The sequence below is a fragment of the Hyla sarda genome, chromosome 3, assembly GCF_029499605.1.
Source record: "Hyla sarda isolate aHylSar1 chromosome 3, aHylSar1.hap1, whole genome shotgun sequence".
Lineage (NCBI taxonomy): Eukaryota > Metazoa > Chordata > Amphibia > Anura > Hylidae > Hyla > Hyla sarda.
Genome location: NC_079191.1, coordinates 107,904,829 through 108,049,007, shown reverse-complemented (window position 1 = coordinate 108,049,007; position 144,179 = coordinate 107,904,829). Strand labels below are relative to the sequence as shown.

General features: G+C 43.7%; 1 long non-coding RNA gene across 1 annotated transcript; it reads left to right on the top strand.

Moving 5' to 3' along the window:
• The first annotated feature begins 78,604 nt into the window (after positions 1–78,604).
• On the top strand, positions 78,605–140,881 carry LOC130360609 (uncharacterized). Its single transcript, XR_008890729.1, has 3 exons — positions 78,605–78,676; positions 111,902–111,963; positions 140,829–140,881. It is a non-coding gene; the product is annotated as an uncharacterized LOC130360609 (long non-coding RNA).
• Positions 140,882–144,179: the final 3,298 nt, after the last annotated feature.

Sequence of the window (144,179 nt, the reverse complement as noted above, 5' to 3'; positions counted from 1 at the left end):
GGCTACCTTGGCTCGCTCGGAAGGAAACTGGTCAGACAGTAGCTCGAGGTGGAGAGAGCACTGTAAGAGCACTGCTTAGGATCTCCGTCATACTTGTCCGGCAAGGATAAACGGACTCGGGAACCGGTGGCAACTGCAGGCGGTGGAGATGCAGCAGATGCAGGCGGAGGAGCTGGCTGTTGCTGAGACGGCAGGAGCTGCTGCATCATGGCGGTTAGCTGGGCCAGCTGCTGACCTTGCTGGGCCACAATGGAGGTGAGGTCCGCTAGGCTTGGCAGAGGAACATCAGCGGGATCCATGGCCGGATCTTACTGTCACGTACCAGCAGGACTGGTAGTGGATCCTCTGGACCAGAGAGGCGATGGCGCGGGTTGTACCAGAGGACCGGTTCTAAGTGGTTACTGGTTTTCACCAGGTCATATCCTCCAGTAGCAACTCAACCTCTCTGGCAGCTGATATGGCGTGGTACACAGGGAGCAGGCAGGAGCGTAGTCAAATGTAGCAGAGGTCAGGGCAGGCGGCAAGGGTTCACAGACGAGTAGGCGGTAGCAATGGGTTCGGCAACAGGCAAGGCAATACACACAATAGGAACGCTTTCTCAGAGGCACTAGGGCACAAAGATCCAGCAAGGGCAGGAAGGGGCAGGTGCCTTTTATTGGGAAGGCAGGGGAAGTGAGCAACCAGCGCACCAATTACCGGTGCTCTGGTCCTTTAAATTTACTGAAGGCGGCGCGCGCGCGTCCTGGAGAGCGGGGCCGCGCTCGTCGGGAGGCAGAGATAGACGGTGCAAGGAGCAGGGAGCCAGGTAAGTGGAACTGGGACGCGGCGCGTGAACGGGGGACAGCCGTCATGGCAGCCGTGTCCCCGACACAAGGGAACCTGGGCTCCCGGTCAGTGTGAAGGCCGAGGGGGCGGATGCTCCAGTCCGGGGACGGGGACCGGAGCGCACGCTGTAACAGTGACTCTATGAGGCAAGGGGAAGTAGACCCCGCCCAGCTGGGTTAAGGGCCCACCACCACTCGTCCCAGATCCCCAGCAGACAGCGCTGCCTTCTCCTGTGTGCACGATACACGCACATACAGGAGACAGCGTCCCCTCTGTGTGAGCCGCATCTGCAGCTTACACAGAGGAGACGTGACCTCCGCCCCCACGCAGCACGCAGTACAGGCGCCAATGACGTCACTCATCGGGGCCTGTTCTGTGGAGGGGAGAAGACGCGGGCCCCTGCTGAGGAGATCGCTGTGTGGGACATCAGGTGAGCATCATTTTTTTTTATTTAATTGCATTTTTTAAACTCTGGGGAAGAGGGGGGGGGGGTAAATCTGCCTATACCTGAGGGAGGGGGCTACTCTGCCTATACACATGGAAAAGGGGGGGGCTACTCCGCCTATATGTATGGGGAAGAGGGGGGCTACTCTGCCTATACGTATGGGGAAGAGGGGGGGCTACTCTGCCTACACGTATGGGGAAGAGGGGGGCTACTCTGCCTATACGTATAGGGAAGAGGAGGGGCTACTCTGCCTATACCTATGGGGTAGAGGAGGGGAGGGTAACTCTGCCTATACCTATGGGGAAGAGGAGGGGAGGGTAACTCTGCCTACACCTATGGAGAAGAGGGGGGTAACTCTGCCTACACCTCTGGGGAAGAGGGGGATGGGGGTTACTCTGCCTATACCTATGGCGAAGAGGGGGGTGGGGGTTACTCTGCATATATGTATGGGGAAGGGGGGGTAACTCTGCCTATACCTATGGGGAAAAGGGGGGAGGGTAACTCTGCCTGTACCTATTGGGAAGAGGTTGGGTTAACTCTGCCTACACTTATGGGGAAGAGGGGAGGTTAACTCTGCCTACACCTATGGGGAAGAGGGGGGGTTATTCTGCTTATACCTATGGGGAAGGGGGGGGGTGGGGGTTACTCTGCCTATACCTATGGGGGGGGTACCTTACTTTATACCTGGTTGCCTAACTACCTACTTACATACCCAGCTATCTAACTATGTACCTGGCCTACATACATGGCTGCCTAACTACCTAACTAGTCCCTTACCTACCAGGCTTGTCACCTACCGACATATCTGGCTTCCTGATCTACCTACCTAGTTACCTATTCACCTGGCTACCTACCTACCTGCCCTTTTACTTTGCAGGACACCAAGGAGGGCATTACTACAGTTTGTGGGCCTATAGATGGAAAGATTGTGTAGAGGAGGGCACTGAAAAAAGGCAGAGTCTGACATGTTTGTCCCGCAGATGTTAAGAGATCCACATGGAGTTCTTATCCGAAGAAAAGGAAAGAGAACGCTGCTGATCAGAAAATACATAATTGTGAGTCCCAAAATGTAACTGTAATCACTTATATAGTATACACATCCTGCGTACAGCTGATATCTACCACCATATGGTCCTGTATTTGATCACTTATATTGTATACAGATCCTTTATAGTATACTGGTTTGTGTATAGTGGTTTTATTCAGCACAGTATGGCGGCATTATCCAGTTATTGTGTGGTGGTATATATTTACTCCTTGTATACCAGTATTATTGGTCATGGAAATTTACCTACGTTAAAGTGTTTCTTACATATATAAATTTTAGTTTATTATGTGTGGGATTTGGGTGGAATAGGGTGTGTCAGAAGATTGACAAGCTGTAGAGCCTAGCATGTTCCCTTGCCTTTTTTTGGTATGGGGCCCCGAGTGTTGTCAGTCTGCCCCTGGCTATAACCCATAGGCCATAGCAGTCAATCCTGACCCCAGACTAGAGAAGGAGTGATTGGACCACGGAAACTGTCCGGTACACAGACATACTGCCTACAGCCGTATCCTATATATGGCTGGAGGCAGTATGTCTGTGGAGGGCCTACAGCAGTATATGGGGGCACAGAGGGGAGTCATTAAATATATATGGGGGCACCAAAACGGGGTCATTAAATATATTATGGGGGCACCAAGAGGGGGTCATTAAATATATATATATATATATATATATATATATATGGGGGCACCAAGAGGGGGGTCAATAGATATATATGGGGGCACAAAGAGGGGGTCAATAAATATATATGGGGGCACACAGAGGGGGGGTCAATAAATATATATGGGGGCATCAAGACAGGGTCTATAAATATATAGGGGGGCACAGAGAGGTGTACAAATAAATGCAGGGGCACAGAGAGGCACAAAGTGGGCACTATTAATGTGTGGAGCTATACACATGTGGAGTTTGTAAAGAAGTGGGCATTGTGCTGAAGAAAGGCACCTAAAATGTTTGTCTGGCAGGTTCTTTGGAGAAGAGTCTTCATGATGACCTCTAATCAAGGAAGACATAGCTTGTGATTCAGTGAATGTAACTGTAATCCCTTATAATGGCTGCAGAGCCCTTTGCTAGTATTTACCTCTGTATGATCAGTATGTGGCACTATTGTTGAATTTTTAGGAAGTTTCACAGTAAACAGATTAGGGATTAGAATATAGCAGGTTACTGTGCAGCAAATTTTTTGCCACTGCAGCTCAAACTCCTAGCGAAAAAATCGCTGTGAACCCCCGCCTGTGTGAATGTACCCTAAAAACACTACACTACACTAACACATTATAAAAAAGTGAAAAAAACTACATACACATACCCCTACACAGTTACCTCCCACCCAAAAAAATGAAAACGTCTGGTATGGCAGTGTTTCCAAAAGGGAGCCTCCAGCTGTTGCAAAACAACAACTCCCAGTATTGCCGGACAGCCATTGACTGTCCAGGCATGGTGGGGGTTTGCAACAGCTGGAGGCACCCTGTTTGGGAAACAAAGGCATAGAATACCACTATGTCCAACCCTATGAAAATCCCTAATTCAGGCCTCAAATGAGCATGGCGCTCTCTCAATTCACAGCCCTGTCGTATTTCAAGGCAACAGTTTAGGGCCACATATGGGGTATTTCCGTACTCGGGAGAAATTGCCTAACAATTTTTTTTTCTCCTTTCACGCATTATGAAAAGGAAAAGTTGGGGTCTACTCCAGCATGTTATTGTAAAATGTTTTTATTTTTTACACTAACATGCTGATGTTGCCCCAAAATTTGTAACACAATTTCTCCAGAGTACGGAAATACCCCATATGTGGATGTAAAATGCTCTGCAGGCACACAACAAAGCTCAGGAGTGAGAGCGCCATGTACATTTGAGGTAATTTACACAGGGGTGGCTGATCGTTACAGCGCTTCTGACATAAACACACACAAAAAAACACCCACATGTGACCCCATTTTGGAAATTACACAGAACGTGACAAGGGGTATAGTGAGCCCTAACACCCAACAGGTGTTTGACAAATTTTCATTTAAATTGGACGAGAAAATGAAAAATGTGTATTTTTTCACTAAAATGCTGGTGTTATCCCAAATTTTTCATTTTCACAAGGGGTAATAGGAAAAAAGCCACCCCCATAATTTGTAACCATTTGTTCTGAGTATATAAATACCCCATATGTGGACGTTAAGTGCTCTGTGTGCTCACTACAATGCTCAGAAGAGGAGGAGTGCCATGGGGCTTTTGGAGAGAGAATTTGGCTGTAATTGAAGCCTATGTGCCTTTACAAAGCCCCCATAGTGCCAGAACAGTGGAACCCCCCACATGTGACCCCATTTTGGAAACTACGCCCCTTAAGGAATGTAACAAGGGGTGCAGTGAGCATTTACACCCCACAGGTGTCTGACAGATTTTTGGAACAGTGGTCCGTGAAAATGAAAAAAAAAATTTATTTTATTTGCACAGCTCACTGTTCCAAAAGTCTGTCAAATGCCAGTGGGGTATAAATGCTCACTGCACCCATTGTTACAATTTGTGAGGGGTGTAGTTTCCGAAATAGGGTCACATGTTCTGGCACCATGGGGGCTTTGTAAACGCACATGGCCCCCGAATTGAATTCCAACAAAATTCTCTCTCCAACAGCCCAATGGTGCTCCTCCTCTTCTGAGCATCATAGTTCACCCGCAGAGCACTTTACATGGGATATTTTCATACGGGGTTACACATTTTGGGGGGCATTTTCTCCTAATACCTCTTGTAAAAATAAAAAATTTGGTAAAAAACAAACAAAAAAAACCCCATTTTAGTGAAAAAGAAAACATTTTTCATTTACACATATGACTTTAATGAAAAGTCGTCAAACACCTGTGGGGTGTTAAGGCTCACTGTACCACTTTTTACATTCCTTGAGGGGTGTAGCTTCCAAAAGAGTATGCCATGTGTTTTTTTTTTTTGTTTAGTTTTTTGCTGTTCTGGCACCATAGGGGCCTCCTAAATGTGACATGCCCCCCAAAAACCATTTCAGCTAAATTTGTCATTCAGTGCATGGAGCGAACACAGCTCTGTGCCCAATGACTGGGGATGCCAGCCGCCATGCCCCCTCCATTCACTTCTATGGGAGGAGGCGTGACTGCTATGTACTAGCGGTCATGCCCCCTCTCGTTGACATGAATAGAGGGGGCTTGGCATGACGTCATGAACGTGGAAGCTGCAAGCTTCCGTGTTCCGGGCGCCGCCACTGTCGGTCCGGATATCACAGGGATCCCCTATAATTTGGATAGGGGATAAGATGTTTAGAGTACACCTTTAACCCCTTAAGGACACATGACGTACTGGAACGTCATGTGTCCACTCCCGATCTATAACGCGGGGCCACGGCTCGGCCCGGCCTCTAACAACGGCCGGGACCCGTGGCTAATAGCGCGCGGCATTGATCGCTGTGCCGCGCGCTATTAACCCTTTAGACGCGGCGTTCAAAGTTGAACGCCGCGTCTAAAGTGAAACCGAAAGCATGCCGGCTAGCTCAGTGGGCTGTTCGGGATAGCCGCGGTGAAATCGCGGCATCCCGAACAGCTGACAGGACAGCGGGAGGGCCCCTACCTGCCTCCTCGCTGTCCGATCGCCGAATGACTGCTCAGTGCCTGAGATCCAGGCATGAGCAGTCATGCGGCAGAATCATCGATCACTGGTTTCTTATGAGAAACCAGTGATCAATGTAAAAGATCAGTGTGTGCAGTGTTATAAGCCCCTATGGGACCTATAACACTGCAAAAAAAAAGTGCAAAAAAAAAGTGAATAAACATCATTTAACCCCTTCCCTATTAAAAGTTTGAATCACCCCCCTTTTCCCATAAAAGAAAAAACACAGTGTAAATAAAAATAAAAATAAACATAAATGGTATCGCCGCGTGCGGAAATGTCCGAATTATAAAAATATATTGTTAATTAAACCGCACGGTCAATGGCGTGCGCGCAAAAGAATTCCAAAGTCCAAAATAGTGCATTTTTGGTCACTTTTTATATCATGAAAAAATGAATCAATAAGTCCTATCAATGCAAAAATGGTACCGTTAAAAACTTCAGATCACGGCGCAAAAAATGAGCCCTCATACCGCCCCATACACGGAAAAATAAAAAAGTTATAGGGGTCAGAAGATGGCAATTTTAAACGTATAAATTTTTCTGCATGAAGTTATGATTTTTTCCAGAAGTGCGACAAATTCAAACCTGTATAAGTAGGGTATCATTTTAATCGTATGGACCTACAGAATAAAGGTAAGGTGTCATTTTTACCGAAAAATGTACTACGTAGAAACGGAAGCCCCCAAAAGTTACAAAATGGCGTTTTTTTTTTCAATTTTGTCTCACAATGATTTTTTTTCCCGTTTCACCGTAGATTTTTGGGCACAATGACTGACGTCATTACAAAGTAGAATTGGTGGTGCAAAAAATAAGCCATCATATGGATTTTTAGGTGCAAAATTGAAAGAGTTATGATTTTTTAAAGGCAAGGAGCAAAAAACGAAAATGCAAAAACGGAAAAAACCCCGGTCCTTAAGGGGTTAAGCAATCATCTACAGGGCAGGGAAAAAGGAGGTGAACCCTTGAAATTAATGACTGAAAGTTCCACCTACATTCACACATACAGGACATGCTGCAGATTTGATGCTTTGTTCACTCATTTAGTTTGCATTACAATCTGCAGCAGATCCTGTATGTTTGAATGCACCCTTAGCAACAATCACCTCTACCAAAGGTTTTCTGTAGCAGTGTCATGATCACACACTATTGGTCTTGATGAAACACTGGAGAGACTGTGATAAGGCAATGATAAATGCCACCAAACCTCTGGGTAACTGCTGTTAGCCACAGCAAGCCACTAACTTAACTCATTTGTAAACACTTTCAACGTGAACTTCCCTTAGAAAGGTGAACTTATATTAAGAGAACAAAGACCAAAGCTGAACCAATTAAACATTTAATCTGAAAAAAGGTTTAACAGTGCAATTGTAATGTCTGGCTCTGGCTAAACATGAAGAGATAAATTACTCTAGTCGGGCTGGAGCTGCTTGGAGCTCACCTGTGTCATCTGGGTGTGGTTCTCAGCTTTGCTACCTATCTGGAAGCTGTATCCCTGATCACCTTCCTATATAAGCTAGGAGCCTTGATCAGTTCATTGTCTGGGAAAGGTTATACCTTAGCTGACACCGCCTGCTTACTGTATACTTGCTTGTTTACTGATTTCTGGCTTTTATCTTGACACTTCTCTTTATCTGAATTCCTTTACTCTACTATTTACTGGTACCGGCCTCGGCTAGACTGACATTGATTTGACCGTTTGTGTGTCTTATTGTATCTTTAATGGAAGATTGGCTTCAAGGAGACCCCGCTGATCGACCAAACAAGTATGCTGACTTAAAAGAGGATTTATTGACCAGAATGCAACGCGTTTTTCTGCGCATGCGCAGCTTCCTCCAGCAAAAAATGTTGCATTCTGGTCAATAAATCCTCTTTTAAGTCAACATACCTGTTTGGTCGATCAGCACTGTGAGCTGGATCTCCTTGAAGCCAATCTTCCATTTCCATACCTACTCCGGAGGGCAGCAGACGACCTACTTTATATTTCCATTCCATTGTTGTTTATGTGTTTACACAACCACCCAGGGTGAGCAGTTCATTTATATACTAATCTCACTATCTGGGTCCAAACAATATTATTCTATGGAGCGCTTATTTCCCTATCTTTATTGTATCTCTGTTAGTTTGTGTCCCTCCAGCTGTTCACCAACTCCTACTGTTTTTGTATTGTATTATTTTGACAATGCTGCCCTAGCACTTAGCAGGGAAAGTTTGCCATTGTGGTTGTCGATCCATCACTTAATAAGGCAATAGGTAAGAACATTGGCTGTATGTGAGTTAGGGCTTCACTGTTCCCTGCCAATACGTGACATTTTCATAGATCCAAACCGTTTTCTCCTGCATTTGTTTACTGCTTATATGGATGCCCTGACAGCATTGGTGGAACAAATGCTGGGTCTCACTCATCTTCTTCAAACACTTGCTGAACGTGTTCAGGCTTAGGAGACAGCTCATGGTCAGCTTTTTGAGATTTCTACCTCTATAACAACTGAGCCTAAACTCAAGTTGCCTGACAGATTTTCTGGTGACCACAAATCATTTGTTGTATTTTGAGAGATTTGTAAATGATATTTCCGCTTGAAATCCCTATCTGCTAGTATGGAGTATCAGCGGGTTGGTGTAGTTATGTCTTTGTTGCAGGGAGATCCCCAGGAGTGGGTATTCTCTCTTCCCCGTCCACTCCTAAACTCAGTTCAGTGGAAGCATTATTTGTCACAATCAGTCTGCTCTATGATGAACCTGACCATGCGGCTTTTGCAGAGAGTCAGCTGACCATGTTAAAACAAGGACATAATACTGCCGAAGTTTATTGTGCTGAGTTTCGCAAATGGTGTTCGGCTTCTGGATGGAATGATCCATAACGTAAGTACCAGTTCAGACTTGACGGACAGACTCAAGGACTCAAGAACAGGCAATGACGCTGGCTGTTCACCTGGACAGAAGACTAAGAGAAAGGAGGCGTTTTTTTGTTTCTGACTTTGCTTCCTCCTCTGTCATCTCGAAGGAACCCAAGCAATTGGGTAAAATTTCTTCACAAAAAAAGAAAAAACTGCAAGGTAAGTGGATATTTTCCTAGTCTTGATGATGGAAAATATAGATTTAATTAAAGACAGGAGGCAAATATTATGCTATTTCTTCTTTACTAGCTCATATAGCAACAAACAAGGGGTTAAAGAAAAAACATAGTGTAATGCACAAAAACTTAGTGTAATCATGCGTACAATATATGGGAAAAGCCAATCATATTAAGGCAAAATCCAATATATGGTAAAGTCCCAACTGAAATAAGTATCAAACATCAAATAAAGCTCAATAATGAAAACGGGAACTGGAGGAATAAAACTTGACAACGAAGAATCCAACCAGAAAACGGAATAACAACAGAAAATGATGAATCTTCCATGAAGAATAGTTATGCTGAAAATAGAGAAAAAATTGGGATAAAATGGGAAGGGTAACTGGGCTGGATAATATTAGCCTCCTGTCTTTAATAAAATTTATATTTTCCATCATCAAGACTAGGAAAATCTCCAATATCATTACAAGAATGGAGGTTCATATTATGCATATTTAAAGCTAAACATTAAAATACTATAAAATGGAATGATATAAATATAAAGTAACATTATAATATATATGTAGAGAGGTGAGGAGAAGGTTTAAAATAGAAAGTTCGAAAGGTAGACTCAGAAGACCAATTAGCTGCCTTGAGAATGTCAGATAAAGAACCTCCAGCTTGGAATACTTTAGTGGACATAGCACTTCTAGTAGAATGAGCCAGAAAAATTGAAATGTTAATGCCAGACAAAGACATGAGTTGTCTAATCCATCTCGCCAGAGTAGGTGAAGAAACTGGAGCATGAGGTTTACAATAAGATGAAAGCAATTGAGAAGAAGGGAGTCTAACAGAGTTCGTTTTTTTTTTGTTCATAAACCTGTAAACAGCGAACAACACATAAATTAGAATTATGAGGGAAGGCTGGATAGAAAACTGATTGTAGAATGGTTTTTGTACATCTGTGAATAAAAGAAATTGAACTCCATAAGGCGAGAGTTGTCTATATGAAATATCTAATGCGCAAACATCAGATACTCTTTTGAAAGAAATGAGACATAATAACATGGTCAATTTGAAAGATAAATGTTTAAGAGAGAGAGAGAGAGAGAGAGAGAGAGAGAATCATTCTCACCAAGAGAGTCTATAAAAGCAAGAACTATATTACAAACTAAAGGATGTTTACCCACAAGTAAAGAATCAATAGGAGTGTGATAGTAAGATAAGGCAGATCTAAAAACATTAATGGTGCAAAAGGCTTTCCCAGAATCAAAAGAGGTGGAAAGAAAATTCAAGATGTCAAAGATAGAGGAATGAAAGGGATCCAAATCCCGTTGTGAGCACCAATGTACCCAAAATTTCCAGGCAGATCGGTAAGCTGACATGGTACCTGGGGCCCAAGCTCTTGACAAGAGTTCTCTAGATGATTGAGAAAGTTCAAAGAGAGATGAGGAAAGCCCGATATCCCCCATGCAATCAAACGTAGAGAATCCGAAAGATCAATAGGGTGAGGATTCCCAGATGGATCTAAGAGGATTGATTGGAAGCAAGGAAGAAGACGAGGGTAGTCTATGCACATTCATAGGATCTGAGGGAACCAAGCTTGAGTTGGCCACCAAAAAGTTATGATGATCAGAGTCGATTTCAACATCCAGGTTTGGAGAAGAACTCATGGAATCATTGCAAAGGGAGGGAACGCATAAAGAGTTCCCTGAGGCCAAATTTGACGGAATGCATCCACTCCTAAGGCCTCTGGATCTGGACACTAACTGAAACATTTTGGGAGTTGGTGATTGAGGTGAGATGCGAAAAGTTCCATTTGAAGTGGACCCCAAAGGTTCTTGATTTGAGAGAAAATGGAAGGAGCTAAACGCCAATCGTTGTAATGGGATAGGAAATGTGAATTCCAGTCTGCAACAGAGTTGGAGAGGCCTGGAAGGTATTCTGCTTTGAGGACAATATCCTTGTCCAAGCAAAAATGCCAATCTTCCAGACGATTGACATATTGGACAGCAGAGATGTTGTCTATTTTTAAGAGGACACAACAATGAGATCTGTCTTTGATAAAACTCTTGAGGCAAAAAATCTTGCCAGGAGTTCTAAACAATTGATATGTAATAAAGATTTGTCCGTGGACCATTTGCCTCCTGTGGACAATGGACTGCAGCGAGCTCCCCAACCGAGAAGACTCACATGCGATTCTATAATGAGATCTGGAAGAGAATGAAAGATGGCTTTGCCATTCCAAGACTCTCTGTGGTTTAACCACCAAAGTAATTTGTCCCTCTTTTCGGGAGTAAGATATATCAAATCCGTGTAACCCAGACCTTCTCTCAAATGTTGAATTTTGAGACGTGGAATAAAGTGGAGCCAGAAAAATTACTTTAATTGAGGCAGAAAGAAGTCCTACGAATCGAGCAATGGTTCTTAAAAATATCATCTGTTTGTTTAGAACAGAATGGATTTCTCTTCATATAGTCTTGAATCTCCTGGAAGGAAGACTTAAAATTGCTAAATTGGTGTCGACCATGAATCCCAAAAACTCTACTTCCCTTGAAGGGGTTAGTACAGATTTTTTAAAATTGATTACAAATCCTAAATCTGTCAATAAGGATGCATATGAAGATAACATAGAGAACGAGACTGAACGATGATAAGGATATCGTCTTGGTAAATTATAAATCAGACACCTCGACTTCTGAGCATAGCTATTACAGGTTTCATTATCTTCGTGAAGCACCAAGGTGCAGAAGCTAGACCGAATGGGAGGCAATTGAATAGCCAAATCTGATTTTTCCATAAAAAACATAGGTAATCTCTTGATTGTGGATGAATTGGAACTGTTAAATATGTATCCTTCAGATCTATTTTTATCAACCAATCTCGGTGGCCTAGTAAGTCTCTCAATAAATGAATCACTTCCATTTTGAAATGTTGATACTTCACAAAGTTGTTTAGGATCCTGAGATTGATCACTTGTCTGAAGCCACCATCTTTCTTTTTTAAGATATTGCTTAGAAAAAGATTTGCATGTGGAGAGACCGGAACAATAGCATTTTTTAGAGATAATTCTTCTATTTCTCTGTTTCTGAGTCTACGAGAAGTTGATCTTCCTTTGAAAATTGAATGGGATGAGGAAGATTTGTTTTAATGGGAAAACTTAAAAACCATTATAGGATTCCAGATAGAATTTGTAACACCCAAGCATCTGAAGTAATCATGGACCAAACTCGGGAAAAATACTGTAATCTGCCTCCGAGAGGAATGTGGGAAAAAGGTGAAAATATTAAACTTACCTGATGAAGGTCTGGACTTGGAAAATCCAACTTGGCCCTGGTTTTCCATGGTCGTCCTCTATACGGGAAGAATGAAGTTTGATGAAACTGTCCTGTAGAGGTTTGAGGTCTATTAGAGTAAGAGGAGCCTCTGAACTGACTACGGTCTGAGTTAGTACAGCCAAGAAAGCAGCCCCTGCCTCTCCCAACCCTGGTGAAAACCTTTCTCTGGAAAACCTTTTTCATGGAAGACTGGGCCTTGTCTAATGATGAGAACAAGCCCACAAATTTATTTAGTTCTTTTATAAAAGATTCTCCAAAAAGTAGGGGATCTATAGATTTGCCTATGTCAGAGTTGGCTAAATTAGTCAATTGAGGGTCAAGCCTCATTAAAAGTGAATGTCTCCGTTCTGTATAGAGGGCAGCATTTATATTGCTAAAAAAGCATATAGCTCTTTGGATCCAGCCTCTCAAAATAGACACATCTATGGGTTTTGCCTCTTCAGTAAGATCCATTATTTTAGAGAGTGGTCCTAACATGTCCAATAGTTTATCCTGACAGGACTTAAAGGATCTATCTATACACTTTTTTGGGTTCTTCCCCACTTTCATAATGTATTTTACCAAAGAAGGGTCAATGTCTGGGGGTCAGAGTAGTTGGATCAGGCAATGTTGGCCTGGGGCATTCAGCACGCAGTCGCGAGCCATTTTACATAAGGATTTTTTTTAAGCCCAACTTTTTAATGTTGTGCAACATTAGGGTGAGGAACCCATTCCCCTGATCTGAGATGTCTGATTTGGCTAGGGTCAAAATAGGTAATGCCCTTGCAATCCAAGATTTGATAATCAGAAGTGTCAGGTAAAGACAAGAGGTTTTCCTCAATTTCTGAAATGACCCCGTAGTCCGAATTTTGGTCAGAATCATTATGAAGGGACAAATCAGGTGAAGAACCACCAGAGGCAATAACATAAGAATCTGGTTTGTTTCTAGCAAATTTATGATCCTGTTTATATGGCTCCTCTTTATGGGTTGAGGGTCTAGAGCAGTGGTCTCCAAACTGTGGCCCTCCAGATGTTGTAAAACTACAACTCCCAGCATGCCCGGACAGCCGTTGGCTGTCTGGGAATGCTGGGAGTTGCAGTTTTGCAACATCTGGAGGGCCACAGTTTGGAGACCACTGGTCTAGAGTTTGTAGGTAAAACACTGGATATTTTTCTATGCTTAGCTTGTATTTTTGTATGAGATACTTGATCCCCCTAAGTCCTTAGAGTGTTTCTTGGACACATAATTCAAGGGATCGATTCAAGGGATCATCCTGACAATGATGCCTCTTATGTGACACTTTACCAACTTTGTGGAAACCCTTAGCCATATGAGAGGTAGACTCATCAGCCGACCAATAAGGGTCAGAAGGAGGATTTTTGATGGGCAGAGTGGGACACAGCGGACATGGCATGTTTAACAGCAGAATGAATAGATTTATTCACTGTTTCAGTGACTAGAGAGTGGATGTGATCTTCATTAACATATTTGACCTCATTAATCTCAGTCACAGGAATGTCCATGTCATCTGAGGCCATATTAAGATAAATGTATATAGATAAATATATTAATACCTATTTATAGAAATCAAGTATCATTTAGGATATATAAAATATATGTATAAATATTGATAATAAGAAATAAGATTAAAATAAACAGGTAAAACTATATGTAAATATATATATATATATATATATATATATATATATATATATATATATATTGGTGCCCACTGCTGAGGCAAATACAAAATGTGCTAAAAAGAAAGTTGCAACAGCACTCTAGGTCAAAAAATGGAGGCTCTTAGCGCACTTTTTGATCAAAATGTGTCCCCCTCATTCACCACGCGGAAGTGGCCTCATATCGGTTGGGACCCAAACATGATAACTCACCTCTGCTGTGCATATAGCCTCTGACTGTGTGACATGTTGGATCAGCCATTGACTAAACAACCTCCAGTCTGAGAGGGGTGGGGTGTACGGCTAAAGAGGGTGCCACACCCCCAACTTACAAAGTAAAAACAAAAGGAAAAATAGCCAGCACAACAACCCAATACACAGGTGCCCGCTGCTGTGGCAAATACAAAATGTACAAAAAAGAAAGTTGCAACAGCACTCTAGGTCAAAAAATGGAGGCTCTTAGCGCACTATTTGATCAAAATGTGTCCCTCCATCCACCACGCGAAGGTGGCCTCATATCGGATGGGACGCTAACATGATAACTCACCTCTGCTGTGCATATAGCCTCTGAATGTGTGACATGTTGGATCAGCCATTGACTAAACAACCTCCAGTCTGAGAGGGGTGGGGTGCACGGCTAAAGAGGGTGCTGGAGGTGGTTTAGTCAATGGCTGATCCAACACGTCACACAGTCAGAGGCTATATGCACAGCAGAGGTGAGTTATCATGTTAGGGGCCCATCCGATATGAGGCCACCTCCGCGTGGTGGATGGGGGGACACATTTTGATCAAAAAGTGTGCTAAGAGTCTCCATTTTTTGACCTAGAGTGCTGTTGCAACTTTCTTTTTTGTACATTTTGTATTTGCCACAGCAGCGGGCACCTGTGTATTAGGTTGTTGTGCTGGCTATTTTTCCTTTTGTTTTTACTTTGTAAGTTGGGGCGTGTGGCACCCTCTTTAGCCGTTCACCCCACCCCCTCTCAGACTGGAGGTATTTTAGTCAATGGCTGATCCAACATGTCACACAGTCAGAGGCTATATGCACAGCAGAGATGAGTTATCATGTTAGGGTCCCATCCGATATGAGGCCACCTCCGCGTGGTGGATGGGGGGACACATTTTGATCAAAAAGTGCGCTAAGAGCCTCCATTTTTTTACCTAGAGTGCTGTTGCAACTTTCTTTTTACATTTTATATATATATATATATATATATATATATATATATATATATATTTATTTGTGTTCAGGGCTTCACACTCGTGCACGTGATTACAATGGTACATACCTGCCTGTTATGTAGGACATTTAAACTTAACATACCATTCAGATTTGTGCCCAATGACCTCGACGGAGGGCACGCCTTTAGTGGGCATACCATGTAATGGATGAATGAAGAAAAAGAGGGAGGGTTGGGAGAGGTCCGCAAACTTCACAAACACCCCTTCAGTAGGTGGCAGGGGTGCCACCTATGTGTTGTGATGTTGTTGCTCTGAAGACGTGTCAGTAACAAAACAATTACGCAATGCATCCCCCTGCAGACATGGCAAGTATGAAGGGTATACAACTCCCTATGTGTAATGATGTTGTTGCTCTGAAGACGTGTCAGTAACAAACAACTGTGGAGTGCATCCCCCTGCAAACATGGGAGGTATAAAGGGTATACAACCACCTATGAGTCGTGATGTTGTTGCTCTGAAGACGTGTCAGTAACAAACAACTAAGTAGTGCATCCCCTTGCAGACGTTGCCGGTATGAAGGGTATACAACCGCCTATGTGTCGTGATGGTGTTGCTCTGAAAAATGTGTCAGAAAAAAACACTGTGCACTGCAACCCCCTGCAAACGTGGCAGGCATGTTGGCAAACAACTGCTTATGTGTCATGATGTTATTTGCTGGAGACGTGTCTGTGACAATAACATGGTGCGTGCCCTTGGACACAAGGATTAAAAGGTAGAGGCTGAATGTCAGATGTCAACATACAGTGCTAATTTGTGACTGTGATACTGACTTGTGACTAACATGTGGTACGACTACTACAATAACTTGTATGACCTATCATTTGCTGGAATGAAAGCCAATATAACAGCGTGTAGCGTGTACACATGATGTGAACTGTAACATGCGAGGTAAACTAGCATTTGCGTGGTGTGCTGCTCCAATCCTAGCAATGAGTGACACTGACTTGGTGGCGTACATGATACAATTAGTATTGCTAGTAAAAGTAAATTCCACTGTGATAGAAATAAATGCCGGAACTTCCGCTGGAACTAACAGACATAGTAGCAGAACTGGATACACATGCGTGATTGCACAAAATGTCTAACATGATGTGCGAGGGGGGACGGCTATAGTGGGGCAAGTGTGCTATACAATGTATTGATTTAATGGAACTATCAGGAGTATGTATGTAAATTCAAGCATTGACATTGATGTACTCAAAGGCAAGGAGGAAGATAGTTATAGATGGTAGGAGCTCAAATGGATTTATGTTATCTAGGGGTACGAGGCAGGGCTGTGCCCTCTCTCCCCTGCTCTTTGCAAAGGTCATAGAACCATTAGCAGAGAAAATAAGGAGAGATGCCTCTGTAGTAGGGTTTGGAGCGGGAGAGAGAGAGGGTTGGGATTACAATGTATGCAGATGATATTTTATTATTCTTGGAAGACCCAAACAAGTCTCTGGCTAAGGTGATGGAAATAATAAATGACTACGGTAGATTTTCTGGACTGACAATTAATTGGGCAAAATCTATAATTATGCCGTTGGGTGAAGAATGTATAGGGCAGACATATGGATTAAGGGTTATAAAGAAAGGGGAAAAAATGTAAATATTTAGGGATATCTCTAACATGTGAGATAGGGAAGTACAGTCAAATAAATTCAGTACAATTAATTAAGGAGAAGGAAAAGAAAGCGAATATATGGAATGATTTAAAATTATCCAATGCAGAAAAAATTATACTTATTAAGGCAGTGTTGTTGCCAAAAATCTTGTATGTGTTCAGCACCGATTTGGTGTAAGACTAAACTTAAAAAAATTATTATTTCAATATTTAACTCACTAATATGGGGTAGGAAAAGAACAAGAATCAAATTGGAATATTTATGTCAAATAAAGGAGAATGGAAGGTGGGATTTTACGGACATCTACTGGTATTTTATGTCTGGACTAATATATATTTTTTCGATGGAATGGGAAAAACTTACGTTATTTAAATGTTCATTATCTTGTCATGGTGAGATATTTGGAAACATCTTTTAACTATTGGAATCAAGGACACTAGAGGAGGGTAAGTGGAGGAAAATTATGATGGTAAGAAACTTGGTCAAAACATGGAATATCTTTAGGAAAGAAATGGATATAGAAGGGATAATGGAATGAGGCATTATTATTTTACAATGGAATGCAAACATGTACGAGGTGAGTGAGCTAGGAGAATCGAGAACCTAAAGATTAAAGATGTATGGGAGAAAGGTAAATTTAACAACTGGCCAGAATTAAAAGAAAAACTAAATCTAAAGGAGGGTGGATGGCTGGAATACAGAAGTCTTAAAGGAGCTTTTCTTGAATACACAAGGAGAGGAGGAAAAATATACTCAATGGGGGACATTTATCATTAGGTGTCTATTGTAGACACAGATCTACCCCTTTACACTGCTGTCTAATTTACACTCTTGGTCAAGATTTACTAAAGTTGTGCACGTCCTTTGATAAATTTTGTGCAAATATAGAAATGCCCCCCTCGCTCTACCGTGCACTCCTTCTCTACCTCACACAGTACACTGCTCACTGCTCATAGCTAGAAGTGTTGGAGCAGCAGTGTGTGCCGAACAAAACTCTGCATAATAGTAAAATCATAAATCTGTATAAAGTACAAAGAGGGGGAGATTCTCAAAGAATTTTGCTCCAAAAAAAAAAAAAAAATACAAAATCAATTTTTTGCGCGAAAAGTATCGACCACAAGAGCTTTGTGCCGCGGTTTACACTTTTTACATCAGTTTTGTAAAAGTGGGCGTGTCCACGTATATTGTCTGCTTTACATGATATTTATATGTGGGTCCAGTTTACATAAAAAATTTCACACCAGCTTTTTGAAAAATTACAAAAAGGGTTATAGTATTATTGTTTTGGGTTTTTTTTTCGTGTTTTTTTTTTGGGGGGGGGGGGAAAGGGGTTATGTAAGTAATTATATAAACAAAGAATTGTCATTGAAAAATGTTATAAAAAAATAATATATCTATATATATATATATATATATATATATATATATATATATATATATAGATAGAAAACAATGGCACAGCACTCCGAAATTGCAAAAAAAGTGTAAAAATGTATTCCTTCATGTCAAAATTTTAAGCGACGTTTCAGCTCCCCAATGGAGCTTTTTTCAAGCATTCAAGCATGCTTGAAAAAAACTCCATTGGGGAGCTGAAACGTCGCTTTAAATTTTGACATGAATGAATACATTTTTACACTTTTTTTGCAATTTTGGAGTGCTGCGCCATTGTTTTCTATTACATTGACTTTGATCGAGTCGGGGCGTTGGCACCGGGCAATGGTGAAGTAGTGCTGCATTGTTTTTGAATATATATATATATATATATATATATAAATATATATATATATATATATATATATATATATATATATATATATATATACATATATTTATTTATTTATTTATGTATTTATTTTTTCTTGGTCACTTCACCTGCACTCACATTTAAGCTCAGAAATGTTTTATTTATACAGTTATCTCTTGTCTGGGCACTAGTAACCATGGAATATTTCGTGAGATGTTTCCACCAGAATTTTCTTTGAAGGAAAAGTTGGCACAAAAATCGACAATTTTGGCACAAAAAAAAAAAAGTGGTGCAAAAATGAATTCTCACATATTTTCAAAGCAGCAAAAGAGACCTTTGAAAATGTGAGGAGAAAAAAAAGGTGTGAATAATATCGCTTTACAGAAATTACAGTCGTTTTAGTGATTCTCCCCCAGAATGTCTGGATTTAAAAAATTTAATTTTGCTGAACAATCTGTCCCCTTACCTCTATATCTGTGTTTACCAACCAGAATGCCTCCAAGTATTGCAAAACTTGGCATGCTGGGAGTTGTAGTTTTGCAAAAGCTGGAGACACCATGGTAGCAGAAATTAGTGTGCGACATGGGTATGCAGCAGAGCTGAATGTGTGATTATATGTAAGCAAGACCACACACACACTCAACTCTGCTACATACACCTGATCACACTCAGCTCTGCTACATACACACATTCACACACTCAACTCTTCTACATACACATTCACACACTCAGCTCTGCTACATACACAAACTTACACACTCAGCTCTGCTACATACACACATAACACACTCAACTCTGCTACATACACACACACTCAACTCTGCTACATACACACATAACACACTCAGCTCTGCTACATTCCCACATAACACACTCAACTCTGATACATACACACATAACACACTCAACTCTGCTACATACACACATAACACACTCAACTCTGCCACATGCACACATAACACACTCAACCCTGCTAAATACACACACTCACACACTCAGCTCTGCTACATACACACATAACACACTCAACTCTGTTACATACACACATAACACACTCAGCTTTGCTACATTCCCACATAACACACTCAACTCTGCTACATACACAAATAACACACTCAACTCTGCTACATACACACACTCACACACTCAGCTCTGCTACATACACACATAACACACTCAACTCTGCTACATGCACACATTACACATTCAGCTCTGCTACATACACACAATCACACATATACATAGACCTAACAGCTGTACTTCCTTCTCCCTCCCTGCACAATACAGTGGTATATTCCTAGCTGTACGGTCACCATGGTTACATTACACAGGTGTAATCTCCTGCTCTCATCAAGAACTGTGGAAAGTTTGAATTTTACACAGTGTGAAGTGTGATCTGTGCCAGGAAGTATTTCACCCGCACTATAACCCGGTGCATTATCGGGTGTATCACGTTAGACTGCGGGTGAAAGGGTGATCACAAGTGTCCATAATCATTTCATTGTTTTTAAAAGGTACATGAAAAGATTTTAAGTATCACAGAGATAATCTGACTAGCGGCAGAAGCATAGTAATCTCCGCAATTCCCTCTGAAAAATGGAATCGATCATTTAGAGCATCTCGCTAAGTGCAGTCTAAAATAGCTTATATTTGCGTTCCAAAAAAGGTACTTGCGGAAAATTTTTGGGTGTAGAGGAAAAGTACGGGGTTTTGGTATTGATAAATGTGATGGAACTATGATGTAAGTGGGCTCGGAGGACAGGTTATAAAGAACTGTAAAATAGAAGGAGTATATGTTTATTTTAGTTGTTAAAAAATTAGAAAAAGGAAAATAACAAGTGTAAGGTGAAGGGAGGTAATTATGAGGGTCAATGAAATATAAACAGGATAGAGTGGAGTTCCCTGTCCTCCGGGCCCCTTGCTCCTCAATGTATTAATGTACTCAGGACAAAGGGGAGGGGGTGGGATAGGGTGGATATTGATATAAGTAGAATTTTGGAAAAGGGAATGAGTTATGTAATGTGTATAATAATTTCATGAAATAAAGGGAAAAAATGCTGAGTATGACTGCACAGTGAAAATGACATAAAATGCTATCAGTACATGCAGATATAGTAGTATAGGTATTGCTAATGTATGCTCAGGGAATGCTATGCAGTTATGTACCATATGAATACTATGCGCCTATAAAACAGTATATATGCTATGAACGTAGTACCGTATAAAGCTATGAGCGTATGTAGCAATAAAAAGTACCGTATAAGCTATGCCCGTATGTACCATATCAATACTATAAGCGTGTGCTTAGTGTAAAACTACGAGCGTTTCTGCAGTAGAAATGCGATAAGCATATGTATATTATAATTATGTGAATGCATATAGAGCATAGATGCAGATCACTATGCATAGAAATACTATGAGCTTATGCACAGCACAAATGCCACTAGCGTCCAAACAGCACAAACACCATAGGTGCACGGACGCAGAACGCCACCAGTGCACATGCAGTAACAACGCCATGAACACAAATGCCAAGAGCGCATGCGCAGCCCAAAACACCAAGAGTGCATGTGCAGCATAAATACTATGGACGTGTGACCAATGAGAGCATATGAACAATATAGTTACCGAGAACGTGTGAACAGTATAAAGCTATGAGTGTGAGAACAGTATGTCAAGAACAAAAGGACAGTATAACTGCCATGAACGAATGACAGTATAAATGCCACGAGCATATGGACAGTATAAATGCCATGAGTGTATGACAGTATGAATGTCACGACAAATGACAGTATAAAATGCCATGAGCACATGGACAGTATAAATGCCATAAGCGTAAGGATAGTAAAGCCCCAACTTATGAAACAGTATAATTCTATAAGTGTATAAACTGTATAAATGCCATGAGCATTTGATCAGTATAAATGCCATGGGTGTGTGAACAGTATTTTGTATAAATGCCATGAGCATATGATCAGTATAAATTCCATGGGCGTGTGATCAGTATTCAGTATAAATGCCATGAGCATATGATCAGTATAAATACCATGGGCGTGTGATCAATATTCAGTATAAATGCCATGAGTGTATGAACGGTATAAATGCCATGGGCGTGTTAACAGGATTCAGTATAAATGCCATGAGCATATGAACGATATAACTGCCATGAGCTTATGAACCATATAAAACACCATGAGCAGTATGAATGCCATGAACAGTACAAAATACCATGAGGATGAACAGTATGAACTCATTGAGCGTCTGAAACTGTATGAATACCAAAAACATTTGAACCGTGTGGGTGCCATGAACGTAACACTTTACACAATGCCAAGAATATATGAAAGCCATTGATAAGTGGACAGTATAAAACACTATGAGTGTATGGGAGTATGAGCAGGTGAGGTGAACAGAACAAATGAGCTTGCCTAATATAAAATGCCATGAGCGTATGGCCAGATAAATACTGTGAATGTATGTACGACATAAAGCTATAAGTGTGTAAACCGTGAAAAACTATGAGAGTATGAGCAGTATGTCATGAGTGTATGAAAATGAAAAACCATGAGCGTACGGACAGTATGCAGGTCATGACGGTACAAAAGTTGTGTGTATGACTGGTATAAATGCCAAGAGCGTATTGATAGTATGGATGCCGTGACAGTACAAATAAATATTATAAGCATATAAACCGCGTAAATGCCATGAACGTATGAACAGTATGACGTGCCATAAACATATGAACAGTGCCTATGAGCGTATGTGCAGTATAAAACTATGAGTGTACATTCAATGTAAAAGCTTGTACTTGCAGTGTGAAAGTTAGGAGTGAAACGTGTGGAATAATGCTTTGATGCTTTTGATGCTTTTAATGCTTTGTGGCGTGCGTTGGAAATGCACATGCCCTAATGTGACTCTCTTGAACAGTTTGAGTGTAATGGATTGATTGTGCATGAGCTGTTACCTACCACACTATGCCATTCCAACATCAACAAACTGTAAAGCAGTACACCACAGATAGTCATGAGGCACTACTTTGGGCCATTGACTTAATGTAGGCTCCCTACAGTACAGTATACCTCAGAAAGCAGTTTTAGCTGGATATAAAACCAGCACCTTGCTTGGATATGAAAATGAGGCCTTGATGGGACATTGCTCTCAGCATATATGCCCCTATGAGTGAATGAAATGGTATGAATGCACAGTGCAACTGCCGTGGTATGAACACAATGGAAATGCATGGTATAAACTGCCAGGAAATGGCAGCGGCCTTAATGCTCACGTGAACGGAGGAGCTCACTGATGGCGGGAGATATGAACGTTGGATACCACAGCAGCATACTGTGAACTGCCCCTTCCACAAACGTCACAAATGCCCCTTCAGTAGGAGGCAGGGGCGTTATATACCCCTGCTATACAATGTATCGTTGCAGAGGTTCCGCCGGAGAAAATAAAGTGTGTCACTAGTGAAGCAGTAGTAGTAGACGAAAGAAGATAGGAGCGAGCGCGCGAATTGAACAACGGACAAATAGCAAAACCAAGTGAGTAATGAAAAAGGGGGAGGAGATATAAATAGGTGCATGTTAATTAAATAAGAAGAAATAAAATAGAAATAAATGAAAATAAAATTTATGAAGGGAGATAGGAAAAATTAAAAAGTGATAAGAATACAAATTCTCTGCTCTTCCTCCACATCAAGATTACGATTGCGCTATAGAGTTGGTTGCCAGAGTAAAATACCCCAAATGGCGTATTTTCAATAGTGTTGCTCGCGAATATTCGCAATGCGAATTTTATTCCCGAATATCGCATATTCGCGAATATTCGCGAATATAGCGCTATATATTCGTAATTACGAATATTCGTTTTTTTTTTTTTCACAGTACACATCACAGTGATCATCCCTCTCTGCTTCCAGCTTGTGTGGTTTAAAGAAGGCTCTAATACTACTGTGTGAGACTGGTGTGTGCATATGCTAATGTTCGTGTATGCGAATTTTTGCATATGCTATTTTTTTTATATGCTACTTTTCGCATATGCTAATTTTCGCATACGCGGATTTTCGCATATGCGAAAATAAAACGTGAATATTACGAATATGCGAATATTCTCAAATATATGACGAATATTCGTCCATATATTCGCGAATATTCGCGAATTCGAATATGGCCTATGCCGCTCAACACTAATTTTCTATTTGTGGGGTCCCGAAAGAGGGGCCATGAAAGAGTATATATAAACCAGATTACAGAAAGGTCAGATTTAACCCTTGGTGTCCCCATGGGGGCTGTGTTTTTCATTGTCTCTAAAAAAGATGGTGGTCTCAGACCATGTATTGATTACAGAGGATTGAATTAAAGGGGTACTTCTGTGGAAAATATATTTTTTTTAAATCAACTGATGCCAGAAAGTTATACAGATTTGTAATTTACTTCTATTTAAAAATCTTTATCCCTCCACTAGTTATCAGCTGCTGTATACTACAGATGAAGTTCTTTTATTTTGAAATTATTTTCTGTCTGATCACATTGCTCTCTGATGACACCTCTGTCCATGTCAGGAACTGCCCAGAGCAGGATAGGTTTGCTATGGGGATTTGCTCCTGCTTTCGACAGCTCCTAACATGGACAGAGGTGTCAGCAGAGTGGTCAGACAGAAAATGTAGTCAGACAGAAAAGGATTTCCTATGGAGCATACAGCAGCTGATAAATTGAAGAATTAAGATTTTTAAATAGAAGTAATTTACAAATCTGTATAACTTTCTGGCACCAGTTGATTTAAAAAAAAAAAAATCACTTCAGTACCCCTTTAAATAACTGTGAAATATTAATATCCTTTGCCTTTAATTCCTGACTTGTTTAATCAGATGGAAGTGGAAAACTGCCTTTAATACGCCTGAAGGGAATTTTGAATACTTAGTAATGCCTTTTGATTTGAGTAATGCCCCTGCAGTATTTTAAAATCTGGTTAACAACATATTCTGGGAGTTTCTGCAGGTCCTCTGTCAGAATAAATTATTTGTCAAACTTGAGAAATGTGAGTTTGCCATTAAAAAGGTGCAGTTTCTGGGTTACATTTGATGCCTGGTAGATACCAGATGGATACTGCCATGGTCAAGGCTGTGACTGAGTGAGTGAGACCCCCCCCCCCCCCTCACTAAAAGTCTTGCAGAGATTTCTAGGGTTTGCAAACTAGTACAGAAAATTCATGAATAATTTCTCTGTGATCCTGTGCTAGACCATTGACGGATCTTACCCGTAAAGGGGCAGACCGTAATGATTGGTCTCCCTAGGCGCTGGCAGCTTTTGATACCCTCAGGAGTAGTTTTGCCTCTGCGCCAGTATTGATCCAACCTGATCTAAGCAAACCATTCACAGTGGAGGTTGATGCTTTAGAGGACGGGGTAGGAGCAGTGTTGTCACAGGGAACACTGACCCATACTCCCTTACGTCCTTGCATCTTTTTTCACGCAAGTTCTCTGCTGCAGAAATTATCTATGATGTGGGTAATCATGAGTTGTTAGCCATCAAATGGGCGTTTGAAGAATGGAGACATTATCTAGAAGGAGCCGTGCATCAGGTTACAGTCCTCACTGATCACAAAAATTAAACTTTTCTAGAGTCTGCCAAATGACTTAACCCACGTCAAGCTTGTTAGGCTTTGTTCTTTACCAAGTTCACTTTCTCTATTACTTATAGACCAAAGTCTAAGAATATAAGAGCCGATGCTCTATCTAGGAGTTTTAGTGCATGTGAGACCTTGGATTCTGGCCCTGACACTATTCTGCCAAAAGGTATTGTGGTATCAGCCTTCTTCTCAGATTTGACATATAAGATCCAAGCCGATCAAGGTTTGGTACCTACTGATGCTTCTTGGGGCAAAATATTTCTGCCTAGTCAATTTCGCTTTCATATAATTGAAGAGGGCCATAACTCTCCCTTGGCAGGTCACCCAGGTATAGAGTGGCCTACGCTCACTAGAGATGTTAAGGCCTTTGTGTCGGCTTGTGAGACTTGTGCCCAGACAAAGTCTCCCTGATCACGCCCTGCAGGTTAATTATGTGAACTTCCTATCCCAGAGAGACCTTGAACCCATATTTCCATGCATTTCATGATGGATTTCCCAATTCCGAGGGTAAAACTGTTCTGTGGGTAATAGTGGACAGATTCAGCAAACAATGCCATTTGGTACCATTCCACAAACTTCCCTCTGCTCAAGTGTTAGCGGACTTGTTTGTCAGACACATTGTCTGTTACCATGGGCTACCTGTTGTTTTGGATATAGGTGTACAAATAGTTTCCAATTCTGGCAGGCGTTTTTTAAAAGAATGGGGGTTGAATTGTAATTTTCGTCCGCGTTTCCCCCTCAGTCGTGCGGCTAAGCAGAAAGAATTAACCAGAGTATTGAGCAATATCTTCGGTGTTATGTTACTGACAAGCAGAATGAGTGAGTTTCATACTTGGCACTGGCCAAATTTTCCATCAATAATCAATAATCTTCTACCAGTATGTCACCATTCTTTTGTGTGTATGGGTTCAATCCTCGGTTCACCTCTTGTCCAGAAAGTTCTAATAACAATCCAGAGGTGAGGGGGGGGGGGCGTGGCTGGCGCCGGACATGAGCGGTCGCATAGAGCTGTAGCTCCCGCTCCTATGCCCGTACCTGGATAAATCCTGAGGGTATCCTGACCTGCTTTCCGATCCGGACCTAACCCGAATGTCCAGGGATGTCTCCTAAACAGGACCCGTCCCGTACCAAGGGTGGTGCGGCTGCTGACAAGCTCCGAGCATTTGCAAGAGACCCGGCCCAAGATGGCGCCCGCGCCTCTCACATACCCAAGAGGCTGCATCCTGCTTCTTCTCCCTGCAGCCCTGAGGCAGCGGTGGGTGGCGACTCTGCTCCGGAGCTGACCCTGGGGGAGGTATCGGCACAGCTGCTTGCGGCAATCACCTCCTGCCAAACCACCCTCACGGGCAAGATCGAGGAGGTTAAGATTGATGTGGGTCTGCTCAGGCAAGATATGCAGGCCCTGAGGGAGAGGGTTACCCATGCGGAGGGGAGGATCTCTGTCATTGAGGACACTTTAGCTCCAGTCACTACCTCTATATCTGAGATGACTTCGCAGCTAGAACTGTGCAGACAAAAAAACGATGATTTAGAGAACCGATTAACCCCTTCATGACCCAGCCCATTTTCACCTTCAGGACCTGGGCATTTTTTGAAAATCTGACCACTGTCACTTTAAACATTAACAACTCTGGAATGCTTTTACTTATCATTCTGATTCCGAGATAGTTTTTTGTGACATATTCTACTTTATGTTATTGGTAAAATTTCACTGATATTTGCATCCTTTCTTGGTAAAAAATCTAAAAATTTCATGAAAATTTTGAAAATTTAGCATTTTTCTAACTTTGAAAGTCTCTGCTTGAAAGGAAAATGGATATTCCAAATAAATTACATATTGATTCACATATACAATATGTCTACTTTGTGTTTGCATAAAAAAATTGACAAGTTTTTACTTTTGGAAGACACCAAAGGGCTTCAAAGTTCCGCAGCAATTTTCCAATTTTTCTCAAGATTTTCAAAATCGTAATTTTTCAGGGCCCAGTTCAGGTTGGAAGAGAATTTTAAGGGTCTTCATATTAGAAATACCCCATAAATGACCCCATTATAAAAACTGCACCCCCCAAAGTATTCAAAATGACATTCAGTAAGTGTTTTAACCCTTTAGGTGTTTCACAGGAATAGCAGCAAAGTGAAGGAGAAAATTCTAAATCTTCATTTTTTACACTCGCATTTTCTTGTAGACCCAATTTTAGAATTTTTACAAGGGGTAAAAGGAGAGAAATCACCCTAAAATTTGTAACCCAATTTCTCTCGAGTAAGGAAATACCTCATATGCGTATGTAAAGTGTTCGGCGGGCGCAGTAGAGGGCTCAGAAGGGAAGGAGCGACAATGGGATTTTGGAGAGTGAGTTTTTCTGAAAGGGTTTTTGGGGGGCATGTCCCATTTAGGAAGCCCCTATGGTGCCAGAATAGTGGACCCCCCCACATGTGACCCCATTTTGGAAACTATACCCCTCATGGAATTTAATAAGGAGTGCAGTGAGCATTTACACCCCACTGGCGTTTGACAGATATTTGAAACAGTGGACTGTGCAAATCAAAAATTTTATTTTTCATTTTCACGGACCACTGTTCCAAAAATCTGTCATACACCAGTGGGGTGTAAATGCTCCCTGCACCCCTTATTACATTTCGTGAGGGGTGTAGTTTCCAAAATGGGGTCACATATGGATATTTATTGTTTTGCGTTTGTCAGAACTGCTGTAACAATCAGCCACCCCTGTGCAAATCACCTCAAATGTACATGGTGCACTCTCCCTTCTGGGCCTTGTTGTGCGCCCCCAGAGCACTTTGCGCACACATATGGGGTATCTCTGTACTCAGGAGAAATTGTATTACAAATTTAGAGGGTCTTTTTTCCCTTTTACCTCTTGTGAAAATGAAAAGTATAGGGCAACACCAGCATGTCAGTGTAAAAATTTTATTTTTTTACACTAAAATGCTGGTGTAGACCCCAACTTCACCTTTTCATAAGGGGTTAAAGAAGAAAAAGCCCCCCAAAATTTGTAAGGCAATTTCTCCCGAGTACGGCGATACCCCATATGTGTCCCAAAACTGTTGCCCTGAAATACGACAGGGCTCCAAAGTAAGAGAGAGCCATGCGCATATGAGGCCTGAATTAGGGATTTGCATAGGGGTGGACATAGGGGTATTCTATGCCAATGATTCCCAAACAGGGTGCCTCCAGCTGTTGCAAAACTCCCAGCATGCCTGGACAGTCAATGGCTGTCCGGCAATACTGGGAGTTATTATTTTGCAACAGCTGGAGGCTCCGTTTTGGAAACAGTAGCGTACCAGACGTTTTTCATTTTTTTGGGGAGGGGGGGCTGTGTAGGGATATGTGTATATGTAGTGTTTTTTACTTTTTATTTTAGGTTAGTGTCAGTGTAGTGTAGTGTTTTTAGGGTACAGTCACATGGGCAGAGGTTCACAGCAAGTTTGCCGCTGGAAGTTTGAGCTGCAGCGCAAAATTTGCGCCATCTCAAACTTGCAGCACTCACTGTAAACCTCCGCCCATGTGAGTGTACCCTGTACATTCACATTGGGGGGAGGGGGCAAACATCCAGCTATTGCAAACTCCGAGCATGCCCTTTGGCTGTCCGTGCATGCTGGGAGTTGTAGTTTTGCAACAGCTGGAGGAACACTGGTTTGGAAACACTAAGTTAAGTAATAAATTTTCAAGTGTTTTGCAACCAAACTTAGTGTTTCCAAACCAGTGTGCCTCCAGGTGTTGCAAAACTACAACTCCCAGCATGCATGGTCTGTCAGTGCATGCTGAGAGTTATAGTTTTGCAACAATTGCAACAGCTGGAGGCACTGAGGTAGGAAACGGACAATGTTTCCCAACTAGTGTGCCTCCAGTTGTTGCAAAACTACAACTCCCAGCATGCCCAGACTGCCCAGGTATGCTGGAAGTTGTAGTTCAGCAATATCTGAAGGATCAGATGTTGCTGAACTACAACTTCCAGCAAGCTTGGGCAGTCTGGGCATGCTGGGAGTTGTAGTTTTGCAACATCTGGAGGTCCACAGTTTGGAGACCACTGTATAATGGTCTTCAATCTGTGCTCTTCCAGATGTTAGAGAACTACAACTCCCAGCATGCCTGGACAGACTGAGCATGCTGAGATTTGTAGTTTTGCAACATCTGGAAGAGCACAGATTGGAGACCATTATACAGTGGTCTCCAAACTGAGGACCTCCAGATGTTGCAAAACTACAACTCCCAGCATGCCCAGAAAGCCAAAGGCTGTCTGGGCATGCTGGGAGTTGCAGTTTTGAAACTCCCAGAGGCAGCAGTGAGATCGCTTTACGGCGATCTCACTGCTGCCAATGAAGATGCCGCACTGCTGCCAGAAACTCACCACCGGGACGCCGCTCGCGCCGGGACCGCCTGGAGGACGCCGCTCGTGCCGGGACCGCTCGGTACACCGCTCGGACGGGTAGCAGCTGGAGGGGGGGGGGGTTGAAACCCCTCGTGGTCGCATGGTAAGATGGCTGGCTATCAGTGATAACCACCATCATTCCGGGCGCTGCGGGGTGCCGCGAGTAGCGGCAAAAATGTTCATGACGTACCTGTATGTCATGGGTCGGGAACACCTTGCCACCCATGACGTACAGGTATGTCATAGGTCTGGAAGGGGTTAAGGAGAAATAATATACGTATAATTGGCATGCCTGAGAGATCTGAAGGCTCAGCGCCTGGTGCTTTTGTGGAGCAGTGGCTTAAGGATATTTTCCCGAATCCCTCCTATTCTGTTGCTTTTACTGTGGAGCGGGCACACCGTGTCCCTGCAAAGCCCCCTCCCCCAGGGGCCCCCCCTCGGCCCTTGCTCGCCAGAATATTGAATTGTAATGACCGGGACCTTATTCTCCGCTTAGCTAGACAAGCTCCTGATCTGACCTATGACAATGCCAAGATTTCCATTTTCCCTGATTTTTCGGCGGACTTACAACGCCGCAGAGCAACGTTTGTGGAGGTTAAACGCAGGCTGAGAGATTTGGGCATCGTTTACACCATGGCATATCCTGCACATCTTAGAGTTGTGGATGGTGACCGTGCTGTGTTTTTTTACTGACCCTGGAGAAGCTGCTGAATGGGCCAGACGTCACAGAGGATCTCCTAGACGTTGAACTTTCTGTTTGCCTTGCCCTATTTGTACCTGGACTTGGATGATATGCTGGTATTGCTGATGAGTATAGCATCTGTGTCGTACCTGGACTACGATTTTCCTTTTCTCTTTTCTCTGCTGATCACTGGACTTTTTTGTCTTTCTCCTACGCTTTTTTTTCTTAGTCTCTCTCCCCCCCCCCCCCCGTGATTCTCCCTCTTCTTTATTCTTCCTCATTCTTCTCCTTTTCTCTCTCTGCTCCCCCTCTGCCCCCCCCCCTCTTCTCCCTCCCTCCCCTCTCCCCCCCCTTTTTTCCTCTCTCACTCTCCTCTTTCCCCCTCCCTCCTCATCTCATCCCTCCTCTCCTCCTTCTCCTCTTTTCTCTTTTTCCACCCCCCTATCCCCTTTCTCCTATTTCCCCTCTCTCATCTTTCCCCCCTCCTTTTCTTGTTTCTTCCTCTAGGCTCTTCCTTAGTTTCTCTTTTTCTCTCCTTTATATCTCTCCCTTTTTCTTCTCTCCCTCACCCTTCTCTTTTAACCCTCCTCTCCCCCTCTTTTTGCTTCCCCCCTGTGATGCCGGGTGTTGCTCCTTCTCTGGGGCGGACATCCCATGGTCCTCATTTTTTTTTTTTTCAACTTTGATGTGGTTGGGATCTGGAGGGTTGGCAGGCCCTCATTTCATGTGAACTTACACGGGCTTCCCCGCATGGCCTAGAGCCACTATGCTACTGTTGGCTCAACCGTGGGAACCATGGACTTGGACTTTTGTTTGGTTTTTTATTGTTTTATTGTTTTTCGCTCCTTCTACTGTGTGGGTACTCTAACATATGTATCATTTGTGGGATTCCTCATATTCTATGCCTCTAAGGGCAGATACTCCCTGATTTGTTACCTCACCTCATGTTTTAGTCTCTGCATACACATGTTTTTCCACCAGTTGTATGGCTAATCTGAAATTTCTTACCTGGAATGTCAGGGGACTGGGAACACCTAAGAAGAGGGCCCTGGTCTCACATTTGAGAGTCCATAACCCCCATATTATCTGCCTTCAGGAAACCCATATGGTTCCCAATAATCTTCGTACTTTTCGTAAGCAGTGGGTTCAGTGAGCTAGCCACTCTTGTTACTCTACTTACTCGAGAGGAGTTTCCCTGTTGGTGCATAGGTCGTTGAGGAGGGAGGTGGATCAAGTCCATGTGGAACTGGTGGGACGGTATATCTTTGTGCATGCCTTTATCAATAATACCCCGTTTGTCCTCCTTGGAGTGTATAACCCCCCCCCCCCCCGCTACGCTGGAGGTTTTACATCTGGCGGCCTTGTTCACTGCTGGTTTTCCCCATGCCCGAGTGTTATGCTTGGGTGACTTTAATTTAACACCTGATCCCCTTTTGGACCGCTTTCATGCAACACCTCCAATGTCTGGACCATCTTTCCCTACTCCCTTGGTTTCTTTCATGCTTGAGGTGGGCTGGTTGGATGTATTCAGAAGCAGGTACCCCCGTCTAGTCCAATATTCCTGTTATTCTATAGGTAGTCATGCATTGTCCCGGATTGACTTAGCATGTTGCAATTCCCTTTTTTACCCCTTGGTGCAGAATGTGTTTTTTGGGCCGCGTGCCATCTCTGACCACTCCCCTATGGTGGTGGAGATCGCCTTGTCCCAGGTGACTCATGCTCGGAGGTGGAAGGTACCTCCTTTTTGGCTGAAACTATTGGGCCCCCAGGATAGGATACCCGACCAACTTCAAACATTCCTTGCTATGCACCATCCGGTACCTGATACGTTGTTGCTGTGGGAGACCCTTAAGGCCTTCTTGAGAGGCTGTTTGAGATCTTCTATTTCTTTTATTAAAAGGGAGTCGTCCATCACGGAGGCGGAGCTGGCTCGTTCCTGTACGGAACTGGAGGCGGCCTATGTAGCAGACCCCACTGAGGTACACAAGCATGCATGGCTCTCCACTGGTAGGCAATACATGCTTCACCTTAATGAAAAGAATAACCGCAAATTGTTCTTTACTAACCAATTCTATTTTGAGCACGGCAATCAATCTAGCAAATTGTTGGCCCACCTGGTCAATCAAAACCAGGCGGCGCCCCCTATTCTTAGAATTGCTTCTGAGTCGGGCCAATTGTTGATGTCCAATGAGCTTATAGCTCAGCGGTTCGAGCAATATCATGCTTCTTTGTATACTTCCCAAGTTGCTTACTCGAGAGACGATCTTAGTTCCTATTTAGCCTCTATACGGTTCCCCACATTGTCCTTGGACTCCGTTTCTCTGTTGGACGCTCCCATCACTGTGGAAGAGGTCTCTGATGCCCTTTCGGGCATGCAGAGGGGTAAGGTTCCGGGGCCTGATGGCCTCCCGGTGGAGGTGTCTATTAAATACGCTGAGTGGTTACAGGCTCCCTTGAAAGCCATGTACGATTCGGCGTTTGCTGAGGGGTGCCTCCCGCCTTCATTGTATGATGCTAACATTGTGATGTTACTCAAACCTGATAAGGATCCCTCCCTGTGTAGTTCGTATAGACCCATTTCCTTGGTCAATGTTGATTATAAGATTTTGACTAAAATTCTTGCCAATCGATTGAACAAGGTGATATTGTCTATTATCCATAACGACCAAATGGGTTTTATGCCCAGCAAATCCACCTCTGAGAATATTAGATGTGTGCAGGTTACGATTCAATTGGGGACGGTGCTGAAGGAAGATTGGGCCTTGGCCTCGTTATATGCGGCCAAGGTGTTCGGCTCAGTGGAATGGGGGTACTTGAGAGAGGTGCTCGCCCGCTTTGGTTTCGGCCCCGGGTTTATTCGCTGGGTGTCTATTTTATATTCCTCCCCTAGTGCCCGAGTTGTGGTGAACGGCTTCATGTCTGGCTCCTTTGCCTTGGGCAGGGGCACACGTCAGGGGTGCCCCCTGTCGCCACTTTTATTTGCGGTGGCGGTGGAACCCCTGGCTGTTCTCCTAAGGCAGGACCCAACGTACCGTGGTATAGTGGTGGGTGACAGAGAGGACCATTTAGGTCTCTATGCAGATGACCTTTTCCTGTTCATGTCATGCCCTCTGGAGACCCTTCCTATTGCTATATCTGTCATTAATAGATTTGGGGATTTTTCAGGTCTTAGGATCAACTGGTCCAAGTTGGCTTATATGCCTTTGCTCCCTTATACTGGGTCCTCTGTTTTATGCGGCCTACCTGTGGTATCTTCCTTCAAGTATCTAGGTATAGTCATTAGAGATGAGCGAATCGAATCTGACGAACCCAAATTCGTTACGAATTTCAGGAAAAATTTGATTCTGATCGAATACGAACTTCGCCGCGATTCGATCGCACAAATCGCTTTATTAAACTCCATTTTCCTGCGTTCTAGGCTGTTTTAGACCTGAGATGGTGGCTCCACATGACAGTACATGGGGCAAGGCACCATGGGAGGGCGGGAAGCTGGCACGGGAATCAAGGTAGGCGGGCTGACCCTGAATCACATGTCAGATGCAGCCTATCAGTGTTCACTGACCCCTGTGATGTCACAGCCCTATATAATCGGCGGCCATCATTTCTTCTATGCACGAGATAGGGAAAGGAAGTGACTGCCCGTCTGTGTGCTGATCGCATACAACAGCGTTCTACAGCATCCGACCGCTATGAGTAGTGGTAACATCAGCATTAGGGAAAGACACAGGGCACAGTGTTTCTGCTGTTCTGAACGAGAACGATTCTAGCAAATCCAGAAAAAAAAAGTTTTTCCTGCGTAGAAATACGCTTAACAGTGCCCTTATCATTGCAAAGGGCCTACATACAACCAAATCATGTACCATATACTACCTTTTTTTCTGTCTCTATGCTATACACCTGCTGGTGTATGAAAGAAAAAAAAAAGTTTTTCCTGCATATAAATACGCTTAACAGTGCGCTCATCATTGCAAAGGGCATACATACAACAAAGTAGTGTACTATTTACTACCTGTTTTTCTGTCTCTGTGCTAAATTCAGTGGTATTCCACATAGTATACACTTGCTGGTGTATGAAACAAAAAAAAAAAGTTTTTTTCTGCATATAAATACGCTTAACGGTGCGCTCATCATTGCAAAGGGCCTACATACAACCAAGTAGTGTACTATTTAGTACCTGTATTTCTGTCTCTGTGCTAAATTCAGTGCTATTCCACACATTGGTATACACCGGTTGGTGTATACAACAACAAAAATGAGTTTTTTCTGCGTATAAATAAGCTTAACAGTATGCTCATCATTGCAAATGGCATACATAGAACCAAGCAGTGTACTATTTACTACCTGTTATTCTGTCTCTGTGCTAAATTCAGTGCTATTCCACACATTAGTATACACCTGCTGGTGTATTAAACAAAAAAAAGCGTTTTTTCTGCCTAGAAATACGCATACTCATCATTGTAAAGGGCATACATACAACAAAGGAGTGTACTATTTAGTAACTGTTATTCTGTCTAGGGCCTACATACTGTGAAAGGACAGCCGTAAGTAATCGCCTGCTGCTGTTCTAGACAAATACCGTTTAAAGAGTAGTGTGGCGTATTGTAATACCCTTATAAACGCACTAAGTATGTCAGGCAGGGAAGTGCCAGGATGTGCACAGAGAAGGGGCAGAGGCCTACATACATCAGGCAGAGTTGGCAGCAGACTTGGGGTGAGTGGCAGCAGGAATCGCAGCAATAGGCCTGAGCTCCCGTTAACACCCTGCGGTCGTGTCGTCGACCCATCTCTCTTCGTCAATTGGTTTGCACACTCATCTCCATCATCACAAGCGACATGTGACAACCCCAGTCAAGAGTCAGTGGGTTCCTCAGACACAACCCTCAGTTGGCATGGCCCGGGAGCAGTCCCCATAATCCCATTGCCTTTGTCCTATGCTGTTCCCTCTCCCAAAGAAATATCTCATGCTTTGAGTTCAGCTCCACTATTTAGTGAGGATGATGTAATAGAGGACAGTCAGCAGCTAATGGGCAGCCAAGAATGTGAGGAGACATGCATCGCTTGCTCCGCAAGGCGGCCAAGTAGTGATGCGGAGAGTGATGTGGGAGGCGGTGTTGCAATTGTTCAGGGTCCTGAAGCAGACACTGTTGTGGAACCTGAGGAGGACATCAGTGACGTGCACACATCTTTTGATGATGATGAAGCCGATCGCAATTGGGAGCCGGGTGCAGAAGCCGGGGCTTCATCATCATCAGGAGATGAGATTTGCTCTTTGTCTATGAGGCAGCAAGGCAGTAGCACGGTTGGCAATCAGCGTGGTGGTGGCTGTAGTGGAAATTCAGGAGCCAAATGTGCCAGGGGGAGATCACCTGCTTCGCGGCAAGCTACCATTCAGGGAGGTAGTGGAACAGGGGTTCCTGGAGACGGCGCCAATAGCAGTCAAATAGTGCGGACTGCGGGTGGGAAAATCAGCTACTCTGCGGTGTGGTTGTTCTTCATAAAGAATCTGGAGCCACATACAAAATCTATCGGCAGAAAGTGAAGCATGGCCAGGGTCCCAATCTCGGCACCACGGCCCTGCGTCAACACATGATTCGCCACCATAAAGCGGCCTGGGATAACCGTGGCTCCGATGTAATGGTCCAGCCTGCCGCATCACCCAGTGGCCATCCGCTCCCTCCATCATCCAGCCAAGGCTCCACCACCTCAGCCGAAGGGAGCATTGTGTCAAACCCTCCTTCTGGCGCTCCTGCTTCTTCCGCTTTTAGTCAGCCATTCCGCCAACAATCGATAGGCGAAGCCATGTCCAAGAGACAACAGTATGCGCCCACTCATCCAACGGCGCAGAAGTTGAATGTGCTGCTGTCCAAGTTGCTGGCGTTGCAGTCCCTCCCTTTCCAACTGGTGGACTCTGCAGCTTTCAGGGAATTGATGGCTTGTGCCGAGCCCAGGTGGAGAGTCCCAAGCCGTCATTTCTTTGCGAAGAAGGCAGTACCAGCCCTAAATAAGTTTGTACAAGAGAAGGTGTGCCAGTCCTTGAGCCTGTCGGTGTGTTCAAAAGTGCACGGCAGCACCGACGTTTGGAGCTGTAACTACGGGCAGGGACAATACATGTCTTTTACGGCCCACTGGGTAAATGTTGTTCCTGCACAGCCACAACAGCAACTTGGACAGGTCACACCGCTTCCTCCTCCACACTCTCCCTCCCAGGCAGTTGGTCTTTTTACAGTGTGCGCCTCCTCCTCCTCCCCCGTGTCCTCGGCCTCCACTGCACATCCAAATCTTGGTGGCCCTTCATCGTACCATGTATGTAGGGCACAGTGGTGTCAAGCCGTCCTTCACATGGTTTACCTTGGCGAACGGAGTCACACAGGTGAGGAACTGCTAAAGTTCATTCGTGAAGAAATCCAAGTATGGCTTACTCCACGAAATCTGGAAATGGGAACCATGGTGACCGACAATGGAAAGAACATCGTGGCCGCACTGTGACAAGCAAGTGTGAACCATTCGCCCTGCATGGCACACGTGTTGAATCTGGTTGTCAAGAAGTTCATCAAGTCTTCACCCCATTTGCAAGACATCTTGAAAATGGCAAGGAAACTGTGCATGCACTTCAGCCACTCGTACACCGCCAAGCACACTTTGCTTGAGCTGCAGCGTCAGAACGGTATCCCCCAACATAGTCTCATTTGTGACGTTGCCACACGTTGGAATTCCACCCTCCATATGTTGGACAGACTATACGAACAAAGAAAAGCCATCACAGATTTTTTGATGATACAAGCAGATAGGAGTACTCCCCTGTGTAACTTCAATGTGAACGAGTGGCAGCTCATACGTGACACCTGCCGTTTTCTGAGGCCCTTTGAGGAAGCCACATTTTTTGTTAGTCGCTCGAATTACGCCATGAACGACGTAATTCCACTCCTACATTTACTCCAAAAAATTATTGAAAACATGGCTGGTCACGGCAATGGAGATGTTGCTCCTACATCAGAAGGCTACATGAGTCCTGTGGGGGATGAACTGGAGGAGGAGGAGGATGATGAGGGGCAGAGCGGAGCACAGTTTACGGTGGATGAGATGGCCGGTGTTTCTAGTCATTGGAAAGGAGGAGCAGGAGCAGCCAGAGGAGCTGGATGGTTTTTATGAGGGAGGCGAGACAGAGGACCCAGACACACCGTGGCAGTATGCAGTGGAGATGGAGGCAGGTAGTCTCTGCGAGTCACTGTCACAAATTGCACGATGCATGCTGAGTTGCTTGCGTAGTGACCCCCAAATTGTCAAAATCCGTCAGCGCGATGACTTCTGGATCTCCACCTTATTAGACCCTCGCTACCGGCCCAGAATGGGGGCCTTTTTTACACCCACTGAGAGGGAGGACAAACTAACCTACTACAGAGAGCTTCTACGTAGTCGGTTGGCCGATGCCCATCTGCCACATGGTCCATCCACTCGCAGGTCTGACTCGGGGGGCCCTCTGCCCTCACCTTCCACTGCCACGGCTGCTGGGGAGGGGCGGGGTGGCAAGAGCAGTACCGGCTGAATCAGCAGCAGCCTGAGTCTACAGTCGCTGATGAGTAGCTTCCTTTAGCCGCATAGTGAAGCTACTCATCAGCAGCAGGTGGACATGGAGCAGGACCTTAACCAGCAGGTGGTGGCATACCTCGACATGACCGTGCCAACAACCGTTGAAGATCCGCTGGACTTCTGGGCAGCCAAACTCGATTTATGGCCGCAACTAGTGGAGTTTGCCCGGAAAAGCTGTCCTGTCCGGCCAGTAGTGTGCCATCAGAGCGTGTGTTTAGTGCGGCCGGGGCCATAGTCACCCCAAGGCGAACTCGTCTTTCCACTAAAAATGTGGAGAGACTGACGTTTGTCAAGATGAATCAGGGATGGATCAGCCAGGATTTCCAGCCACCAATGACAGATGGGTCTGAGTAGATTGGCCATGCTCCTACAACAAAATTTTCTCTATTATGGTTGGTTATGAAACCCTCTGGGGCAGACCTGGGCATTGTACGGCCTGCTTGCCACATACGGCCCTTTGATTGGCTCTGACCGGCCCGCGCTGACTTGGGGACAACTATGCTGCCTAATTTGGGGGACAAGTATGCTCCTAATCTGGGGGATAACTATGCTCCTAATCTGGGGGACATCTATGCTGCCTAATCTGGGGGACAAGTATGCTCCTAATCTGGGGGACATCTATGCTGCCTAATCTGGGGGACAACTATGTTCCTAATCTGGGGGACAACTATGCTCCTAATCTGGGGGACATCTATGCTGCATAATCTGGGGGACAAGTATGCTCCTAATCTGGGGGACATCTATGCTGCCTAATCTGGGGGACATCTCTGCTGCCTAATCTTGGGGACATCTATGCTGCCTAATCTGGGGGACAACTATGCTCCTAATCTAGGGGACATCTATGCTGCCTAATCTGGGGGACAACTATGCTCCTAATCTGGGGGACATCTATGCTGCCTAATCTGGGGGACAATTATGCTCCTAATCTGGGGGACATCTATGCTGCCTAATCTGGGGGACATCTATGCTCCTAATCTGGGGGACAACTATGCTCCTAATCTGCGGGACATCTATGCTGCCTAATCTGGGGGACAATTATGCTCCTAATCTGGGGGACATCTATGCTGCCTAATCAGGGGGACATCTATGCTCCTAATCTGGGGGACAAGTATGCTCCTAATATGGGGGAAACTGATGCTTCTGGCCTTGGGCCTATAATTTTTTGAAGTTTAGCAGTAGCTAAACTAGTTTTTGGGGGGGGATTGTGAAGCCCTGGTGTGTACTCGTGCATCAGCCAACTACAGGCTGTGTCATTCAGGCAATATATGGGTTACTGTTGCCGCTGTGGGGCCTGGGTCAGGTAATATTAAATTTTCTCATAGGTAGCACCCGCTATCCAAAATCTTTTTAAAAAATGTCTAAAATGTTGGTGTTTTTTGGCGGGGATTGTGAAGCCCTGGTGTATACTTGTGCATCAGCCAACTCCAGGCTGTGTCATTCAGGCAATATATGGGTTACTGACACCGCTGTGGGGCCTGGGTCTGGTAATTTCAAATTTTCTCATAGGTAGCACCTGCTATCCAAAATCTTTGGTTTAAATTTCTTAATTCATCTTTTAATCTTAGGGTTTGTGAAGGCCTAGTGCCTACTCATGCTGCTGGCAACTCCGGGCTGTGCCATTCATCCACTATATGGTGTCCTTATGCTGCCAACACCTCCACGCTGTGCCATTCAGCTACTATATAGTCTCCTCATGCTGCCAACACCTCCTCGCTGTGTCATTCAGCCACTATATGGTGTCCTCATGCTTCAGCCTCATCCAAGCTGTGTCATTCAGCAACTATATGGTCTCCTCATGCTGCCAACACCTCCATGCTGTGTCATTCAGACACTATATGGTGTCCTCATGCTGCAAACACCTCCACGCTGTGTCATTCTGCCACTATATGGTATCCTCATGCTGCCAACACCTCCACGCTGTGCCATTCAGCCACTATATGGTCTCCTGACACTGATGCCCCCACCAGGCTCTGTCATTGTGCTGCTTTGAGGCAGTGATTCTAAGAGCGATGCCGGTAATCTGCATGTTATTCTGAATAACAGTATTATTTCACTACCCCGGCACACTCCACATGCGTTTTAGGACAAAGCAAAGTGTTCTATACCCCTATAAAGGCTGTATGTAGCCTTTTTAAATATTGATTCGCCGCGAACAAATTCGGATCGAAACAAACTTTTTCGGAAAATTCGGCGAATCAGCCGAATCGAATTTTTGAAAAGTTCGCTCATCTCTAATTGTGATGCATAGGGATTGCGGTTTGGACCACTCTGTTAATGTGTTAATGTCTTATCTAGCCTTTCCTATGTCAGAGATAAGTTTAAGGTTTGGGGTGCGCTCCCTTTAATTGTCCCTGGCTGGATTAATTTAGTGAAGATGATTGTTTTGCCCAAACTGCTTTATTTGCTAGAACACTCATCTAAACCGGTCCCTGTAACATTTTTTAAGTCCCTCAATTCCTTACTGATTCCCTTTATATGGGGATCGGGTAGATCCAAATAAAAAATCGCTACTTTGCAGCACCCTAGGGATCTTTGAGGTGCTGCACTCCCTGACTTCAGGTGTTATTATTTAGCGGGGCAGCTTCACTATATTAGGCATTGAGTAGTGTATGATCCCCTCCCCAATTCTGAATACCACTTAGCTTATTATTTAGGTCCCGCTTCTTTGAGGACGTTTTTGGAGGGTGCCCCTCCCCGTACCCGTAGGTTACTCCCTCTTCATAGGCTAGCACTCCAGGTGTGGCGACAGGCGCAAGTGACTACGTCTTACACTGGCATCAAGGCAGACCTCCCCTTATGGTGCAACCCCCACTTTCTGCATCTGTCTGACACTTTAGATCCCTCTTTTTGGACAGCACACGGGGTTACTACACTGGGTGACTTGTACAGCAATGATATCCTTAAATCCTTTTCTCAGGTACAACAGGACTTTCCCGTTGCCTGCACTGCATTTTATAAGTATCTCCAACTACGACATGTGCTGACTGCACAGTTCCCTCCTCCTAGGCCTCCTATTTCTGATTATTCACTTATAGGTGTCCTACGATCACAGGGCCCGAGGGGTTTAGTTTCTATTCTCTACACTCACCTTACTAGGACCAAAATTGCTAAACTGGATAACATGGCTGAGGGGTACTGGAGTGCGCACTTTCCTCCTTGACAGTGGAAGAGTGGTCGGAGGTACTGTCTTCTCACCTTACCGTGTCACCTGCTGCAAATAATAAGCTTATTCAGTTGTATATAATTCATCATTGTTATCTTACCCGGTTAGATTGTGTAGAATGGGTCGTGCGCCCTCTTGCGAATGCCACAGGTGTCACGCTCCTGATGCTGACTTTTGGCATCTAATATGGCAGTGCCCCTTCCTTCAATCATTTTGGCAAGAAGTTGTTAGTTTTTTATCTACCCCTATTTCTATCCCTGTGCCCTTGGATCCCCTGGTGTGTCTCTTCGGAGCCTTACCGGAGGAGTCTTGGCAACATCACATGAGGATCTTTCTCCGTGAGGTGCCCTTCCTGGCTAGGAAGGCCACTGCGCTACGATGGATGGATCCTTGACCCCCCTCCCTCTCTCAGTGGAAAAAGTTGGTCAATAATATTGTCCCATATGAACAGTTGGTTTACAAGCACAGAAACTGTCCTGATAAGTTTAATAAAGTGTGGGGCTTGTGGTGTGGGTCCCCTCTTACCCGGTACTCCCCCTCAGCTTATACTTCTATGATGACCTCTGGCTCATTTGGCTCTCCCTTTTAAATTGCACTTGGTAGCTGGATATATTATGGTACCTTCCTGTTGTAATTCTTACCTAGCCATTCGGTCTGGCTGTTGTTTTGGAGTATCTGTCCACTGCTATTGGTTACCCCTCTATTCGATATCCCACTTGACGCTGATTGTATTGTTCTGATGTAGTACTTCAGAAGGAGCTTGACTGTATTGTTATTTGTAAGTTAAGTTTTACCTGTTGATTGCAATAGCTTGTCGCCTGTAGACTGATTTTGTGGATATGTTGACTTTGTAACTTTTTATTCACTTTTCAATAAACCGAGTTTAAAAAAAAAACAATCCAGAGGTGAATAACTCAATAAACAAACTGTGCACAGTTTTAAAAGGGTTCTCTGGTGCTTAAACATCTTATCCCCTATCCAAAGGATAGGGGATAAGATGCCTGATCGCGGGAGTCCCGCCGCTGGGGACCCCCGGGATCATGCACACGGCACCCCGTTTGTAATCAGTCCCCGGAGCGTGTTCGCTCCGGGACTGATTACCAGCGACTACAGGGCGGGTGGTGTGTGACGTCACGCCTGCGCCGGCGTGTGACGTCACGCTCCGCCCCGCAATGCAAGCCTACGGGAAGGGGCGTGATAGCTATCAGGCCCCCTCCCGTAGGCTTACATTGAGGGGCGGAGCGTGACGTCACACGCCGCCCGCCCTGTAGTCGCCGGTAATCAGTCCCGGAGCGAACACGCTCCGGGGACTAATTACAAACGGGGTGCCGCATGCATGATCCCGGGGGTCCCCAGTGGCGGGATTCCCGCAATCAGGCATCTTATCCCCTATCCTTCGGATAGGGAATAAGATGTTTAAGCACCGGAGAACCCCTTTAACACAGGTTCAGAAGAACCTGGAAAAATCCCAAGCAAAATAGAAGAGGTTTGCCAACAAGAGACACACTTGTGGCACAGGGTTGAATGTTGAGGACAAAATTTGGCTGTCTATAAAAAACCTTTGTTTAACCCCTTAAGGACCAGGCCCATTTTGGCCTTAAGGACCAGACCAATTTTATTTTTGCATTTTTGTCTTTTCCTCCTCGTCTTCTAAAAATCATAACTCTCTTATATTTCCATCTACAAACCCATATGAGGGCTTTTTTTTGTGTCACCAATTGTACTTTGTAATGACATCACTTATTTTAACATAAAATGTATGGTGAAAGCAAACAAATATTATTTTTGTGGGAAAATCAAAAAGAAAACCGCAATTTAGCAAATTTTGGAAGGTTTTGTTTTCACGCTGTACATTTTCCGGTAAAAATTCATGTTTTCTTTATTCTGTGGGTCAATACGATTAAAATGATACCCATGTTATATGCTTTTCTATAATTGTCCTGCTTAAAAAAAATCTCAAACCATTTTAACAAAATTAGTATGTTTGAAATTGCCCTATTTTGACCGCCTACAACTTTCAAATTTTTTTGTATTTGGGGTGATATGAGGGCTCATTTTCTGTGCCATGATCTGTATTTTTTATCACTACCACTTTTGCTTAGGTTTTTCTTTTTTATACATTTTTTATAATTTTTTTTTAATAAAATGTGACAAAAAAGCTACAATTTTGGACTTAATTTTATTACGTTTAAGCCGTTCACTGTATGGGATAATTAATAATATATTTTAATAGTTCAGACTTTTACGCATGCGGCAATACCAAATATGTGTATTAATAATTTTTTTTACGCTTTTTGGGGGTAAAATGGGAAAAACGGACGTTTAACTTTTTTATTGGGGGAGGAGATTTAAAAAAAATTTACTTTTTTATTTAAATTTTTTTTACTTTTTTTTTTTACACTTTTTATGTCCCCATAGGGGACTATTCATAGCAATCATTTGATTGCTAATACTGTTCAGTGCAATGTATAGGACATAGCACTGATCAGTATTATCGATGATCTTCTGCTCTGGTCTGCTCGATCTCAGACCAGAGCAGAAGACCCCGGGAGACAGCTGGAGCCAGGTGTGGGGACCTCTGGCTGCAATGCTGGATGATCGGATCCCCGCGGCAGCGCTGCGGCCGATCCGATCATCCATCCAAAGTACCGCACTGCCGCAGATGCTGTGATCTGTATTGATCACGGCATCTGAGGGGTCAATGGCGGACATCCGCACGATCGCGGATGTCAGCCATTACTGGCGGGTCTCTGGCTGCTGATAGCAGCCGGGACCTGCTGCGCGACGCGAGCACTGCTCCAGTGCTCGAAATCTTGGCGGCGCCTAAATGTACGTCATGGTGCCACGTCACCATGACATACATTTACGTCCATTGTCGTTAAGGGGTTAAAATTACAATCTGGAAAAGTGGCCCCCCATGTCTTAGAGGTTATAAACCCGGTTTCTTATAAATTTAAATTACCAGCTTCTTTCAAGGTGCATAATGTGTTTCATTGTTCCCTTTTGAAGGTCTACATTCCATCTCTGACTAAGGCGGTTGGACCTTCACCTCTAGTGGAGATTGATGGTGAGATGGAATTTGAGGTTGGGAAGATTTTGGACAGTCGCAAGGTACAAAATTCCTTATAATATTTGGTAGATTGGAAGGGTTATGGTCCGGAGGAAAGGTCGCGGGTTCCATCTTCTGCTATACATGCTCCTATACTTATCAGATGCTTTTACTTCTCTCCTCTGGACAAACCTGCACCAGATCTTAAAGGTCCAGTGGCCCCTCGTAAAAGGGGAGATACTGTAACGTCTGGCTCTGGCCAAACTCGAAGAGTTAAATGACTCTAGTTGGGCTGGAGCTGCTTGGAGCTCACCTGTATCGTCTGGGTGTGTTTCTCAGCTCTGCTGCCTATCAGGGAGGTGTATCCCTGATCACCTGCCTATATAAGCTATGAGCCATGATCAGTTCATTCTCTGTGAAAGGTTATACCTTAGCTGACTCCTGCTTACTAGATACCCATGTGTTTATTGATCTTGGTTATTCCCTTGACTCTTCTCTTGCTCTGTATTCCTGTACTCTGCTATTTCTTGGTAAGGACCACAACTAGACTTACATTGACTTGACCGTGTGTGCATTTTAGTGTAACTCTGGTGGTATAGGAAAGTAATGGTAAATATAGGGATCTGTGTAACTAATTTTATAGTATAATAGGAAGTCCACAGATTAAATAAAACATAGCTTTTATTATGAATGCAATGAAATGAACATAAACAATTGTGATGAATAAATTAGTACAGTAAAGGCCTAGGTAGGGCCCACTTCTATTTGCCTAGGCTGACCCTGCTGGTCAACAGACCCCCTACCTATTAATGCAAGGAGGCCTTCCTATAGAGAGCCAGCCCGCATCCGGATCCTGCTATCTCACCCTAGGGCTTAAGGATGGGATAGAGGTAGGTATGAGTAATGATGCGTATATGGCAGATATCTGTTAGACAGTACCTCCAGATATCACCGCGTGAGTCAGGTGTATACAATACAGTTAGTATACAAATCACAACCAATTGATATATATATATATATATATATATATATATATATATATATAATTAAATAGTTAGCATCCAATTGATACACACAAATATATAGTTAATATCCAACACGTTTCGTTGTGCCTGTTACTCTGTGGCACAATTCATCAGGGAAATTCAAGTTAGAGATACACAGTAAATAAGTGCCTTTCTTTCTACTCCCACGTTAGTGTAAAGCTGGATATATAGCATGGAGGTATAAGATGTGTATCAGAGTTCTCCCCTCATTGGGAGGATTCCCATATAGATGTTCATCACTTTTTAGGCAGGCAGTCCATCAAGATATAGATATTTCATGTATAAGATGGACTTATCGCTCAGGTGAACAATTGCTTGACATTACATATAGTGGGTACCTGTAATGATGGTTACAGTTCCCATGTGTCTATGTGCCCTGGTGGACGGGGTGCCGGTCCTGTTGTCTATGGAGGGTTGTGGTAGGTATGGCATCCGGGCTTGCGAAGGTATGGCAGCCTCAGGAAGAGGTCACTTGGTCTCCTGCAGACCTTGGTGATCAGGACGCGCCTGTTCGTTTGTGTGCCTCCAGATGTTTCCTGACTCCTACAGTTTTTGGAATTTATTATTTTGACAACGCTGCCCTAGCAATTAGCAGGGAGGTTTTGTCATCGTGGTCGTCGATCTGTCACTTAGGGCGGATTGGCAATAGGTAGGGACAGTGGCTGTGGTAGCTGACCTCGGTAATTGATCTCTGAATTACCTTAAGTCTCTCCAGTGGTCAAGGTCTGGGATTAAGGACTCCAATGCAAAATCTGCAACAGTGCCCCATGGGCCATTTATAGTACTGGTCTCTTATAGGATAGATGTGCCTTGGTGCCACCATAGGCACCAGGGCCCTGGTGCGACTGCTACCTCTGAACACCATATAGTTAAGCTCCTGGGGCCAGAGATATATTGTGCCCAGCCTTGCCTGAAAAGGATGCAATACAGGCCCAAAAAAAACTTACATACACCAATAAAATACATAATGAGTGAATTCTCACTCAGGTCTTGAACTAGATATGATAGACATACACAATCAAAATACATTAGGATAGATCTCACACTCAGACCTTGGTCCTAACAAGCTACAAATAAAATTGGAACGAGTGGTCCAGAATTCCTCCTAAACATTGTAAAAATTTTATTTGCAGCTACAGTAAATCTTTAGTGCCAAATCAAAATATACTAGTTTTTAAATCTAAAGGTTCATTTAATTTTTATCCCTGCACTTCAGTGTGTTTAATTAAATACACGCAGAGTAACTATGTATTAATAAAGGAGTTATCCACCATAAGGTTATTTTAGTACTTACCTGCCAGACAGTTATGGACATGCTTGGGAACGGGCTAAATAGTAATGGACATGCTTAGTCTTGGGGGCTAAATAGCTGTGTTGTGAGTCCACCATAACGCTGATGCTTTCTTTTTGTAAAATGGATATTTCCTGTTGGAGTTCCCTCCTTCCAACTACAAGTTCCAGGATACCTTGTTTGTAAGTGTGAGTTCACTTTTCTTCCTCCCACACATCAGTCACCCCACCCATGCTGTGCTGTAAACTACAATTCCCTGCAGCCCTTTAGAAAATCATCTCACTCTCACCCAGCGGTCGCTCCACCTATTGAAACTCAGACAGGCTCCCTTTCAACACCTGACTAGTGATGTGATGTCTCAAGCCACACTGCAACCTGGGAAAAGCTGAGACCACACTCAATTTGTATGCTGGTAAAAATGACCATTTTGGCAAAGATCATATAACAATAGTGAGTCCAGCCATTATACACAGGTACATACATTATGTCATGAACTACACTAAATTTACAGTCCCTTTAGGACAGTCAAATAAAATAAAAAAAACCTGGAAAAAAACTTTAATTTTATTAGACTGTAAGAGTCTATAATTGTAATTTAAATATCAGGCCACATTTTATTAATAATAAATACAGAAATTCAATGTTTAAAGAGTTCAATTACTTTTTCTTGTAACTGCTTAATAATAGAATTATTATTCTAAGTATATCTAGCAATATGGCTGTAAAGGTACACTGCAAATACTATTGGCTGAACAATGACATGAAATTTAAGGTATCACACAACTGGGCAGAACATTACTAGTTATACTTCACAAAAATTTGTACCTGTAAATTACTGTGGACAAAGGATAAGTAGATTATTTTTTTGTCTAAAATGTTACTAGATGTGATATAGCTGATATGTGCATTCATATTTCATGTATCTCCCAGTACACACACTGCTTATTTGTTGACATACAAGGGCAGCTTTAGCAGTCTTATTTATTTAATTTTCACTGCAGTAGGTGATTGATGCAGAATGTTACTGCCATCCAATGGCAAGGCTGTAACATAGCTTGAGCTACATGTTTAATATGATTTGATCGAATTGCAGCCTGGGGAATTTAACTCCTGTGCTACATTTTATAACTTACATCAATATGTTCTCGTTTCTCGTACAGGGAAAGCAAGAAATATGACCACATTTTCAATTTGTTTGCACGTCCTGCAATTCAATTTAACTGTGAATTACTAATACTACAGAACATAATTATCTAAACATATAAATCAACTGCAGCTACTCACGAGAGAGAAAACATAATATTTTAGTATTAATGTGTGTGTGTGTGCCCCTTATTACATTAGTTTAAACTGTTCAATTATATTAATATCCTACTAATATGAAACAGCCTTTTGTTAAAAGCACATAGCCATTCCAAGTTAATTTCACACTTGCTTCTTATGGATGCAATAACGTTTTGATAAAATTATAATTATTATGAATATATTAACATTTTACTAGGACCCAATGGATATGATCATTGATGGGTAAAATAAACAAATAGAGCTGAAAATAAAATGACTGAAACCAGCCTTATTAATTCACAGATATATAATGTTAATATTTTTTTTTTTTTTTACAAGGGAAAAATAGCAAGGGATTATTATTCTTTTAAATATAAAGTACTGACATTTCACCATGTGCTGTATAATTGGATTGTCTGTAAGTTTTCTGTTGACATTCTTTACTGGCTACGTTAAATACTGTACTTTATACATTTACAGTCGTGAGAAAAGTTATTTTACAAAATGTAAGTTCTTTTTAATTTAATTAAAATATAAGATCATATAATATAACATGTAGGGTTACCAAAAGTGGGGATAATATGCCCAAACCGCAATTGGTCTCCAAACACAATTAAAACATCAGTTTGTATTTTTTTTATTTTATCAATTTTTGTTTAAATAATAAATACTACAACACAAGCATTTTCCGGTAAATATTTTCATAAGGCTAGATGATGAGAAGCATTGACAGAAAATATATATTTTTTCCACTGAAAGAGTAGTAGATGTTTAGAATACATTTCCAACAGATGTGGTTGGAAAATCAGTAATCCGTAAGAGAATATAAACCTGCCTGGGATAAACACATCTCCATCCTTACATAAACACAATCTTGTATAGAAAGGTCTGTGAATTTAGTTTGATGGTTTTGTAACTTACACTGAAGACCCACTTGCATAACTCTATTTCCATGTAATTTAAATATTATTTTCCTAATCTAAATTCCCTATCAAACACACTGACGAGAGATAATATTATAAAAAGCCAATAACAAATCTATTGTACAGTAGTTACATAATCTCTTTCCTTATGGCCTGTTTGGCTATATAGACATCAAAGCGCAAAAATCTAGACAAACTTTTTTTTATCCATTGCTATTTTAAAACTGCAAGTTCTGGCAAATTCTATTACATGTTTGTTTGGCAATTTATTTAATTGAGCAAAATAAAGTACTACTATTTCTCCAGCAGCTGCTAAATATATTAGTGATTTATCACTGTTTTCCATCAGTTTTAGAATCTAGATCTATTGTGATCAGCTGATGACCAGATCGGCTTTAAAGTAAAATTAGCAGTGTAAATGAATCAGAGCATATAAGTGTTTGTCAACATGCATGCCTCCAGCTGATGCGAAACTACAATTTTTAAAAAATTGCATTTCTTCATATATTTCAGTATTTCCCACCAGGGTGCCTCCAGTTGATGCAAAACTACAACTCCCAGTATTTCAGTGCATGCTGGGAAAAATCTGAGTGTATAGAGTAAAATATCCATAGACAACAATTATCCAATGGAGGTTAAAAGAGTAAGATTTTGGCCTTGATTTGGGTTGTATATTTTGAAGCACACATAATTCTAATGTAAGGAGTAGCAGAGAAGATGGTGCCATTCCACAAAGAGGCATACAGGAAAACAAAATAAAAATATACAATGAGGTGTAACATTTTTTTTTTACATTAAAGCCTATTTATTACAGATGCTGTTAAGTGCAAATAGTTATTTGTTGAACATATACTTTAAAGGGAGTATCCACCATAAAGTGATTTTAGTATGTACCTGGCAGGGAGTAATGGACATGCTTAGGAAGGATCTGCGCTTGTCTTGGGGCTAAATGGCTATGTTGTGAGATTACAATAACACTGTGGCTAGCTTTTTGTGATCTGGTATTTCCTGTTTAACTTTTCTTTTTTTGACTACAAATCCCACAAATTCCATTTTCCTCCTTCCCACACATCAGCCACCCCACCCATTGAAACATAAATGAGCTGCATCCATTCAAAAGACCTATGGTTTTCAATCAGGGTGCCTACAGCTGTTGCATTAGTTGAAGATTGATCTCTCTCCCACCAAGCGATCACGATCACTCAACTCATTGAAGCAGACAGGCTCCCTGTCATCAGCTGAATAGCGAATCAGGTCTTGGCCGTATTGCAACCTGGGAAAAATCTGAGACAACAGTCCTTTTTTATGCTGGAAAAAATAAATATTGGAGTGCAAATCACAGAAGAATTGTGAGAAAACCGTCACACACAGGTACAGACATTATATTATGAACAGCCCTAACTTTACAGTCAAATAAAAAAAAATTCCTGGAATTCCCCTTTAAAGAACACCTCCCAACACTCAGCCCCCTAAAGAATACCTCCAGACAGAAATTGTGAGTATGAAAAGAGCCATAATGTCTAGGAATTTTGGTTAACCATGGATCCAGTAACGGAAACTTTTTTTTTTGGTTGACCATGGATCCAATGTTGGAAACTTTAAGGGGGGAATTAACTAAGGGCATTTTTTCATATACCAGTCTTAAGTAAACCCCTGCCAGTGTATGATCACACTGGGTATTTCAAGGGGCATGCATCTCTTAAATTCAGGTTCATCTGAGGCTTTTCTTGTGGCAGCATTAGCCAGCTACACCAGCTCGGAGCTAGAGTAGATTTCAACTGCAATTTACACCTGAAGACTCATACACCCCATAAATGTCTAAATGTTCCTGAAATAGGTCTGTGAACCTTGAAGGGGTATTCTGGTACTGAACAACTTATCCCCTACCCACAGGATAGGGAATAAGTATCTGATCGCGAGTGGTCCGAACAGTAGGACACCCTGCAATCTCCTGCATGGCACCACGGAGCGCTGGCCTACATGCCCCCTCCATGTATCTCTATGGGAGAGCAGGAGATACAGGGGGCATGTCGACCACTGCTTTGTGTGGTGGTCGACATAGCTCCATGCTTAGAGTCAGTCAGGGCAAAGGATAGGAGATTGCGGGGGTCCCAGCTGTTGGACCCCAGCGATCAGACGCTTAGCCCTTTGGATAGGGGATAAGTTGTTCAGTACCAGTTGGTTGGATTGGAAACTCAACAACAGAGGGGCCAGCCAAAATAAATGGGGGTTGTACGGCAAAGTGCTGGTTGTCCCAGTTTCTTGATCTGCACTGTTATTTTTGGACAAGTCTAGATATCAGACAAATAACAAAAGATTGTGAATTACTCAAAGAGTGAAGCCATATGCCCTTTAATTCCATCGTCAAAGGCCTATTCGATGGATACTATTTTTTTTAATCAAAAACAGAATAAATTATTTTCCTGCAAGTATTAATTTAAAATAATTTTCCAATATTTTCAGCATAAATATGAGTTTCACTACCAATAGAAAAACATTTAGTCACTCTCTCCATAAGCTTCCATTTAATGATTGTGCCCTAAATGTAGGGTGGAAGTGAAGGATCACCTGACAAAAAAATCTGCATAATAATACTTTGCTTACTTGCTTCAAATGAGCAATGGTTTAGTAACCTCCTATCACGTTCAGCTAAACAAGGTCACTGGCAAAAAAAACTCACAAAGTCTGCTAACACAGCAAAGAGGCCCAGCAAAGTATCATCAAAATGTGACATCATCAATCAGTTTTGGACACTGCCATCTGGCACATTCTTTCACACACTGTAACCTTCCACTTCGGCTTGCATTTAAATGCCTTGTTTTTCATTATAATGATCTTGCATATGTTTATAATGGGGTTTACCTGTTCAGTGACATATTCTAGAACAAAACAAAGAAACAGTAAACATTAACTTTCTTATAAATTCTTTGAATCCCTCAACTTTTCTACATTGATATTGGGTATTAAAGTTTAAAACCAGATTGAGTGCCAAACCTTGACATCAAACTAAGAGTGCATCCACGTCATGTTTCTGCCCTTCTGTTGGGCTTTACTTTGGCTTCACATCGGGAAACTGTCACAACGGGGAGCCAACATAGGGTCTTACATGCCCTTTGACTTTAACAGGCCTAACAGAGTTTAATTGTGACTATATTTGCCTCCTTTTCTGAACATACATGCTTTTTGTACGGGACTTAGAAACATGGTCTACAGGTCGCACATAGGGATGAGCGAATCGAATCTGATGAATCCGAATTTGTTATGAATGTCAGGGAAAATTTGATTCGCCACGAATGTGAATATCACCGCGATTCTATCTTGTAAATCGCTTTATTAAACTACATTTACTGTAGTCCAGGCTCCATGGCATCTAAAATGGCAGATCCACATGTCAGGACATGGGGCAATGAATCATGGGAAGGCGGGAACAAGGGTCGGCGCGATGACCCTGAATCACATGCAGCATGCAGCCAGCCACTTCCTGTGATGTCACAGCCCTATATAATCGGCAGCCATCTTCCAGCCAGTGACTCCAGTGTTCTATTGCAGAGAGACACAGAAAAGCATTTTTACACCAGTGATTCACCTCAAGCCAAATTCCAGCCTACAAGCACTGACAGGGAAGGGAAAGGGATTGAGAGAGAATGTTCCCCTGTGGATGTATTACAGCAGGCTGTCAGCAGCGATTAACCTCAAGCCCAAGTCCAGCCTACAAGCAAGGAGAGGAAAGGGAGACAGTGCACCTGTGGGTGTTTTACAGCAGGCTGTCAGCAGCGATTAACCTCAAGCCCAATCCAGCCTACAAGCACAGATAGGAAAGGGAGAGAGACAGTGCACCTGTGGGTGTATTACAGCAGGCTGCCAGCAGAGATTCACCCAAGTCCCGCCTACAAGCACTGATATAGAAAATAAAGAGAGAGTGAGAGAGAGAGAGAGAGAGAGAGAGAGAGAGAGAGAATTATTGGTATATTACAGCAGTGATTCACCTCAAGCCCAAATCCAGCCTACAAGCACTGAAGGGAGTGAGAAACTGTGAAAGGCTAACCAAAAGTACACACCTGCTGGTGTTGTAGACAAATACAGTTTTAAGCGGCATACTTGAGTGCCTTGAACTCCCCTCATAAGTGCATACCACATTCGTACATCTAAGTGGTGTACCATTTAGTTCCTGTTAAAGTTAAAGGGCCTAGTTCATTGCAAGGCCAGCCAAATGTACACACCTACTGGTGTTAAAGACAAATACTGTTTTAAGCATACTGGAGCATATTGTCCTCCACTCATATACCCACTAAGTATGTCAGGCAGAGAAGTGCAAGGACATGCACAGAGGAGTGGCAGAGGTCTAAATTCATCAGGCAGAGGTACCAGCAGACTAGGGGCGAGTGGCAGCAGGAGTCGCCGTGTCTCGACTTGCAAACAATCTGCCATCATCGATTGGTTAACACGGTCATCCACTTCATCACAAGTGACATATGATACCCCAGTCAACATTCGGTGGGTTCCTCAGACACAACCCTCAGTTGGCATGGCCCGGGAGCAGTCCCTGTCCTCCCATTGCCTCTGTCCTATGCTGTTCCCTCCGCCACAGAAGTATCTTATGCTGTGGGTTCAGCTCCACTATTCAGTGAGCACGATCTAATAGGGGAAAGTCAGCAGCTACTGCCCAGCCAAGACGTGGAGGAGACATCCGCCGCTTTCTCCGTAGACAGGCAAGTAGTGATGAGGAGAGTGGCGTGGGAGGGGATGTTGCCAGCATTCAAGCTCCTGAAGCAGACACTGTTGAGGAACCTGAGGAGGACATCAGTGACATGCAGACACAACTTGATGATGATGAAGCCGATCGCACTTGGGAGCGAGGTGCAGAAGGGGCTTCATCATCAGTGCTGAGACAGCAAGGTGGTAGCAAGATTGGCAGTCAGCATGGTGGCAGAAGTGGAAATGCTGGAGCCAAATGTGCCCGGGGTAGACCAACTGCTTGGCGGGAGGTAGTGAAAGAGGGGTTCTTGGAGTCGGCGGCAGTAGCAGTCAATCAGTGTGGACTGTTGGTGGGAAAATCAGCTACTCGGCGGTGTGGCAGTTTTTCATCAAGCATCAGGAGGAGGTTAACATGATCACATGCAAGATGTGTCAGCAGAGGTGAAGCATGGCCAGGGTTCCAGTGTTGGCACCATGGCCCTGCGTCGACATATGCAGCATCACTATAAAGCGGCCTGGGAGAACCGTGGCTCCGATGTGGTGGTCCAGCCTGCTGCATCACCCAGTGGCACGCCGGTCCCTGTTTCAGCCAGCCAAGGCTCCACCACCTCAGCCGAAGGGAGCTGTGTGTCATATCCATCTTCTGTCGCTCCAGATGCTCCTGCTCCTCCCACTTCGAGTCAGTCATTCTGCCAGCAATCCATCGGTGAAGCCATGTCCAAAAGAAAACAGCCCACTCATTCAACGGCAGGAAGCTGTAGGTGCTCCTGTCCAAGTCACTGAACTTACGTCATGACGCCCAATGGATCCATTTGTAAAATTGCTGTCACTATGTTTACATATACACACGGATACTACTTCAAAACGCATGGCCGTATTCTTTAAACTTTTGAGCTTTCCGATAAATCCTTAAGTTCCAGCTATTATGTTGATGTACTAATTCCTTTTTTTTTTTTGCACTTTTGCTTTACTTTCGTATACGGGTCTCAGCAAGTTTAATGTTTACATACTGTCCGGAAGAATTCCATTTGATCACATCCAGGTTGTATCACGTAACTAGCTATGTTTTTTAACAATGTTCTGTTAAATCTTTTCTTACAATAATTTTTTGGTGTATTTTTATAATAAGTTGTTTATGTGGTCGTTTTTATGACATTTTGTTTAATTTTTTTTTAAATTTATATATACATGTACTGTGTTGGACTAATCACTTCCCTCTGCCTATTGGTGCTCTTTTCTGAATGTATATAGAGGTTGCGAGCCTGGTATGACACACATCTGCAATTGATAAAGGGTAGGATATTACCCGAAACGAGTCTTGCCTTGGATGTACATGTGTGGTGAGCTTGAGGGGTAATGGGTGAACAGGGGTGTTGCAGAGTAGTGATGCAGGGTGTAGCATTAACCCTTGATTGTCGTGACGCCGAGGTGCGGGCTTCCTCTATGTATATGTCCTACCACCACCCGTCCCAGGAACGATAGGGAGGAATAAAGGATTGTCCACAGCAGAAGTTGTAGTAAACTAGAAATAACTTTACTGCAGATTTTATGCAGATGCAGATAGCAAACAGTCTTTTACAAGAGGACCGGGATACAGGCTCCTCACAGGTTGGCTGGGACTTTTTAGTGAAATAAGCTTTGATTTTTTTGTACGCTGTTCCACTTAATTTAGGGGTATTTTTAGGTTCAGAAGTCATGTAGGATTGGTAAGATTGGAGTTGGATTAACTCACGGTTTAGAAGGCTGCTGAAGTTGAAGGCTTCAGGCCTAACTTGACTTTAAGAATTGTACGGAGTTGTGCATGCTTTCATATCCGGAGGGAAAGAGAAAAGAGAGATTATTGGATACAGTGCCCACATATACTGAAGGGGCAGGATCAAAGCTTATTGGTTCCCAGACCTGTCGGTCCTGACCCAAAGCATTATGGTCACATCACATGACCCCATCACATGACCCAAAGGTCCTGTACATTTATTACACTATGACAAAATATATTAAATATATACATTTTTGAATAGCATTATGAGGTGACTAGGGGTTAACCCACCAGGAGAGCCCTGAAAGCATGGAGGAACTCTGACAGTGGGGACTTACGACAAAGGTACGGGACCAAGTCCAGTACCAGGACACCACACATGTAAACTATTTTTTCCAATAAAGTATGGTTCGCCTATTAAGAAAGCCATTTAATGCTATTTATTCGGGATAGTACCATCTTTGGAGATCCTTTTTGGTGGACGCTGCACCTTTCCGAGAACTGATGGCTTGTGCCGAGCCGAGGTGGAGAGTCCCAAGTTGTCATTTCTTTGAGAAGAAGGCAGTACCAGCCATGCACAATTTTGTGGAAGAGAAGGTGGGCCAGTCCTTGAGCCTGTCGGTGTGTACCAAAGTGCACGGTAGCGCCGACATGTGGAGCTGTAACTATGGTCAGGGACAATACATGTCCTTTTACAGTTCACTGGGTGAATGTGGTTACTGCACAGCCACAACTTGGACGGGTCACACCGCTTCCGCCTCCCCGCTCTGAGGCTGTTGCTCCTGTGACAGTGTGCGACTTCGCCTCCTCATCCTCCATAGTGTACTCAGCATCCACTGCACGGACAAGTCTCAGTGCACCCCCCAGCATACCACGGTGGTGTCACGCTGTTCTTCACATGGTTTGCCTTGCGAACGGAGTCACACAGGGGAGGAACTGCTAAAAGTCATTCATCAAGAAATCGAATCATGGCTTACTCCATGAAAAATGGAAATGGGCACCATAGTGACCGACAACAAGAAGAACATCTTGTCTGTGCTGCGACAAGGAAGCCTGAGACATGCGCCCTGCATGACACACGTATTCAATCTGGTTGTCAAGCGGTTCCTGAAGTGTTCCCCCCATCTGCAAGACATCCTAACAATGGGAAGGAAACTTTGCATGCACTTCAGCCACTCGTACACCGCAAAGCACACCCTCCTTGAGCTGCAGAGTCAGAACGGTATCCCCCAACATAGTCTGATTTGCCACGTTTCCACACGTTGCAATTCCACCCTCCATATGTTGGACCTATACTATACGAACAGAGAAAAGCCATCACTGATTTCTTGATGGAAGGGGGAGAGAAGGACTCTCCTATGTAACTTCAATGTCAACCAGTGACAACTCATATGTGACACCTGCCGTTTGCTGAGGCCCTTTGAGGAAGCCACCTTATTAGTCATTCGCCAGAATTACGAAATGAATGTCCTCATTCCACTGCTTCATTTACTACAACACGTGTTGGAAACAATGGCTGGTCGGGGCACTGGTGAAGTGGAGAATGAGGGGGAGGGGCACAGTGGAGCACAGTTTAGGTTTCACGAGATGGGCGGTTTTTCTAGTTATCTGACAGGAAAGGAGGAGCATGAGCAGCCTGAGCTAGAGGGTTAAGAGGAAGGCGAGACAGAGGACCCAGGCACACCGTGGCAGTATGCAGTGGAGATGGAGGCAGGGAGCCCGTCCAAGTAACTTTCACAAATGGCACGATGCATGCTCAATTGCTTGCGTAGTGACCGCGGAATTGTTACCATTAATGGACCCTTGCTAGCGGCACAAAATGGGGGCCTTTTTTACACCCACTGAGAGGGAGGACAAACTACCTACTACAGAGACATCCTACGTAGACAGTTAGCCAATGCCTATCTGCGCCATCGTCCATCCTCTCGCAGGTCTGAATCAGGGGGCCCTCTGTGCTCACCTTCCACTGCCATGGCTGCAGGGGAGGGGTGGGGTGGCAGGAGTCGTACCAGTCCCATCAGCAGCAGCCTCAGTCTACATTCGCTGATGAGTAGCTTTCTTCAGCTGCATAGTGAAGCAACTCAACAGCAGCAGGTAGACCTGGAGCAGGACCTGAACCAGCAGGTGGTGGCATATTTTGACATGACCATGCCAAAACACCTTGAAGATCCGCTGGATTTCTGGGCAGCCAAACTTGATTTGTGGCCACAACTAGCAGAGTTTGCCCTGAAAAAGCTGTCCTGCCCGGCCAGTAGTGTGCCATCAGAGTGGGTGTTTAGTGCGGTGGAGAGAATGAAAAATGCGGAAAGACTGACCTTTGTGAAGATGAATCAAGCATGGATCAGCCAGGATTTCCACCCACCAATGCCTGATGCATTAGAGTATTGACCATGGTGCCACACCAACACTTCACAAATATGGATAGTGCCAAACATAGTTAAGGTGCTTCTCCCCAGTTACAGACATTCCTCTGCATCACACCTCAAGTATTGAGGAAATGTATTAGCTAAAACTTAACTTTTCTTGGGATAAAATATATGCACCCAATTTTTTTTAAATCAAACAAAAGGAAAGGTGTGCAAAAAACACCATGTGCCACCTAAAAGGTGTAAGGGAACAACATATTGTCAGGAACCGGACTGGTAAGCGGTTAGGATGCAGGTAATGGATCCTCTGTGTCAGTGAGGCGATGACGTGGGCCGTACCAGGGGACCGGTTCTAAGAAGTTACTGGTTTTCACCAGAGCCCGCCGCAAGGCGGGAAGAACTTGCTGCGGCGGTAACTCCCAGGTCGTATCCCCTGATAGCGACTCGACCTCACTGACAGCTGAGACAGGCATAGCACACAAGGACAAGGCGAAGGCAAGGTCGGACGTAGCAAAAGGTCAAGGCAGGCGGTAAGGTTTGTAGTCAGGGGCAACGGCAAAGGGTCTGGATACACAGGCTAGGGATACACACAAAACACTTTCTCAGGGCACTAGGGCAACAAGATCCGGCAAGGACAGGAAAGGGAAGTGGTTTTTTATACATTTTGAACTGATTGGACCAGGCACCAATTAATGGTGCACTGGCCCTTTAAATCTCAGGAAGTTGGCGCGCGCGCGCCCTAAGGAGCGGTGCCGCGCGGGCCGGGAGGAAGGAGCAGTGGGAGGACGGTGAGTGAGTTGGGATGTGATCCGTGAGCGGGGACGTCCCGCCACACGGATCGCATCCCTGTCACAGGCAGGGTAACAGCGCTCTCGGTCAGGAGCAGTGACCGGAGCGCTGTCAGAGAGAGGACTCCGCAAGTGCTCCGGGGAAGCAGCGGGACCCGGAGCGCTCTGCGTTACACATATGGTTCATTGTGACCGGTGGGGGTTAAAACTTCCCCTGTAAGGCCCTACTCTCGCATTATTAATACCCTTCTTGGCAAGTGTTACTCGTCCTAAAAAGGACGGCCCCACACAGGAACCTCTCCCTATTTCCACCTGCAAACACTGCCATTTCCCTGGGTTTTTAGGTGGAAATAGGGAGAGTTTCCTGTGTGGGGCCACCCTTTTTAAGGCAAGTAACACTTTCCAAAAAGATAATTAACCCCTTAAGGACCAAGGACGTACCGGTACGTCCTTGGTCCTGCTCTTCTGATATAACGCGGGGTTACACAGTAACCACGCGTCATATCACGGCGGGCCCGGCGTCATAGTGAAGCCGGGACCTGCCTCTAATAGCGCGCAGCGCCGATCGCGGCGCCGCGCGCTATTAACCCTTTAGCTGTGCGCTCAGAGCTGAGCTGCGCGGCTAAAAGTGAAAGTGAAAGTTCCCGGCTAGCTCAGTCGGGCTGTTCGGGATAGCCGCGGCTAATCGCGGCTATCCCGAACAGCTGACAGGACAGCGGGAGGGCCCCTTCCTGAGTCATACGGCAGAATCGTTGATCACTGGTTTCTTATGAGAAACCAGTGATCAGCATAGGAGATCAGTGTGTGCAGTGTTATAGGTCCCTATGGGACCTATAACACTGCAAAAGAAAGTGAAAAAAAAAAGTGAATAAAGATCATTTAACTCCTCCCCTATTAAAAGTTTGAATCACCCCCCTTTTCCAATAAAAAAAAAAACACAGTGTAAATAAAAATAAAAATAAAAATATATGGTATCACTGCGTGCGGAAATGTCCGAATTATAAAAATATATCATTAATTAAACCGCTTGGTCAATGGCGTGCGCGCAAAAAAATTCCAAAGTCCAAAATAGTGCATTTTTGGTCACTTTTTATATCATTTAAAAATGAATAAAAAGCGATCAATAAGTCCTATGAATGCAAAAATGGTACTGTTAAAAACTTCAGATCACGGCACAAAAAATGAGCCTTCATACCGCCCCATACACGGAAAAATAAAAAAGTTATAGGGGTCAGAATATGACAATTTTAAACGTATTAATTTTCCTGCATGTAGTTATGATTTTTTCCAGAAGTCCGAAAAAATCAAACCTATATAAGTAGGGTATCATTTTAATTGTATGGACCTACAGAACACATATCAGGTGTCATTTTTACCAAAAAATGTACTACGTAGAAACGGAAGCCCCCAAAAGTTACAAAACAGCGTTTTTTTTCCAATTTTGTCGCACAATGATTTTTTTCCCGCTTCACCGTAGATTTTTGGGCAAAATGACTGACGTCATTACAAAGTAGAATTGGTGGCGCAAAAAATAAGCCATCATATGGATTTTTAGGTGCAAACTTGAAAGAGTTATGATTTTTTAAAGGCAAGGAGCAAAAAAACGAAAATGCAAAAACTGAAAAACCCCCGGTCCTTAAGGGGTTAATAGGGCGAGAGTAGGGTCTTACAGGGGAATTTTCTTTTACCCCCACTTTCTACAATGGACAATACGTTGTTCCCTACCCCCGCTTCGAGGAAAGTGTTACTAGTCTTAATAAGAGCGGCCCCACACAGGAACTTTTCTCTATTTCTACCAAAAACCCTGGGAAATGGCAATGTTTGCAGGTGGAAATAGGGAGAGGTTCATGTGTGAGGCTGCCCTTTTTAGGGCGAGTAACACTTTCCAAGAAGGGAATTAATGATGCGAGAGTAAAGCCTTACATGGAAGTGTTTACCCCCACCTGTTACAAGGAACCATACGTTGTTCCCTTCCACCTTTTAGAGGTTTTTGCATCACATCAATACTTGGTGGTGTAGTTGGCACGTGGGGATTTCTGCACACCTCTCCTTTTGTTTGATTTCACAAAAATTTTGGGTACATATATTCTATCCTAACAATATTATTAAAAGTTAAGTTTTACGTAATGTATATCCTCAATACTTTCTTTTGCACATTAACCCTTTTACAAAAGAGACTGATTTCTTCTTCCCCAGCTACAATTCTGACCCTGCCACCTGCCTGATGTCATACATCTGATGCCAAGGTCTCTTTTTCACCCACCTTCATCACCGGGTACTGGTATTGCCACCCACTGCCCCACTATGTCACCGGGTCACTTTACGGACTCTCGATGCTGTTGATGCCAGCTCAAGGCTGTCTCATTCTGCCACCATATGTTCTCCTCGTGCTGCCTCCAACTTCAGGCTGTGTCATTTAGCCACTATATGGTCTCCTCATGCTGCCGCCAACTACTGGCTGTGTCATTCAGCCACTATATGGTCTGCTTATACTGCTGCCAACTCCAGGCTGTGTCATTCAGCCACTATATGGTCTTCTCATGCTACCGCCAACTCCAGGCTGTTTCATTCAGCCACTATAAGCTCTCCTCATGCTGCCTCCAACTCCAGGCTGTGTCATTTAGCCACTATATGGTCTCCTCATGCTGCCGCCAACTACTTGCTGTGTCATTCAGCTGCTACATGGTCTGCTTATACTGCTGCCAACTCCAGGCTGTGTCATTTAGCCACTATATGGTCTCCTCATGCTGCCGCCACCTACATGCTGTGTCATTCAGCCGCTATACGGTCTCCTTATGCTGCCACCACCTCCACACTGTGTCATTCAGCCACTATATGGTCTTCTCATGCTGTCCGCCAACTCCAGGCTGTGTCATTGAGCCACTATATGGTCTCCTCATGCTGCATCCACCTCCACGTTGTGTCATTCAGCCACTATATGATCTTCTCATGCTGCTGCCACCTCCACGCTGTGTCATTCAGCTACTATATGGTCTCCTCATGATGTCACCAATTCCAGGCTGTGTCATTCAGCCACTATATGGCCTCCTTATGCTTCCACCAACTACAGGCTGTGTCATTCAGCCACTATATGGTCTCCTCATGCTGCCACCAACTACAGGCTGTGCCATTCAGCCACTGTATGGTCCCCTCGTACTGCCGCCAACTACAGACGGTGCCCTTCAGCCACTATATGGTCTTCTCATGCTACTGCCAACTCCAGGATGTTTCATTCAGCCACTATAAGCTCTCCTCATGTGGCCTCCAACTCCAGGCTGTGTCATTTAGCCACTATATGGTCTCCTCATGCTGCCGCCAACTCCAGGCTGTATCCTTCAGCCACTATAGTGTCTGCTCATGCTGCCGCTACCTCCACGCTGTGTCATTCAGGCACTATATGGTCTCCTCATGCTGCCGCCAACTCCATGCTTTGTCATTCATCCACTATATGGTCTCCACATACTGATGCCACCTCCAGGCTCTGTCATAGTGATGCTCTCTGACACTGATTTTAATAACAACGCCTCTAATATGCATGTCATACTGAATATCAGTATTACTTCACTAACCCAGAACACACCCTATGCGTGTTACTACAAGGCAAAGTGTTCTACTCCCCTGTTGAGGTCTCTGTAGGCCAGAAATAGCCGTTTTAAATAGCAATTTGCCGCAAATAAATTGACCAAAATGAATTTTTTAGGAAAATTCAGCGAATCGTCCAAATCTAATTTTTCAAAACAACATACATAATAAAAAAGGAATAAAAGATAAATGTAGGCACCTGAAAAAAATAACCTAAATACGGTGCAACAAAAAATCACTGATCAAAAAAAGTCCCATGAAATCACAATCCAAAACAAAAAACTGGTAAAAATAGGAATCCTGCAACTCAACGCATGTCTGTAATTCAGCGCGTGGAGACTGTCATGGATGTCCGGGAGTATAACGAGAGGTTCAGAGGCTACAACCAAGCCTCCTGTTATTCTCCCGGACCTTCATGACGGTCTCCATGCGCTGAATTACAGACATGCAGTGAGTCGCAGGATTCCTATTTTCACCTGTACAACTACATACACGTTTGCAACTATAGCTGAGTAAGTAGGAATATATTTTCTTTAAAGCTTTATTACCATGTTGAAAAGTTATCCTCTATTCACACATGAGTAGAGCACTGGATCTGCATGCATGATATGCTTCAATTATTCAGTGGGACAATTTTCTTTATTCTCATGATCGTGGACTCCCACTGGTCAGCTTGCTATACCCTATTCTCTCGATAGGGTATAGCTTTTTTTTACATGGAAGTACCCTCTTAACCCTCATAGACAGCTGTATTAAGTTTGCATTGTGTTTAAGGAAGGTAACTTTGCTGAAATGTTGTATTTGTATCCAATTGTAAAATAAAGAAACAGCTATTATTTACACCGGGCTTTCTATCTCTGCTTTGACTGTGGTGTGCATCATGTCTCCATTAACGGGATTTTTTTTTAAAAATCAACTGGTGCCAGAAAGTTAAACAGATTTGTAAATTACTTCTACTTAAAAATCTTAATCCCTCCAGTTCTTATCAGCTGCTGTCTTTTTGAATTTATTTTCTGTCTAACCACAGTGATCTCTGCTGACACTCTTTTTTATTATAAAAGTACAAAACTTATGCAAAAACACAAAACAAGCTTAACCAGCTATAACATAAATAAAAAATACACTTGTACCAAAAACACAAAAACAAAACCCTGCCTAACCGGCCAGCCCAGCTTAACAAAAACCTAAAATATGCCAACCCACCTAACTGAACCAAACAACACACTCACACACATACCAAAAATGAACATAAATTTAGCACTACCTGGCTACAACTCAAAACCATCCATATTCGAGAAACACAACGAGAAAACAAAACAGAAAATATACCAAGCACACCGCTACAAAAAAAAAAAAAAAAAAAAAAAAAGCACACCTTGGTTTATCAAAATATAAACAAACATAAAATTTAGCACTACCTGGCTACAAAAAAGAAAAAAAAAACACATACACTATACCAAATAAACTGAAATAAACCAAATAAACCACGTAACAACATAATAACTGGTCCAACTGCCATAACTACTGTAATGCTATGATATAAAACAAAACAATATATAAACAATATACATACAAAATCACATGAACATAATAATATAGTATTTAACTAAAAATAAATATATACACTACAGAAAACCTACAAAAACAATAGAAATCTCTACCAAAATCCCTACACTAAAACTGTACCCTCTCCCACACCACCCCTTCTGCACATGGGTCAGAGTCCATACCGTTTATACACAAAGTCCTGTCCCTAAGTGACCCATGTCAGGTCCCCAAAAGAAAAGAAAAACACCACCACCCACAAAAACACCCTCCCCACCTAGCACTCCTCCCAACCAACTTACACACAAACTTATACATACTAACATATACACACTGAACCAAAACCACCTTAGGCCCAAGTTTGGTCGCCTGTAAGCCCTTCTTACCATATCAGCTTAAAACAAAACAAAAAGCTAGCGTGCACATGCATTAGCTCACCACCAGGATGAAGGATGGCAGACTTGATACATGAAATTTTTTTTTAACTCTTTCCCTAACTCCCCCCTACAATTTTCCCTAATTCTATCCCTTCATTAAAACTGACCCTGCTCTCACCCTATCACTATCCCTATAACACTGCCCCTAACCAAAATAAAGGTACTCTACCTAAAAGGTCTAGTACCTAGGGCACATGAAAAGAAAAACCTCTCCACAGAAGAGAAACCCTACTGGTACCAAGACTGCCATACTCCAAAGACCTGATCTTCCCGAGGTCACCGGTGATATTCCTACAGACCTCCACCTCGGAGAGGATTTTCTGCTGGGTCGACACTAAACACTGTGCATTCCACGTGCAGTACCTAACCACTAAGCTAACTAAGAATAAAGTGCCCCGGTCTCGGCCACCCAGGTTCCTAAATGCCCCATAAGCCCACTCTAGGTAGGTAAGGCCGGCAAGTTGACTCCAGCCGATGGAAGCGCCCACCCGGTTGAAGACCCTTATATTAAAGGGACAATGAAGCAGGAAGTGGTCAATGCTTTCCAGCGTGTCCCCACACTCTTCTCGGGGACATCCCTGATTATCAGAGTTCCCACACTTCAAATTGTCCCTCACATATATCTTCCCCTGAAAGCAGCGCCAGGCCAAGTCCCAAAACTTCTGAGGGATCCTTTTCATGTTTAAAAGATACAACCCCACCCTCAGATCCCGACCTGGGCAGTCCCTGAGCGCCAGAGGCTTCTGGAAGTGGGTCAACCGAACCCGGTTGTCAAGGAACTGCCTTGACTGGGTCCTGATCTCCCACACTCCCAGACCCCACCGATGTATCACCTTCAGAGTTGGGGTAGCGTAAGCCGGAAGATATCCATGGGGCGTACGAAGGTCCTTCACTCGTCCTCCTCTCTCCCATTCCTGGAAGAAAGGCCGAAACCATTGCCTGCAGGAGAATACACACGGAGGAGCCCTCTCTTTCCAGAGGTTAGCGATGTTAGCTTTCAAGAAGGTGTTCGTAAAGAACACCACCGGGTTTAGCATAGATAAACCCCCTAGTCTCCTCGTGCCGTACGTAACCTCCCTCTTGACTAGGTTCATCCTGTTCCCTCATAACAGTTGGAAAAACAGGCTATAGATCCTAGTATAGTAAGCCTCTGGCAAGATACATACGCTGCCCAGATAGATAAACAAGGGGAGCAGGTACGATTTGATCAGGTGTACCCTTTCCCTGAGGGTCATAGACCAACCTTTCCACTGGTCCACCTTCTGAGCGGCATCCTGGAGCTTACCATCCCAGTTTTTGGTGGGATAATCATCCTGGCCGAATGTGATGCCTAAGACTTTTGCTGATTCTTGGGGCCCTGGAAGGGTGTCCGGGAGATTAAACGTGGGATCCCCCCCTCCCAGCCAGAGACTCTCACACTTATCCCGGTTGATCTTAGACCCGGATGCCTCCGAGTAGCGGTCCACCTCCAACATCACCATATCGACCTCCTCTCTTGAGGAGACGAAAATAGTCACATCATCAGCATACGCCACCACTCTCTGGGTGACAGCCGTCTCCGCCAGACTCAACCCGCCAATGGTCCGCGACTCACCCTCCTAAGGAAGGGATCGATCGCGAACACATATAAGAGCGGGCTCAAAGGACAACCCTGACGGACTCCGGACCCCACCTCAAAAGAGCAGCCAGACCACCCGTTCAACAGCAGGAAACTCTCTGCCCCTGCATATAAGATCTTAAGCCAATTCAAAAAAAGTACTCGGTAAGCCATATCTCAGGAGGACGGACCAGAGGTACTCGTGGTTCACCTGATCAAATGCTTTGGCCTGATCCAAGGACAGCAAGTACCCCTTCCAGAGACCTGCACTACTCTGCTCCACTGCCTCCCTGACACTAAGGACAGCACTTCGGCTTCGGCCCGGAACAGTGCAGTGCTGGGCCTCCAAACTTCACCAGCCAATTAAACAGTATCTTGGCCAGAAGCTTCCTGTCCGTATTGAGAGCTATGGGCCTCCAATTCTCAATAGGGCTGGGATCTTTACCCTTTGAGAGAAGAATCAGGGCTGACCTCCTCATTTACTTCGGCAGAGTGCCCGAGAAGAGACACTCATTGAATACCTCCTTAAAGGTCCTGTACCACTCAGATGTTAAGCCATCCGGACCTTGCGACTTCTTAGGGGCAAGCCCCTCGATCGCCAGTCTCACTTCCTCTTCCCTGATCTCTTCTGCCAAAACGCCAAGAGAGGGGTCTACCCCTGGCTCAGGAATAGTTTCAGCCAGGAAACCGACATCTTGTCTCGATCTAGATCCTTCCTCCCCAAGAGGTGTGAGTAGAAGGATCTGACGACCTCCAAGATCCCTGATCTGGACCGATTCAGGGATCCTGTACTATCAACCAGTCCTGAAATTATTTTACTACTCACTGACATCTTACAGTTTCTGTAAGGGTCGGGTGAGCGGTACTTCCCGAAATCCCCCTCAAAAACCAAAGATGCATGCCTAGCGTACTGACACCTCATCAGCAAGGATTTCACTCTGGAGATATCCTCTTGGCTACCTCCAGTCAAAACAAGAAGCTCGAGTTTCCTCCCCAGACCCTGATACAAGCGGTACCTGTTCAGGGACCTGAGACTCGAGAGCTGGCGGAAGAACCCCACAACCCGCTTCTTGAATATCTCCCACCACTCTGACTTACTACTACATAGGTCCAGTAAAGGCACCTGACTCTGAAGAAAATCCTCAAAGGACTGTCTTACCTCTGCTTCCTCCAGGAGGGATGAATTCAGCTTCCAATAACCTTTACCCATCCGGGGGGTCTCTGAAACATTCAGGGAAAACAAAATCATACAGTCATCAGAGAACTCCGCCTCAACCACGGACACTGGGGAAGAGACGGCTTCCTCCTTTAAATAAAACCTATCTATCCCAGACCTGCGACTACCTTGATGATAGGTGAAACCCGCGTGGCCCGAGGGGCTCCGGATGTGGGCGTCCTCTAGGCGAGCTTCTCTAGCTAGGCTAATCAGTGCCACACTATCGCAAGTCAGCGGACCATTGGAGCCTCTCCTATCTTGGGACCTCGTGACAGTATTGAAATCCCCTCCAAAGATCACCTGCCGACTTGTAAAAAGAAAGAGCTTAATCCTCATAAAGAGATCTTTACGGCCCCGCTTTGTTTGCAGGGCGTAGATGTTAATGAGCCGGAGCTCTTGTCCCTTAATGAAGACATCTAAGATCAGGCACCTCCCCATTTCTAATTCAATAACCCGTCAGCATTCAACAGGAGCGGTATAAAGGACCGCCACCCCACTATACGGCTCAGCCGCAAGAGACCAGTGGGAGGGACCGCGCATCCACTCTCTTCTGGCTTTTACCAGAGAGGCTAGATCTGACAACCTGGTCTCCTGTAAAAAGAAAATGTCGGCTTCAACGCGGCCAAGAAAATCAAAGGCTGCAAATCTATCTGTATCAGACTTTATACTGGCACAATTAATGGATGCCAGCGTCAATGGAGTGAGTGCCGCCATAGAGGGTGATTGAATTAGATGGCCTCACCCTTTATTTCTTTTTCCCCTTCTTTTTAGCCCCCTCATCCCCCGAAGACGACGAGAGGGCAGGACCACTCTTACATCTTTTTTTCGACTCCGATTGGTCCATAAGGTCCCCGTCTCCGTCCGGCCCCGGTCTAGCCCTGCCCTCCAAAGAAGGTGCCTCAACAGGACAGAGCCCAGTTCCCCCCAGAGGCTCTTTCTTCTGAGGCACCCCGCCCTCACCTTCCCCCTCCAAGGAGGGAGAGGAGATGGTATCGAGGACGAGGTACCGGTTTGACAGGTCAATCAGAGGGTGGGCAGCCAGGCTTCCGCTTTGGACCTGGCCCGTAGTACCAGGAGCTTCAGAGGGCTCTGACCTCTTCTTTCTCCCTTTCCTTTTGCCCCTAACTTTCTTTTTGGGCCACACCCCACTCTCCTCATCCACACTTTCATAGTGGGAGGAATCGGAAGGGTCGGCCATATTGCCTTCCTCTCTGTGAAGTCTCCTGATATCCTCATCCAGCATATTCTCCTCCAAGGCTTCAGCAGTTACAGGGCCAGATTCAGGAGCAGGGACTGAAGCTACCCCCACTACCTGGGCACTCTCCAGCTCCCTACTCCTTCTACGATTTTCCTACCGCCTTAGTTTGGCAGGGCCCTTTTTCCTCCTCACTAGCCCTGTTGCGCCCCCATCCCTGCCCGTACCCTCCCCAGCCGAGGCAACTTCACAGCTCTCCTCAGCTGGAGTGGCCGCTGCACGGGCGAAGGCGCTAGGACAACGGCTGAAATGGCCTCCGAGGAATCCACACAGGTGGCACCGGATCTGCCGACAGGATGCGGCCAGATGACCTACCCCACCACACAAAGCGCAGACCTGCACGGTACAGGCTGCACTAAAGTGGGTGGGGCTGCCACACCTGTGACAGACCTTAGGTTGCCCCTGGTAAAAGACCTGGATCCTATCACGTCCAAGGAAGGCGGCTGACGGAATGTGGGCAACCGTACTCCCTCAACACTTGAGTTTGACGGAAAACGTCCAGGCCCCAGACCAGATCCCGTGCTCATCAAAGTTTTTCTTGGGCATGTCCGTCACATTTCCATACCGTCCGAGCCAGGTCATGATGTCATAACAAAAAAACGACTCGTTACGGGTCAAAACGGTAACTTTCTTGACAGAGTTCTGACGGGAAATCGCCTTTACGGCGAAATCCCACCAGCCGGGATCGATCTTCGCCACTTCGTAGTTTGTCCAGAAGAGTTCAAGACCCTCTGGCCGAAAGAAACTGACGTCAAACTCAGATGAACCGTAGGGGTGAATCAGGGCAAAGATGTCACTCGCCCTGAATTCCATCCGAAGGAGGAGCTCAACCACTTTAGCGTGAGGTGGACACGCATCCTCGCCACTCCAAATCAGACGGACCACATTCCTACGGTTATTGTCCTGCCCGGGTGTCGGGAGGAACCAGACCACCTCCCCATTCTGCTCTCGGAAAGCCCCCAAACCGTGCCTCTCTATCCAGAAAGACAGGTCGACCTCACCCCTCCCCTCTACCTGGATCGACCTGTCGCCCCTACGCAGAGCCTCCAGGAGGCGCTGTTGCAAGTGGCCTCCAGAGCCGGACAGAGACGGGGACCCCACTGAACCCCCGGCAGCGACATTAGCATAGCTCCTAGGAGCAGTCACTACCGGGGGGCAGCCGGACCAGACCCAGAACCATCAGTACAGCCACTCACACCACTACTCCCATCCATACCAGACTTCCCATTCTTACCACTACTACTCCCACCATCATCCACTCCATTTACACTCCCACATACACTCCTCACGTCCACAGCTCTACTACACTCAGCATTCTCACATCCTCCACTCTTTTCCTGCCTAATGGATTTTTGGCTGGCTGGGACATGTAGTGCTGCGGGTCTTATTACGATTTTCTGTGCTGGGGTCGACGCTGCTGCTGCCGGGTCGAAACTGGCGACTCCTCCTCCATGGGCGATGACACCTCCTGAGTCTGGGGCTGCCCCCCCAAGCGCACCCCGGCTCCTCCCACAGCACCATTGCTTGGTTTTCCTAACCACACAGGCTCTGCTGGTGATATCGGTGCCCGGACACTCCCCCCCCCCCTCACAGAGGAGTGCCCTGCAGCACCCGCAGAACACACAGTACTCGGGGGACCGCCCCCCGAGCACACAGACTTACCGCTCTCCACCACTGGTGCCCGTACACTACCCCCTCACAGGGGAGTGCCCTCCAGCGCTGGTAATGCCCACAGTACTCGGGGAACCGCCCCCCCGAGCAGACGGCTGCAAAACTCGCCTCTGGCACTTTGACACGCCCCCCGCCACCCTGGGCCGGTCTTGCAGTACCAGAGCTGCCCATCATGAGCCAATCCTGCCTCTCCCTACCGGCAGGATGGGTGGGCTTTACAGCTATTGTGTCAGCAGCCTTTTCTGATGCCATGCTGTACCCCCATGCTGGCTCCGTTCCACTACAGAAACTGAGTCTGGCAGTTTTGGGGGGGCCCAGCAGCCTGAACCAGCTTTACAGCGGGCCCTGACTGCTGGAAAGGGACAAACATGTACTTCACTGTCTCCTGGGTCTTCTGCTTCTTACGCTTCACTGCCACATCTTTGCACTGGTCATCTCCAAAGGTAAAATTCAGGAGGTGGGCTGGGGACTCCTGCATAACAATCGCCCTCAGCAATCCCCCAGTCTCACTCTCCAGTTCATTCTCCTCACTTTCACTCAATGGAAGTGCCACCTGGGCTGGCTCTATGTAGCTGTCCTGGGTGTTATAGGGACTAGCTACAGGCAAAGCATACATTTCCACCACTTGTGCTCTTTCTCCCACCTTCTCCTCCTCCTTCTTTATACCTTCATCACCATCCACACTTTCTTCACCGCCACTATTCTCCCCATCATCCACCTCCACCTTACCTGAGGATTTCATGGTGGCAAACTGGTTGTTGTTCTGAAGCTTCTCCTTAAAGAGACCGCTCCCCTCCAAGATCTCTGCTCTCCTCTCCTCCAGCTGCACAATCTCAGCCTTCAGTGCTGAGATCTTTTTTCTTAGCTCTGGCCTGTTCTTTTTGGGAGCAGTGTTCACCAGATTCTGAGCCCCTTGCAGATCTTCTCTGGCCAACTTCCGCTCCTTGCCGCAGCGATCATACTCAGCAAGCCGCACGGCCATGCAGGAGCAGTAGGTAGCACTGGACACCTTGGACCCTCTCTCTGCCCACAACTCCACACTTCTCCTCCTTGCTTTTCTTCCACCAGTCCTCTGGCCTGCACCCATTGCCAGGGGTGCAGAGCCTGCATTGCTGCAGACTCTGCCAGATTTTCTTCCTCCGGCCGGAACAATGGCTGTAGCAGTTTTCTCTCCACTCCCCGCCAGCCTTGAAGAACGGGGAATGGAGGCCCGAGACTCCATGCAAGAAAGCTCTCAAAGGGAGCCTGCCACACCCCTGGGAAAGGCTTGCTGGAAAATGCTGCTTCTCTCTGTGTGGAAGTCTGGAGCTCAAAAGAGACACACCCAACAGCTTCTCAGACTGAACTGGACTGCTGTGTTCACAGGAATTGCTCTCTGCTGACACCTCTGTCCTTGTCAGGAACTGTCCGGAGCAGGATAGGTTTGCTATGGGGATTTGCTCCTGCTCTTGACAGTTCCTGAGACAGACAGAGGTGTCAGCAGAGAGCACTGTGGTCAGACACAAAATAAATGAAAAAAGAAGAGTACTTCCTGTGGAGCATACAGCAGCTGATAAGCACTGGAAGGATTAAGATTTTTTAATAGAAGCAATTTACAAATCAGTTTTCTGGCACCAATTGAAAAAAAAAAAGTTTTCCACTGGAGTACCCCTTTAAGTATAGAGCTGTAATAGGATGCAGATATAAATGCATTAGACTTATTTGACGCTTTCAACAACAAAAGTAATTGTGGCATGCTTCATTACATACCAAATTTTGAAAATATTCCACCCAACAAGCATTGCTCTAAAGCCCATTGCAACAAAACACAGCAGAATGAGTAGTACGAAGTTGCAGAAGATGCCTTGTGTTGTCATGCAGCTAAGTAGCTGTAAATGTCATATTCTAGTGATAACAGTGTATACAAGTAATAGATTTGTATTCTCTGCAAATTATCCAAACTCACTTTAAATCAGTTTACATCAGTTTTTCAATCTGTCACCTAGTGAGCTCAATGATGAAAAAAGTCTGTAATAAAACTCATTATGACAGAATCGACACAGTTTGCATCAGTTTAAGTCCCATAGATATTAGTCTAATCTATTAATGGATCCCTTATGATGTTAAGGCTACTTATGTCTTTGCAGCTATTTTTTTATTATCCCAATGCATATATAAAGAAAATTTATAACTTACAATCTCCATGGCACCAGTCAAACAAATCCTGTGTAAAGTGCTACTACAGTCGTACGCCGTTGAATCCATCCTCTACTTTATGATTAGGGTCCTAAGGGACCAGAGAAAGTTTGTGTAACTGCAGGACTACACAGAGTTTGTTTGTCTATTACCATGCATGGGTCTGCTGACAACTTGCAGACACAAAATGAACTCAAACAATATTGTAGACACAAAATGATGCACTGAAGCAAAATTAATTATTGACAACAAAATATACTACTAAAAAAGTTGTCATGTGTACAGTGTATTTATCTAGATCTAGCTTGTAACCCACCAACAGATGTGCACCCACTGTGCTACCCAGCAGTTTTGCCTTTCAGCCAAACTCAGTAGTCAAGTTCCCTGTATGTTATTACACTTTATCCTACTCCAGGATATAGAAACTAGACTTCTGCTGTTAAAAGGCACCAGTTGTAAGTGGTGCAGACATAGGTTATAGGCCAGCACCAAGGTACCAGAGCCCAGTCCAGGCAGAAGAGTTGTGGCAGGTGCCACATATTTGGAGTAAGGTCCAAGCAGATGAGTCAAAGCAGATGGGAAAGGTTCAGATTTAGAGGTCCATGTCAAGTACTGAAGGATCAACATAGAATACAAAAGTTAAAAGAGTAAACTACAAGTAAACAGGCACAAGTCAGATACCGGATAGCAAATCAGGAACACACACTGTCAGGGACCGACCAGGGGGACAGGGAGAGTAAGCGCTAAACTGACCCTAAAACTGCTCTCCCTGCCTACTTGCCCATCCACCCTAAATGACTGATCGACAACTGGGCGCCAGTCCCTTCCTTCGCTAAAGTTCAGTGGCATAAAAGTACATAATATACATAGTTGGTCACAGACCAGAAAAGAAACAGAAAACAACTAGACAACCACATATACCAGACAGAATACAAATACTAACAGGGCAGAATATAAACTCACAAACAGTGCAGAATATAGCGAATTAACGAACAGTTCATAAACTGGATATCAGATAAACGGCAGACATGATAAAATGAACAAAACTAGGCATGATATGAGTATACAGCAGAATCCAGGAGATGAAGGGGATAAACAGAAGAACTGAGAGCCAAAACACTAAACTGAACAGGTAACAAAGAACACTGTTCACAAACAGGTACAAGTACAAAGGACAAAGATCAGATCAACCAAACAGGATCTAAATATAGGACACTGTTCACACTTGGACACAGAACATACAAACTGGACTCCCCACTCCACTATAGGAGTAGCCATTAATAATAAAGCCAAATAGGCTACTGGACAGCGGACACACTCCACCGTGTGGACAAAATGCTGACCCAGTAGGAAACAGAAATATAATACATGAAACACTAGACTAGAACAGGATGAGCCTGATTAGACTCCAGAATACCAAACAGGAATATAACATACAGAGCACAGAGTACAAGCTAGACTCAGACATAGTGTGAACACAGACCGAGCAGAACAAACAAACATAATCCTAAAACCGACTAATGTAACACAGACTAAAATACAAGGAGCATGCTATATAAACATGGCTAAAAATCCAGATAAAATGACAAGATAAATACAAGGTAAATGCCCAAGCAGACAGTGTCAGAATATAGCACAAACAGACATGGTAGTATTGCACTCAATCACCAGCACCAGAATGCAGGAGAAATCAGGCTAAATAACTCCACCCAAGTTCTCATTTATTCAGAGCATTAACTATTCCCTATTCATGTAGAATAGCAAACTGCTCTGGACAAACTAGTATGTGAATACACACCTAAACAGAAAAATACAAAAAACTAATAAACGGACATTACACACACCTTTGCCATGGAAAAAAATCACACTATTGCTCAGGCACAGACGAGAATATAGGACAGCTTTTAAGCGTACCTGTCAGATCCAACAAAAAAAAACATTTTTTTTAAATATATCACTCAGTACCTAATCCTGACCATGTACATCTAATTTTTATGTGTCTAGCACCTTTATTTTTTTTTATTACACTTTTAATTTAGCTCACTAGTCTGAATTTCTCTCAAAGGGAGGGGGCATGGCCTCACTGTGCAGGTCTCCGCCCCCTCTCTCAGTATGCTGTCTGCTCACATCTCCCCTAGCATTAGCAAAACTACAACTCCCAGCTTTTCCTCACTGTCGCAAGCTGACAGTGGGAGGGTTTTTCCTCCAGCTGTGAGCCCCTCCTTGTCAATCAAGGAAGTGTGTCCATGACATAGGTGATGATGCATGGACACAGCAGAACTAATATGTGTCCAAGCAGGCAGGAGGGGCAGTTGTTTGACTGTCTTTTTCAGTATGAAATACTGAAAATTTTCTAATAAAAGCAATTGCGAAACCTATTGGTTTTGCATGCTTTACAACATATCAAAAGTTTTTGATACAGTGCCAAATTAAATAAGTAGTGTCAGGCAGGGTAGGAAGAGGATGCATAAGAAGTGCAAGTACTGCCCCTTTTAGTTGCAGGTACAGGTGTGATCAGAAAATCTAGGGATATTGAAGACCCAATGTTGGTGAGTGCCCGGACAGTTTGTGCGCTTGGGAAGGGGGTGTTTGGTGGTGGGAAACTGCTGACGTTCCACAGCCACTGTGTACCTGCCATTCTTATAAGGTTGTATAAGGTAAGTTTACAGCTCTTTTGACATTCTTATAGAGCAAGTATTTTTTGTGAGAACTTCAGTAATACATTTTGACTAATGTAGACAAAGAGCCTTTTAGAACACATATTCCTCAGTAAGAAAGAAATATTAAGAGAGCAGGTGGATAGGTTGGGTTTATGAGAATTAAGTTAATGGATTTCCTGTATATTCATTGGTGGCATGACAGTGGGGCAGGTCTTGTGTGCAGGTATGTTTAGATTTTTATTCAGAAAAGATACCTTTGCTGTTTGCACTAATATGTTTGTGACCTTTGTGTAGCGGTTTTTCTGTCATTGATGTAAAAACAGCATGCGAACACTTAAACCTGTTCAGGACGTGGGGTGTGTGCATATGCCCTGCATCCTGAGTCCTTAAGGACTTAGGGCGTATGCATACGCCCATGGGAATTCCGGTCCCCGCCGCTAGCCAGTTGGGGACCAGGATGCCTGCTTGAATCATTCAGCAGGCATCCTGGCACATCGCCGAGGGGGGTCCTGAGACCCCCCCATGTCGGCGATCGCAGAAAATCGCATGTCAATTCAGACATGCGATTTTCTGCTATTCTGGGCTAATCGGGTCTCTGGTGACCAGATCACCTGGAAAATAGGGATGATCGGAGCTGTCAGTGACAGCCCCGATCCTCCTGAGGGATAGGAGTGAGGTCACAGTGCTGCGATCTCCTCCTATCCCCTGCCATTAGTCAGAACTGAGTTCTGACCAATGGCAGCGAAGGACAGGGGGTTGCCATGGAAACCCCTCGTTCTGCCCACCCCTGGATGTCGGGCAGAACGGTGGGGGGGGGAGGGAGAAGATGGACACCGGTACCTTACCTGAAGATGGCGTTGGGACCGAAGATCATCGTGGAGACTGCAGAGATCCCGGCTCAGGTAGGGAAACGATGGTGGGGGGGAAATGAAAGTGAAAGAAAAGCGATCTTTCCTGTGGCAACCACTAGGAAGGCCGAACTGCAACTCCCAGCATGCCCAGACAGCCAAAGGCTGTCTGGGCATGCTGGGAGTTGTAGTTTTGCAACATCTGGAGGGTCACAGTTTGGAGACCACTGTTACAGTGGTGCCCAAACGGTAGCCCTCCAGATGTTGCCAAACTACAACTCTCAGCATGCCTAGACTGCCCAGGCATGCTGGGATTTGTAGTTCTGTAACATCTGTACCTTCAGATTTTGCAATTTTCATGAAATTTTTGAAAATTGCTGCTCTACTTTGAAGCCCTCTAATTTTTTCAAAAAGTAAAAATATGTCCATTTTATGATGCCAACATAAAGTGGACATATTGTATTTGTGAAGAAAAATTAAATTTATTTGGAATATCCATTTTCCTTACAAGTAGAGAGCTTTAAAGTTAGAAAGATGCAAAATTTTCAAAATTTTCATGAAATTTGGGGATTTTTCACCAAAAAGGATGCAAGTAACGACGAAAATTTACCACCAAAATAAAGTAGAAAATGTCACGAAAAAACTCTCAGAATCAGAATATTCCATAAAACCGTTTTAGAGTTATTAATGTGTAAAGTGTCGGCGGTCAGAATTGCGAAAAATGGCTCAGTCCTTAAAAGGCCAATCATCAGATTTTACCCTATATAACGCTTGGCAAAGCGTTATATAGGGTAAAATCTTTATTTTCACCATTCCCGGGGATGCTCCTGCCCCAAGGGATGGTGAAGATATGAAGTTATAAACTAGCCGCCGCCGCCGCCGTAAGTAGTCACCTGGGCGGGGAGCTCTTCTCATCTACTCCCGTTCTTCTGCAGGCAGCGACGCCCCCTCCGCTTGATTGATGGGCCGCGTCATTGTTCCGCTCACTGAACAGACGGAGCAGAGTGATGACGCGGCCCATCAATCAAGCGGAGGGGGTGTCGCTGCAGGCCGAAGAACGGGAGTAGATGAGAAGAGCTCCCTGCCCAGGTGACTACTTACGGCGGCGGCGGTGACTAGTTTATAACTTCATATCTTCACCATCCCTAGGGGCAGGAGCATCCCCCGGGAATGGTGAAAATAAAGATTTTACCCTATATAACGCTTTGCCAAGCGTTATATCGGGTAAAATCTGATGATTGGTTCCCTTTAAGGTGAAAAAAGGGCTGCGTCCTTAAGGGGTTAATCACCAAGTATGGAGGCTTTTTGGGAGCGTAGAATAGGATTCAGGGAATTTTTGCAAGTGCTTCTGTAGAATGTTGTAATATTTTTTATCGGATTCGGGTATTTTGTATTTTGACTGTATTTCATCAAATGATAGCATTTTGTTATTCCTAAGTACATCAGTGATGTATTTAATGCCCAGATCCTCCCAATGTAGTATGTAATAAATACACTGCTATCTCATTATAATGAGCTAATACTTTTTGGTCAAAAGGGAAAAAGAGATGAGTGTACAGCCTCATGGGAATCCTGGATTAAGCTTTATAAACCCCCATAGACCCTTACTATCTAAACTAAGTAATGATACAATTTAGCTTACTACACACAAAAGAGCGGTTCTTCTAGTGTATAAGACAGCTGACCCTTGTGAGACCTTGATTCTGAAATCTACCAAATACCAGACAACTGCCTGATGCAGCAATTTTGATTGATTTTGTAGAAGTTATGGAGACTCACTATTTTATTGTTTTATTGTTTTCCTTCCTATTGTCTTGCTCTCAAATTTCAATTAAGGTCCCTTTGGACCTAATAGATCCTTTGTGAATATGCGTAACACTGTTTGGATGAACGATTATGCTCCACCAGTCAAGGTTATTATTCATGTTCATATGTAAACTCTGACACATCTGATGTCATGTTATATGTTACATTTCTTATGTTTATAAAATTCAATAAAAACATTGTGAAACTTAAGGGGTTAATCACATTACTCTACATTGTTCATTGAAGAAATAGTTTTTTTTTCTACTATTGACCTATCGTTATTTTAAAGTAACATGAGAGAAATGTCCATTAAATAGAAGCATCTAAAAAGGATCCAAAATAGGTAATGATATCATTATTTTCTGTCTACATCATCATTACAAAAAATGTATGTGTTGTTGAGCATGAGGTGAAATTAAAAAAATAACAACATGAAAACATCTTTACTTACCTACTTCTGGTTTCTGCTGATCCTGCTGTAAATCCTGTTCACATCCTTACGGTTCCTCAATGCTCTTATCTTCTTGTCTGTTTAGCAGTGTCCCATCTGAGCCAGTGATTGGCTGAGCAGGCAATTCCTCCACTGAGCTCTCGGTTTAGAAGCAAGTAGAATAAATAAGCAAAGTGGGGATTGGAAGCAGACAAATGCAGAGGGCTTCTTATTCTTATTTTTTATTTCACCACATCCCCAGTAAAATATAATTTTTTTGCTTACGCTCGACTAAAGTACAGTTTGTACTGTGGGTCTGGTCTATAATGCAAAAGCCCTTCTTTTAGACAGAACTGGCATGATGGGATGATACTTAGTAATATTGCAAAAGCTTAGCTAGGGAAAACATTAAAGGGGTACTCCGGTGGAAAACTTTTTTTTTTAAATCAACTGATGCCAGAAAATTAAACAGATTTTTTAATTACTCGTAATCCTTCCAGTACTTTTTAGCGGCTGTATACTACAAAGGAATTTTTTTTTTTTTTCCTTTTCTGTAACGACCACAGTGCTCTCTGCTGACACCTCTGTCAATGTCAGGAACTGTCCAGAGCAGGAGAAAATCACCATAGCAAACATATGCTGCTCTGGACAGTTCCTAAGATTGACAGAGGTGTCAGCAACGAGCACTGTTCTTTTGGGAGTCACATCATCAGATTCCTAAGGGGATTAATAGGATGTTTTTTTTATTATTCAGATGGTTTATAGAGGAGACCACTACTTCTCTGAGTTATTTCATTTTAATCCTTGTCTACTTCTATACATTTTTGTTCTTTCTGTACATATAGTTCTTTATATCTCTCCTCTTAACCGTGATTAATTCTGGGGAGTTTTGGAATCATTTTGATTCTTATTTTCTCATTGTTCCTAATTCTACTAGCTTGTTTACCTTCTTATTGGATCTACTTTTCTTCTACTCTGTTTTTATTGGGAGAGATGGGAGATCATAATTGTTGTTGGGAGGAGGCGAGGGGGCAGGGGGAAAAGGGGAGGGGAAATGATTTATTTTTCGGTTTATTTGTAATATATTATATTCTTTTATCTCATATTCCTTTAAATTCAGCAATTTTTGACTTTTTATTCTTTTGTTATAACAGGACCTCTCTCCACACATCCCATTCTCAATCAAACCAACACCCCACATCCTCCAATCTCCCATCACTCCTCCACAATTCCATGTAAGTGATCCTTTTAATTTAATTCTTAGCTAGTACATATCCTTATTATAATTTATTTTGTTATTACTTCCAATTAATTATGTTAGTGGGCATATTCCGTCACTTAATTCTTTATTATGTCCTTACACGTCTTCTATTGCGGATACCTAATTCTTGTCCAATATTTGTTTTAGATCTATTATTTCCTTTTTTATTGGTGGCTGGCTTTATAAAAAGGCCGAGAAGGTGAACCCTTCGTTCAGGCCCAATGGACTGAGAGTTTTCAGCCTATATATCCAAATGGCTTCTTCCTTTAAAACTTTTTTTTAATTTAAATTCCCTCCTCTTGGTCCGAGGCTGGGTTTGATGAAACCCCAAAATCTCAAATCCTTCACTTCTCCTCTATGCACGTCTCATATGTGCCGTGCCAAAGGGGTGTCAGCCCCTGTTCTAATTGTACTCAGATGTTTTGAAATCCTTCTTCTTAATTCTTGTGTAGTTTTACCTACGTACAATTTGGGGCACCCACATTCGGCAATATACACAACTCCTTGTGTCTGACAATTAATGAAGTCTCTGACTTCATATTTTCTCCCATCAATGGGGTTAACAAATTATTTTTTCTTTGGAAGGAACCTACAAAAATTGCATCTACCAGAAGGGTGTGATCCGGTTATCTTTGATTTTAACCACATACCCTCATGATTATCTTCTTTTGGTTTGTAGTGACTTCGCACCAACCTTTCTCTGATGTTTCTACCTCTACGATACGTCACACTCGGTGGTTCCGTAAGTACTTCTGTAAGATCTTTGTCTGCCAATAAAATTGGCCAGTACCTTCTCAATATTTGCATCATCTGTTGATTATTTTGATCGAAGGTACCAATGCATCGAACTATCTTTTTTTGTTCACGTGTTATTTTATTTCTCAATAAATCAGATCTCGGGGTGTCTCTCGCCTTCGAAAAGGCCCTGTGGAGGACCTTTTTTGGGTATCCCCTAGACAGAAAACGATGCATTAGTACCTTGCTTTCCTCCAGAAAGGCCTCCTCAGTGGAGCAGTTTTGTCTAGCCCTCAAATACTGCCCCACTGGTATTCCACTCTTGAGGGGCCTAGGGTGATGGCTTCTCCAATTTAAGAAGCTATTTGTTGAGGTGGTCTTTCTATAGACTTTTGTCATTTTTTCATTTATTATTTTTTCATTTATTTCTGATGTAAAATGCATTCCTATTTGGTTATGATTAAATTTTTGAACAAATTCGTGAAAAATGGTGATGGTGCTGTCCCAAAACAAAAGAACATCATCTATAAAACGACCCCAAAATAAAATGTGTTTTGTGTAATTACCTAGTGTCTCAGTGAATACCACCGTGTCCTCCCACCACTCTAAAAATAAATTTGCAAAATTTGGTGCAAATGCTGTGCCCATTGCTGTGCCCTTAATTTGTAAATAAAAGTGACCATCGAAGATAAGATAATTGTGTATTAATAGAAAAAACAAAAGTGTAGTGACAAACTTATTGTGAGTTGTGTGCCTTTCGTGCATAAAAAGTGCTCTACCGCTCTAATCCCCAGTTTGTGATCAATGTTCTTGTACAGTGCCTCAACATCGAGGCTCGCTATGTAAATACCTGGGGTAAATGAATTATCCTCGAGCCTTGAGACAGCATCTCTTGTATCTTTTATATATGATGGTAAAGACATGACAATATTTGATCAACGTACAGGCTTATTCCTTCTGTCAAATTATCATTACCCTATACAATCTGGTGACCCGGAATTGGGGTCTTCTGTTGTGGATTTTCGGCAACGCATAAAGCATTGCCAATGTCGGTTTCTCATTCAACATTGCCTTAAATTCATCATCTGTAATCAGACCATCACTTTTCCCTCGGGACAGAATTTCTTTCAGTTCAGTTACAAATGCACTTGTGGGATTATGATCCAATTTCTTACATGCACTTTGGTCCTTCAGTAGTCATAGCACCATATCTTTGTAGTCATTTTTGGTCATTACAACAATATTGCCCCCCTTTTCTGAGGGCTTTATAATTATTTCATCATTTTCTTCAAGTTGTTTCAGAGCCTGATTCTCTCTTTCAGTTAAAATGAAATAACTCAGCAAAGTAGTGGTCTCCTCTATAAACCATCTGAATAATAAAAAACATCCTATTAATCCCCTTAGGAATCTGATGATGTGACTCCCAAAAGATCAGTCATCCTATCTAATTAAGTTCAGGAATCCCATGAGTTCTGATTTGGAACTCAATATTCATCTAACTCAATAATGGAACTCAATAATCATCTTACTCTAGAAATAACCAGCCTGCACTGATGCTGGTGTATATAGAAATGGGAGCTACTTCTTATCAAGGTGTCTCGATCTCACAGTTCGCGCATATGAGAGTGCGCAGAGAGAGAAATAGGAGGTATTCCATTACCTGTGAGTTCCGCTCATGAATACAAACAGTTCGCGCACACGGTAGTGCACAGACGAGAAGAAACGCTACGGATACTGAGTTCTGGCGAATGGGAGAATGCGCAGGTGACGAAAATAGTAAACAAAGATACTGATTGGTCAAGATACCCATCAACCTAAAACTAATGAGATTTGGAGGGCCGAATCAGGATCTCATTGTAGGAAGCTAATGCCACTCAGAAATATGTACCAATCAGAGGGGAAGCATAACAAAAGAATGATTTGGTTGGATGGTGAGTGATGGGCATGGGATGTGACGACACAAACAGAGGTAATAAAGAGTCCGGAACACGCCGTCAACACTCAGAAGCCCCATACCACTTGACAATGCTACGAAAGTAGCGAAACATGTCAGGGGGGAGGGGCTGAGTAGGGTGTTTTTAAACATATCAGAGCAGATCCCGGAGAAAGCAGAGTGTGAGCTGCAGGCACACTCAGCAGTGAAGATTAACAAATAATCTCAGAAAGAGAGATACCAGACGCCAATAGATATAGTACAAGGGATACTGCTCTGATACATTTTAAATGTGTGGTTAATCTTTATTTAGTTTACAATAAAGTTTATGGGATTTAGTTGGTATATGGGAAATTAGGGTACTATTGAATTGCCCCAAGGGGGAATCTGTTGGAAAAGTCTATGTTCATTTAATCTCACTTTAATCATACGGCATGTCTGTCCAACATATGACATGCCGCAGGGGCATTTTAGCATGTAGATGACTTGCTTAGAATTTCAGGTATGAAACCCTTTAAGTTTAATTTTATTTCCTTGGGTTAAGTGTGTGGCATAATCTCCTTTAATAATGCTACTACAGTTTTGACAGGACATACATGGAAACGTCCCTATTTCTTGTGTTTTTAGAAATTTCTGTTTGGACTCTTTTCTCTGTAATATCTGCTCGTATCAAATGGTTTGCTTTTGATTTATTCTTTCGATAAATAAATCTTGGCTTCTGTTTAAATAAATGCCCATATTTTTCATCCGCTTTTAATATACTACAATATTTGTTCACTACACTCCAAATTAATTTCGCATGACCATCATAGGTTAACAAGTACGTGAAACCCCTTTTATTTTCATTCTTCTTATTCCTTTTCTTAATGCTTCCTTAGGGATCTGTTCTACCTCTTCCCCTACTTTTATTAGTTCCGTTCTTTTATAACCCCTTTGTACGAATTTCTCAATGATCTTTTCCTAATTTTTTCAAACTCTTCTTCTGTACTACAGATCCTCTTAGCTCTTATTAATTGTCCTTTTGGAATCATTTAAAATATTTGGGGGGCATGTCCACTCTTTTTGTGCAACAGGTTATTCCTGTCACTTTCTTTTGAAAATAAGGTGGTCTCAAACTTCCCATTTTTAACACTGACCTCCACATCTAGGTAATGTATGGAATTAGAATCATACTCACATGTGAACTCTATTAGTGGATGGCAACCGTTCAAATACTGTATGTACACCAAGAGATCATCTGTTGTACCTGTCCATAAAACAAAGCAGTCATCTACATATCTCAGCCATATTTTTTACATATTTGGATAAGTGATGTGCTGGAACAAACTTATTCTCAAATCTACTCATAAAGATATTCACTAAACTTGGTACGACAGGGGACCCCATCAAAGTCCCCTGTTGTTGCAGAAAGAAATCCTGTCCAAACCTAAAGTAATTTTTATACAATATAAGTTCCAGCAGATCCATTATAAACCTTATTTGTGTATTATCCAGAGTGTTGTCTTTAATCAGCTCCTCTTTAATTGCCAGCATACCTTCATCTGACGGATGTTAGTATACAGGCTCTTAATATCGAGTGTGCATAATAACATTGTTCCTTCTATATCAATATCTGTAACATGATCAAGGAATTCATTTGTATCTTGTAGACAATTTGGCAATCTTTTCACAATTTTCTGCAAAAATTTATCCACATGCACCCCTAGTGGATACAGGACTGAGTCGACCCCCGAGACGATCGGTCGTCCCGGTGGTCGACTCATGTCCTTGTGGATCTTAGGTAACAAGTACATTAGGGGGACACGGGGACAATTTATTAATCAGCATTTCTTTAACCTCACTAGATATTATACCTTGATGGAAAGCTTCCTCTATCACATTATCAACCTCTTTCTTAATCTCTCTAGTCGGGTCATTCTGTAACCTCTTATAGACAGTATCCTCATTAAGCTGACTAAACGCCTGAGACGTATATTGTTCTCTATCCTGCACGACTGTAGCTCCACCTTTATCCGCTTTCTTTACTATGATTGCGGTCTCAATTTTTTATTCCTGTAAAGCCTTTTTTTCCTCTTTCGATAGATTGGGTTTAGTATTATATTTCAGATTTTCCCACTCATCTGCTATTTCTTTACCCCCTTAAGGACTCAGCCCATTTGGACCTTAAGGACTAATTTTATTTTTACGTTTTCGTTTTTTCCTCCTCCCCTTCAAAAAATCATAACTCTTTTATATTTTCATCCACAGACTAGTATGAGGGCTTGTTGTCTGTTGTAATGCCATCACTCACTTTACCATAAAATGTATGGCGCAACCAAAAAAATATTATTTGTGTGGGGAAATTAAAAAGAAAACCGCAATTTTGCTAATTTTGGAAGGTTTTGTTTTCACGCCGTACAATTTATGGTAAAAATGACATGTGTTTTTTATTCTCTGGGTGAATACTATTAAAATGATACCCATGATTATACACTTTTCTATTACTGTTGCGCTTAAAAAAAATCGCAAACTTTTTAACCAAATTAGTACGTTTAAAATCCCCCTATTTTGAAGACCTATAACTTTTTCATTTTTCCGTATAAGCGGTGGTATGAGGGCTCATTTTTGCGCCGTGATCTGTAATTTTTATTAATACCGTATTTGCTTATACAAAACTTTTATTACATTTTTTATTAATTTATTTTGGAATAAAATGTTATAAAAAAAGCAGCTATTTTGGACTTTTTTTTTTTTTTACGTTCACGCCGTTCACCGTACGGGATCATTTACACTTTATTTTAATAGTTCGGATATTTACGCACGCGGCGATACCAAATATGTATATAAAATAATTTTTTTACACTTTTTGGGGGTAAAATAGGGAAAATGGGACAATTTACATTTTTATTGGGGGAGGGGGTTTTTCAAATTTTTTTTACTTTATATTTTTACTTTTTTTAACTTTTATTTGTGCACTCTTATAGTCCCCATAGGGGACTATTTATAGCAACCATTCGATTGCTAATGCTGTTCAGTTCAATGTTTAGGACACAGCACTGATCAGCATTATCGGTCATCTTCTGCTCTGGTCTGCGGGAAGGCAGATCAGAGCAGAAGACTCCCGGAAGGCAGCCAAGTGAGGGGACCTCCATCTGCCGTGCAGGATGATCGGATCGCCGCGGCAGCGCTGCGGGCGATCCGATCCGATCGTCCTGTTAAGTGACCGCGATGCTGCAGATGCCGTGATCTGTATTGATCACGGCATCTGTGGGGTTAATGGCGGACATCCGCGGGATCGCGGGTGTCCGCCATTACCGGTGGGTCCCAGCCAGGACCTGCCGCGCATGATGCCTGCATCGCTCCGATGCCCGCGGCTATGCTCAGGACGTAAATGTACATCCTGGTGCGTTAAGTACCACGTCACCAGGACGTACATTTACGTCCTGCGTCGTTAAGGGATTAATAACCACTTTTTGAAAAGTGTCCAAAGAGTTGCAAATTACATTCGCTGTCAAATGCACTCCTTTTTTTAAGTTTATTTCTCAGTACAGCAGATAAATTAATCTCCTTTTCTTTATCTTTATCACCGAAGTGATGAGCCTGCAAAACTTATAGAAATCTACCATAAAGTCAAATTTCCTTAAATCTTCAGAGGGCAGTCCTTTATTAATAACCTTTTGTTGTGCTTCGGTTAATTCTACCGATGAAATATTAACTAGTAGGTCACCGTTTTTGGGTACTGTTTTTTGTTGCAGGCTCTTGTATAAACTCCCTCTATACTCCCGGTATCTCTTTTCTCTTTTCTTTTTGGTTTTTGATGAACACCTAAAAAATCCTGTCTAGGTCCCTGTTCAGACACATCATTCAGCTCACTGTCTGTAGACCTGTAATCAAAGGCATCATGTTCACCTCTTTGTTCTCTCTGAGTACGCCAATATTTGCATTTTTAGTCCGCCCATGTATAGACTCTGTCCATTACATAATCTTTAGTGTCCCTTTCGAATTTAGATAGTTTAACCCCTTAAGGACCAAGCCCATTTTTACCTTAAGGACCAGGCCAATTTTATTTTTGCGTTTTCGTTTTTTCCTCCTCGCCTTCTAAAATCCATAACTCTTTTATATTTCCCTCTACAGACCCATATAAGGGCTTGTTTTTTGCGTGACTAATTGTACTTTGTAATGAAACCTCTAATTTTACCATAAAATTTACAGCGAACACCCAAAACATTTTTTTAGGGAGGAAATTTTAATGAAAACCAAAATTTTGCACATTTTGGAGGGTTTTGTTTTCACACTGTACACTTTACGGTAAAAATGAAATGTGTTCTTTATTCTGTGGGTCAATATGATTAAAATGATACCCATGGCTAGATACTTTTATATTTTTGTACCGCTTAAAAAAAAATCTAAAACTTTTTGTACAAAATCAGTAATCTAAAATCGCCCTATTTTGACCACCTATAACTTTTTCATTTTTCCGTATATAGGGCGGTATGAGGGCTCATTTTTTGCGCCATCATCTGTACTTTTTTTAGATACCACATTTGCATATATAAAACTTTTAAATCATTTTTTATCCAAATTTTTTGAATAAAATGTGAAAAAAAGCAGCATTTTTGGACTTTTTTTTATTTTTTACGTCTAAGCCATTCACCGTACAGGATCATTAACATTATATTTTGATAGTATTGACATTTACTCACATGGCGATACCAAATGTGTTTATTTAAAAAAAATTACCCTTTTAGGGGGTAAAATGGGAAAAACGGACAATTTTCATTTTTATTGGGGGAGGGGATTTGTCACTTTTTTTTACTTTTAATTTGTACATTTTTCAACTTTTTTTTTACACATTTTATGTCCATAGGGAACTATCTATAGCCTTCCTTTGATTACTTATACTATGCAGTGCTATGTATAGGACACAGCACTGCTCAGTATTATCGGTGATTTTCTGCTCTGGTCTGCTCGATCTCAGACCAGAGCAGAAGACCCCGGGAGACGGCCGGAGCCAGGTAAGGGGACCTCCGGCCGCCATGCTGGATGATCGGATTGCCGCGGCAGCGCTGCGGGCGGTCCAATCATCCAATCAAAGTACCGCAATGCCGCAGATGTCGTGATCTGTATTGATCACGGCATCTGAGGGGTTAATGTCGGCGATCGTGGATGTCGGCCATTACGGGCGGGTCCCCGGCTGCTGCTAGCAGCTGGAACCTGCCGTGTATGACGCGAGCACCCTTCCGATGCTCGTGGTCATACACAGGACGTAAATGTACGTCCTGGTGCGGGAAGTACCGCCAAACCAGGACGTACATTTACGCCCGTGGTCGTTAAGGGGTTAACCTGTAAAATAGATGTTTTTAATTTATCCACATTATCCTTAATTTCTTGTTGTGTTTTATCAACCACTTCTTGTTTTTCCTGTTTTTTAAATTCTTCAGTGACTATAGAAATCTCTTTTTGTACATCAATTATTGCTTGTTGTAAATGTTGAACTGTGAGATACATAAGGTCCAAAGAATGTTGATTACACAGTACAAACCATTTTTGTTGGTAATCCAGATTATCTTGGAGTAATATTGGTGTGATCGGGCTCCTAAGCCCACGCGGTATTTAATACCACTGGATTTAATACCAAAACGATTGCAAAATCGACCGATAAAACTGCAGAGACATTCGCTTTTTCCGAGAGGGATCGCAACAGTATTTTGAAAGCAGCAGATAATGCTGGTCTTAATTTAAAAGAGGCAAGTGTGAATATAAAGCTAATTTATGCAAAGAAGTTGAACCAACTGAACAAGAAAGAGACGAGTTTAACCCTACCTGCCTCGACACTAACCGAATACCTAAGTACCCTCTGTACTTAGGTATTCGGTTAGTGTCGAGGCATGTAGGGTTAAACTTGTCTCTTTCTTGTTCAGTTGGTTCAACTTCTTTGCATAATTTAGCTTTATATTCACACTTGCCTCTTTTAAATTAAGACCAGCATTATCTGCTGCTTTCAAAATACTGTTGCGATCCCTCTCGGAAAAAGCGAATGTCTCTGCAGTTTTATCGGTCGATTTTGCAATCGTTTTGGTATTAAATCCAGTCCCGATTTAACACCTTCTAAGTCCAAGGAGCCAAAATTCACAAGTCCATAAAGCAACAATTAGACTACAGGTGTGCACATATGGGTGGCTTCCCTATGTCTCATTCAAGACTCCCTCTCCTGAATAAAAATCCAATATAGAAAAAAAAAAAGACATACTCTGGGAATTGCAGCAATGTTCACTTTTATCTCACTTGTTCAAAGAGTCTTTACAACAGAGAAATGAACATATTCACCCAGTGCAAGAAACAATTCAGAGATCCTCTCAGCGCGGTGTCTTAAGAGCGGTTCATCCTGAGCTTGCTGTAGCAGGTTGATTAACTCATGGCCGCATTAAGCGCATGATTCCCTTACCTGCTATAGCTCCAGTCTGTCACTCTCCGGGTGTTTCTCCTGTCTCCGCCTCTGCTTCACTGCTCTGGCTTTAAGATTTAAAGGGCCAGTACGCTCATTAGTGTAATCCCCCTGTGGCTCATTTATAAATTCCTCCACCCTCCTCAGTTTCCTGTTGGATTTTAATTGCCTTGAGCCTGAGAGAAAGCATTCCTCTGTATTGCCTTGCCGAGTATCAGATTTCTTGCTCTGTGACTCGACCTTGCTCCTCTGCTGCCTGCCTACTGACCTCCTGCTACGTCTATGCTACTGTGCCGCCTGCCCTGACCTTCTGCTATCCAGACTACGAGTTGCCTTATCCCTCCTGTGCCTCGCATCTTCTCAGCCGCCTGTGTGGTCGAGCCGTGCCACAGGTAGCGACCTGGGTGTCGTCTGCAGCAGCAAGTCCATCTCGCTTTGCGGCGGGCTCTGGTGAAAACCAGTGGCACCTTAGACTCCGCTCCCTGGTATGGTCCGAGTCATCTGCCACACAGGTCCAGTGGATCCACATCCTCCGGAGTTCCTGTCTTCAGAAACGTGAGTGTTACACACAGGGTTAGGAGCAGAGATTTGCCGTCCCGCATGGCAGGGTCTCTGCCGCTTTGGTTGCCCATCATCAGAACTAGATGATGAGGAGGGCGTGGAAGATAAGAAGAAAGTGGCATTTTCCTTGACCTCAATGTCGCTTTCAGTGTCGAAAGGCAAGTGAGGCATATGCCTCCTACGCTGTAAACACCCTGTGGGCTATTTCCCTACTCTAATGGCGGGGGGGGGGAGGGGAGTGTATGTACAGTGGGGCAAAAAAGTATTTAGTCAGTCACCAATTGTGCAAGTTCTCCCACTTAAAAAGATGAGAGAGGCCTGTAATTTTCATCATAGGTATACTTCAACTATGAGAGACATAATGAGAAAAGAAAATACATAAAATCACATTGTCTGATTTTTAAAGAATGTATTTGCAAATTTTGGTGAAAAATAGATTCATCTCAATACTTTGTTATATACCCTTTGTTGGCATTGACAGAGGTCAAACATTTTCTGTAAGTCTTCACAAGGATTTCACACACTGTTGCTGGTATTTTGGCCCATTCTTCCATGCAAATCTCTTCTAGAGCAGTGAATTGAATCATCAAGAGCAATTAAAAGTGATGATAATTGACCATGTCCCCCCATTGAAGTGAGGTGGGGATAGGGTTGCCATTTAAAAAAAACGGGAGCTCTATTGGATCTTTAAGCTAGGCTCCCTTAAACCTGGGGGACTTAATGTTGAATTTAAAACAAACAACAAAATGCATACGAGGTGAATCATCTAAAGATAGCCCTTACCTGTTGGTTTCTTGTTACGGCTAGGATTATTGAACAAACAAGTATTATTTACCGTATATACTCGAGTATAAGCCAAGGTTTTCAGCACGATTTTTCGTGCTGAAAACACCCCCCCTCGGCTTATACTCGAGGGAACTCTCTGCCCTCAGTGGTCTTCAACCTGCGGACCTCCAGATGTTTCAAAACTACAACTCCCAGCAAACCCGGACAGCTGTCGGCTGTCCGGGCATCCTGGGAGTTGTAGTTTTGAAACATCTGGAGGTCCAGAAGTGGAAGACCACTGCCCGGGCCTTCGTCCTCATCCAGACCCCCTCCCCCCTTTAGTTTTGTACTCACCTCCGCTCGGCAGGACGTTAGGGTGAGCTGGTCCGGGCCATCTGTGCTGCAGGGACCGTCCGGTGGGGAGGGATAGTCATTCCGGGATGTCCATCTTCACCGGGGGTGCCTCTTCTCTGCGCTTCAGGCCCGGCCTCGGAATAATGACGTTGCCTTGAGGACGACGCACAGGGACGTTGCTCATGAACGTCTCTGTGCATCGTCGTCAGGGCAACGCCATTATTCTGGGACCGGGCCCGAAGCGCGGAGAAGAGGCACCCCCGGTGAAGATTGACAGCCCGGAACGACTATCCCTCCCAACTGGACGGTCCATGCAGCACAGATGGCCCGGATCAGCTCACCCTAACGTCCCGCCGAGCGGAGGTGAGTAAAAAACTAAAGGGAGGAGGGGGTCTGGATGACGACGAAGGCCCGGGCAGTGGTCTTCAACCTGCGGACCTCCAGACGTTTTAAAACTACAACTCCCAGCATGCTGGGAGTTGTAGTTTTGGAACATCTGGAGGTCCGCAGGTTGAAGACCACTGTTAAATCAGACATTGACAAGCGGTGATGATGAAGGGGGTGGTGTGGGATGATGATAGGGTAAGGATGAAGGGGGGGATGATGACAGGGTAATGATGAAGGAGGGGGGGTTATGACAGGGTAATGGTGATGAAGGGGGGATGATGACAGGGTAATGATGATGAAAGGGGGGATGATGACAGGGTAATGATGAAGGGGGGATGATGATAGGGTAACGATGAAGGGGGGATGATGACAGGGTAATGATGAAGGGGGGATGATGACAGGGTAATGATGAAGGGGGGATGATGACAGGGTAATGATGAAGGGGGGATGATGACAGGGTAATGATGAAGGGGGGATGATGACAGGGTAATGATGATGAAGGGGGGATGATGACAGGGTAATGATGATGAAGGGGTGATGATGACAGGGTAATGATGATGAAGGGGGGATGATGACAGGGTAATGATGATGAAGGGGGGATGATGACAGGATGATGATGAGGGTGTTAATGACAGGGGTCTGGATGATGTCGGGGGTCTGGATGATGACATGGGGGGATGATGTATTTCCCTCCCTAGGCTTATACTCGAGTCAATAACTTTTCCTGAGTTTTTGGGGTGAAATTAGGGGCCTTGGCTTATATTCGGGTCGGCTTATACTCGAGTATATACGGTAATAAGAAATTTAAAAAAAAAATGTTTTCATGATGTCTGATATATTTAATGTGTATGTGTTGGTGTATGTACATCAGGACATACATTTATATATGTATGTAATAATACAGAAGGAAGTTGTAGGAAAACAGCACATCCAGAAAAAAAATATTAAATGTATTATGGTGCCCGCAGGTCCATACAGATATTTTGAGATTTTCATATCTTTGTTTGATAGGCCTGGAAGAGAAGGAAAAGGGGAAGGAACACAACGCCAATCAACAGTTTTATCCGCACTATATATCCATATGTTTCTTTAAAGGTGGGGCCACAATCTGCTGCACTGGTTTCACTGCAAAGGTGGCTAGACCTAGATATAAAGTATGTTATGTGGCACCAAAAATTTTAAAATATCGATTATTTCTGCTGTATAGCTTTCATGGGTTTGCCTGTGAGTCCTGTACACTGAGTGATCCAGGGACTAGGCTTGTCACACTCAGAACCTGGCGGTTTCAAGTGTGGCTGTATACAGACAGACCGAGCACTTTAAATTACAGCAGTGTACTTTGCCCTTTCACAACATGGTGCTACTATCCTCTGTGATACACATGTGCAGACGAAATAGCTTGTGATCTCTATGGTTACTACCTGCCATAGTGTGATTTGCCGATCACACACATGTGATCCATGACGCAGTTCCGGGCCTTCCATTACAAGGCCGTGGGCTTTCACTGAGGGCTGCGCAGTGGAGATTTCCCCACGCTTACATACAGTAGATACAGTTGAATGGTGAGTGTTCCGCCCCCAAAATATTTAACCAGATGGGAATTTTAATTGCACGTGCACTTTATGACTGGGGCATATTGCTAGGGAATGCAGCAAGACCTAATATTTGCACAGAGTACTTAAATATGTATTATATAAACACTTTTATTTACACATGGTTTGTTTGATGATATGTATACACTTGCTTTACATGAATTTATGTAAATTATTTTTAATTATTATCAATTGAGTGATGTAACAATTAAGTGATGTCATTGTGGTGGCTATTTTAGAGCCAGTGTTTGTTCATTGCACTATGCCTGAAGATGGTGATGTGAGATTACCGAAACGTTGCACTTTTTTTTCTTGCTGAGGATGGAATAACGTTTTTTTTTTGCACTGAAGACACTTTGTGTGCTGTGTTTTTTTTCTATTTTTGTATCTATCTATCTCATATATATCTCATATCTATCTATCTATCTGTCTATCTTTCTACTGCATTTATCTATTTCTGTTAAATGAAACAATATTTTATTTTCTTCTATTAGACAATTTTCTCCCCTCCTTGCCCTGTTTCCTGTCTACTCATCTCCATCTTCTATTCTGTGTCCACGTCTGCTTATTCATTTATTTTACCTACCAAGAACTAAGGTATTACATTTATGTCGAGCACACTGCTGTGAAGGCCTGTTGCTTTGTAAGGACCCTAAACAATACAAAATTCTTCCCAAGTTTTTCATCTCAATGCTATGGGTATATATATCAGTTAAATCCATGATTTAAAAAAAATGGTCTTTTTTATGTCCACAGGGAGTTCTTTTAGAAATCTGATCACAATGAACATTTTTCTTACTCTTTAATACAGTTGACAGAATGCATTCTTGTGTTCCTCCGGTATAAAAAAAAAAAAAAAATACCCCGAGCACATAGTGTAGCAGAAGCTCCTAACTTTCTCCCACAGTTAATGATACATAAAAGTAGCATGTGTGAATATGTACAGTAAATTACATAATTTAAAACAGCAGGAGTAGAAGTGCTAAAAGTTCCAAATTGTAACAATTTCAATATTAGCCAAGAGTCTCTTTTGATTTGATATAATGCTAATGGTGGTTATTACAAAGATTTCTCCCAGCTTTGGACAGGACCTTCGTGTAACACAAAAGGATGAAAACATGCAAGACTGATATATTTTATTTTTTCATTGAGGAGGGGGTGAAGGAACAAATCCATAATGTTGGATTAGCTTGATAAATACAGTGACCTTTCCATCAAAATGGCCGATGTAATTTATGAAAAATAAGAACCAGAGAGACAGAGAAACATAATGCTTTTTTGGTTTCTTTAGAGCAATTATGCTAACTAGTATCCCGCTGAGAGTGGATTAGGCTTGATGGACAATCAAAGACAATACTTGCTTTATAGTTAAAGGTGTGCAGAGATATAGGCACTAGAGCTATACAGTTATTAGGCTTACCTGCAGGAGGCCGATATGACTTGGGAGGTGCAAGTTAGTATTAGAGATGCTGAAATATAGGAAATGCTTAGTCACTATTATAAGGTCTTCAATGCCATCCTATAACACATTGACTCTTAAGCAAAACCCATAATGCAAATATTCGTGTGACAGGTTCTACTTAGTGTTTGTCATTCAGTGTGTAGCAGCCATGACACCTGGCTGAGTAAAAATCCCAGTGGGAGGTTTGCACTTGGCCAACCAGCAGGATATGGGCACCTGCAGTATTTCAAAAGGCAAAACTAAAGATTAAATTGGCAGAAAGGACTGACAGAATAAGTCCTCCTATAAACTGAATTTCTGATTCTTTCAAACAAGAAAATCAAATTAGAAGGTAAAATCAATGTATTGTACGCCATTATTGATATTACAGAAATCCTGTAATTGTGTAAAGAATAAATGACAGAAAATTATCAAGTTAAACAAGCTTTTTACACATCACATCAGGGTTCATAAATTTTTACTGTTCTGACGAGATTATTAAATTACATGAAATAATGCTTTTATGCTAATACTTTTTCATTTCTAGATTTTATATTTTAAATAAAACTGTTTTCTTTTTTTAAATGTTTTAAGTTTCCACTTTTTTTTTTTGCAGCGTTTTTTTTCACTGAAAAAAAAAATACTAGAAAAAGCGCAGTAGTAATACCTGTACTAATAGACATATCACCCCAGGTGTCACTCATGACATTCAATGTGATCGTCCATAATATAGCAGAGATGCGGGGCGGATCTATACAGCGTTCGCATCTCTGCTCTGTACTCCAGCCGGCCAGTGATGTGAATAGAAATTCACATCACTCATTCACATTTTCCGCCTAGAGTGGGGATTGGCTGGATGGTTGCCAATCTCTGCTCTCAGAGGGAAATATTAATGTGAGTGGCCGGCCAGAGTACAGAGCAGATATGCGAGTGATGTATAGAGCCGCTCTGCATCTCTGCAATAGATAAGACGATCGCATCGGGTGTCAGGAGTGAAATCTGCTGTGATCTGTCCTTAACTGCAGGTACTACTACTCACAACATGGAGCACACTCTGATCCATGCTGGGAGCTGTAGTACCTGCATTAATAGACAGATCACAGCGAGTGTAACTTCTGACACCTGTTGGGTTCTGTCTATTAATGCAGGTACTACAGCTCCCAGCATGGAGTAGAGTGTGCTCCATGCTGGGAGCTGTAGTACCTGTAGCTAAGGAAAGATCACAATGGATGTCCCTCCTGACACTCGACGTGATCCTCCTGTATAATGTATAGATGCGGGCGGCCGCTCTTCTATGGTCCCCTGCACTACCGCATATATACACCTATTCATATTTCCCACAGAGAGTTGTGATTGGCTGGAACCATCTGTCCAATCCCAGCTCTCTGCGGGAAATATGAATAGGTGTAATAGGTGTATATATACGTCAGTGCAGGGGACCATAGAAGAGCGGCTAGCTGCATCTATAAATTATACAGAAGGATCGCAATGTAACCCGGGTGATCTGTCAATTAGTACAGGTACTAATACTCCCATGAAGGAACAGTGCGTTCCATGCTGGGAGTGGTAGTACTACCTAAAAAAAAAATTCAAAAAAAGTGAAAAACACACACACTACATTTTTATTATTGTCAGCTACATTTTTTGTGCTTTACCCGCACACATAAATTGATCCCTGTTTAAAAATTTATAAGAATTTTGTTATAAAAAATATAAATTTCGTTAAATTCAATTTTTTCTGTCACTACTGTATCTTTTTATAATTTTTTTTAATGGTACCCTACAAAATGTTATTAAAAAGGTATCTCTTTCACTTTTTTGGATAGCTAAAGTCCAAAAAAGAATAAAATCTGCCTGCCAAAATGCCAAAGTTAAAACCCACATGGTGTTTTTCTTAGCGTTTTTTTTTTTTACTCCCATAAACGTCTATGGGAGAAAAACGCCACGATTTCAGGGAAAAAAATGCCATAGACTCAACATGCTGCAACTTTGCAAAGCTGCCAAGCGCAGGGTTTTTTCAATGAAAAAATGCCATGGGGCAGTATTTTGGCATTTTTTGGGGAAAAATGCCAAAAAAAATTTAACAAGTGGAAACTTAGCCTTAGCCAAATATAGATAGATAGATAGACAGAAAGACAGAGACAGATAGATAGATGTCAGTAGCAGTGGGTGATAGGAGTGAAAAAAAAAAACATTTGCAGGCTAAAACTTTAACAATGTAAAAATGTTTTATAAGAAATGAGGCAAATATATATATATATATATATATATATATATATATATATTTTTTTTTTTTTTAATCAAGTGTATAATATCCCTTTTTTTTCAAGAACTTTTAGTTATAGGTAGGTAACTCTAGTAGGGATATCATCTGACCCCTATTCCACCTAGTAAGGCAGCATGGAGAGATCCCTGGACATACATGGTTACCTTCCTATCGTTTCCCCTCATGGAGGGGGGCTGTCAAACCAGTGGTTCAGTGTTACCCCTTCTAGGATCCAAACGTCTATGATGTTATACCCTTTATTGTGGTTGCATAAAAAAAGCCTTCTTAAAGGGAAACTAACAGCCTGTTTCCCCTCACAATACCCAATACAATGGGTTACAGTGTGGGTGGCAGGAATAAATATAACCCAGAATTGCAAGAATCGGTCCAGTAGTTTCAAAGTTATGCTCCTCTGTTGTTTTATTGCTAAATTGCTTCTGTTAGCAATGGAGGAGGGGAACTGGCTTGTTGAGCTTCCCTGCCTCCTCAATATGCAGCATTATGCCTGCCCCTGATATGAATATGCAATTTTCTTCACTCTCATGTCCTAGTGACATGAGAGCTTCTAGTCACATGAACGCTCTGCTATTGTAGCAGCACACAGGCACCGCTCCCTCGTTACACACAAAAGAGTGGCACCTGCACTCTTTTTCAATAGCAGAGTGCTCACTTGACCACAAGCTCTCAAGTCACTTGGATGTGAGAGGGATGAAAATTGCATATTCATATTAGGACATATCACTGCATAATGAGGCGGCAGGGAAGCATGGCAAGCCAGCTCTCTGCCTTCATTGCATCCAGAAGTGATATAGGCTGCGACAAGGAAGCCTGAGACATGCGCCCTGAATGGCACATGTGTTCAATCTGGTTGTCAAGCAGTTCCTGAAGTGTTCCCCCCGTCTGCAAGACATCCTAACAATGGGAAGGAAACTTTGCATTCACTTCAGCCACTCGAACACTGCAAAGCACACCCTCCTTGAGTTGCAGCGTCAGAACGGCCTCCCCCAACATAGTTTGATTTGCGATATTGCCACACATTGGAATTCCACCCTCCATATGTTTGACCGAGAAAAGTCATCACCAATTTCTTGATGATCCAAGTGGATAGGGGGACTTCAGTGTAACTTCAATGTCAACCTGTGGCAGCTCATAGGTGACACCTGCCGTTTGCTCAGGCCCTTTGAGGAAGCCACGTTATTAGTCAGTTGCCAGGATTATGGGATGAACAACATCATTCCACTGCTTCATCTACTACAACACGTCTTGGAAACGATGGCTGGTCATGGCACCGACGTGACACCTACATCTCACGGCCACATGAGCCCTGTGGGGGCTGAACTGGAGGAAGAGGGGGAGGGGAAAAGTGGAGCACAGTTTAGGTTTCACGTGATGGGTGGTTTTTCTAGTCATCTGACAGGAGAGGAGTAGCAGGAGCAGCTAGAGGAGCTAGAGGGTTAAGAGGAAGGCGAGACAGAGAGCCCAGACACACCGTGGCAGTATGCAGTGGAGATGGAAGCAGGGAGTCCCTCCAAGTCACTTGCACAAATGGCACAATGCACGCTAAATTGTCACTACTTGGCAGCGGGATGACTTCTGGCTCTCCACCTTATTAAACCTTTGCTACTGGCACAAAATGGGGGCCTTTTTTACACCCACTGAGAGGGAGGACAAACTGACCTACTACGAATACATCCTACATAGTCAGCTGGCCGATGCCTATCTGCACCATCGTCCATTCTTTCGCAGGTCTGACTCGGGGGCCCCTCTGCGCTCACCTTCCACTACCATGGCTGCTGGGGAGGGGTGGGGTGGCAGGAGCAGTACCAGCTCCATCAGCAGCAGCCTGAGTATACAGTTGCTGATGAGTAGCTTTCCTCACCCCCATAGTGAAGCAACTCATCAGCAGCAGGTAGACCTGGAGCAGGACCTGAACCAGCAGGTGGTGGTTACCTTGACATAACCATGCCAACACACCTTGAAGTTCCGCTGGCCTTCTGGGCAGAAAAACTTGATTTGTGTATGCAGCAAACAGAGTTTGCCCTGGAATAGCTGTCCTGCCCGGCCAGTAGTAATGTACCATTAGAGGGGGTGTTTAGTGTGGCGGGGGCTGCAGTAACTCCAAGGAGAACTCGTCTGTCCACAAAAAATGTGGAGAGACTGACCTTTGTGAAGATGAATCAGGCATGGCTCATCCAGGATTTCCACCCACCAATGATACATCAGAGTAGATTGACCATGGTGCCACATAGAGATGAGCGAACTTTTCAAAAATTCGATTCCGATTCGCCAAATTTTCCGGAAAAGTTTGTTTCGATCCGATTTTTTTTGCGGCAAATCTATATTAAAAAAGGCTATTTCTAGCCTACATACAGCCACTATAGGGGTATAGAACACTTTGCTGTGTTCTAAAACGCATATGGAGTGTGCTGGGTTAGTGAAATAATACTGTTATTCAGAATAACATGCAGATTACCGGCATCGCTTTTAGAATCACTGCCGCACAGCAGCACAATGACAGAGTCTGGTGGTGGCATCAGTGTCAGGAGACCATATAGTGACTGAATGACAGCGTGGAGGTGTTGGCTGCATGAGGAGACCATTTAGTGGCTGAATGGCACAGCGTTGAGGTGTTGGCAGCATGAGGACACCATATAGTGGCTGAATGACACAGCTTGGATGAGGCTGAAGCATGAGGACACCATATAGTGGCTCAATGACACAGAATGGAGGTGTTGACAGCATGAGGACACCATATAGTGGCTGAATGGCACAGTGTGGAGGTGTTGGCAGCATGAGGACACCATATAGTGGCTGAATGACACAGCTTGGATGAGGCTGAAGCATGAGGACACCATATAGTGGCTCAATGACACAGAATGGAGGTGTTGGCAGGATGAGGACACCATATAGTGGCTGAATGCCACAGTGTGGAGGTGTTGGCAGCATGAGGAAACCATATAGTGGCTGAATGACACAGCTTGGATGAGGCTGAAGCATGAGGACACCATATAGTGGCTAAATGACACAGAATGGAGGTGTTGGCAGCATGAGGACACCATATAGTGGCTAAATGGCACAATGTGGAGGTGTTGGCAGCATAAGGACACCATATAGTGGCTGAATGACACAGCTTGGATGAAGCTGAAGCATGAGGACACCATATAGTGGCTGAATGACACAGCATGGAGGTGTTGTCAGCATGAGGAGACCATATAGTGGCTTAATGACACAGCATGGACATGTTGGCAGCATGAGGACACCATATAGTGGCTGAATGACACAGCATGGAGGGGTTGGCAGCATGAGGAGACCATATAGTGGATGAATGGCACAGCCCGGAGTTGCCAGCAGCATGAGTAGGCACTAGGCCTTCACAATCCCTAAGATTAAAAGATGAATTAAGAAATTTAAACCGAAGATTTTGGATAGCGGGTGCTACCTATGAGAAAATTAGAAATTACCAGACCCAGGCCCCACAGCGACATCAGTAACCCATATATTGCCTGAATGAAACAGCTTGGAGTTGGCTGATGCACGAGCACACACCAGGGCTTCACAATCCCTCCAAAAAAACACCACCATTTTAGAAATTTTTTAAAAAGATTTTTGATAGCGGGTGCTATCTATGAGAAAATTTGAAATTACCAGACCCAGGCCCCACAGCGGCATCAGCAACCCATATATTGCCTGAATGACACAGCCTGGAGTTGGCTGATGCACGAGTACACACAAGGGCTACACAATCCCTCCAAAAAAACACCACAATTTTAGAAATTTTTGAAAAAGATTTTGGATAGCGGGTGCTACCCATGAGAAAATTTTAAATTAACATACCCAGGCCAAGCAGCGCCATCATTTTTTTATTTGAAATTTAAAACAACCTTTGCGTGTCCCTGACCCCAGCGTGTGGGTACGAAGGACCAGATCTAACAAGCCCCCACAGGGCTCATGTGGCCGTGAGATTGAGGAGAAACATCTCCATTGCCCTGACCGGCCATTGTTTCCAAGACTTCTTGCCAAGGCAAACCATGTGAAGAACAGCGTGACACCGCCGTGACCTGCACACATGGAAGGGCCACTGAGACTTGTCCGGGCAGTGGAGGCTTAAGACACAGAGGAGGATGTGGAGGCGGAGTAGCACACTGTCGCAGGACCAACGGGCTGAAAGAGTGTAGCAGGAAGCAGCATTGAGTACACACCAGGGCTTCAGAATCCCAAAGAAAAAACAACCATTTTTAAAATAATTTTAAGAATATTTTGGACAGCGGGTGCTACCTATATGTTGCACGAAGGACAGACCCTGGAGTTGGCTGATGCATGAGTACACACTAGGGCTTCACAATCCCTCAAAAAAAAAAAACACAACAATTGTAGAAATTTATGAAGAAGACTAATAGATAGCGGGTGCTACCTATGAGAAAATTTGAAATTACCAGACCCAGGCCCCACAAGCGGCATCAGCAACCCATATATTGCCTGAATGACACAGCCTGGAGTTGGCTGATGCACGAGTATACACAAGGCTTTACAATCCCTCCAAAAAAACACCACAATTTTAGAAATTTTTGAAAAAGATTTTGGATAGCGGGTGCTACCTATGAGAAAATTGGAAATTACCAGACCCAGGCCCCACAGCGGCATCAGTAACCCATATTTTGCCTGAATGACACAGCCTGGAGTTGGCTGATGCACAAGTTCACACCAGAGCTTCACACGCTGGAGTTCGGGACACGCAAAGGTTGTTTTAAATTTCAAATAAAAAAATGATGGCGCTGCTGGGCCTGGGTATGTAAATTTCAAATTTTCTCATGGGTAGCACCCGCTATCCAAAATCTTTTTCAAAAATTTCTAAAATTGTGGTGTTTTTTTGAGGGGGTTGTGAAGCTCTGGTGTGAACTCGTGCATTAGCCAACTCCAGGCTGTGTCATTCAGGCAAAATATGGGTTACTGATACCGCTGTGGGGCCTGGGTCTGGTAATTTCCAATTTTCTCATAGGTAGCACCCGATATCCAAAATCTTTTTCAAAAATTTCTAAAAGCATTGTGGTGTTTTTTTTGGAGGGATTGTGAAGCCCTTGTGTGTACTCGTGCATCAGCTAACTCCAGGCTGTGTCATTCAGGCAATATATGGAAATCTTTTTCAAAAATTTCTAAAATTGTGGTGTTTCACAATCCCTCCAAAAAAATGGAAAAGACAAACATTTTTGCCGAAAAATTTTAACAAAAATTTAGACAGCGAGTGCTCTCTATATATTACCAGAATGACGCAGCCTGGAGTTGGCTGCAGCATGAGGAGACCATTGAAATGTGTGATTTTTTTATTTGAAATTTAAATCAAAATTTGTGTCCCAGACCCAGCCGTGTGGGTACAAAGGACCTAATCTCACAAGCCCCCACAGGGCTCATGTGGCCGCAAGATGTAGGCGCAACGTCTCCACAGCCCTGACCGGCCATTTTTGGTTTTTGTACCTTTGTTTAAGAACAAGCTCATATCCAAGAGTCCAGAAGACTCTATAATGCAGGACGGTGGACCACCAAAAGACATTCTTCTATAAAAAAAAATTTAATTAAATAAAGAAGCAGAGTTCATCCCTCTGCATATTTTTTTTTGAAAATTTTACTTAAAAAATCACACGCAACAATCGTTCAATGGTGTAATGGTTATTATTGAGGAAAATTCAAGTTTATTACTGTGATAATTATCAGAAAATTTGAAAAAAACACTACCCAAGTGTGTTTAATAACCCCATACATTGCACCATAAATGTTGAAGTTTAAATTAAGCATGTATGTATTTCAAAAATCCTAAAATTAAAGGCCCAAGCCCAGAAGCATCATGAAGTCAAGTAGTTCCTGAAAGACACAGGAGCAGTCAGGAGTAGGCATCAGCAGTACCCAAGAGGCTTTAATAACCCAATCGCGAGATCGAGCAATAACAGGTGTGTTATGCTCTCAGATGTCCGGGGCTGCACGCGCGCTACACTGAACGGACCAGCGTGTGTCTATCTTTCACCGACAGGTGTGGGTAACCCGCTGAACCCCGTTCGCGATAGGGATCAGGGATTGCAATTATTTGCCAGGAAAGGAGAATCACAACTAAGCGCCAGTCATAAGCTCGGGTTCATTAAGTCCCTGCCCTTTGTACACACCGCATGTCTCGGATCGGCCCCGGCGGGGTAGGAGAAGGCCCTAGCAGAGCGCCGAGAATTTAAAGATCATTGTTGAAATTAGCATTAAGCATGTATTAGCTACTGCTAAACTTCCAAAAATTTAAGGCCCAAGGCCTGAGGCATCAGGGAGGCAATTATTTTCTGAAAGACACAGAATGAGTCAGGAGCAGTCATTCGCAGTACCCAAGAGGGTTTCATAACCTCTTACATTTAAAGTTCAATGTTGATGTTTGCATTAAGCATATATTTAGCTACTGCTAAACATCCAAAAATGAAAGGCCCAAGGCCAGAAGCATCAGTGAGGCAAGTAGTTCCTGAAAGACACAGGATGAGCCAGGAGCAGGCAATCACAGTACCAAAGAGGGTTCCATAACCCTAATTGATAACCCAAGAGGGTTTCATAACCAACCATAATTGGGAAATGTTGTTGTAGCAGCTTAGTCAATCTACTCTGAGGCATCTGGCATTGGTGGCTGGAAATCCTGGCTGATCCGTCCCTGATTCATCTTGACAAACGTCAGTCTCTCCACATTTTTGGTGGACAGACGAGTTCGCCTTGGGGTGACTATGGCCGGACAGCTTTTCCAGGGCAAACTCTGCTAGTTGTGGCCATAAATCAAGTTTGGCTGCCCAGAAGTCCAGAGGATCTTCAATGGTTGTTGGCATGGCCATGTCAAGGTATGCCACCACCTGCTGGTTCAGGTCCTGCTCCATGTCTACATGCTGCTGATGAGTTGCTTCACTATGCGGGTGAAGAAAGCTACTCATCAGCGATGGCAGACTCAGGCTGCTGCTGATTGAGCTGGTACTGCTCCTCCCAACCCTCCCCAGCAGCCATGGCAGTGGAAGCTGAGTGCAGAGGGCCCCCCGAGTCAGACCTGCGAGTGGATGGACCATGTGGCCGATAGACATCAGCCAACTGACTACATAGAATGTCTCTGTAGTAGGTCAGTTAGTCCTCCCTCTCAGTGGGTGTAAAAAAGGCCTCCATTTTGGGACGGTAGCGAGGGTCTAATAAGGTGGAGATCCAGAAGTCATCCCGCTGATGAATTTTGACAATTCGGGGGTCACTACGCAAGCAACTGAGCATGCATCGTGCCATTTGCGCCAGTGACTCGGAGGGACTACCTGCCTCCATCTCCACTGCATACTGCCACGGTGTGTCTGGGTCCTCTGTCTCAACTTCCTCATAACTCTCCAGCTCCTCTGGCTGCTCCTGCTTCTCCTCTCCTGTCCGAAGACTAGAAACACCAGCCATCCTATCCAACCTAAACTGTGCTCCGCTCTGCCCCTCATTATCCTCTTCCTCCAGTTCAGCCCCCACAGGGCTCATGTAGCCTTGCCGTGACCAGCCATGGTTTGTTGTAGGAAATGTAGGAGTGGAATTACGTCGTTCATGGCGTAATCCAGGCAACTCACAAATAATGGGGCTCGCTCAAAGGGCCTCAGCAAACGGCAGGTGTCACGTATGAGCTGCCACTGGTTCACATTGAAGTTACACAGGGGAGTACTCCTATCTGCTTGGATCATCAAGAAATCGGTAATGGCTTTTCTTTGTTCGTATAGTCTGTCCAACATGTGACTCCGTTCGCCAAGGCAAACCATGTGTAGAACAGCTTGACACTGCGGTGCCCTACACACATGGTACGATGAATGGCAACCGAGATTTGGACGTGCAGTGGAGGCCGAGGACACGGTGGAGCATGAGGAGGTGGCGTCGCACACTGTAACAGGACCAACTGCCTGGGAGCGAGAGCGTGGAGGAGGAAGCGGTGTGACCTGTCTAAGTTGCTGTTGTGGCTGTGCAGGAACCACATTTACCCAGTGAGCCATAAAAAACAAGTATTGTCCCTGCCTCTAGTTACAGCTCCACACGTCGGCGCTGCCGTGCACTTTTGAACACACCGACAGGCTCAAGGACCCACCTTCTCTTGTACAAACTTATGCAGGGCTGGTACTGCCTTCTTCGCAAAGAAATGACGGCTTGGGACTCTCCACCTCGGCTCGGCACAAGCCATCAATTCTCTGAAAGGTGCAGAATCCACCACTTGAAAAGGGAGGGACTGCAACACCAGCAACTTGGACAGGAGCACATTCAACTTCTGCGCCGTTGGATGAGTGGGCGCACACTGTTGTCTCTTGGACATGGCTTCGCCGATGGATTGTTGGCGGAATGGCTGACTAAAAGCGGGAGAAGCAGGAGCGACAGAAGGAGGGTTTGACACACAGCTCCCTTCGGCTGAGGTGGTGGAGCCTTGGCTGGATGAAGGAGGGAGCGGATGGCCACTGGGTGATGCAACAGGCTGGACCACTACATCGGAGCCACGGTTCTCCCAGGCCGCTTCATGGTGGCGAAGCATGTGTTGACGCAGGGCCGTGGTGCCGACATGGGGACCGTGGCCACGCTTCACCGTCTGCCGACAGATCTTGCATGTGGCTACGTGAACCTCCTCCGGATGCCTTATGAATAACTTCCACACAGCCGAGTAGCTAATTTTCCCACCCGCAGTCTGCACTAATTGACTGCTACTGGTGCCGTCTCCAAGAACCCCTGTTTCACTACCTCCCGGAAAGGTAGGCTTCCGCAAAGCAGGTGGTCTCCCCCGGGCACGTTTGGCTCCTGAATTTCCACTACTGCCACCACGCTGACTGTCAACCGTGCTACCACCTTGCTGCCTCAAGGGCAACCTGCAACTCTCTTTTCCTGATGATGATGAAGCCCCTTCTGCACCCGGCTCCCAATTGCGATCGGCTTCATCATCATCAACAGTTGTGTGCACGTCACTGATGTCCTCCTCAGGTTCCACAACAGTGTCTGCTTCAGGACCTTGAACACTTGCAACAACGCCTCCCACGTCACTCTCCGCATCACTACTTGGCCGCCTAGCGGAGCAAGCGGCACATGTCTCCTCCCCATCTTGGCTGTCCAGTAGCTGCTGACTGTCCTCTATTGGATCGTCCTCAGTAAATAGTGGAGCTAAACCCACAGCATAAGATACTTCTTTAGGAGAGGGAACAGCATAGGACAAAGGCAATGGGAGGACACGGACTGCTCCCGGGCCATGCCAACTGAGGGTTGTGTCTGAACCCACCGACTGTTGACTGGGGGTGTCAGATGTCACTTGTGATGATGTTGATGAGTGTTTTAACCAATCGACAACGACAGATGGGTTGCTGGTGGAGACACGACCGCTGGCTGATAACAGGAGCTCAGGCCTCTCGCTACGACTCCTGCTGCCACTCGCCCCAAGTCTGCTGCCAACTCTGCCTGAAGTATATAGGCCTCTGCCACTCCTCTGTGCACATCCTGGCACTTCTCTGCCTGACATAATTAGTGCGTTTATGAGGGTATTACAATACGCTACACTACTCTTTAAACAGTATTTGTTTAGAACAGCAGCAGGTTATTACTTACGGCTGTCCTTGAACAGTATGTAGGCCCTTGACAGATTAACAGGTACTAGTTGGTACAATACTTGGATGTACCTATGCGGTATGCACTGATGAGGGCAGTAATATGCCTAACTATTAGCAGAAAAAACTCTGTATTTTTGTAAAACACCAGCCGGTGGATACTATTGTTTGGACTTTGATGGTATGGAGCACCTTGACAGCTTAACAGGTACTAAATGGTACAATACTTGGATGTATGTATGCGGTATGCACTGATGAGGGCCTATTAGCAGAAAAAACTCTGTATTTTTGTAAAACACCAACCGGTGAATACTATTTTTTGGACTTTGACGGTATGGAGCACATTGACAGCTTAACAGGTACTAAATGGTACAATACTTGGATGTACGTATGCGGTATGTACTGATGAGGGCAGTAATATGCCTAACTATTAGCAGAAAAAACTCTGTATTTTTGTAAAACACCAGCCGGTGGATACTTTTGTTTGGACTTTGACGGTTTGAGCACCTTGACAGCTACTAAATGGTACAATACTTGAATGTACCTATGTGGTATGCACTGATGAGGGCAGTAATATGCCTAACAATTAGCAGAAAAAACTCTGTATTTTTGTAGTACACCAGCCGGTGGATACTATTGTTTGGACATTGACGGTTTGGAGCACCTTGACAGCTTCTAAATGGTACAATACTTGGATGTACCTATGCGGTATGCACTGATGAGGGAAGTAATAAGCCTAACTATTTGCAGAAAAAACTCTGTATTTTTGTAAAGCACCAGCCGGTGGATACTATTGTGTGGACTTTGACGGTTTGGAGCACCTTGACAGCTACTAAATGGTACAATACTTGGATGTACCTAGGCGGTATGCACTGATGAGGGCAGTAATATGCCTAACTATTAGCAGAAAAAACTCTGTATTTTTGTAAAACACAAGCCGGTGGATACTATTGTTTGGACTTTGACGGTATGGAGCACCTTGACAGCTTAACAGGTACTAAATGGTACAATACTTGGATGTACCTATGCGGTATGCACTGATGAGGGAAGTAATATGCCTAACAATTAGCAGAAAAAACTCTGTATTTTTGTAAAACACCAGCCGGTGGATACTATTGTTTGGACTTTGACGCTTTGGAGCACCTTGACAGCTACTAAATGGTACAATACTTGGATGTACCTATGCGGTATGCACTGATGAGGGCAGTAATATGCCTAACTATTAGCAGAAAAAACTCTGTATTTTTGCAAAACACGAGCCGGTGGATACTATTGTTTGGACTTTGACGGTATGGAGCACCATGACAGCTTAACAAGTACTAAATGGTACAATACTTGGATGTATGTATGCGATATGCACTGATGAGGGCCTATTAGCAGAAAAACTCTGTATTTTTGTAAAACACCAGCCGGTGGATACTATTGTTTGGACTTTGACGGTATGGAGCGCCTTGACAGCTTAACAGGTACTAAATGGTACAATACTTGGATGTACGTATGCGGTATGTACTGATAAGGGCAGTAATATGCCTAATTATTAGCAGAAAAAACTCTGTATTTTTGTAAAACACCAGCCGGTGGATACTATTGTTTGGACTTTGACGGTTTGGAGCACCTTGACAGCTACTAAATGGTACAATACTTGGATGTACCTATGCGGTATGCACTGATGAGGGCAGTAATATGCCTAACTATTAGCAGAAAAAACTCTGTATTTTTGTAAAACACAAGCCGGTGGATACTATTGTTTGGACTTTGACGGTATGGAGCACCTTGACAGCTTAACAGGTACTAAATGGTACAATACTTGGATGTACGTATGCGTTATGCACTGATGAGGGAAGTAATATGCCTAACTATTAGCAGAAAAAACTCTGTATTTTTGTAAAACACCAGCCGGTGGATACTATTGTTTGGACTTTGACGGTATGGAGCACCTTGACAGCTTAACAGGTACTAAATGGTACAACACTTGCATGTAACTATGCGGTATGCACTGATGAGGGCAGTTATATATGCGTAACTATACGCAGAAAAAACTGTTTAAAAAAAAAAACAGCCAGTGAATAGTATTGTTTGGACTTGCACAGTATGTAGCCGGCCCCTTGACAGATTAATAGGTACAAAATGGTGCAAATGCACTACAGTCCACTGAACAATCACGTTTTTCTGAACAGCAGCAGGACCCAACAGTGCAGCACCACGAAAAAAAAAAAATCCAGGGATTAAACCCTAAATTGCACTCTGTCACACAATTCTGAGCAGCAGAAGTTTTGTGGAGCAAATAAAAATAAAGTCAATTGGGCTGAACAATGAGGAGATAAGATGCTTCAGAAAGTTCAGGCAGCTTGGAGATCTGTATGAGGCAGCTGACAGCTATCTGCCCCTCTCTGCTGCAATGCTCAATAACGTGAATAGGAGGTTTAGCTATCAATGATCCTTCTCAGTGTAACTGCACAGCACTCTGCACTCCTGCCTTTCCCTAATGCTGATGTGACTAGCAGTTGCAGTGTAACGCTGTGGTATGAGCTATTCAAACACACGCAGGCACTCTCCATCTGAGTGCATAGATGAAATGAAGAGAGGCAAGATGGCCGCCGATTATATAGGGGCTGTGACATCACAGGGGTCAGTGAACACTGATAGGCTGCATCTCACATGTGATTCAGGGTCAGCCCGCCTACCTTCATTCCCGCCGCTGTTTCCCGCCCTCCCATAATCCCCTGCCCCATGTACTCACATGTGGATCCGCCATCTTAGGTCTCCAATAGCCTGGAACGCTGTAAAATGGAGTTTAATGGAGCAATTCGCGCTAGAGAATCGCGGCGATATTCGTATTCGTTGCAAATCTAATTTTTCATGAAATTCGTAACAAATTCGGGTTCGACAACTTCGATTCGCTCATCTCTAGTGCCACACCAACACTTCACAAATATGGATTGTGCTAAAAATATTTAAGGCGCTGCTCCCCAGTTACAGACATTCCTTCACATCAGACCACAAGTAAGTATTGAGGATATGCATTACGTAAAACAACTTTTAATAATATGCTTAGGATAAAACATATGGACACAAACGTTTTTTTTTAAATCAAACAAAAGGAAACGTGTGCAAAAACACCATGTGCCACCTACACCACCAATTATTGATGTGATGCAAAGACCTCTAAAAGGTGGAAGGGAACAACGTGTGGACCATTGTAACTAGTGCGGGTAAAAACTTCCCCTGTAACGCCTTACTCTCGCTTTATTAATTCCCTTCTTGGCAAGTGTTACTCGCCTTCACAGGAAACTCTCCCTATTTCCCCCTACAAACACTGCCATTTCCCAGGTTTTTTAGGTGGAAATAGAGAGCTTTCTGTGTTGGGCCGCCCTTTTTAGGGTATGTTCCCACTACAGATTATGAAAGGAATCTCCACTCGCAGAATTCCGATAGCGGAGATTCTATTCTGGCGGCTGCAATACTTTGGCGATGGGACCGCGCGGCACTGCGCCATCATCATTGACGGCTATGCACGGCTATGAACATGTTCTTTCTTTGCGTGGAACAATTTCAGCGCCGGAATTGTCTGCCGCTGAAATTCCGCAGTGTGAACGGGTCTCGCAGGAAACCCATTCACACAGATGTTTATGTTCACAGCACGTAATTCCGTGAGCAGAATTCCACGGGAATAACGTAGTGTGAACATACCCTTAGGGGGAGTAACAATTGCCAAGAAGTGAATTAGTAGGGCCTTACAGGGGAAGTTTTACCCCCACCAGCTGCAATGGACAATAGGTTGTTCCCTTCCAACTTTTCGAGGAAAGTGTTACTCGTCTTAAAAAGTGCGGCTCCACACAGGAACCATTCCCTATTTCCACCTAAAAACCCAGGGAAATGGCAGTGTTTGTAGGTGGAAATAGGGAGAGGTTCCTGTGTGGGGCCGCCCTTTTTTGTGTGATAAACACTTGCCAAGAAGGGAATTAATAATGCGAGAGTAGGGCCTTATAGGGGAAGTTTTTACCCCCACCTGTTACAATGGACCATACGTTGTTCCCCTCCACCTTTTAGAGGCCTTTGCATCCCATCAATACTTGGTGGTGTAGGTGGCACATGGTATATTTTGCGCACCTTTCCTTTTGTTTGATAAAAAAATAATAAATTGGTCCATATATTTTATCCTAAAAATATTATTAAAAGTTAAGTTTAAGTGATGCATATCCTCAATACTTACTTGTGCACACTAACACTTTTACAAAAGAGATCATTTTCTTCTGCCTACCTGCCTCAGCTACTATTCTGATACTTCCACCTGCCTGATGCCACACATCTGATGCCAAGTTCTCCTATTTTCACCCTCCTTCGTCACCAGGTACTGGTATTGACACCCACCACACTCCTCTGTCACCGGGTCACTTTCAGGACTCCTGATGCTGCTTCTGCCACTTACAGCCTGTCTTACTCTGCCACCATAAGTTCTCCTCATGTTGATGGCAACTCCAAGCTGTCTCATACTGCCACCATATGTTATCCTCATGCTGCTGCCACCACCAAGCTGTGTTATTCATCCACTATATGGTCTCCTCATGCTGCCACCAACTTCAGGCTGTGTCATTCAGCCACTATATAGTCTCCTTATGCTGCCGCCACCTCCAGGCTGTGCCATTCAGTCACTATATGGTCTCCTCATGCTGCCACCACCTCCAGGCTGTGTCATTCAGCTACTAGATGGTCTCCTCTTGCTGCTGCCAACTCCAGGCTGTATCATTCAGCCTCTATATGATCTCCTCATGCTTCCGCCAAATCCAGTATGTGACATTAAGCCACTATATGGTCTCCTCATGCTGCCGCCCACTCCAGGCTTTGTCATTCAGCCACTACATGGTCTCCTCATGCTGCTGCCACCTCAACACTGTGTTATTCAGCCACTACATGACCTCCTCATCCTGCCGCCAACTCCTGGCTGTGTAATTCAGTAACTATATGGTCTCCTTATGCTGCTGCCACCTCCAGGCTGTGTCATTCAGCCACTATATGTTCTCCTCATGCTGCCGCCAACTCCAGGCTGTGTCATTAAGCCACCATATGGTCTCCTCACGCTGCCACCAACTGCAGGCTGCGTCATTCATCCACTATATGGTCTCCTCAAACTAATGCCATCTCCAGGCTCTGTCATTGTGAGACAGTGATTCTAATAGCAATATCTCTGATCTGCATGTCATACTGAATAACAGTATTATTTAACTAACCCGCCTCCACACTGTGTCATTCAGCCACTGTATGACCTCCTCATGCTGCCGCCAAATAAACATTGTGTTACCACAATAACAATAGGTAATGTTATGACAGAAGGCATCACTAGGAGAGGAATGCCCTTAAGTAGTGTCCGCTTACCAGAAGCGATTCGGACAATCACATATCAACCCACATAGGGGTTTCCCAAAAAGTGGAGTGCCAGCTGCAGAGCCCAGGTCACAGGAGAAAGGATAATCCAATCCTGATGAGAATCAATATATGGAGCCGGAAAAAACGACCCTTTGACGGCGCTGCTGGTTCAAGTAAGAAGTGGATCCAGTCCAGGAGTATTATAAAACACCGTAGTGGTTTATTAAAGTAAATGAAAATAATAAAACATACAGATCAGTCTCTAACTCCAGGCTGCGTAATTCACCCGCTATATGGTCTCCTCATGCTGCTGCCAACTCCAGGCTGTGTCATTCAGCCACTATATGTTCTCCTCATGCTGCCGTTACCTCCACGCTGTGTCATTTAGCCACTATATGATCTCCTCATGCTGATGCCGTCTCCAGGCTCTTTCATTGTTCCGCTCTGCAACAGTGATTCTAATAGCGACGCCTCTGATATGCATGTCATAATGAATAACAGTATTATTTCACTAACCCAGCACACACCCTATGCATGTTACAGCAAGGCAAAGTGTTCTACACCCCCATTGAGGCTCTCTGTAGGCCAGAAATAGCCATTTTTACTAGCAATTTGCAGCAAATAAATTCGGAAGGAAATAATTTTGGGGGGGGGAAAATTCAGCAAATCGGCCAAATCGAATTTTTCTAAAATTTGCTCATCTCTAATGACGTTGTATTTACCTCATTTTAAGACCTTCAAAAGGCCAGATATTTTTTATTATGACCTAATAATTAAAACCATATCATTCAAAGAGGGTGTACGTTCTTTTTTGTGACTAAACAAAACCCATATTTTGTTTGGGTAATCTGTATGTAGAAATATATAGATCCAGAGGAAAAACCTGGAGTCTTATACAACATATCCAGCAAAAGGTAGTTTATAAGTTATATGTTGAAAGTTTATTATTATACTCAAACTATGATTCTTTAGCAATAGTTCAGAAACCTATTCTAGTGTATGTTTTAGTCCTTACACTATTATCATATTTTATAAATGTTTTGACACTAGAATACAATAGTATTTTTTAGCTACAAACAGTTGGGAACCCCTTGGGGGGTGACAACCACACACTGAATCCACTGGTTGGGCAACACTGCTTTTGTGGAATTGAGAATTAATTAGAATATTAGAGCGAGTTTAAAAATCAGTTGGAATCTAATTGGTTGCTATGGGCAACACTTTTTTGAAGAATAGTTTTCTATGCATGGGATCCATTGTGTATATTAATTTGCCTATGAAAAATAAGTCACAAAGCATAAGAGAAGTAAAATCTAGTAAGAATACACATCACGTTTAATAATTATCTCCTCAGTGTTTGCTTCTTGAATTATCTATTCAACTATAATAACTTTATTTTTCTACATTGTTTTTAAATCTCTATAGCAAAGAAACCTATGCATGTTTTTTTTATCTTTTAAATAATAAGACAATTTTTCTAAAGACTTTAATTGTATGGAATTTATCTATGTTATATTCAAGTTGATGTTTTAGTTTTCAGACTATATAATTACCATAAATTCTCTTAAGACAATGTGAAAATAAATATTCCTTTGAATGCAATATAGTTTGCAATTGCAATTCAACACTACTTTGCAGAGAATTCTTAAGGCAAAGGTGAGTCAGAGGGCAGAAGAAGAAGATTAAATCCAGTCTTACTGAACATCTGTATAAATAGATAATTGGTGGGCTAATCAAAGCTCCCAGGACTTCTACATCACAGGATTAACTAAGACACATTTCCTCTGCCTTAGGTATGAAGTGCATATTCTTGAACTGTAACTTCAACAGAAACAAAAATAGTAGCACATTTTAGGTGAGTGTATATTGCCCTTATGCTTTTTACAGGGCTCATATAAAACAGTTTTATAAAATAATAAATTGGAGGAAAATGTTGAAATCCAACAAACATTACATTATACTTTGAAGGAGTTATCTAGCATTTTGCAACAATTCATATCCCACAGAGGAAAAAAAAATAGAAAATAAAAACCAAAGCTCCTGTTCAGCTACATTTGTTTCTATGGTCTTCATCCTGCTTCCAAGACGAACTCTCGGTGCATGACCCATCGGCTCAGTCAAATACTGGCTAAGACAAATACCACTCTAGCCAATGATTTTTTTTCCGGCCTCAACAGAATATGAATTTTTGCAAATACACCAGATAACCCCTTTAGGATTTTGAAAAGTACCATAGCTATGGGTTATGTGGAATGTGTAAAGAAATTCTTTGTACATATTAGTTAGGAGTCTGATCTTCCTGTTGCTGTTTCCTAGCTATCTTAGGGTTATCTATCTATCTATCTATCTATCTATCTATCTATCTATCTATCTATCTATCTATCTATCTATCTAAGGGTTATGAATAGCCACCCCAGCCTCATTGCCCCCACCAATCATTGAAGGCATGCATAAAGGCATAAAAAGCAACATATTTTAACCCCTTCCCTCTAGGGCCATTTGTCATTTTTGCACTTTTGCTTTTTTCTCCTCACCTTCTAAAAGTATTAACACTTTCAATTTTCCACTGACAGACCCATATGAGGGCTTGTTTTTTGTGCCACCAATCTTACTTTGTAATGCCATTAATAATTTCCCCAAAAAATCTATGGTGTAACAAATAATAATAATAATAATAATATTTGTGTGGCAAAATTGAAAAAAACAAAACACCATTTTGCTAATTTTGGGGGCTTCCAATTCTACACAGTGCACTTTTTCAGTACAAATGACACCTTATCTTTATTCTGTAGGTCCATACGGTTACATGTATACCTAATTTATATCAGTTTTATTTTATTTTACTACTAGAATCATAACTACAAATCATAACTACAGGCACCAAAATTTGTATGTTTAAAATTGTCTACTTCTGACCCCTATAACTTTTTAAATTTTCGTATATAGGTATGTATGAGGGCTCATTTTTTTGCGCCTTGATCTGAAGATTTTATTGGGACCATTTTTATGGCACCGTTTGATCACGTATTATAAATTTTTTCTAGTATGTGAAGTGACCATAAATACACATTTCTGGTCTTTTTTAACATTATATTTTAATACTTTGGACATTTACGCAGGCGGCAATACCACACATGTTTAGGTTTTATTTATTTTTTTACATTTTTTTTTTAAATGGGAAAAGGGGGTGATTTAAACTTTTAATGAGGAAGGGGTTAATGCATATTTATTTACTTTTTTATTTATTTATTTTTTTTTACACATTTTTTTTAGTCCCCATAGGGTACTTTAACATGCAATCTTTAGATAGGAGAGCATTGATCATTGTTATCGGTTCTCTATTGCTTCAGTCTGGCAAAGCTGACTAAAAGCCTGGAGCAACAATCGGAAGGCAGGGAGAAAGATAAGACACCTCCCCCCTCCCAAAATTACGGCAGTCCTGATCAGCTTACTGAGCTATCCGGGAAACAAAATTAACCGCATTTAGACGCTGCAGTCAATTTTGATTGTGGCATCTAAAGGGTTAATGCCGGTCATCAAGCCGATCAGCGATGTCCGCCATTAGCTGTTGGTCCTGGTTGCTGATAGCAACCGGGACCCACCAGTTATGATGAGCACTCAGCTGCTGAGCATGGGTCACGCAGCGGACGTACATATCACCATTTGCGGGAAAGGGTTAATGACAATTTCACATTACATGGGTTGTCTGGGCGCTTGGCTACCACTATCTACCACTATGCCATTTTGCTTTAAAAATTCTCTTGAAAGGTTGGATTGCTGCGATGGGGCCCCTTACATGTAAAAACCTTTAGACATCTATTATTGGAATCCTTTTAAGGTTGCATTATACTTAGATGACCACATAGATTTCTTACCAATACAGTAAAATAAATATTAAATATTAAACAATTGTCAAGAACTGGCAAAACCCATAACCTCCTCCTATATCTGGGGTTACTAATGCAGTATCATAATCCCATCAAATTGAACTACTATACTCATAGAGACTCAAGAGTTCAAATGCAATGTCATGGTTTACTTGGACATTATTTGAGGCTACTACTTCAAAATATATGTTTAACCCCTTAAGGACCAGGCCATTTTACACCTTAGGACCAGAGCGTTTTTTGAACATCTGACCACTGTCACTTTAAAGGGGTACTCTGCCCCTAGACATCTTATCCCCTATCCAAAGATTAGGGGATAAGATGTCGGATCGCCAGGGTCCCACTGCTGGGGACCCTGGGGATCGCTTCTGCAGCACCCCGCTATCATTACTGCGCAGAGCGAGATCGCTCTGCACGTAATGACGGGCAATACAAGGGCCGAGCATCGTTACTTCACGGCTCCGCCCCTCGTGATGTCACGGCCCGCCCCCGTCAATACAAGTCTATGGGAGGGGGCGTGGCGGTCGTCACGCCCCCTGCCATAGACTTGCATTAGGGGACAGGCCGTGATGTCATGAGGGGCGGAGCCATGACGTCACACTGCTCCGGCCCCTGTATCGCCCCTCATTACGCACAGAGCGGTCCCCAGCAGCGGGACCGCGGCGATCTAACATCTTATCCCCTATCCTTTGTATAGGGGATAAGATGCCAGGGGCGGAGTACCCCTTTAAACATTAATAACTTTGGAAGGCTTTTAGTTATCATTCTGATTCCGAGATTGTTTTTTACGTGACATATTCTACTTTAACATAGTGGTAAAATTTTGTGGCAACTTGCATCCTTTCATGGTGAAAAATCCCCAAATTTGATGAAAAAAATGAAAATGTTGCATTTCTCTAACTTTGAAGCTCTCTGCTTGTAAGGAAAATGGATATTCAAAATAAAAAAAAATTTGGATCACATATGCAATATGTCTACTTTATGATTACATCATAACATTGATGAGTTTTTACTTTTGGAAGACACCAGAGGGCTTCAAAGTTCAGCAGCAATTTTCAAATTTTTCACAAAATTTTCAAACTCACTATTTTTCAGTGACCAGTTCAGTTTTCAAGTGGATTTGACCTCATTATAAAAACTACATCCCCCAAAGTATTCAAAATGACATTCAGTAAGTGTTTTAACCCTTTAGGTGTTTCACAGGAATAGCAGCAAAGTGAAGGAGAAAATTCAAAATCTTCATTTTTTACACTCGCATGTTCTTGTAGACCAATTTTTGAATTTTTGCAGGGGTTAAAGGAGAAAATTTTCACTGGTATTTGTAGCCCAATTTCTCTTGAGTAAGCACATACCTCATATGTCTATGTAAATTGTTCGGCGGGCGCAGTAGAGGGCTCAGAAGGGAAGGAGCGACAAGGGGATTTTGGAGAGAAAAATTTTCTGAAATGGTTTTTGGGGGGCATGTCACCTTTAGGAAGCCCCTAGGGTGCCAAAACAGCAACAGAAAAATGCGCATGGCATACCATTTGGGAAACTAGACCCCTCGGGGAACATAACAAGGAATTAAGTGAGCCTTAATAGCCCACAGGTGTTTCATGATTTTTGCAAATGTAAAAAAAAAAAAAAATGTTTCACATAAAATGCTTGTTTTCCCAAAAATGTTACATTTTTAAAAAGGGTAATAGCAGAAAATACCCCCCAAAATTTGAAGACCAATTTCTCCCGATTCAGAAAACACCCCATATGATGGTGAAAAGTGCTCTACTTGTGCACTACAGGTCTCAGAAGAGGAGTAGTCACATTTGGCTTTTTGGAAGCAAATTTTGCTCTGTGGGCATGCCGCATTTAGTAAGCCCCTATGGTGCCTGGACAGCAAAAAAAACAAAACACATGGCATTATATTTTGGAAACTAGACCCCTTGGGGAACGTAACAAGGGGAAAAGTGAACCTTAATACCCCACAGGGGTTTCACGACTTTTGCATATGTAAAAAAATACTAGATGATGAGGAGGGCGAGGAAGATTACAAAAAAGTAGGATCTTCCTCGTCCTCACTGGCAGATTCGCAGTCGGAGGCTAAAAAAGCGTAAGCCTCTGCTGCTGAAAATGCCCGGCGGGCCATCGCCTTTTTTCTACGGTGGCGGGGGGGGGGGTAGTGGCGGGGAGAAGGGGGCGGGGGGGGCGGGGAAGTATGTACTGTGTGGTGCTTGGTGTAAAAAGTGTATAACAGTAATAGGAAGAAAAAAAAGCTGCGGCCAAAAAAAAAAGGGGTGGCAAACGCAGCTCCCTGAACCCCTAATAGGACCCGGGGTAAGGGATCAGACCCTAATAGGACCCTGGGGGACCTATTAGGGGGTCACAAGGGGGGGGTACTCTTTTTTAAACTTTATTTATACTTTTATAGAACTTTTTTTTAACCTATTAACTCCTACCTGTCAATGAAATCAGTTTTCCCTATTCTACGGCTCCTGAGGGGGCTCCGGCTCCGAGGGGGGATCCACAGCTTCTTCTCACTGCTGCAACCGCTAACTGAAAGAAAAGAGCGGGTGCATCAGCGGGAAGGAGCCGTTAAGCCCTCCTCTGCTGCTCTGCTATTGGCCGGACGATCGCCGGCCAATAGCAGCGTTACTGGGGCGGTAACAGTATTGTCATCGCTCCCCAGCAATGGCAGGTGATTGGCGGTGAATTGTACACCACCGATCACCATTTATTACCGGGTCATCGGGTCACAAGTGACCCAAATGACCCGAATCGCTGAAGATCGCTTGCATGATTTTGCAAGCGATCTCTGGAGATCGCCGACATGCGGGGGTCCCGGGATCCCCCTAGGCATTTGCACGGCATGCCTGCTGAATGATTACAGCAGACATGCCGTTCCGATGTCTACCCGGCGCGCGGCAGAGACCGGAGAAACACCAGGACGTTCTGGAACGTCCTTGGTCCTTAAAGCCCAGGGTGCGGGGACGTTCCAGAACGTCCTTGGTCCTTAAGGGGTTAAAGAGTGTACTCCTATTTAATATTCTTTGTTAGGTCACTGGTATGACTGTATGGATCCTTTTTATCATACAGTTATGCCCAAACACAACACAATGATTTGGCCCATCATAGTGACTGTTAATTGCTGCTCTTCTTCATATGGAATTTAATTTATTCTCCTATGTACACCAATTCAATGATAGTAGAGATGAGCGAATCGAAGCTGACAAACCCAAATTCTTTACGAATTTCATGAAATATTCAATTTGCGAATATCACCATGATTCTATTGCGCAAATTGCTTCATTAAACTCCGATTACTGCAGTCCAGGCTCCAGGGCATCTAAAATAGCGGAACCACATGTCAGTACATGGGGCAAGAAATGCTGGGAAGGAGGGAAGGCAAGGCGGGAAGGGAAGTAGGCGGGATGACCTTAAATCACATGCAGAATGCAGTCTATCAGCAGCCAGTCACCCCTGTGATGTCACAGCCCTATATATTCGGCAGCCATTTTGCAGCTCGTCATATCATTCATACACTGTATAGAGATAGGACGTACATCACTGTGTGTGTGTGTGTTACACAGAAAAGCTAATTCCAGCAGTGTTTCACCTCCTAGTCACATCAGCGTTCTGGTGGACAGAGAGCAGTGTTTTTTTCACTGAAAAGGATTTTTACTGCAGCCATTAACCACCCAGTCACTTTCTTCAGAATTGTATTACAGAGAGGGGCAGATAGTTGTGTGTTGCCTTATACATTTCAACAAGCTGCCTCAACTTCATAAACCTTAGCAGAGGAGGCAGGAATAATTTTACAGTGCAATTCAGTGTCTTTGCTTCACAACAAATCATCTGCTGGTTATACTAGTCTGTAGACAGTATAATATCTGTCACGATACGGCTGGCAGGAGGTGGATCCTCTGTGCCAGAGAGGGATTGTCGTGGACCGTGCTAGTGGACCGGTTCTAAGTTACTACTGGTATTCACCAGAGCCCGCCGCAAAGCGGGATGGTCTTGCAGCGGCGGTAGTAACCAGGTCGTATCCACTAGCAACGGCTCAACCTCTCTGACTGCTGAAGATAGGCGCGGTACAAGGGAGTAGACAAGAGCAAGGTCGGACGTAGCAGAAGGTCGGGGCAGGCAGCAAGGATCGTAGTCAGGGGCAACGGCAGGAGGTCTGGAACACAGGCTAGGAACACACAAGGAAACGCTTTCACTGGCACAATGGCAACAAGATCCGGCGAGGGAGTGCAGGGGAAGTGAGGTATAAATAGGGAGTGCACAGGTGAACACACTGATTGAACCAACTGCGCCAATCAGCGGCGCAGTGGCCCTTTAAATCGCAGAGACCCGGCGCGCGCGCGCCCTAGGGAGCGGGGCCGCGCGCGCCGGGACAGGACCGACGGAGAGCGAGTCAGGTACGGGAGCCGGGGTGCGCATCGCGAGCGGGCGCCACCCGCATCGCGAATCGCATCCCGGCTGGGAGAGGAATCGCAGCGCACCCGGTCAGCAGATCTGACCGGGGCGCTGCAGTTGCGAGGATGTTGCGAGCGCTCCGGGGAGGAGCGGGGACCCGGAGCGCTCGGCGTAACAGTACCCCCCCCCCTTGGGTCTCCCCCTCTTCTTGGAGCCTGAGAACCTGAGGACCAGACTTTTGTCTAGGATGTTGTCCTCAGGTTCCCAGGATCTCTCTTCTGGACCACAGCCCTCCCAATCAACCCAAAAAATTTTTTTCCCCCTGACCGTCTTGGAGGCCAGTATCTCCTTCACGGAGAAGATGTCAGAAGAGCCGGAAACAGGAGTGGGAGAAACAAGTTTGGGAGAGAAACGGTTGATGATGAGAGGTTTAAGGAGAGAGACATGGAAGGCATTGGGAATATGAAGAGAAGGAGGAAGAAGGAGTTTGTAAGAGATAGGATTAATCTGGCACAAGACTTTGAAAGGACCAAGATAGCGTGGTCCCAGTTTGTAACTGGGGACACGAAAGCGGACATATTTAGCGGAGAGCCATACCTTGTCTCCGGGAGCAAAAATGGGGGAAGTTCTTCTTTTCTTATCGGCAAACCTTTTCATGCGAGATGAAGCCTGTAGAAGAGAATTTTGGGTCTCTTTCCATATGGTGGAAAGATCATGAGTCACTTCATCCACAGCGGGCAAACCAGAGGGCAAGGGAGTAGGGAGGGGGGGAAGAGGGTGACGGCCGTACACCACGAAAAATGGGGATTTAGCAGAAGATTCAGAGACTCTGAAGTTGTATGAGAATTTGGCCCATGGTAGAAGATCTGCCCAGTCATCCTGGCGGGAGGAAACAAAATGCCGTAAATAGTCACCCAGAACCTGGTTAATTCTTTCAACTTGCCCATTGGATTGAGGATGATAAGCAGAAGAGAAGTTTAATTTAATCTTGAGTTGTTTACAGAGGGCCCTCCAGAATTTTGACACGAATTGGACGCCTCTATCCGAGACGATCTGCGTGGGCAAACCGTGAAGACGAAAAATGTGTACAAAAAATTGTTTTGCCAACTGAGGCGCTGAAGGAAGACCAGGAAGAGGAATAAAATGTGCCATCTTGGAAAATCGATCAACTACCACCCAAACAACAGTGTTGCCACGGGATGGGGGTAGGTCTGTAATAAAGTCCATACCAATCAGAGACCAAGGCTGTTCGGGGACAGGCAGAGGATGAAGGAGACCAGCAGGCTTCTGGCGAGGAGTCTTATCCCGGGCACAGACAGTACAGGCCCGCACAAAATCAACAACATCCGTCTCCAGAGTCGGCCACCAATAGAAACGAGAGATGAGTTGCAAGGACTTTTTGATGCCCGCATGGCCTGCGAGGTGGGAGGAGTGACCCCATTTGAGAATCCCGAGACGTTGGCGTGGAGAAACGAAGGTCTTCCCTGGAGGAGTTTGCCTGATGGAGGCTGGAGAAGTGGAAATCAGACAGTCAGGAGGAATGATGTGTTGCGGAGAGACCTCTACTTCCGAGGCATCCGAGGAACGAGAGAGAGCATCGGCCCTAATGTTCTTGTCGGCAGGGCGAAAATGAATTTCAAAGTTAAAACGGGCAAAGAACAACGACCACCTGGCCTGGCGAGGATTCAGCCGTTGGGCAGACTGGAGATAGGAGAGATTCTTGTGATCGGTGTAAATGATAACTGGAAATTTTGATCCCTCCAGAAGATGCCTCCATTCCTCAAGTGCCAATTTAATGGCCAGTAGTTCTCGATCCCCGATGGAGTAGTTCCTCTCCGCCGGAGAGAAGGTCCTAGAAAAAAACCCACAAGTAACAGCATGCCCGGAAGAATTTTTTTGTAGAAGGACCGCTCCAGCTCCCACTGAGGAGGCATCAACCTCCAATAGGAAGGGTTTAGATGGGTCAGGTCTGGAGAGCACGGGAGCAGAAGAAAAGGCAGACTTGAGCCGTTTAAATGCGTCTTCCGCTTGGGGAGACCAGGACTTAGGATTGGCATTCTTCTTGGTTAAAGCCACGATAGGAGCCACAATAGTGGAAAAATGTGGAATGAATTGTCTGTAATAATTGGCGAACCCCAAAAAACGTTGGATAGCACGGAGTCCGGAGGGGCGTGGCCAATCTAAGACGGCAGAGAGTTTATCTGGATCCATTTGTAGTCCCTTGCCAGAGACCAAGTATCCTAGGAAAGGAAGAGATTGACATTCAAACAGACATTTCTCCATTTTGGCATAAAGTTGATTGTCTCGAAGTCTCTGAAGAACCATGCGGACATGCTGGCGGTGTTCTTCTAAGTTGGCAGAAAAAATCAGAATATCGTCCAGATACACAACAACACAGGAATATAAAAGATCACGAAAAATTTCATTAACAAAGTCTTGGAAGACGGCAGGGGCGTTGCACAGGCCAAAGGGCATGACCAGATACTCAAAGTGTCCATCTCTGGTGTTAAATGCGGTTTTCCATTCGTCCCCCTCCCTGATGCGGATGAGATTATAAGCACCTCTTAAGTCCAGTTTGGTAAAGTGGTGGGCACCTTGAAGGCGATCAAAGAGTTCTGAGATAAGAGGTAGGGGGTAGCGGTTCTTTACCGTGATTTTATTAAGTCCGCGGTAGTCAATGCAAGGACGTAGGGGTCCATCTTTTTTGGACACAAAGAAAAATCCAGCTCCGGCAGGAGAGGAGGATTTGCGGATAAACCCCTTTTTTAAATTTTCCTGGATGTATTCAGACATAGCAAGAGTCTCTGGGGCGGACAGAGGATAAATTCTGCCCCGGGGTGGAGTAGTGCCCGGGAGGAGGTCAATAGGACAGTCATAAGGCCTGTGAGGAGGTAAAGTCTCAGCTTGCTTTTTGCAAAATACGTCAGCATAGTCCATATAAGCCTTAGGGAGACCGGTTACAGGGGGAACCACAGGGTCACGGCAGGGGGTACTGGGAACCGGTTTAAGACAGTCCTTGAAACAAGAAGTACCCCAGCTCTTGATCTCTCCTGTGGACCAATCAAGGGTTGGGGAATGGCGTTGAAGCCACGGTAGTCCAAGGAGAATTTCGGAAGTGCAATTGGAGAGGACCAAAAACTCAATTTTTTCGTGATGAGGTCCGATGCACATTAGGAGGGGTTCCGTGCGGTAACGCACGATACAGTCCAATCTTTCATTGTTAACACAATTGATGTAGAGGGGTCTGGCGAGACTGGTCACCGGGATGTTGAACCTGTTGATGAGAGAGGCCAAAATAAAATTTCCTGCAGATCCGGAATCCAAGAAGGCCATAGTAGAGAAGGAGAAGGTAGAGGCAGATATCCGCACAGGCACAGTAAGGCGTGGAGAAGCAGAGTTGACATCAAGAACTGTCTCACCTTTGTGCGGAGTCAGTGTACGTCTTTCCAGGCGGGGAGGACGGATAGGACAATCCTTCAGGAAGTGTTTGGTACCGGCACAGTACAGGCAAAGATTCTCCATGCGGCGTCGTGTCCTCTCTTGAGGTGTCAAGCGAGACCGGTCAACTTGCATAGCCTCCACGGCGGGAGGCACAGGAACGGATTGCAGAGGACCAGAGGAGAGAGGAGCCGGGGAGAAAAAACGCCTCGTGCGAACAAAGTCCATATCCTGGCGGAGCTCCTGACGCCTTTCGGAAAAACGCATGTCAATGCGAGTGGCTAGATGAATGAGTTCATGCAGGTTAGCAGGAATTTCTCGTGCGGCCAGAACATCTTTAATGTTGCTGGATAGGCCTTTTTTAAAGGTCGCGCAGAGGGCCTCATTATTCCAGGATAATTCGGAAGCAAGAGTACGGAATTGGATGGCGTACTCGCCAACGGAAGAATTACCCTGGACCAGGTTCAGCAGGGCAGTCTCAGCAGAAGAGGCTCGGGCAGGTTCCTCAAAGACACTTCGAATTTCCGAGAAGAAGGAGTGTACAGAGGCAGTGACGGGGTCATTGCGGTCCCAGAGCGGTGTGGCCCATGACAGAGCTTTCCCAGACAGAAGGCTGACTACGAAAGCCACCTTAGACCTTTCAGTAGGAAACTGGTCCGACATCATCTCCAAGTGCAGGGAACATTGTGAAAGAAAGCAACGGCAAAACTTAGAGTCCCCATCAAATTTATCCGGCAAGGATAGTCGTAGGCCGGAAGCGGCCACTCGCTGCGGAGGAGGTGCAGGAGCTGGCGGAGGAGATGATTGCTGAAGCTGTGGTAGTAGTTGCTGTAGCATCACGGTCAGTTGAGACAGCTGGTGGCCTTGTTGCGCTATCTGTTGCGACTGCTGGGCAACCACCGTGGTGAGGTGGGCGACAGCTGGCAGTGGAACTTCAGCGGGATCCATGGCCGGATCTACTGTCACGATACGGCTGGCAGGAGGTGGATCCTCTGTGCCAGAGAGGGATTGGCGTGGACCGTGCTAGTGGACCGGTTCTAAGTTACTACTGGTATTCACCAGAGCCCGCCGCAAAGCGGGATGGTCTTGCAGCGGCGGTAGTAACCAGGTCGTATCCACTAGCAACGGCTCAACCTCTCTGACTGCTGAAGATAGGCGCGGTACAAGGGAGTAGACAAGAGCAAGGTCGGACGTAGCAGAAGGTCGGGGCAGGCAGCAAGGATCGTAGTCAGGGGCAACGGCAGGAGGTCTGGAACACAGGCTAGGAACACACAAGGAAACGCTTTCACTGGCACAATGGCAACAAGATCCGGCGAGGGAGTGCAGGGGAAGTGAGGTATAAATAGGGAGTGCACAGGTGAACACACTGATTGAACCAACTGCGCCAATCAGCGGCGCAGTGGCCCTTTAAATCGCAGAGACCCGGCGCGCGCGCGCCCTAGGGAGCGGGGCCGCGCGCGCCGGGACAGGACCGACGGAGAGCGAGTCAGGTACGGGAGCCGGGGTGCGCATCGCGAGCGGGCGCCACCCGCATCGCGAATCGCATCCCGCCTGGGAGAGGAATCGCAGCGCACCCGGTCAGCAGATCTGACCGGGGCGCTGCAGTTGCGAGGATGTTGCGAGCGCTCCGGGGAGGAGCGGGGACCCGGAGCGCTCGGCGTAACAATATCCAACAGTCCATTCCTAATAGTCTTTGACGGAGTGCAATTTTGTGTTTAGTACACAGCTTTTATTGTGCTGCAGCACTTTTGTGTAACTGCTGGTGTTGTGCAAAAAAAATGTTTTTTTTTTTAAGTGTACTGTACCACATTTTTCTGCCCTCCATAGTGCATACCACATATGTACATCTCCACAGTGTACTACCTACATCTACATACGTACAGTGTACTACCTACATACGTACAGTGTACTACCTACATCTACATACGTACATCTACACAGTACATACCACATACGTACATCTAAATAGTGTACTATTTTTTACCTGTTAATCTGTCAAGGGCCTAGATACTGTGAAAGTCAAGGCAAAAGTAATCACCTGCTGGTGTTTTACTAAAATACGTTATTTTAAGCATACTGTACCTAATTTTTCAGCCCTCATAAGTGCATACCACATACGTGCAACTAAGTAGTGTACTATTTTGTACCTGTTAATCTGTCAAGGACCTAGATACTTTGAAAGTCCAGACAAAAGTAAGTTTTTGTTAAAACCTGCCGGCGGCACATGTCGGCCACGAGCGCACTGTCCCTGTTCCCGGCGGGGCCGGGATTCGCATCGCGGGGTGCGCCCGCGTGCGTGTCCCGGCCCGTCACTTACCTCGTTCCTCAGCTGCCTCCTCCATTGTGTCTCAGGGCTTGTGTCCCTGTCTCCTAGGGCACGCATGCGCTGGGGCTCTGAGATTTAAAGGGCCAGTATGCCCATAATTAGTATGCACCTGAACAGCATATTAAAAAGTTGTTGCACCTCCCACACACCCCTGCCGGATCTTTAGTGCTCATTGCCTAAGAGAAAGCATTCCCATAGCCTGTTTTGCCTACCCATGTTTCCAGATCCTCCTGCTACGTTTATTGACTCTGAACCTTTGCCGCCTGCCTTGACCTTCTGCTTCTTCGGTGTTGACTATGCCTCTGTCTCATCCTCCTGTACCTCGCCTTGCCCAGTACCTGTGTGGTCGAGCTGTGTCGGGGGTAGCGACCTGGGTGTCGCCTGCCACAGCAAATCCATCCTGCTTTGCGGGGGGCTCTGGTGAAGACCAGCCGCACCTTAGACTCCGCTCCTCGATATGGTCCGAGTCATCAGCCACACAGGTAGAGTATACTACCAGCTCCGTGACATCCGCATCCAGGTACGTGACAGCAAGATCCGGCCATGGATCCAACTGGGGTTCCTCTGCCTGACAACTCGGATCTTGCACCTGTCATGGCGCTTCAGTCCCAGCTGTTGTCCCAGCAGGCACGGCAGATTAACCAGCTAACCGCCATGATGCAGCAGTTGCTTTGTGTTCAGCAGCAACAGCCACAGCCTCAGCCTCCTCCTCCAGCTCCAGTAGAGTCTCCCACTGCTGCAGTCTCCTCCGGAACCAAACTCCGTTTGTCGCTTCCAGAAAAGTGTGAAGGGGATGCCAAGTCCAGTCGTGGTTTTGTGACCCAGTGCTCCATGCACATTGAGCTCATGGCGGACTAGTTCTCCTCTGAACGTGCAAAGGTGGCCTTTGTCATTAGTCTCCTGTCTGGAAGGGCTTTGGCCTGGGCAACCCCACTGTGGGATCTCAGTGATGTCATCACTACTAATCTCCAGGCATTCCTGACGGAATTTTGCTCTGCTTTCGAGGAACCTGCTCGTGCTTCCTCCGCTGAGATGGCTCTGCTGAATATTTCTCAGGGCTACTCCACTGTTGGCGAGTATGCCATCCAGTTCCAAACCCTGGCATTGGAATTGTCCTGGAATAATGAAGCTCTCTGCGCAACTTTCAAGAGAGGATTATCTAGCCAAATTGAGGATGTCCTCGCAGCCCCAGAATTGCCGTCTACCTTGAACGAACTGATACAATTGGCATCCCAGATTGATATCCGTTTCTCTGAGAGACGTGAGGAACAACGTCAAGAAAGAGAATCTGCATGACCTCTGCGTTTTCCTCGTCTGGCGCAGGTCTACGCTCGCACATAGGGTTTGTAGGAGAGGCCTCCCTAGGTGTGAATTCCTCCTCTCCACATTTAAATTTGACAGTCCAGCTCTTTTTTCCCTCCAAAGAGATCATCCCCATTCTGGCCTTCCTGGACTTAGGTTCTGCGGGAAACTTTATTGATGCTTCCCTTGTGCATAAGTATCGTCGGCCTGTGTTCCGCCTTCTGAAACCCCTGTGCATCTCTACAGTCAATGGAGCAAGACTGGAGTGTACCGTGCTATACCGTACAGAACACCTGTCTATGCAGGTCGGAGTCTCTCATAAGGAGAACTTGTCCTTCTTCGTACTCCCATACTGTACTTCTCTCCTGCTTGGTCTACCTTGGCTACAGCTCCATGCACCACAGCTTGATTGGAAGACTGGAGAAGTCCTACACTGGGGTTCACTTTTTAACAGTCACTGTATCCATCAACATATTACTAAATTGAAACCAACTACTAGACCTCTGCGAGGTCTGCCTACTTTCCTTCAGGACTTTGCGGACATTTTCAGCAAAAAGCAAGCTGAAGTATTGCCTCCACACCGTCCTTACGATTGCCCTATGGATTTACTGCCCGGCACCACTCCTCCCAGAGGCAGAATTTACCCCTTGTCTGTTCCAGAAACCCAGGCCATGGCAGACTACATCCAAGAAAATCTTCGGAAGGGGTTTATCTGGAAGTCCTCTTCTCCTGCCGGGGTAGGGTTCTTCTTCGTTGAGAAAAAAGACGGTTCTTTGCGAGCTTGTATTGACTACCGTGGGTTAAATAAAATTACTGTAAAGAACTGCTATCCACTACCTCTAATCTTGGAATTATTTGATCGCCTGAGAGGTGTCAAAATCTTCTCTAAACTTTATCTGCGTGGGGCATATAGTTTGATTCGCATCCGCAAGGGGGACAAATGGAAGACTGTGTTTACTACCCGTGATGGACATTTCGAGTATCTTGTCATGCCATTTGGACTCTGTAATGCTCCAGCAGTCTTTCAGGAGTTTGTCAACAATATTTTTGGAGATCTTCTATACACCTGTGTCGTAGTCTATTTGGACGACATACTCATTTATTCGTCCAATCCTCAATCTCATCGATTTCATCTCCGCCAAGTCTTACAGCGTCTCTGGGAAAATCGTCTCTATGCCAAACTGGAGAAATGCACTTTCTCCCCGTTCCAAGCCAGCAGGTCATCTTCTACCCTTGCCAGTTCCTGATCTACCTTGGTCTGACATTGCCATGGATTTCATTACAGATCTTCCTTCTTCCCAAGGTAATACTGTCATATAGGTGGTAGTAGATCGTTTTTCTAAAATGGCTCATTTTGTACCGCTATCTGGTCTCCCATCAGCACCACAATTTGCCAAGCTTATTCTCCATCATATCTTTCCCATATTGTCTCCGACTGAGGGGTTCAGTTTGTCTCTAAATTCTGGTGTGCAATGTGTTCACGTCTACAAATCAAGTTGGATTTCTCATCGGCTTACCATCCTCAATCCAATGGACAGGTCGAGAGGGTGAATCAGGTGTTGGGAGACTATCTACGCCATTTTATTTCTGCACGTCAAGATGATTGGGTCGATCTGCTACCATGGGCTGAATTTTCCTACAACCACAAAGATTCAGATTCCTCAAGTGCTTCTCTCTTCTTTGTGGTCTATGGACTTCACCCTCGTCCTCCTCATCCTTTGTCATCTTCCTCTGGAGTTCCTGCCGTTGATGAACAAGTACAAAATTCTTCTTCCATCTGGCAAAAGACACGTCTTTCACTTCTATAGGCTACTTCTCGCATGAAAGTTCAGGCAGACAAGAAGAGACATCCTCCTCCAGAATATTCTCCTGGTGACAAAGTCTGGCTATCCACTAAATATATCCGTTTCAAGATACCCAGTTATAAACTTGGTCCTCGTTATTTGGGTCCCTATAAGGTCAAGAAATGCCTCAATCCTGTGGCTAATTCCCTTCATCTTCCCTCCTCTCTTCAGATCTCGAACTCCTTCCATGTTTCTCTCCTGAAACCAGCAATCTTCAACCGGTTTTCTCCAAGGGACATCTCTCCTGTTCCCATCTCTGGTACCTCAAATGTGTATGTTGTAAAGGAAATCTTGGACTCTAAGTTCATCAGGGGAAAACACTTTTTTCTGGTTCATTGGGAAGGTTTCGGTATGGAGGAGAGGTCTTGGGAGCCGCAGTACAATATTCTGGACAAAGACCTGCTCAAGAAATTCCTTTGCCGCAAAAGGAGGGGGAGACCAAAAGGGGGGGGGGAGGGGGTTTCGTTAAAACCTGAGCTCCGGCCACATATGTTGGCAACGAGCGCACTGTCCCTGTTCCTGGCGGGACTGGGATTTGCATCGTGGGTCGCGCCCGCGTGCGAGTCCCGGCCTGTCACTTACCTCGTTCCTCGGCTGCCTCCTCCACTGTGTCTCAGCTCCAGCGCGCATGTCCCCGTCTCCCAGGGCGCACGCTGGTGCTCTGAGATTTAAAGGGCCAGTACACCCATAATTAGTATGCACCTGAACAGCACATTATAAAGTTGTTGCACCTCCCACCCCCCCACCCCCTTGCTGGATCTTCAGTGCTCATTGCCTAAGAGAAAGCGTTCCCATAGCCTGTTTTGCTTACCCGTGTTTCCAGACCCACCTGCTACGTTTATTGACTCTGAACCTTTGCCGCCTGCCTTGATCTTCTGCTACATTGACTACCACTCTGTCTCATCCTCCTGTACCTCGCCTTGCCCAGTACCTGTGTGGTCGAGCCACGTCGGGGGTAGCAACCTGGGTGTCGCCTGCCGCAGCAAATCCATCCTGCTTTGCGGCTGGCTCTGGTACAGACCAGCGGCACCTTAGACTCCGCTTCCCGATACGGTCGAAGTCATCAGCCACACAGGTAGAAGATCCACTACCAGCTCCGTGACATCCACATCCAGGTGCGTTACATTTTTAAGTGTACTTTAGCGCACTTTTCTGCCCTCATAAGTGCATGCTACATACCTACATCTAAGTAGTGTACTATTTTGTACCTGTTAATCTGTCAAAGGCCTACATACTGTGAAAGGCCAGGCAAAAGTAATCACCGACTGGTGTTTTACTAAAATAATTTTTTTTAAGCATACTGTACCGCATTTTTCTGCCCTCATAAGTGCATAACTGCATACCACATATGTACATATAAGTATTGTACTATTTTGTACCTGTTAATCTGTCAAAGACCTAGATACTTTGAAAGTCCAGGCAAAAGTACTCACCGGCTGGTGTTTTTACTCAGATACATTTTTAAGTGTACTGTAGCGCACTTTTCTGCCCTCATAAGTGCATACTACAAACCTACATCTAAGTAGTGTACTATTTTGTACCTGTTAATCTGTCAAGGGCCTACATACTGTGAAAGGACAGCCAAAGGTAATCACTGGCTGGTGTTTTACTCCAATACGTTTGTTAAGCATACTGTAGCGCATTTTTCTGCCCTTAAATTTCAATGGTCTCCTCATGCTTCAGCCACCTCCAGGCTGTGCATGTCAGCCACTACATGGTCTCATGATTCAGCCACCTCCAGGCTGTGTCATTCAGCCACTATATGGTCTTATTATGCTGCCACAAACTCCAGGCAGTCATTCATTCACTATATGGACTCCTCATACTGATGTCACCTCCAGGTTCTGTCATTATGCTTCCATGTGACATGTGACTCCTTGTTGGATTTGGTCATTTGTACCCACACTCCAGGGCCGTGACACTAAAACTTGGGAGTTAAAATTTCAATTTCAAAATCCTCAATTTCAATTTCAAAATCCTACATTTCTATTAAAAAATCTTAAATTTCAATGGTCTTCTAATGCTTCTACCGACTCCAGACTGTGCTTTCAGACACTATATGGTCTCCTCATGATTCAGCCACCTCGAGGCTGTGTCATTGAGCCAATATATGGTTTACTGATGCTGCTCTACTTGGGCCTGGTCCTAAAAAAATTTATGTTAACACTAGCTACCATAAATCTTCAATTTAAATTTCAAAATTCATATTTTAATCTTAGGGATTGTGAAGCCCTAGTGTCTACTCATGCTGCTGCCAGCTCCAGGCTGTGTCATTCTGCCACTATATTGTCTCCTCATGCTTCAGCCACCTCCAGGCTGTATCATTCAGCCAATATATGGTTTACTGATGCTGCTGGCCCTGGGCCTAAACATTTTTATTGTAGCAATAGCTACCATAAATATTCAATTTAAATGTCAAAATTCATCTTTTAATCTTAGGGATTGTGAAGCCCTAGTGTCTACTCATGCTGCTGCCAGCTCCAGGCTGTGTCATTCAGCCACTATATGTTCTCCTGATGCTGACGCCCACTCCAGGCTGTGTCATTCAGCCACTCTATGGTCTCCTCATGCTGCAGCCACATCCAGGCTGTGTCATTCAGCCACTATATGGTCTCCTCATGCTGCCAACACCTCCATGCTGTGTTATTTAGCCACATTACGGTCTCCTCATGCTGCCAACACCTCCACGCTGTGTCATTCAGCCACTATATGGTCTCCTCATGCTTCAGCCATTTCCAAGCTTTGTCATTTAGCCACTATATGGTCTCCTCATGTTGCCAACACCTCCACGCTGTGTCATTTAACCACTATATGGTCTCCTCATGCTGCCAACACCTCCACGCTGTGTCATTCAGCCACTGTATGGTCTCCTCATATTGATGCCACCTCCAGGCGGTGTCATTTAACCACAATATGGTCTCCTCATGCTTCAGCCCCCTCCACGCTGTGTCATTCAGCCACTATATGGTATCCTCATGCTTCAGCCACCTCCAGGCTGCATCATTACGCAAATATATGGTTAATTGATGCTGCTGGGCCTGGGCCTAAACATTTTTATGGCAGCACTAGCAACCATAAATCTTCAATTTAAATTTCAAAATTCATCTTTTAATCTTAGGGATTGTTATGCCCTAGTGTCTACTCATGCTGCTGCCAGCTCCGGGCTGTGTCATTCAGCAACTATATGGTCTCCTCATGCTGCCAACACCTCCACGATTCAGTTAATAATATATATTACCAGAATTCAAAGACTATGGCTGGGTTCACACAGTGCACAATGAAATGGAAAAAAAAAAAAAGACTACAGTAAAATTATTATAAAAAGCAGCAGTTTTTTCTCTAATAATGTGTTTCATTAAAGTCTATGTATAAGCGGCTGTCAGTGAACGTTGTATAAAAATAAAGCAGTAATTCAAATGTTTACACAGACAACAGTTTTTGCATATATGTTAATATAGCACATTTTAAAAAAATAACTGCCGCTCTTTATACCTATTTTACTACTGTTTGTTCTTCATGAACCGATCCTTTCATAGATATGTTAACTGATAAGTAATTGAGTAAATGGAACTTAACAAAATATATGCATTGGATGTATTTAAAATCATCAGTATATAAAGATTCTATTAATTACTTTTGTATGACTTAACATAGCAGTGATTTGTTATGCTTAAAAAGTAAAAATACAGTTGCTGAAATTCAGACAAAGCTGACAAGCTGTTAGTAATAGGGAAAAACAGTCCATGACATGCTGTTAGGGACTCACACATTGACATGTTAGACTTACCAGTGAGCATAGGTTTAAGGTAATACTAATATGCAATGCATTTAGAAAGTCTTCAGACTGTTTAACTTTCACAGCAGGATGCTGCCACCAACATTCTTCACTGTAGGGATGGTGTTGGGCAGGTGATGACCAGTACCTGGCTTTCATCAGACACTTAGAATTGGGGCCAAAAAGTTCAATATTGGTTTCCTCAGACCAGAATTTTTTTTCTCACAGGCTGAGCGTCCTTTAGGTGCTTTTTTTTTTGCAAATTCTAAGCAGGTTTTTGTGTTTTTACTTAGGAGAGGCTTCTTTCTAGACACTCTGCCAAAAATTGTGGAATGCTGCAGTTATGGCTGACCTTGTGGATTTTTTTTTTATTTGCATCTTTGGAGCTCATTGGGTTCTTGGTCACTTCTCTTACCAAGGCCCTTTTCCCCAGATGACTTAGTCTGGTGGCCAGCTCTAGGACGAATCCTGGTTTTTCCAAACTTCTTTCATTTAAAAATGATGGAGGCTACTATGCTCTTGGGAAATTTTAGTACAGTAAAATTTTTTTTTTACTGTTTTCCAGATCTGTGCCTTCACAAATTACAGTCTCTTGGATCTACTAGCAGTTCATTCTCCCGCATGGCTTGGTTTTTGCTCCAATATACATTGCCCCTTACTTTTACCCTAAAAATTGTAAAAATCTATGGGGTAGATTTATCAAAACTTGTGTAGAGGAAGAGTGGTACAGTTGCCCATGGCAACCAGATTGCTTCTTTCATTTTTTACAGGTATCTTCAAAAAGGAAAGAAGCAATCTGTTTGGTTGCCTTAAGCAACTGCACCACTCTTCCTCTGCAGAGGTTGTGATAAACACCCCCTATTTTCTTATTATGGAGAATTAAGTGCAGATTGACTGAGGAAAATCCCTTTTTTATTATTATTATTTTATTTTAACACAAGGTTACAACATGAAAAAAATGTGAGAAGAATTAAAGGGTCTATGCAGGTGGCATGTTGCAAGAATTGTATGCTTTTGTTAGATTGGATTAAAATGTATACTTAAAAAAATCCAATGTTGCTAAGAGTTGTAATTATTCTATTGTTTGGGAATGTACAATAATAGCAAACCACCAAACTGATTCCACAGGGTTGAAAATCACGTTCATTGCACCTATTAGGCTATATTCACACATCGAAATGTCCGCACAGAAAATCTCTATGTGGACATTCCGCAGACTGCGGGCACTGGCATAACATGCCAGCACTAGGAATGCACAGGAATGTGCATTCTCATAGACGGCTATGCATTCCGTTCAGAGTTCACAGAAAGAATGAACAGGTTCATTATTTCTACGGACACGGAAATTGGAATTTCCGTGTCAATAACATCTGGCTCAGAATTGTGCCATGTGCACAGCAGAATCCCATTGAATTAAACAGAACTCTGCTGCAACGGAATCTCTGTGCAGAATTCCAATGCAGAATTCTGGATGAAAATTTCAACGTGTGAACAATGCCTTAGTGTGTTACAATACTTGATGACCAAGGCTAAGTTCATATATAATGGACCTCATTTACTATAGTTTGGAGTATAGTTTTCTTTGTGGGAATTGTTTCAGATGGGTATTTTTACATGGTATTTACTATGTATCTTGTACAGTGGCGATCAAAAGTTTGGGCACCCCAGGTAAAAATTGGTATTAATGTGCATTTCCAAGGAAAGATGGAAAAAATTACAGATTAGACATTCTTTTAATATGTCAACAAAAGTTAGATTTTATTTCCATCATTTTCACTTTCAAAATAACAGAAAAAAAATGGCATCTGCAAAAGTTTGGGTACCCTGCAGAGTCAATATCTTGTACTACCCCCTTTGGCAAGTATCACAGCTTGTAAATGCTTTTTGTAGCCAGCCAAGAGTCTTTCAATTCTTGTTTGAGGTATCTTTGCCCATTCTTCCTTACAAAAGTCTTCCAGTTCTTTGAGATTTCTGGGTTGTCTGTCACGCACTGCTCTTTTAAGGTCTATCCATAGATTTTCAATTATGTTGAGGTCAGGAGATTGTGAAGGCCATGGCAAAACCTTCAGTTTAATCCTCTTGATGTCATGCCCCGTGGATTTCGAGGTGTTTTTAGGATCATTATCCATTTGTAGAAGCCATCCTCTCTTTAACTTCAGCTTTTTCACAGATCATCAAGTTATCATCCAAGTTAGCATCCAAAATTTGCTGAAATTTTATTGAATCAATTTTTCCTTCTACTCATGAGATGTTCCCTGTGCCACTGGCTGCAATACAACCCCAAAGAATGATTGATCCAACCCCATGCTTAACAGTTGGGCAGAGGTTCTTTTCATTAAATTCTGTTCCCCTTCTTCTCCAAACGTACCTTTGCTCATTCCGGCCAAAAAGTTAAATTTTAACCTCATCAGTCCACAGAACTTGTTTCCAAAATGCATCAGGCTTGTCTATATGTTCATTTGCAAAGTTCAAAAGCTGATTTTTGTGTTGAGGATGTAAAAGAGGTTTTCTTCAGATGACTCTTCCATGCAGACCATATTTGTACAAGTATCTCTTTATAGTGAAATAGTGTACTACAACTCCAGTATCTGCCAGATCTTTCTGGAGGGATTGTGCAGTCAAACGTGGGTTTTGAATTGAACTGCTTCCTATATTACTTGTCAGCGGTCCTGTCCCGTCCCATGTACTAGACTGCTTCCATAGTAGAAGAGATAAGCATTTTGAAGGTCGGACTTCTGCTCTAGATCCTAGGTCCCTGCTATGGTCTAGGCTTCCCCTGCCGCCTTCCACAATCCTGACTCTTTTCCCCCATAACTGATTCAATAGCTGGAGCTCATGCTTATTATCTACCTTGACTGACCTTATACTCCTCTGATGGTCCTCTTTTTGGTAATACGGCCTTCTTCCCTGCACTTACTGCATCCTTGTTTTTGTTCTTTTCTAGAGAAGAAGGAACCTCATTTCACTCACTATTGACTTGGATGGGTCTGAAATCTTTATCTGGCATCATAGGTGACTCACCATACTCTGCACTCCTCACTTTCCAATACAATCAACTACTTCATTTCTATAGAAAATGTGGATATGGTCAGCTTCCAGGATCCCCAGCATGGCTAGTAACTCCAATGTAGTAGTAACAAATAGTAAAAGTAGCCAGTGGTAAACGATGAAAGCTTTATTCGGATCCCAATAAAACCGCATGAAAAGCGTGAAACAGCAGATAAGACAACTCACAGAAGCATGGACGCGTTTCCGGTAAGACCCTTCGTCTAAGCACACTTTACCTTCGTGGTTGTCAGGTATATATGGGAGTTTGGTAGGGGATGGGCGCAGAGTTCAAGAAACAGTCTGAAAATTAACTCCTTCCATCCCATAGCAAAAAACACCCTTACAAATGAAAAAACATTTTAAGCCTGACAAACACATTACTCTAACGTAAATATCAAACTAGTATTTTCTAAAAACATCTGGATGACAAAAAACACATTTAAGGAGACAGGAAATCTTGAAAAAACTTTTGTAACATTAATTGTACATCTCCTATTCGTTCTTTCATAAATTGCCAGTCTACATATGTAGTGTACAATATTTGCTGCAAAACCTGCAGGACCATGTATGTGGGCAATACTATACATCCAATTAAGAAATGCATCCAGGAACATATTCGAGCCGCAAGCTATCCGCACCATGTGAACATCTCCGGTGTCTCTAGACATTTTCGTGATGTTCACCTCGGTGATGTTTCTGATTTTATTTTTTTGTGGCATAGAATGGGTGCGCAGACCATCATGGGGTGCTGATCGTGTTAGACTCCTATGAAATAGAGAAGTTTTTTGGATTCATAATTTGCGCACTATTCAACCCCATGGCCTGAACATGAGAACGGATCTTATATTACAGTACTGATTTTTTGTTTTGTCTTTAGTACAGTTTCTCTTTTATGTGCAATATGTTTCTCCATCTATACATTTTCCAGTCTTTTCTAAAAGTTTTTCTAAAAGTTTTTTCAAGATTTCCTGTCTCCTTTTATGTGTTTTTGGTCTTCTAGATGTTTTTTATAAAATACTCGTTTGATATTTACCTTAGAGTAATGTGTTTGTCAGGCTTAATTTTTTTTTTCATTTGTAAGGGTGTTTTTCACTATTGGATGAAGGAGTTAATTTTCAGACTGTGTCTTGAACTGCGCCCATCCCCTTCCAAACTCCCATATATACCTGACAACCACCAAAGTAAAGCATGCTTAGATGAAGGGTATTACCCGAAACGCGTCCATGCTTCTGTGAGTTGTCTTATCTGCTGTTTCCCGCTTTATTGGGATTGGGATCCGTATAAAGATTTAATTGTTTACCACTGGCTACTTTTTTTATTTGTTACTACTTCATTTCTATACCTCCAACAAAGGTGACCTTAAACTCCATTGTGAACTCACCGCATTAGAACGCCTATGTACCACTTCAACGCAGGTGCCCCCTGTGATTAGTACCCTATATGCTCTCCTCTTGCTGCTGGCTTCCTGTAAATGTTACCATTTCACTCATCATGGGAGAAGGAAATGGGTTGTCCTGTTCCAGATGATGACTGGATTTGTACTCTCGCTCTATGCCATAAAACCTCTGTATCCTGCAGGGCGCCGGAAACAAAATATAAAATTCTTACCCGATGGTATAGGGTACCTGCATTGTTAAGTTGTATTTACCCATTAGTCGCAGATGTGTGCTGGCGCTGTGGCAGTTCGGGTAGGTCTGACCATGGCTCACATGTAGCTTACTTGTCCTAGGTTGGACTCATTCTGGACTAATATTTTAGATTCTTTAACTCGCCTAACCTCCATCACTCTTACCAAATCCTTGCCTGCTCTTTTATTTTCTATTCTACCCCAGTCCTCACTCCGCTAAGCATCCCAATTAGTTCATTTCCTATTGATAGCGGCTAGGTCAGTTATACACCGCAAATGGAAGCCTTATACTCCTCCATCTTTCTCATCCTAGCTTAGCGAGGTTTCTCATGTGTGTCGCATGGAGGAGCTTTTGGCAGAATCTAGGCGCCAACGAGAGAAATATCGGGCTATATGGGCACCTTGGCTAGTTTTCATGTCTTCCCCGGAGTTTGAGAGTGTACACTTAGAGGACACCTAACTACCCCACAGATTTGATTATTTCTCAGCTGCCCCTCTCAGATTCTGAGGTGCCTGTTTACAGTGTCCGGAATGCTTGGTGGAGCTTGACCAATCGACATGGTAAGTGTTCTTTTTGCCTGTATACCTCTTTCTATTCTTCCTCCTAACTCTCTCATTTCTCTTTCCCCCTTTTTTGTCCATTTTTCCTTTCTTTCTTACCTGGTCTATCCTGCCCTTTATTCTTCCCCTCTCTTCCCCTTTTCCTTCTCAAGCTATTAGAATGTTCATTTTGATTCTTTCCTTACCTGAGAATCGCTATACAAGTTAATTTCTGTACTAATTAAGTCACAAGTTGTTCAGTATTCTTTAGTTATATGATATCCATGGGACTTTCCATGCTCCCTAATACTGGTGTTTCTCCAAAGGATAGGGGATAAGATGTCTGATCGCGGGGGGCCTGCTGCTGAGACCCCCCGTGATCTCCCTGCAGCACCCACATTCTATGCGGGTGCTGAATCTCCAGTTTCTGAAACCTACGGGTTTCTGGGACTGGGGACGTGACATCACGCCACTCCCCCTCCATTCATGTCTATGGGAGGGGGCGTGATGAGACAAAAATAGAGCTTTTTGGTCTAAACTCCACTCGTCTTGTTTGGAGGAAGAAGAAGGATGAGTATGACCCCATGAACACCATCCCAACTGTGAAGCCTAGAGGTAGAAACATCATTCTTTGGGGCTGCTTTTCTGCAAAGGGGACAGGACAACTGCAAAGTATTGAGGGGAGGATGGATGGGGCTATGTATCATGAGATCTTAGCCAACAATCTCCTTTCCTCAGTAAGAGCATTAAAGATGGATCGTGGCTGGGTATTCTCACAGTTAATGAGTACCTATAATAAAAAATACAGACCTCTACATGCTTTTTAAGTAGGAAAACCTGCAAAATCGGCAGTGTATCAAATACTTGTTCTCCCCACTGTCTTGGAACATTGGAAATGCAATCACGTGTTGTTTACTATGACATCCTGCTCAACTCCAAAGGTGCAGGCCAAAGCATTTTCGAGAATGGTGAGTATAGCGGGTCCAGCGGTCAGAACCCTGCAAATTATATCCTCACCATTCCTAGGGGCAAAAATGCCCCCGCCCCCTCCCCAAAGATGGCGAGAAGAAATATTTTACCATATATAATGTGTTGACAAGCATTATATATATATACATATATATATATATATATATATATATATATATATATATATATATATTTATATATAGTAAATTCTAGTGCTTGGTTCCCTTTTAATATCATTCAGTGTAAGGGTATGTTCACACGTATGCAGATTTGATGCACAGGATTTTCTGCTGCAGATTTCAATGTAAACTAAATGACAGGGCACAGCTACTAATCGGCAGTTACAAGTCCTGCACATCAAATCTGTGCAGGATCCTGTACGTGTGAACGCACCCTAAATGGGTACAATTTCAAGAAAAATGCCTCTACCATTATGTAACCATATGAAATTAAATAGCAATTTTATAGTGTGCTGATCTCCTGTATACTTCTCTTGGGTATTCAAAGTTTAATAAATTATTAGGGAAGGTCTTTCTGTTGGGTGGAATCACCTTAAAAGACCTTTTAACCGAATGTCCTAACTATCTTTATTTTTAAGAGCTTGCATGATGATGGTAGTTTTATTAAATAATTAGGACAAAGTGTAAATTCCCACTAGCTCAGAAAAATAGTCTTCATCTTTGCTCATACATTAAGTTATGAAAAATACCCAATCAAGTAAACTTGCATTACTTCTTCTGGAATTAAACCAGTGTTCTGGTTGCCAGAGACTCCCCAGCCTCCAATTTTGATGTATTTATGCTATTAGTTATGTCACTTTCCAGAACAGAGTAGCAGTGATTTATCCTGAAGATCATTCCACCACAACCATGTTAATGTTGACCACCATCTCAGTAAATAACAGTCAACCTTACAATTCTTTTCTTTGTGACATCATCGGTCCCAAGTTGATTTAATGTCTCGGTACATCCCAGGTACAGAAATAAAGATTTATATACTTATTGTGAGTCATGCAAAAATAAAGTATATTTACTACTGTCTGAAACAAGTTATTATATCTGCGTTCATATAGTCCACCCTAAAACAAATCATCCTTTGTAAACAGAGACATCAGCACGTAGACCATACATCTTGGACACTGCCTTCCATTAGATCTTTCCAAGGCTTTTCCTGCTTCTTTAACACAAAACTCTTGCTCAACAAAAGAGAAAATTAACTTTGTGATAAAGTGGAACTGTACTGAATTTAATTGTTTTGGGGGTCGGTAGCAGAAGTTGCTAATGAATAGTTTGCCTTGTTCATAGCTAAATGAGTCTTCGAACAGATGCAGGTTATTTTAATAATGGCTTTGATAGCCATTCAGAATTATCAAAGGTCTTTACTTATGCAATGCCATATAAATGTTAGAAATTAAAAATTAATAAACACAATTTATGTAACTAAAATCTGCCATTTAATGGGATATTTTTCAATATGAAGACAGCAGTAATTATACCGGAAAAAAATACTTGTTCCTGTAGTTTGAAAGATTATAGCAATTTCCACTGAGAGATTTCGCAGCCAGATTCTAGTTCTGGGCAACAGTGATTAATATTATGATTATTAATGAGAAGTCATTTCTGTACATGTTAGGCTGTTTAGGTGCCAAAGACTGGGGAGCAATATTTAACATGTTAATAATACAAGAGAGTGACTAAGTAAGCATATTGATTTCTCAGCTTTTCTGGGATGTGAAAGGTCAATTAGACCTCTAGAAACAATGGAGATATTCACAGCAGGTCTTATGATTTCACTGTGCTGACATCTTTTTAACCGTGTATAAAGTTCATTAACTGAGCAAAAGTAGTAATATTGAATAAAGTAAGTGATTGGGTCAGGGGTCACAGTCTATGCCAAGCTGGCAGTCTCTTGTGGTTTACACGGCAGGAGTTAGAAAATGGTGAGAATTGCCTTTTTCGGTTGCCCACTGGTAGTGAAGTCATAAACAGCTCCTACAATTGTGTTAATTATACCGGATATTGATAGGAGCTTTGTTTAACGTCAAGCCGCATTCTGCTAATGAACTACCCTATCAGCTTCCATGGAAATGCTGACATTTTTCTTAATTGATGCAATACAAATGTATTATTTCCCAAGGGAAAGCAACTTCTAAACAGTTGATTGCGAACCCGTTTATGGAAATAAGGTACTAAGTATGTAATATTGCTTGGTTTCTATTAATCTCTGCTAAAGCACTTGCGCTGCTAAATTAAGAAGGACCTTGTAAATATCCTGAAGTTTGAAACCCAAATTTAAATGCTTTACTAAAAACATCACCATGAACTTGGCATTAAAATCAAATGACTATATTAACCCCCCTCACATATTTCATCTAGGGAATTGTCATGTCCAAAAAAAAAGAGAGAAAAAAAAATTAACGCTGACTTTCCTTCCTGGAAAATAATGGTCATTAAGGTAGGTGCCAAGCTGGGCTGGTTTCTTCTGTCTCCAAAATAAAATATACTGGGTCGATGCCTGGTACAATTTCTAATTGCTTTATAATTATATTAGGTAATTTAGGTCACACTGCCATTTATCATACAAATGGAAACAATGCAGAACAGTTCTATTTCAAATAAACATAGGATGTATAAAACCTTACTGTTTCGCAGTATGAACAGTAGAAATAAAATAGAGCAAGTCTATTGATACATACTGTATGCTTTATTATAACCATATTCACCTTTTAATCCAATTGAGTAGTTAGATAGTTAATTATAGATGTCCAGCACACAGGCGGTTCAAAGTAAAATAGTGAATCCACCTCCTCCAGCAGCTTTTGTTAGCCAGTTGACTGGCTATTCAGATTGAGTGATGTCATCATGTTGGCACCATGATCAGCCTAAGGACAGCTATGCCAATCTGCCATTTTTTTGGCCAGATCTTGTCCTAGCCATCAAGGTATTGGTGGAAAAGAACATCTCAATATTTTTTAAAGGGGTTTTCTATTCAAAACTGAATGATAGCCTATCCGTATCAGGTTCGACAATCACCTGTTCAATCGACTCATGGTGCCGGATGTAACACAGTGACCCAGTGTACATACGCGGAAGCCTCTGCTTTGTACATTGTGTAGTAACTGTGGAAAGAGACTGCAGTTTTGCTCCATTGAAGTGAATGGGAGATGAGCTGTAGTAACACAGCACAGCCACTACATAATGTACGAAGCAGAGGCCTCTGACTACATGCACTGTGTTTACATCCACCTGAGCATCTGATCAATAGGAGTGTAGGGGTGTGCACCCAGCCAATCAACTATTAACAGCTTATCCAGGAGTAGGTAATCTTTCACTTTTGCCTGGAAGCCCCTCTTACCATTACTTTTGCTACTATATTTATCAGGAGATAATCATTGCACTGCGCATAATAGAGCAATATTAACTATTTTGTGTAAAATGTCGCCATTTTAACTTCATGGCATTCCTTTAAAGTGTTTTTCTCTTGGTAAAATTATTATTCTTGCTGGCTACTGCTGAGGGATGTAGTTTGATCAACTTTGTCCATTATAATGCTACCCTTTTGGAACTTTTCAGATTTTTCATTACCTTGGAAAAGCTGGCAAGTATGTTTCTCCTGAATAAAAACTACCGGATCTGCAGGACAAATTCACATGTGGGTGGCATATGCAAAAATAGGAATTTCATCTGCTGTTTGGAGATTTTATGTAAGTAGCCTGAAGGCCTCTATATTCATGGAACAATTTCTTTAAACCACTAGTGATCGATTGGGGCAATTAACAATTGTATCTGACTTTGCTGTGTTCTAACATGCATATGGAGTGTGCTGGGGTAGTGGAATAATACTGTTATTCAGAATGACATGCAGATTACCGGCATCGCTTTTAGAATCACTGCCGCAGGCACAATGACAGAGCCTGGAGGTGGCATCAGTATGAGGAGACCCTACAGTGGCTGAATGGCACAGCATGGAGGTGTTGTCAGCATGAGGAGACCATATAGTGGCTGAATGACACAGAATGGAGGTGTTGGCAGCATGAGGAGACCATATAGTTGCTGAATGACACAGCGTGGAGGTGTTGGCAGCATGAGGAGACCATATAGTGGCTGAATGGCACAGCCAGGAGTTGGTAGCAGCATGAGTAGACACTAGGCCTTCATGATCCCTAAGATTATAAAATGAATTCTGAATTTAAACCGAAGATTTTGGCTAGCTAGTGCTACCATAAGAAAATCTTTATTCCCAGACCCAGTCCCAGCAGCATCAGTAAACCATATATTGCCTGAATGTCACAGCCTGGAATTGGCAGCAGCATGAGTAGACACCAGGGCTTCACAATCCCTAAGAAAAAAAGATGAAGTTTTAAATTGAAACTAAAGATTTTGGGTAGCTAGTGCCACCATAACAACATTTTTATTCCCAGACCCAGTCCCAGCAGTATCAGTAAACCATATATTGCCTGAATGGCACAGCCTGGAGTTGGACGAAGCATGAGGAGACCATATAGTGTCTAAATGGCACAGCCAGGAGTTGGCAGCAGCATGAGTAGACACTGGAAATTATCCTTTATTGGTATGCATTAAAATCCACCAATAATTATGTGCATAAATATATCCGCCACCTCAAATAATCAAAAGTATGTAAAATACCATCAAACAACTACCACAGTTTTGTGGATTTGCTCAAATAATAAATATTATTAGCACTAACTGCCTGGGTTAAACCCAAACAGACTACCACAGTTAAGTGGATTTATATAATACTTATTATATTTGCACTAGATGCCTGGGACAACCCAACGCGTTTCTGCCCCAATATGGGGGCGTCCTCAGGAGTATTACCCAGAGAATATCAAAAAGTTTTGTTATAATAAATTGCAGAGCAGAGTGGCTTAAATCATATGTGAGAGGGGCACCCGATACTTGTGCTCTCACTCTCTAAAGACAAAACAGCAGAACTCCGAGCCCACGGTACCTACAAAGAAAATATATACATAATCAACATATCTCTTATAGACCATGATCCCTTAGGTGGTACATATTTCTTCAGATCCCACACTCACTGGTTTTTGCACCTTGCTCCTGGTACCTAAGGAAGAATACACATAATGTGCTGCTTTTTACTTTGTCCAAAGTACCTGCAAGAAAGCCAGCAAGGTGCCGCTACTGGGCTACTTACGGTTCTGTTGTTATCAAGAAGTTCCGGTGTAGCGCATACCCGCAGTGGCGGGGAGCGGTCTCCGTATGACTGCTCTCAGCGCTCACTGCCGGATACTTCCGGCGTCTAACGTCATATACCGGAAGCCCGGCGCGCTATTGGGCCACGGCATTTTATATTATACTAAATGTAATTTCGCGAAAGAACCAGGTGATAGCTACCAGGTGGATACAGAAGTAACCACGCTGTTGTCACTAGGTGAGTGTTTTTTTATTTATTTATTATTTATATAGTAGAAGAAAAAACAACCAGGATATACATTGCTGCCAGGCAATGCGGGACGCCAAGGGAGCCAGGTGCCCCATGTTATAAGAAGGCACAGGGTCCCTGGATCAAAGTTGCTACCCGTGGCGTCCTGGTAGTTGCCAATAGCAACACTGCATAGCAAACTGGTGGCACATATGAGCCCATTCTTCCATGCTCCCGTTGTGTTCATGAGGAGCAAGGTTGGGTTCACATATGATGTGCATCCACCGCCCTGGATATAGTTCCAGGGAGGTGGATATCACATAGGGGAGGTCCCTCCCGGGTCCATCAGTAGTTATTCTCTTTTACCCCGTTATTAGACGAGTTCTAGTTTTGAGGAAAAGAACTATCACGCCTTTTGAAGTTCGAAGACAGCGTTATCCAACAACTCCATCACTGAGAGGGGGCACTTTAAACCGAGATAGGTCCCAGGCACACCATAAATAGCAGGTTCACAAGTGACCAACAAAAATTTTTTTTTTTTTTTATATATATATAACCCCTAGTAGTAGATTGCTTATTGGTTATTCATATTTTTATATTATTTTTATATTATTACATGTATTTTATTTATCTACTTATCTCCTCTCCCCCAACCTATAAAAGTAATAAACTGGGAAGGAGAATTACAGGGGCCTATGGACCCTAGCTCCTCCTATTCTAGCTATACGATCACCCTACTCCTAGGCGGGTTTAGCCGTCCTAAAAAGGACGGGCCCACTCCCGAACCTCCTACTTGTCCTATTGAACCCTATACTAGCGGTAAGACTAACTTTAGATCCACTAGGATCTCCACTCACTTCATCACACTTACCGCACAGGTGGGGACAAGGGGGAGAGGAGGATTCGATCGGGGAGGGTATATACGCTAAAACCCATTGGTGATACTCGGCATAGAAATCCTAAGCAGATGGTATTTTAGAGAATATTATCTAGGTTAATCCATAGATGTGAAACATATTGGGTAATTCGGTGTAGGTAGGTGAAGGTCAAGACAGCAGAATGGGGGGACATAGGTCTTCTAGAGAAAACAAGCTAAATTTAGTTGTTCATTAAGACCCATCGGTTGGGAGGTATGTAACTCAAAGATCCACCTACTTTCCTTCTGTAGGAGTACTCTATCCCAATCACCCCCTCTCTCCGGTGGGTCTATTTTCTCAATCCCCATGAACTTCAACTCAGTTTCCCTACCCCTATGATGTAGGTTCATATGACGGGATATAGATGTGTCACGATCACGGCGTATATCGCCCATGTGTTCCAAGACCCTTTTTCTCAATTCCCTAAAGGTTTTACCTATGTACCTTTTGGGACAGGGACAGATAGCCATATATATGACTCCTCGGGTTCTACAGTTAATGAAGTCCTTTATGTTGAACTTCCGTTTAGATACAAAGTCTTCAAAGGTTTTTATTCTCTGAATTTGTGGGCATGCTTTGCATTGCCCACAAGAGAAACATCCC